The sequence below is a fragment of the Sebastes umbrosus genome, chromosome 8 (genome assembly GCF_015220745.1).
Source record: "Sebastes umbrosus isolate fSebUmb1 chromosome 8, fSebUmb1.pri, whole genome shotgun sequence".
NCBI classification, from domain to species: domain Eukaryota; kingdom Metazoa; phylum Chordata; class Actinopteri; order Perciformes; family Sebastidae; genus Sebastes; species Sebastes umbrosus.
The window spans coordinates 8,322,843-8,467,021 of NC_051276.1; the positions used below are offsets into that span (position 1 = coordinate 8,322,843).

At 40.0% G+C, this 144,179-nt stretch overlaps 4 protein-coding genes and 1 long non-coding RNA gene across 5 annotated transcripts; 2 read left to right on the forward strand and 3 right to left on the reverse strand.

The window, feature by feature from the left end:
* The first annotated feature begins 4,803 nt into the window (after positions 1 to 4,803).
* Positions 4,804 to 7,122, forward strand: LOC119492307. Its single transcript, XR_005207752.1, has 3 exons — positions 4,804 to 5,492; positions 6,576 to 6,721; positions 6,841 to 7,122. It is a non-coding gene; the product is annotated as an uncharacterized LOC119492307 (long non-coding RNA).
* Positions 7,123 to 11,523: 4,401 nt separating this feature from the next.
* npr3 (natriuretic peptide receptor 3) lies at positions 11,524 to 32,574 on the reverse strand. Its single transcript, XM_037778924.1, has 8 exons — positions 31,626 to 32,574; positions 18,015 to 18,137; positions 17,490 to 17,665; positions 16,188 to 16,323; positions 14,946 to 15,040; positions 14,715 to 14,832; positions 14,506 to 14,590; positions 11,524 to 13,458 (listed from the first exon to the last, which is right to left on the reverse strand). The coding sequence occupies exons 1-8, from the start codon at positions 32,272 to 32,274 to the stop codon at positions 13,347 to 13,349; spliced, it is 1,494 nt and encodes a 497-aa protein (XP_037634852.1). The 5' UTR covers positions 32,275 to 32,574; the 3' UTR covers positions 11,524 to 13,346.
* An 8,640-nt stretch (positions 32,575 to 41,214) lies between these two features.
* On the reverse strand, positions 41,215 to 88,272 carry pdzd2 (PDZ domain containing 2). The gene is given in 27 exon segments (XM_037778663.1): positions 41,215 to 41,559; positions 41,562 to 41,708; positions 42,907 to 43,041; positions 43,392 to 43,662; positions 45,523 to 45,624; positions 45,776 to 45,893; positions 46,954 to 49,573; positions 52,208 to 52,352; positions 52,482 to 53,392; positions 54,067 to 54,232; positions 55,069 to 55,172; positions 55,342 to 55,429; positions 55,716 to 55,848; positions 56,375 to 56,492; positions 56,860 to 57,082; positions 57,464 to 57,537; positions 57,667 to 57,781; positions 58,191 to 58,310; positions 59,668 to 59,816; positions 60,185 to 60,284; positions 61,080 to 61,232; positions 62,725 to 62,857; positions 63,715 to 63,860; positions 67,819 to 68,335; positions 69,925 to 70,403; positions 71,773 to 72,124; positions 87,705 to 88,272. Coding segments are annotated over 26 exon segments (7,413 nt in total). The 5' UTR covers positions 71,893 to 72,124; positions 87,705 to 88,272; the 3' UTR covers positions 41,215 to 41,533.
* Positions 88,273 to 91,476: 3,204 nt separating this feature from the next.
* golph3 (golgi phosphoprotein 3) lies at positions 91,477 to 101,909 on the forward strand. Its single transcript, XM_037777589.1, has 4 exons — positions 91,477 to 91,952; positions 95,116 to 95,247; positions 96,490 to 96,604; positions 97,815 to 101,909. The coding sequence occupies exons 1-4, from the start codon at positions 91,743 to 91,745 to the stop codon at positions 98,237 to 98,239; spliced, it is 882 nt and encodes a 293-aa protein (XP_037633517.1). The 5' UTR covers positions 91,477 to 91,742; the 3' UTR covers positions 98,240 to 101,909.
* Positions 101,910 to 103,745: 1,836 nt separating this feature from the next.
* Positions 103,746 to 114,562, reverse strand: si:dkey-3h3.3 (uncharacterized protein LOC100144568 homolog). Its single transcript, XM_037778976.1, has 5 exons — positions 113,356 to 114,562; positions 110,297 to 110,427; positions 108,046 to 109,047; positions 105,964 to 106,181; positions 103,746 to 105,821 (listed from the first exon to the last, which is right to left on the reverse strand). The coding sequence occupies exons 2-5, from the start codon at positions 110,405 to 110,407 to the stop codon at positions 105,752 to 105,754; spliced, it is 1,401 nt and encodes a 466-aa protein (XP_037634904.1). The 5' UTR covers positions 110,408 to 110,427; positions 113,356 to 114,562; the 3' UTR covers positions 103,746 to 105,751.
* Between the last annotated feature and the right edge of the window lie 29,617 nt (positions 114,563 to 144,179).

Sequence of the window (144,179 nt, forward strand, 5' to 3'; positions counted from 1 at the left end):
TGCAGCCAATAGTGAATGACAAGCCATGAAAGGTAATTTGACAAAGGAATGTAATCTTGTTAAGGAGAATGGCATGTCAAGTACCAGAGTGGTTTAAATTCTTTAGGTTTGGGTGAGCATCTGTATCACAATGGACTGAGACAGCCGAGCTCTCATCTGTGTTTCATAAATCTACTGAGAAGTATTCACCCCTGTGGTTTCAAAGGTCTACGTTTGATAAACGTCTGCTTATGTTTTTGGGTTCTGCAGACAATTTAGATGTAAATCGAAATGTGTTAATAGCATATTGTAAGTGTATTTTCTTTGGAATTCCCTTCGTAAATATATTCCTTTCTTTTATAAATAGGCAGATTGAACTATTTGATCAATAATGTAGCTGAAAAGCTCCATTTTGAATACACTAAGGAAACTAAATGGAAAGGACAGATCAAGAGAAAGCAGTACATTCTATTGATCATAAAACCATTGTCAGATTGCAGATAAGGACATAATACATCCATGCAGGAAACACATTAAGACATAAGAAGACATGTTGTAGCATCAGGTTGGAATGCATGTCTAAAGGGGGGCAGTTGAACTGTTAATGAGAAACCATGTTGATTTATAGCAGCTGTTACTGCTTTTAGTTATAGCAGCTCCAATCACCCTTACAAGAAGTGAGATGGGCAAACAAAGGCATGGTCAAACTTTTTTCTTTGCGAGCACAGCTAATTGACATTCCTGTTGTCAAAGTAACAAGTCGAGAGGAAACTGCTAAGCTAGTAAGCATAATACACAGTTTCCTTGGTAACCGTTGGTGTGGAGGCAGCTGTAGGCAATTCTCGACAATGGCCATGTGACAACTCTCTTCAAACTGGTTATGAGTAGGCTATTTTTACCACTTAGACTGAGTAGCTCCACAAGTATGATCTGCTCATAACTGCAAACCAATGTCAGAAGTATTTTTGGAATTTTCTTCAGTGTTTATACACCTGCTGCTGAGATAACAGTACTTCCAAAAGCAGGTAGTAATATGACTAAAATGACAAGTATAGACTCCCAAACCTGAAATCAGACAGATGTCAGTCTTTGCCGCCTCTTATGAGCTGAGAGAGCTTGCATGTGTGTGTGTGTGTGTGTAAGAGAGAGAGAGTGAGAGAGATGTTTTCAAAAAAAAAAAAAAACATAAAATTGTATTGTATTGTATTGTATAGGAAATCAAAGAATGGACTGAATCAGTATAATATAAAACCTGCATATTTAATTATATGTTACACATGATTTTACACATCTAAATTCAGACATTATCAAAAATCGGAGCGATAGGTTGTTCTCTGAGCTCCACCCCGCAAGATTGTTAATTTCCTCGCCATATGAAGTCTCATCGTTGTTTCTAATTAGAGTCGATGATGGTGGTGTCATTCGCAAACTTCACAACTAGTTCTCTCCATATTGACTTGATATTTAGGTTTAGGGATTAGATAAAAACATAGTATTAGAATCATTGTTTTGTAAGATAAAAATAGAAATGACATAACATGTGTCAAACTAGCAGTCAGGCTATAGTTCACATGAGGTGAAATAATAGCTGGGGATATGGGACGGTTGCACCTGAACCAAGTAATTTCATATATAGTTTAAAAACCTAACGGCCTAAATAAACTAAATTACATACTAAGTTAATGATAATCAGTGTGCTCGGGTCGGGTTGGTGATGGTTGATTGTACAGCATATACAGCACTTCTTGTTGGCTGGCTAACTTCCAGTTTAGCCCTATGCTGAACCGGTAAATCAATTCAATCCTGCAGGTTTTCTAGACTTTCCAAATGTTATCGGATCGAAACGAGTCATTTTGCGGGGGGGTCGTGATGCTCAAAACAATTTATTCACCGATTTACAGCCGCAAGGGTAGTGACGGAGGAGGGACCGGCAGAGCCTACGATGTAAGCACAGGTTAACTAACTTGGCTGTGATTGGTTAGTGAGCCTAGTCCCAGAGCACACACGCAGCACGTTCTCATGCGCACCCCGAATGACAGACACACAGAAGAGGGCCGGTAGAGAGACAGACCGGGCCGGACGGCTGGTAAAAACTTTTTGGACAGTCCGGTGGCCCACCGATTTGGCAGCCCATGCCAGATGGCTGGTGCACCACTAGGCTGTACAGATGGAAGTGACCTTTACACTTAAAGAAACTGTTTGTAAGAATCAGAAATTGGTTGTAACAGCGACACGGGGTACGGTTAAGTCAACGAAAGTCAGTGTCTTGTTGCTCGCGCTCGCCCCTATGCTACGTGAATGTGAGCGAGCATCCGTCAAAACAGTTAGGCGACACACATCAGTTAAAACCACAATATCGCTTTATATTTCAGCTGCTTGGCAGTAATGTTAGCTGACCAGACGAAGGTCTCTCCATGAATCACTGCTGATCCTAGTGTTGGCTTTTCCTGCTTCAGCCTCCCGACCGCGGCCGGAGGAAACAGGGAAGACACCGGCACCCGGTCGGAGACGATAATGTAACTCGTTGCGGAGCCCGTCACTTCACAAGACACGGGAAACCTCTGTTGGTCTGGAGGAGCTGCAGCATTTATTTCTGCACAAACGTCCACTGTACATTCACTAGATATACTCAGAGCTAAACTAACTCTCCTGCAGTGTGGAGTGTGCGCGCATGCACGTGAGGTGGAGCGAGCTGAGTGAAGGCAAGCAGGCAGAGGAGCAGAGGAGCAGAGACTCCGGCCCTGGAGACCAAAGCTACAGTCTCCCCCGCGTCCTCCGACAGTATTTTATAAAACCACTTATAAATACGTTGTTCAAGGATTTGACACATTGAAGTTTATAATATAGCAAATTGGCTATTCCAGTGTAAAGATTTTTTGATTTATTGGGAAAATCACAAAAACAGTGTTACAACTGTCCCTAGTCTCCCCTAATACGTGCTTCGGTAATAAAGACAAAAAAATAACAAATAAAAACAGACAAGGAGCAAACTTTGAGGGAGCTACTGCCCGCTGCATCGGCACGCACCGCCATCTTCACATCTTTGGTACTATTGTATCTGTACAGAGACCAAAACTGAAACCTGTGCTCACTGAATGTATCTGACAACCTGCACTATAGATGGAGACTGTATAGTGGGCAGATGGTTAATCAGTTGTTTGTATCACAGATTATACTGCACATGTCTTTGTAACTGATTAAAAAAGCGTGGAAAGTGTGTGTGAAAGGCTGATTACACTATGTTTAAGAACCAAGTCATGACCGTGGTCTACTAATCTGTTATTCACTTAAAGGACTTTGAGTCAATGTAGTCTTTTCTGCTGCATAGTGTGACAAAGATCTTAGTAAATGTTCCAGGATGCAGCCTTTTTGTAAAGTCCTAAAACTTTATTATCTTTAATGTTGTCATAGAATATAAACAGCTAAATTCCTGCAGTGTACCTTAGAAACAGTCCTTTGAAATCCCAGGATTTTACCGGTTGTTTTGCAAAAGACAAATTATTTTAAAATGAAGTAAAGAGGTATAATTGATTTAACTCCAAAAAAACACCATGGTATGCAGGAGAAAAGTAAAACAACCATAAGGCATGTACGGTACTAATGAGACAGGAAGTATAAAGTAAAGAAGGAAGGAAGCCATTTCTTCCAAAGCTGAGAGGGGATGCATTCCATTGCAAATTGTCAACTTGGCCATGTATAGTGTGAGAATTCTATCTGATAAAAGGTTTTTGACGTCATCCAAGTCAGCAGATGATGGCCAGATGGATAATGTCCAAATCAACATCCCAGACTTTCTGATAGAGTAATAGGGAAATGGCCAAAATGAACTTTCTTTGTTGAGGCTAACGCTGAGTGGCTCCTTCTGTGATGTTTACAGCATTGATACCAATCAAAACCTCAGGCATCACTCCAAACATCCCGCCTGGATGCCACTGTTTTACAGCCTCACATGCAACTGCATAATGTCAACACTGAGTTTTATCTTTCCCTGCAAAATCTAAACACCATGTGCACTCAGCAAATGAATGACCAACACTGCTCACAGAGGAATGTTAGATTAACCGTAAATCACCATGAATTCACTTTGATGTAGTGAGTGCTATGTGATCTGGTCGTAGCGTGATACCTGAGGCTGGCCGCAGTCCTAGTTGATCCAGTAATGTTACATTCTTGAAGCCTGGGGAGTATAAAAATATGCAACTGGCTATTAAAGTGGCAGTAGGCAGTGCATTTTTGGCATCATTGGGCAAACCTTTCGGCATATTGTAATTCAAGTGTTCTGAGAGATAACTAGACTTCTGCACCTCCTCATGGCTCTGTTTTCAGGCTTTAAAAAATCTTTGACCAATCACGGGTCATTTCAGAGAGAGAGCGTTCCTATTGGCTGTGCTCCGGTCATGTGACCAGAACTTGGCGTTCCTTCAACAGATTTTACAATGGCGGCATCACAAACTTTCTCATTTTTACAGCTAAACCGTGCACTACAAGATTATTCTGAAAACATTTGAGGCGAGAAAAAGGCTAATGCCTTCATCAAATATGAATCAATATTATGTTACGTTAATACGTAACATAATATTGATTCATATTTGATCAGCGCTGCCTAGTTTGACCGTTTGGTTGGAGTTCACGAGTGATTGACAGCCGGCTCTCATAGACAGCAGACCTCAGATCAGCTTTTACAGCTTGTTTTCCTCCGGTCTGTGAAATCATGCAGATGCCGTTAGGAGTACCGGTTCCAGGTTTCCAGGTTACCTGTTTCATGTACTACTGTCACGATATAGCGACCGTTTTATAAAAATAACTTTTTTGAATCATATTTGCTCCAATCTCGCCTACTTCAGCTTTAATCTCTTGAATAACTGTGCAATAACACAGCAATACTGTAAAAAAACAATATGGATGTCTGCTGTTTGAACAGGTGGTCGAGCGCTCACACCAAAACAATGCACACATCACAGACTCACATCATGAATGAGATTCACATTATCCCACCTCTATTTTTAGACGTTTCACAGTTCACCTATATAGCTTCTTCTGCTACGATAACACTACTGATTAATGTGAACTTGTGTGAGTAAATCTCTCCTGGGAGCATGATTCCACTCCAGGTGACCCCTTCCAAGTGGTTGTAAATGGTTTTGTTAGAGAACCAATAGCTGTGGTTACGTTGTAAGCAGATGTGCAGATGTTTAGCAGATTTCACTGCTTTTATGAAGATTGCTACATTTGAACATTAAGGACCCTTTCTCAAACTGCTCTCCCTCACTGGCACTTAACTACGGAGTATCTCTCCACATGAAACTACCGTCACAGCTGTGGATTGTTAAGGGGTGGGTATAAATAAACAAGTAAATTGTGGGATACACTCACCGCTCTCAGGAAACATCCATTACCACGGATACTGATAGACGCCTTGCTTCTGTTCCTGTCAGCTCCTGAGCCCAGCTGTTGTGTAATATGTTGTTTTTGCTGTTTCCCTGCAAATGAAGAATGTCTCTAAAACACTGAAGGTATGTTGTAAACTTTTTAAATGCATGCATGCATAATAACCTTGACCCTTGTTTGAAAAACTACAAAACTGATGGTTGCACGTAAATTAGGGAGGCAACAAGCTGGATCAGTGCAGAAATGGTTTACATTGGGATGATGGTTTAATGTGAATGAATGCAAACTAAACATAGACAGGAGAATAGGAGAAGCCTAGAGCAATAGAGGAAGGAATATTTTAATTTTCTGTAGTTTTATAAAAGACAAGAAAGGTGAGAAGGATAAGGAGAGAATTAAAAAAAAATAAACCTGCTGTAATTCAGCAGCACAGGTTGCCCAGGGACGTGCAGGAAGTCCTTGAATTTTTATGTACTTCACTACTTTCCTTGTAAAGGAGATGTTCAGCAATTTAATATATTCTTGTAAATATCTCCTTACTTACGCACCCTCACTCTTCTTTTCTGTTCTCCCCCATACTGTTTTTGTTAGTTCCCCTCGTTTCCCCTCCTCTGACTCACTTTATTGCTCCACTTTCCTCCCCAACAAGGATTTACAGGATTATTCTGCACCCACAGCCTCAATGTGGCAAAACCAAGCCTCTATGGAACAGCTTTGGGTTGTGAGGTGATTTTGGCATAGTGGCCACACTCTGTATAGCAGCATCATGTGACAGGACAAAAAAAGCCTTTTACCCATACACAATCATTAGAAAACGAGCAACTGACAGTTCATACTTTTTTTCCCGAACATCGCAAATACAGCGACATGATTGTCAAATGACAATTTGATTTGATTTGGTCCAATAAAAGGAGGTCAACCGGAGTAATGTGAATGCTCTCAGTCGGCTTGGCCGGAGAATGACCAGTACACAAGCTCTATGGGTAAAAAATGTTGAAGCCTAAAATTTTCCGTGCATCTGCCTAGTTAACAACTGTTGTAGGAATGAATGGGGCACCATCTTGGAACGCGCTATTCAGTTCCTCTTAGTACATCAGTGGGCAAAACCTACACAGGAACAGGAAACAGGATTTTGTGATCATTTGGGTTGGTTTTGTGTGATTCTATTTGTTTGTTTTTTTATTGGTTGCTGTTTGGCATCCTCTTAGTGCCAAACATGCATCCCCCACTAAAAACCACTGATCCACACCAGAAAAGAGCAGCAGGATGCGGGAGGGTGCACACAGAGCTGACAAGAGCAGAGCAACAGATGGGAAGTCCGGGAGGAGGGAACCCAGGAGACAGCGTCTAACAGGTGACTGACACACTGACAAAGGCACTAGCCCAAGGGGCTGAAAGGCAAGTGCTACCTAACATACCATATTGACTAGAAATGCTGCACTTCTGTCTTCTCTCCCTTTCTCTTTGTTCCAGAGATGGCGTAGGAGAAGGCATCGACAGCAGCCGCCAATCCTTAGCTCAGCTGGAGTGGCATTGGGGATCCACCCCCACAAGGAAACAAAGACAGAAGAAGATCACTTCACTTTAGAAGGGAGATCTATCAAAAATACACATCCATAAACAAACTAAAATATAAATCCAACACATAGATAACCCCAGCGTTTCATCATCGTGTCCGGTTAACTGTTTCATCTCATAATAAAATTGTATTATTGTTCCATAAAGGTGCTTGAGGGGTTTTGAATATGTGTATTATCCTTTAATTTCTGTGCCAAGGGCTCTAAAGCATTCACAAATAATCCCAGGCTTAAAGTGGCAGTAGGCAGTATATTTTTGGCATCATTGGGCAAAAATTCCATAATAACCTTTCAGCATATTGTAATTCAAGTGTTCTGAGAGATAACTAGACCTCTGCACCTCCTCATGGCTCTGTTTTCAGACCTTGGAATATCTAGCCTGTGACGGGAGACTTTGACCAATCACAGGTCATTTCATTGAGAGAGCGTTTCTATTGGCTGTGCTCCGGTCATGTGACCGGTACTTGGCGTTCCTTCACCAGATTTCACAATGGCGGCGGCATCACAAACTTTCTCATTTTACAGCTAAACCGTGCACCACAAGATGATTCTGAAAACATTTGAGGCGAGAAATAGTGATTAACGTAACATAATATTGATTCATATTTGATCAGCGCGGCCTAGTTTGACCGTTTGGTCGGAGTTCATGAGGGATTGACAGCCGGCTCTCATAGACGGCAGCTGGACAGCAGACCTCAGATCAGCTCTTACTGCTTGTTTTCCTCCGGTCTGTGAAATCTTGTAGATGCCGTTAGGAGCACCGGAGGACACAGAGGCACATGATTTTTTTCAGGTTACCTGTCTCATGTACTACTGTCACGATATAGCGACGTTTTATAAAAATAACTTTTTCTAATCATATTTGCTCCAATCTCGCCTACTTCAGCTTTAAAGGGCAGCCTTGTTTTGTAGATCTGTGCAACTGGAATTAATCAGATATGAGGCCATGTTAAAACACAACTATAACAGGTGTCATATAAAGTTGTAATCCATGTAACATTTTTTTGTTGTGTTTTGAAGAGGTAACTCAATTCCACACAATCAAATGCTTTGGCAGCATGTAATGACAAAGCGATTGTTGCAAAAACAGAGTCATGTACAAAGTATTGTAAATTTACCTGTCTTCTAATAGTATCGACTATTTGGGATGAAGCCAGACGGTCCATGAAGATTATGCTTCCAATGACCAATGACAAACGGTTTGCGAGAAAACTTTGCTAGAATCTTTTGGTCATACTTAAAGGCAGGGTTGACGATGTTCTCCAGTATACACTATTTGTTATATTGGTTGAAATGGTCTTTACACCCCGACAGCGATCCATTACTGATGAGCTCTGAAAAAGGACCGGGAAAGAGCCGTCATCTGTAGCTGCTGTAATCCTGTAAAGATGTCTACCAATCACTGCCTCGTGGTCCGCTTGGAAAGAACCAATCAGATGCCTCCCTGCCTCCCTGCTCATACTCTACCCTTGGCGTGATCATTCACAGTGAATGAGAGATATAACCACAGTGTGCCTGGAATGTGATAGGGAGCCAGATACAAATGCATCATTATATACCTCAAGCAATAAAAGACAAATAATATCTTCAACAGTTCTAATTGGAAGGCCATCTAACCTGAGGCATACGTTTATTCACCTGAGGAATTTCAGCGTAGTTTAAAGAGGACTGCATACCGGCACTCAAGAGTGCCTTGTGCGGCGGTATTGAACGCTGACGGCCATGACAAAGCATCAGTATTTGATGCAAAGCATCAGTATTTGATGCCCTAGAAATGCGAATGGGCTGGCTGAGCACTCAACCCTGGGGGGCTCCGATGTTCAACACTTGAGTGGAGGAGGTGTGACCTGTGTGTCTGTTTGTGAGGAAGTCCAATATCTAGTTGCAGAGTATAGCTCAGAGTACTACGTTTGTCAGCTTGTAAGTCTATCCGTTTCATGGGGCTGATTGTGTTAAATACTGGGCTAAAATCACTAAACAGCATTCTGATGTAGGTGTTGTTATTTCAACATGTGTGAGGGCTGAGTGGAGATGGTATCCTGTGTGGATCTGTTGGCTCTGAATGCAAACTGGTGAAGATTCAGGCTGGCTTGGATGTTGCTTTTGATGGGCTGGAGCACTTTATCAGAAAGCAGTTCATCAGAATGGTGGTGAGTAGTTGTTGTTTAGACTAGACACTGCAGACGTTTTAGGGACAGGGACGATGGTGGCTGTCTTGATGCAGGTGGGAACACTCTCCTATGACAGTGATCTGTAGAAAATGTCAGGAATGGCAAAGTCTAGCTTGGCATGTGTTCGTAGAACACGACTAGGGATGTTATCAGGCCCAGCAGCTTTACTCACATTCACTCTCAGCAGGGTTCCTCTCACAGCTGCTGTGAATACTGAGAGTGGTACTCTGGAGGCGGGGGAGGCTTGACAGCTCCGTCTTCGTTGAAGAGATCAATGTGAGCACAGAAGATGACGAGCTCATCTGGCAATGTGGTCTCATACATGATGGAGGCGCGCCTGCTTTTCTTGCCTTTTTCCACAATGACAACAAGATGATAACTAAATAAAATAAACATTTGTAAAAAAAATAAAGAAATAAGATAAAGTGTGGTATGTGATAACATTTTGTTTTAGAAAATAAAGAATAATGTTAAATGTGGACAAATGACTAATCTAACTGTCTAACTATAAAGCAAGGAATCTGTCTGTCTGTCTGTCTTCCTCTGTGTTTTTCACATATCTCGAGAACCGTTCATCCGATCCCATTGACTTCACACTTTGGCGGGTGTATTGCTGGGGACTCAAGGGCGTGCACTGTCGAATTTGGTGCAATTTGGACACGTAACGCGTTTAATATTATAAAACTGAATAAACAAGCACACAGCGCTCGGTGTAGCTATGGGGGGGCTTCAAGGCTCTGCAGACTGAGACGAGCATGTCGTCAACAGCACATTCATGCATGCTCCGAGCGGGTGCATGCATGCATGCACACCCCTGCAATTTTATCATCACAGTTTTTGACGTATACTATGAATTCTTTTTGACATACCAAAATTTTCGACACACTATACTATGGCTTTTATCAACATACTATACTATGGCTTTTTTCGACATACTACAAGATTACTTTTTCAACATACTATATCATGACTTATTTTCATGAAATTTTTTGACACTATACGTTTTTTTTTTCATCAGTTTTCCACATACCACACTATGTATTTTTTCAGCATACTGTACTTTGACTTTTTTTGACATACTATAAGTCGACTTTTTTCGACATACTATACTATGGCTTTTTTTCATCACAGTTTTTGACATATTATACTATGACCTTTTCTCGACATTCTATACAATGACTTTTTTTTAACATACTATAAGATTACTTTTTTCGACATATTACACAATGACTTTTTTCATGAAAATATTTTGACATACTATACTATGGCTTTTTTTTTTTTCATGAAATTGTCGACATATTTTACTATAACCACGTTTTCATGACAGTTTTCAACATACTATACTATGACTTTTTTCATGAAATTTTTCGACATACCATACTATGACCTTTTTTCATGAAAATCTTTGACATATTATACTATTGCCTCGTTTTCATGAAAATTTTCGACATATTATAGTATGGTTGTTTTTCATGAAAATCTTCAACACACTATACTATGGCTTTTTTCATCACATGCAATTGCATTACATGCAACCCTGACTCAGACATGGTGTGATGTCATAGTGTGAAGTGGTAGTTTCCCCTGAGCAGTAAGCTCACCAAGATAGCGACTTGCCCTTGGTGTCAGAGGTTGTGAGTGCGAGACCTGATTGAGGCAAAAAGAACATGCTAATGCGTTAAAGGATTAATGACGATGGATCATTCTGTACTTCTCATTTGTCTTCCTCCTCCTCTAATTGCCCGGCCCCAACCCACAGCTGCACAGCGGCTATAATCTTTCTTTTGATATATTGACTGCTATACAAATGAAATATTAAGGAAATATCACTGCTTCCAAAATTCATTTTTAAAGCTTGACAGAGAGTAGCAGAGTATGTAATGATTGGAAATTTAAAATTTAAACGGTCTTCAGTTTTTGTAGGATAAAACAAACCCTAATGATTAAAATATAGATTCTAATTAAACCAAAAAACTATAATAAAAACAAAATCCATTGCCGAAATTTGACACTGGCTATTATACAAATCAAACAGACTCTACACTAATATTATAGCTGGCGAAAGTTGGGCAAGAGTGGGTGAAATTTAAGATATGATGGAGAAATCATGATATGAAGAAACCAAATAGGATGGAGTTTAATAAAATATTACACTATAAATTCAATATTGAGACATATTTTAAAATATTGATGTTAAATAACATGTAATAATTTAAATACATTAAGGTCACCGTGAAGTCACTATTCCCTACCAGATACCAGAGTTATCATAGAAATATTATACAGAACTTTAAATAAAGCAAGTTAATGTGGTGCTCCAGAATAAAACTGTTTTTGAAACCGAATACAATAAATGTATTTACTCTCAGAATATTTTCCCAACACACAAACTGAACCAGCAGGCTGGGTAGGCTATTTACCAAGTTCACTGTCTTTATTTTGTGTCTATAAAAAAAAAAAAAAGTCTTTAAATCCTGCATGAATAATGCAACCCAAATGACAGAGAGTTAGCTAAAAACTAAAGGTCACTAACGCAGAGTGAAATACTTTTTTCATGCAGTCACTACTGTTTATGGAAAGCATCTCACACTGCCTTTATAACACAGAAATATAATTATCTATTATGACTATCACAATTAATTAGGATTTCAGTTCCACTTTCTGATAAGGAATACTTTATAAAGGGTTTATCATTTGGAACCTATGTCTTTGGTAATGCTGATAAATCATTTAATAATGAATGCGTCAGTAATAAGCCATTATTAAAAACCTTTGTGTGTACTAACTTAACTTGCTTTGTGTTTTTAGATGGCTCTATAAATCTTTTCTATTTTTCACTACTATTTACTCGTCGGTTTGATCGGTTATGATAACATTGTACTCAGCAACATATTGTTGCAAACTCAGAACACAGTTATTTTGCTATAACAGGGGGACAAACTTGAGCACATAGAAGATCAGACCGGTCAGATAATCAAAACTGATCGAATCAAAGGCCAGAGCGACAAAAATAAAAAACAAGTTGTAATAAATTGTACTTTTCCTTTAATTCATTGGGAGGACGGTTCGCTGTTAAGCCAAAGCGACCACAACCCTAGTTGTTCTTACTACTGGCGTATTACTGATCTATGAAGCATTAGTGAATCATTTATTAACCATTAATAAAGCATACTTTGTAAAGTACGCCTAATCAGAAAGTAGTACCGCAAATGTCTTATGCAGGTAGCAATTTGAATCTTTTAAAATGGACAAATTTAAAAAAGGAATTAGTGTATAAATGAGCCAATCTAAAGGTGTAGATGTACTCAAGACGATATGTGACCCAGTGTTTCTCATTTTAAGAGCAATGTGCTTAGGAATGAGGACTTGTATGGAGGATGCTGGATCTCAGCAAGGTTATGGTGAACTGAAAACCTTACAATATCAGTAGCTTAATATCAGTAGCTTATAGCCTATAGATATAGATCGAGCCTATATCCTTTTTAGTCGGTTAGCTCCGGCTGTATCATCTCTTAAAAGATTTGCTCTGCCATTATTGTTTACCAACCTTAAAGGAGCTATATGCAACATTCAGAGTCTGGGCCGGGATTGCCTGCACATGGCTCTCATCACAAGCAAACATGAAGCCAAAATGGCGGCAGTGCTAATGGTGCCAACAGTGCTGAGGGAGCTAACGGTGTTCATCTGGAACCCTTAGGAACACTTAGGAAACGGCAATCAGCGGTAACCACCGTATGAGCACAGTGCAGAGCGGCAGTGGCAATTAGCTAGCCAGTGGGGCATGAAGGGAGCGACTCACGTGCACTAACGTGCACTCACGGCCGGCCCGGCTACTAAAACAAAGAACAGAGAAGCTCTGATTACAAGACACACAGAGGGAGTGTGACTTCATTCTCTGCTCAGGCAGACATTAGCCTACTCTATCTTTACATAGCAAACAGTTGTTTGCTGCTATATTAATGTTCTGAATGTTGTATATAGAACCTTTAAAGAATATTATGGCCTAAGTGTTCTATACACCGATACAATCATATACCTTTTGTATGGAGGATAAAGTGGTGCTTTGTGACTGTTACAACTGTCCTGAGTTACAATAAGTCAAAACATTTAAGGATACAAACACAAAATGTCTCATTTTTTAACAGCATTGGCTCCACTGACAACCATTGCAAAAGTCTTTGGTCACATTCAGATGTGTGATTTTCTTTGAAGGCACTGCCGCTGCTGCCGATCATGCTGCCGAGAAGTTCGATCTGATGGAGTCCTCTCGTAACTGGCGGTGCTTCCCAGTATCGCACTCTTCACTTTGTGTGCGACGCTCAATGGTAATCCTGTAGTTTTTTCTGCAGAGGGATGGATCACATTAAAGGAAAAATCTTGTTTTTCAACAAAAAAACAAATAGCCTATTCATTTCAGTTATCAACACCAAAATCACTGAGAGTTAGAGAAGCAGCGGCTAAAACAGAGTCTTATTACTTATTTGGTGATGAAAACTTGAAAATCTTTATCTAAACTATGTTGTAAAAGTCCATTACATTTTGCAAAGTGACTCTTTCAGCTTTAACCTATTGCACATGTACTGTACTTAGATAAACACGGTACTTTTTCTTTGCAATAAAAATGTCTGCGGTGTCACTGCATAGATAGTCAAAACTACGAAAACAAGACCTAAATTGTAAAATCACATTAGTCAAGTTATCCATTTATACAGTCAAAAATCATATTAAAGAACATTTTTAATTGATTTCTAATTTCTTATTCAAAGGCATACAAGTATGGTGGCCCTGAAGTGCAAAACACAACAGCAAAACAGAAAATACAATGGCAAAAGAGCATGAAAGCAACTTCTGTTTGTTGTACTGCAATATAACCCTGCCCATGAGAGGCAGCAATGTGCCGCAAGTCTGCCGGAAATCCAGAGGAGGAGAAGTACTTCCGTTTCTCGCAGACTGCCAGACAGTGCATCCAAACAGTGACGAGGAATCATTGACCAATACGTACCTACCTGTTCCGAATTTGAGTCTCACCAAATGCCGCTGCATTTTCTCTTTTGCTGTCGTGTTTTGTGAACTGCTGTTGTCTTTTGCGAACTGCCGTTGTCTTTTGCGAACTGCCGTTGTCTTCTGTGAATTGCCGTTGTCTTTTGTGAATTGCTTTTGTGTTTCGGAATTGCGGTTGTTTTGTGGATTGCTGTTGTCTTTTGTGAATTGCTGTTGTATTTTGTGAATTGCTGTTGTGTTTTGTACTTCAGGGTCACCATATAAAAGAGTCTCTTGGCCTTTGAGTGGGAGGGCAGGTGGACATGTATAATTGACGGCTGAGCCACTTGACAGTACTTGAACACAACAGTATTAGTATACATGAGCAGATTAATATCACCTATTGTTACCTGAAAAAGTAGAATGCTATAAGCATTGCCGTTCCCAGAAGAGCTCCCACTATGACTCCAGTCAAAGCTGATACTCCTAGTCCACCTGTTTGGAAAAAGCAGTTACTGGTAAAAAAAAAAAACCATGTACTCCATCATACATGCTGTAGATAATGTACAAATTCCAAGTCAGATTTCACAGGTGTCGGTGAACAGTGGTGTTCATTTACATGGTTTATCCGCGACCTCTGTGTGTGCTTTATGTCTTCCTCTCAGGGTGAAATGGTCAGTATTGAAGGCAGGCAGCACCTGAAAAGTTCCATTTTCACCAAAGTAGTTGGCCACCACCTGTAAGTTAGTATACGATATTATCATCCAGTTGAAATCCTACAAGCACATTAACCATCTTCTACCTGTCAAGAAAGATATCACAAGGTTGGACATATTTTGCTTCTTCTTACCTCATAGGTTCCTGCCTCAACATCTGTCATGGCCATCAAAGAGAAATCCCCATTTCTGTCACCATTGACATCCATAGATACCTGGCCAGCGATTCCTGTCGACCACCATGAAAACGATGAGAACATCACTTAGCTACACTCCCAAGAAAATATAGGAAAAGAATATTTCTTCTTTGTTGTTCTTGATTACTCATCTAACGTGCTATTGTCCTATGTCAGTCACTGTGGGTGTATGTGTGTTAATGTCCCAGCCACAAGATGGCAATAGCTACATTAGAAGTACAGTATGGGAACCATGCAAGTCACTGAATTTTCCAAAACATGTTCCTGCTAAATATTTCACAATAAAAGCCATGTTAGAAAATTAGGGGATTCTACCAACTGAAATGCTTCAGGGCTTTTAATTTGGAATGTATGCTGGAAGTATCGAGTTTGTATTATGGAGTATGTATTAGTATGGCGCTTCTGCAACATGATCAATTGAAACAACATTTTAAAATATTAAAGTAGCAAATTTAGACCTTGCTAAAGTATGCACTCTGTGTGTTTTCTAGTTAGCTGCTGCCTTTTTCAAAATCAGAAGCTTAAAGACATTGTAATTAAAAATTAGTGCAAACTAGAAAAGTGTCGAAAACACTCAAATGTTGAATATTAAGTCTTGTTAACACTACTCTATGAGAGTCACAAAATTGAAATTTGAAGCAAAGCAAATGAACATGTGGTTTACGTTGAGCGCTCCAGAGTTGCAGCAGCTGTTGGATGTAGGCTATAAGTTTAAAAGGAGTTGAAATGTCTCAGTTGAAGTGTAACCCTGGAAAGGATTTAAAAGTGTCGCTTCACTAAATAGGGTCAAAGGTTTTGCCCTTTTGGAACTAATAGAATTAGTCTATTGAGCACAATGTAGCTTGTTATTAGCTCACCTTCCTCAAGTCCAAGGTGGCCAGAATTTTTGGGCACCCTGGACTTCTAACCTCAAAAGGCACAACTAGACTACACTGTCAACCATCATACCAAATTTGAAGTTCCTAAGTTAAATAGTTTCCGAGTTCTGCTCCAGAAACAAAATTGTGACATGCGAACGGACGGAAGGACAGACGGACAAACGGATGGAAGGACGGACACGCGGAGCGCTATATACCCCCGACTACGTTGTTGCGGGGGTATAATAACTCTACTTAGATTTTCACCACACCACACTAGTAACATAACACATAGTAATCATAGTGGTGTAGTGTGTTTTACCTTCAAAGGTTCTGTTCCACATGCGTGAGGTGATCTCTGTTCCGTTCTTCTTACTGTATCCATTTTTCATGGCTTCATGCAAGGCGATGGCATACAGCAACATGGCATCATGGAATCCCTCAACAAACATGTTGACCTAAAATGGAACAAATAGTCTGATTGAAATTTCGATGATGATGCACAACAGTCACAATGTCTTCTTAAGACCATTTTTTACAACTTATGCTTTTTAAAGTATCAATCAACATGAGGTATTGTCATGTTTATATTGTGAATCGAAAGTGAAAAAAACAAAAGTACATCTGTAACTAGCGCTAATAGTCAATGTACACAGCATCTGGCTGCGTTGCATTGCCCTGTCACGGCTGCCGGATGATCTGTTGCCATTCTAGTGCGTGTGCATCCACCGGCTCAGTGTCCATGCAGCACATCTAACACGTGGCTCTATTCCTTGCTCTCTTTGTATGACTGGTCTACTTTTGCTGGAGCAGCTCATGTCTCTGAAACATGAAATTCACTTGTGAATGTATATAAATAACTGCATTTGGTAAAATGACTGAAAATGTATTTCTAATGATGCATTTCTCTTGTTTTTGACTTTGTCCTCACACATACACAGCAAACTAGTTCTTCCTGTTTGTAGTTAGTAAGAGGGAGAAAAAAGGAGAAAAGCAAGGGAGGGAGGGAGACAGTCCGTTAAACCTCCGTTCAGTCCCCTCCTCCTCCTCCATCCTCCGTGGCTTATAAATACTATGTTGACCAGCACTCATTTCCAAGCTACCAAGCTGCTGATAAAATCATTATTTTAGGATCATGACATTGTAAGACAAAATAAACAAAAATACAGTTTAATGACGGTAGCTGTGCTGTGAGATCGGCTATATTGACATTTAAATTAAGTGACGGTTAGAAGCAATAAAGGGTCGTCATATTCAAGTAGAGTAGAAAGCATCTTTTCTTGAGGACAGTCAGAGGACAGAGACCCTCAAACAGTTGTCTTAGTGAATACAGAGGGTGAAGAGTCCCTCCAAACCAAACAGCCCTTTCTCATTCCCAGGGCATCAAATACCAAATGCTTTTTCACGGCCGTCGGCCTTAGATACCAACTCACAAAGCACCGTTGAGCGTTGGTATAAAAAGCCCCGAGCTTACCATTAACTACGATGTAAGCCCATCCGTTTCAATATTAAACGCTCGGGATGATTAAGTTCTGTCTTCTGTTACCACTTATCAGCATCTGCAAATTCATCATACAATCAGTCACTAATACATTCCATATATAGGATAAACAGATATACGTACACTTCCGCAGTCTTTGCAGTCAGGAAACCCGGCTTTTTCGATGGACTTTTTCATTTCCACGGAGAAGTTTTCAAACTCGGGCTTGACAGTCCTGAGCAGTGTCACAGTGTTCAGAGCAGCAAAGGCTTGCCTCGCGTCGTTATCATATTTATCTCCTCTCTTCCACGAGCCATTGCCTAGAATTTCAATTATAAAAGCACAGAACAAGGGAAATGTTCCAAACATTATCGTTAAAACAACAAAAATCAATTTTCAAAATACCCCCTATCTGTGTGTAACATCCTCACTCACATAGTCATGATTCAAATGTACCAGATGTCACGGTCACACATTTCAGAGTACAGAGCCAAAACAACAGAACATGTGTCACTGTACAAATATTTATGGACTGCACTGTAGATAAATAGAAAGCTTATTCACACATTAAGACTGCGGAATATGTAAAATAATTCAGTTGAATTTTCACAATTTCTTCAGTTTGTAAAAAAAAACACATATTTAAAAGTAACGTGACGTTAACTTTACCATAAGAAGAGGCATTGAAGAGTTCAACATTAAAGAACATATAATTGCCATTGGTCAACCGTCGTCTGTGTGCAGCCAGCATGATCTCTCGTATTTTGTCTGCTCCCATGCACATGATCACCACTGCAGGAAAATGACACAGGGACAAATACAGTTATAGTCACATAGCCAGAGTCAGCAGTTTGCATGAATACCATAAAATACAAGTCTACAACAACATTATGTTCATTAGGTCATTGAGGGAAATTTTATTAGAATTATCTTCCGTTCATTACTGACATCTGCGGAAGTTACGCCACTTTTGAGAAAAATCCTTCAACAAGGTGTTAGATAGGATCGATGGGCAAAAGTGAAACTCCTTACTGATGTATAAAGACGCCAACAGAATCACAATCTGAACACTGACTACTACTCAGTTGGATTCTGGCAGAGTGGCTTGCAAAGATAATCATTATTATTTATTAATTCCAGATCAAAACTGATTTAATCACAAAGAAAAAATTAGCAGAACATAAGACAATAAACATTGTAGATTACTTGAAAGAACCAAATACACACATACTATGAATTTTTTTGTTTGATTCAGTTCTCACTTGGCATTTATCAGTATCATTCATTTATCGCAAAATAATTAACTTTGATATATTTTGTTCTCATTTTGAAAGATAAATTAAAGAAATATTGAGTGTGTTTAGAACACACACACACACACACACACACGCACACACACACACACACACACACACTAAATTAAGAAAGAAAGGAGGAGCTGCTTGTCCTTTTTTTTTTTTTAAATCAGCTTAATTTGAAGTTTGTCCAAGTCCAAAATGTTTTTTTCCCCCTAATCTGATAGATGGAAAACCCATAAAAGCTCAGCTGAAAACATTTGAGTAGAGAAATAGGCATTACAGTAACATAATATTGATTCATATTTGATTAACGCGGCCTAGTTTGACCATTTCGTCGGAGTTCGCGAGTGATTGACAGCCGGCTCTCATAGACGGCAGACCTCAGATCAGCTCTTACTGCTTGTTTTCCTCCGGTCTGTGAAATCTTGCAGATGCCGTTAGGAGCACCGGAGGACACAGAGGCACATGATTTTTTTCAGGTTACCTGTCTCGTGTACTACTGTTACGATATAGCGACCGTTTTATAAAAATAACTTTTTTTAATCATATTTGCTCCAATCTCGCCTACTTCAGATTTAATCGTTTAAGTCAAAATAAGTTACAGTTTGACGGCATGAACAAAAAATGAATAAAATTTAATTTTATTAGTCATGTCAGCAAAACCTATCAGTAGTTTAACTTGCTTGTTCTGTTGTGTTGTGAGCTTCTTGCAGCACATTTCTGTATTTGGTTGTGTTTTCTCTATTTGTGTTTTTTCTAAATGCTGCACATGTTTTGTCACATTGATGAAGATGTTTTCTTAATTTGCCTGTGTTTTGTCTATTTGCATGTTTTCTTAATTTGAAGTTCGTTGAGCTCTCAATGCCACCATATCTATTTGTATAATTCTCACTTGAAGTATCTCCTGCTGCTCACATTTTTGCAGACAAGAACACTTAAGAGTGAGTCGATGACAATGAGGGAAAAGGAGTTACAGCACCAATACCCTCCAAAGTTAATATATATATAACTCTCCCTTTACAGTATTTAGCCACGTGCTTCCAAAAAGGTCTCAGGCAGAGTGACTATATCAATGATACACTTCCAACTGTGTCACCAGTGATGGAAATCCCGCAGTGGAGAAGCTATTCTCATTTGGAGAATGTTTAATCATTGAAAGTAAAGTAGTGAGCAAAGAGTTTGCCAAAAAAAAATATCAAATGAAAAAAATCTTTCACTGGGGTTGATATAAACTTTTCCTTTGGTGTCCCAGTGATTAAAAATAAATAAACCAATAAACAAGTAGCTACACGAACAAGGGTTGCGATTGAAAACACAGTAACCCCAGCGTCCCTGTTAATAAGGAAGATTCAGAGACTTGCTGGAACATTCCTCACAACTCTGTCACTTAAACACACCTCCTGAAATATCCCTTGAGTCAGTGGGACAAACTTCACCTCAGTCCTGCCAGCACTATAGCACCCTTTAATTACACTGGGCTCTACACACACTACTGGCCCTGTGTATGCTCTGCAAGCCATTCCATGGGGCAGTGCTTGCAGCCAGCAATATTTCAAAACTTCTGGATTTTCCTTTTTGCTAGGGCACTGATGCTAGTTACAAATTAACTCAGGAATGGGACAGCACATGGCGCACTTACTGAGTGCCCACAGTGTATTTTCAAGTGCCCTGTGTTGGCCGTAAACTTCTAAAGCGAGAGCATATGCAAATAGGGGGGCTGTTGTGCAAATTTGTAATGCCATTACTCCAAAAACAAGGATTCATGTTGTTGGATCCGTCTGTCAGAGAGGTGAGCAGGATAAAGAAAAGAGAGTAAGGTGGAGCAAGCTCATTTTTAAAATGAATCTCAGTTGGATGGAGACAACATGATACATCCGTTTATAAACACTGATGATTACCAAACTGACTGAACGACTGCTGGATAAGATGACTGATGACTTCCCTGTTGTTGTCCTTTGCCCTTTTCAAGCTGACCCTTAAGACATTTGTGGTTGTACAGTAAAAGCGAGCCATTGCCTTACAACTATGCTGGAGTCCAAGGGGAGTTCTCTCCAAACACAAAGACTTCATACAGACTCAGGATGGGAGTGCATGTCTCAGGAGGATTAGCATCAGAAATGGACCAATCACGCGAGAGGTGCTTCATTTTCCCCTCCTAAGTGTTTGTTACATGTTGTAATATTGTGCAGCCAATGGTACAGAAAGCTGCAACAAATTGGTGAGGGGATTTCTTTTACAAGCAAAGCATGAGGTGCTGGTAAAATGATACAAGTAAGAATGATGAATGAAAATGTTAGTTTGTGTTATTCATTACAATGGGAAAGAACAGGCAGGTAATGTGTAATGTTTTTTACTTCATATCTTCTCTCAGTCATACAACCCCGCACATTATTATACAAGAGCATGAAAACAATGAGGGAGGGTGAAGGTTTTTATCATCAGTAGGCAATTGTTGTTAAATAATCTATTCCTCAATAAATCATACAATATTTGCCTCATTGTAGTGGTTTTCCAGAAGCAGAAGAATCCAAAACTTAAATAAACTTATACAATTAATATAATCAATCTCTAAAAAATATGATTTGTCATTAATTCTGAGGCTGAACTCTCACTCGTGAAAGGAGCATAACCATGGCTACAAACTGAATGGATGAAAACTGCCTTTTTGCTTGTGGTAGTGTTCATGGTGTGAGCGCGATAATCCACCTGAGTTGTCCTGATTTAAAAAAATAATGATGTTGTGGATGGAATGTATTATTTGCCTGCCTTCTACTCGTCTGCTATTTTTGTTTATCTATTTGTGTACACTTTGTGTATATATACACACACACACACACATACAAGTATACATATATATATATTTTATGCATTTAAGTCACAAATCATCACATTCTTTTCTGCACAGCATATGTACATGACACCCTCTATCTTAAGACTCTTGAATCGGATAAGGATAATGTCTATAAAAATAAAAATTTTCAATAACAAATATTATTTCCAGTCCCACCGGTGCCCAGTTTAACTGAAACTGATTCTGCTCTATCACATCATGTTGTTCATCTCAGCCACAGGTCTACCTGTAATGCAATTATAAATGCACAGCCTCAGGCTCTACTTTTGCCAGACCTGTTGGACAGAAGCTGATGACGTACCAACAACCAACCGCCTTTGGTAAACTGTGTTTTCCATCGAGGACACAGAGAGAAGAACAGAGAGTGCTGAGGATTTTTATTGCTGTAAAGAAAGGAGAGCTCTTCAAACGTAAACAATAGTTCTGCTTTATTACAACTTTGGTCTTATTTTTGTAGTTATCGCCATCATTCTTAGAGGTTACGATGTTCTAAATAACTTTATTTGGTGGTAAAAAACATGAAAGTGAGCGTAAGTGAAATGTTGGTTATAAAACAGAAAACTGTGTGCAAGTACAAAGGTAGGTAGGTCAAAGGTGAAGCAAGACGTGAGACCTTAAAAGTGATGGATGTTTACAACAGACAGTGTGGGTAATAATTTTACCATTTTCCGTCTCAGACAGAACACAGAACACTTCACTGTGCAGAGGAGTAATGGTCTGAAATATACACTCAGTGATAAGAACCACACTTGGAGCAGTTTAGGGCTCGGTTCGAATAGCTGGTTCTGTTTTGGATCTAATTCCAGGTTGATAAAATATCTCGATTTGTTAAGTTGGGACTAAAAGCTCTCTTATTGAATATTTTACTCAGGTAAGCAGGAGCCTAAACCGGCTCTGAATGTCATTACCTCATTAAATGACAGACCTCACTGCCGACATGATGACATCAGTTGCAGATACTTTAATGTTAATGCCATAGATGGTGGGGTTAACATGCTGTCTGCAAGCCAGCATCTATACTCGGTCAAAGATCACAAGTTAAAGAGAGCTAACATTACTTCAGTCAAGAGAAGACGATGCGTTTTTGTTGTGCACAAAGTAGTGAGTCGTCTCTGATCTCACAGCTTCACATCGATTTCAAAAGTTGGAATCTCCTAGTAAAAGCAAAAGCTCGAAATTTGGGAAATATGCCTATTGGATTTCTGGCAGAGAGTTCGAGGAGAAGATCGATCAAATATGAAGCTACATTCAGCAGCTGGGTAGCTTAGCTTAGCACAAAGACTGGAAACAGGATGAAAACCAAAAGGTGCCTATACCAGCAACTTTACCGCTCACTAATTAACACATTACATCTTGTTTGTTTCATGTATACGAAAAACTAAAGTATAAAAACGTCAATTGACCATTTTACAGCAGCAGTGATGTGCATACATAGTGGCTAAAGTGACTACAGCCGTGGCCCCTTTTACCTCTTTGGCTGAAGAGCCCCTCTGGGCCAAATTAATAAATATATATTACCAGTTGCAAGTTGCTACGAGAAGCTTGTGCTCATGCCTGCCCATTATGTTTTGCGTGTTTTCTGGATTTCTACGGTTCACTGAAATGATTTCCCAAAGCCAAGAGCAACTTCTGTGTAAAGGAGACATCACCTCATCCTAAAATACATAGTACAGTGACAATCAGGAAACACGCAATGGTCTTTAGGTATTTTCTTCTTTTGTGGTCGGATTTGAGGTCTTGTCATAATGTAATATTAACCCTAACGCAATAAATTGCATCCTTTAGCTTGTACTTGCATTGCTGGAGGTGTATGCCATTGCCTTCACTGGTGGACTCAGTGGGCCCTGGTGCCCCCATTATCAGGAAAAATTAAAAAAATGAATTAATAAAATGCTACAAAAGTGCCTTATGGTAGATAAAACATGATAAAGTGCCCTCTATGGTAGCCCAATGTGCAAGAAAACATGATGAAGTGCCTTCTAGTGTGTCCTTCCAGTGGAGAAAACATGATTAATTGCCCTCTAGGGCACAATTAATCAAAATTGAATCAAAATTGCAATATAACCTATTGCAATTTTCTAAATCGCAGGAGGCGCAATATTTGTTAAAGGCAAAATGTGTGTCAAAAGACCATTTGAGCTAAAATATTGTCCTGCTGCAGAGATGTCCTGGCCTACACATCATATTGTACAGACTTAAGAAATCTTTGTGCGGTCTAGAGCCCCGCAAAAATCAGTAATCAAGTATCAGTAAGTATCAGAAAAGTAATTGTGTATTATTAAAATACTCAAAATATGCTCAACATAATAATGGTACTGATTTACAGCAAATTGTTTTTTATATATATATATAAACCTAATAATAATAATAGCTTCCGTTCGCTACACTCAATGATGAAGAAAGATTCAGGACATAGTGCAAGATGTCTCCACAGAGTTAAATTAGGATTGCTTAAAGACAACTTAAGTTATGAGCCAATATGTGTTAGACCAAACCAACATGCCCCAATCAATATGAAACTTCAGATTTTGGTCAATAATTGCACCGAGAGCATGTGCACCAATATTGGGGAAATACACGTTTTTGGCATTTGTGGGGCCCCCCATGGACTCAAAATGCTCTCGCACGATTATTCTCAACTTGATTAACTACTTACAACAAATCAATATCTTGGAAATCTCCCAGAATCCGGTTTATCAAGCATACAGATTGCACAGGGGTCCTGAACTCTAATCCTGACTAACTCTGCATCAACAGATACCAACAAATAAAAATGCTGTTGCTTATCCATCCAAAACAAGCCAGGAAGGATATGATTCTAATTCTTAAACATATTATACTTGACATTGCATCGAAATTAGGGGCCCAACGTATCAATGATACATGAACAGAAAAACAAATAACCAAACAAACAAAAGCAAGGAGAGACTGGAATATTCAATCGCCAGGAAATTATTAGTGTGTTTCTGAGCTCGGGGCTGATTACATTTGGCAATTTGGCACTTTAGTAGTTTTCCTAAAGCCGTCATTATTTATGCTATGAAATGACATGTTTCGCACAGTGGAAATAGAATTACTGACAGTTATCGTTGTTTCACCAAATGTCAGGAACATCATTTAAATACTAAACCTTAGTAAAATGAACATGCACAACACATTGCAATACATGAATTTAGGATAATCATATCAGAAATAGGTCCTATGACACTTAAGGCAGAGTGCGCCACCTTGAAGACCGTCCCAAAGCGCTTATTTCTGCTTGGAGGAGCGAGGAGGGATTTCTGAGGAGCGATGAGCGAGGATAAACAAGAGCAGCCTTCATGGAAGTCTTTTACCGACCGACAGGCCCCCTTATTGGTTATCAGTTATTGATTGATTGATTGATTGATCGGACTGGTCTGATAACGTTACATCACTGGAGTTTCATACCGGAAGAAATAACAGATTCAAAGTTTTATATTTTAGTTGTCTTCTGTTTCACCATCTGGTTAAAATCTGTGTTAACTGTAGGTGTGAACAACAGACGGACCATGTTGATGGTAAAGTGTTCCAGTAGCAGAAGGACCTGCAGTATCTCTCCTTCTCACACAGCGGCTGACGGAGCCCGTCACTGAAAGAGCTTTATAACAAGCTGACAACGAACGTTTCCAAACAACTTTCCTCATTTATTAGAGAGAGTTTTCTTTTTATGATCTGTTATTTCCCCCATTAACTTTATTAAGGATACAATTAAAGTCAGAGAGAAGGAGAGTCTGTCTGTCAGCAACAACAACTTTTTTACATCATTTATCGTCGTTTCTATTCAGTCACATGTGAGGCTGATAATTCCTGAGTGTCGGGTTTGATATGAGTTACATAATTTACATTTTCCCTGAAACATTTAGCCTAATAAATTATTTCTTTAGCCTAATAAATAACGTCTCATGTCTCTAAAAACACATCTCCTTGTTTCTTCTGTCCTTGCATGGTTTCCTTGCGTCTCTCAATGCATCCCAGGTGGGAGGGACTAAGACGCAAGTGCGGGAAACGTGAATGCAATTAAGAGATGCACCCTTGGGAGTCTCTGTCACTTGGTTTTATGGCGGGGAACTGGCACCAAGGAATGCTTTTGATGGTTCATGTGTGTTATCAGATGTTGTTTTTGTCTTTTACACACACACACACACACACACACACACACACACACACACGCACACACAAACACACACACACACACACCAGCATCCTGTGGGTCACTTGCAATGAGAGCAGAGGTCAAGAAGTTAGAGATCGGGTTCAGGGGGGAGCAGGAGAAGCAGGCTGTATGCACTTCAGACCACGGCCCAGCTGAGGGCGGCATGGTAAAAACAAGAGGTTATGACAATATGTGTTCCTCCGTGCAGGCCTATATCTCACTATAATGGAAACATTTTAAAACTAAAGTGCAAATTTGAGGACCAACCAGACTCCTGCACAGGTCCTGTTTGCAAACCAGTACCCATCCGCAAGGCTCAACGCCAGAACAGACTGTTACCCTCAATTATCTAAAAATCAATTCTGGATCTGACCCGACCTCTTAGTATACAGTAGCTAAGACACACACAGCCCGTGATCAGATGGGCTCAGAGCTGCTGCTGCTGTTCCGAATAAGGGAAAGCTCAGAACGCCAGCATGCTGTATCGGAGCACTACAGCCAGGGGAAATAAATATAAATGATATAAATAGATTAAAAAAAAAAAACACGGTGATATGTGCAGATTGTGGATGTTTTCAATGGCTTTGACACGACAGACAGTACAATAGTAGCTATGCAGAATGGATGTAATAAGACTGTGCTGTTGAAGGATGCCAGTGCCAGGCCAAGGACACTGTTTACAAGATCATTTTGGCAGTTGCACGTGTGCTCAATTTTCATGTTCGTGGAAACCCAGGTTTCTGGTCTTGAATCTGGCCAATGTTTTCTGTAAATTGTGTATGTGACAGCATGATTGACTTCAGTGTGCAGGATAGTCACAGCCAATCTAAAATGTCAGAGAACTGGAAGCTGTGTGCCTGAGTACTGTTGGAAAAAGCTGAGAAATGCAACAGCACCATCAATATGAAATCTTCACATCATGTTATATCTAGATTTGTTGGTATGCATTTATACACAGGTGAATCCCCTATATGACGTTCCGAAGCGAGCGGATGACGGCCTGCCTCTCCCCTCTAGCACGGCTGCTGAAAAGCTGTACAATCTCTGCCTGAAACCCTTCAAACCTCCCAGTTAAGCACCTGACATGCCAGGAATACTAATTTCTTGCCATCAGGTGCACTTTCGTGGCTCTGCAGCATTTAGCATGTATAATATATGCTAATTTATACAACAGCCACTTCTGTAAAATGAGGTGATGTAATCAGTAAGTGTTATGACCAGTGGATTGTAGCCAACAAGCTGCTTATCATAGTGCTAAAAACAGCCTTCGCACACATATATTCTCATTTGGTTTGACTTTAAGGGTGAAAAGTGACACCAAATCAACAGGACTAGTGTAGTCATTGGGCTTTAACACAGCAAGTATATTATAATACACTAGTGCAGTAGCCTAGTTTTTATACTGTACGTCTCATGTAGAAAAAGATAACAGTCCTGCTGCTACTAATTCATGTTGTTAGGTAGTAAGTTAAATATTCAAAATTAGTGTTATGTTCATGGAAAAAGCAATTTTGTTAGCCTGGGTCTCACGTTTTTCCCAAAAGAATGTTATGCCAATTTGTTCTGACGGTCATGTGGATACATCATATCTTTTATATGTCTGGGATTCTCAATTGGAAAGCTCATGGAACATTTTAAACTGGCTTATTTTCTACCCAAGAATAATTTATTTTACTCATAAATATCTCACTAGCCCATCTGTCCTGAAATGGTGCAGAATAAGACAATGACAGTGTTTAAGGTATTACAGTACGTGACTGTAAGGCCTCTTTATAGGCCACATATGGAGAGGGGGCATCCAATTTTGGATACTTGCTTTCTGTCTGCCAATTCCAAAGTCCTCTGAACATTTTCAAGCAACTAACCCATGTAGAGCTCATCTCTTCAGTCTGTAGCGGGGATGCACGATGATATCGGCACGTCATCATCATCGACAGATAAAATTAGATATCGGCATCAGCCGGGAATTAACATATCCTCCGATATGACAGGCCGATAAGATGACACATATGTGCACGTGACGTGAACCGTTGACGAAGTGGGTGGGGGGGCTAATCACCTTAACAATACTACAGTATTAGCTTAAGGCATTATGGCATTTTACACTGCATAAATTGGACTTTTCTTCACTCATGGCGCTTCTACTCTTATTTGGTTTAAGTCTCTGCATCTCCTGACAGAACAAAACCACGGTTGAATTTTCAGCCTGAAAAAAAGCATTTTTTTCAGCCAAACATTGTCGAAACAGAGCAGCTAATATTGGTAACGAGAGCAACAAGTTAGTGGACTGTCGAGCGTTTGAGTGCCGTCTCTCTGCCCCGCATTCTGTGAAACACAGAGGTCAGAGGAAAGGAGAGAAACTATAACCCAACAGTAAATGACAGCAAAACGCAGTAAAGACTCTCACACTGAGCACATAAATTAGGTTAACAACATATTTTGTTTCTTTCTTTTGGGGGTGGGGTGGGGAGGAGGTCTGCCTGGCAATGGTAGGGGAAACACTGTGTAACCTGTAAAGTTGAAGTAGTTTACTTATTTTGCACAGGTAATGAGTATATTTCGAAAAGCATTGTATTTTATGTCTGCATCTGCCAGTGGGCCATCATGAAAACACTAGGCATAATAATATGTTGATTCCACAACAGGAGAGACTTGATGTTCTCTGCAATTAGGTGGGGGAAAAAATGCATATTGGTATCGGCATATAGGCAAAAATCCAATATCGTGCATCCCTAGTCTGTAGACATAAGATGGTGTTCCATGCCAACAGCACGCGGGACGTTACATAAATCTGGGATGAAGGATGGGGGTGGGGTGAGGACAAATAAAAACACAGATGCTCATCACAGTGTTCTCCTCAGTGTCAGCTCCTACATGAGGGATGGATGAAGTGGCTTTACTCGGCTCTGCAGGGGATCAGGGGCTGAGGAGGTGGGCAGTCGGGCTGCAGCTAAGGATTGTTATTAACCTATCAAAATATTTATTTCAATCATTTATTAAGCTGTGACAAATGTCCAATCACCATCATGGCCCAAAGTGACATCTTCACATTCATTTATTACATTCCTGTTTACATTATAGTTTATACATTTTTGCAATTACTGTCTACCACAAATATCTTTTATTTTATATATGTTATATTTTATCCCTGTATTTTAACTTTGCGCTATTTCATGTGTTAAATTCTCATTTTACACCCGTGATTTTCATTTTATACATATTTAATGAGCATTGTTAAAGGGAGCCTGCAATTTAAGATTGTCACTGCCAGCGACTAATTCTCTATAATTGCTGTGCACATGACAATAAAAGACTTGAAACTTTGCTTATTTTGACTATTCTGAAGGACAATTCATTATTTATTTCATTGTGAATCAAAAATGCCAAACATAGATTCACATTTCTGTGAACCTGTGTAGTGATTTCTGTCCATGCTTCTTCCCTGAATAGATCCCTTCCTCTCGCGATTTTAATCTAAGTGATGCGGGGGGACAAAATCCACAGACCTTGTTCAGGGTAAAAATGCATGGTAAAGTTCAGCTGAAGCTAATATTAGACTTCAGCAGTCTGAGTTAAACATTACAAAGTTGGTCTGTTTAATGCAATGTTCCCTCTGTGTTTCCCTGGACAGTGTTTACATGATAAGCTGCAGTGGAGGGATAGTAACACAAAAAGGGAGTTTGGTATTAAAAGACTGTAACTCTGGAAGATATCCGCTTTATTTTTCTAACAGCCTCATATAAGCGTTGGCTAAACTTTATAGAACAAAAACTGCGATATGCTTGGCTTGCTTTGGCATTTTGTACCAAACGTTGAAAGAATAGTAGGCAGATTGAATGATAGTGATTGAAATAATAATAAAAACTCATCATTTAATTGAATTCACTGGTAACTATGACCCATACAAGCAATCAAATCTTGGTGTTTGAGATACCAAACGTGGCTACAGGTTGATTATCAAATCTGTAACTAATTACAGTTATTTACTTTGGATTGATGATCTGTCAATATTTTCAGCTCTAGTGGGCAGATCAGTTGATAAATGAAGCCAACAGTGGCATATACGCCAGCTGACACTACAGGTGAATAGGGTAACATTTTTAACTAACAGATACCACAATGAAACTTCCCCAATTGATTACTTCCATTAAGGCAATTGTTTTTAGTTTTTTTTGTGTATTTCAAGTTTTCTATAATGTTTTCTTTAAATTTGCAAAGAAGGGATTATCTTATTAAATATGTGCTGATTTGAATACATTTCCAGAACAGAAATCTGAACATTGGATAAAGCCAGGTTCAAAAGTATTGTTTCATTCCGTTGACATATCAGAGTCAAAGGTTTTTACAGCGGGAACGTTGGATATCTCTTTGTATCACTCAATAAATCACAAAACAAAAAAAATCTATTTTCATTATGTTTTTAGGAATAAAATGTTCTATAAATCAGGCTATGAATGATACATTGACAAACCTCTCAGTAAAAACCTTCAGAATATAGATAGGGATGGAACTGGGAAAGTTTGGTGTACGTATAAATGCTGCTGAAGTGGAGATTTCTGAGAAAATAATAATTTTGAGAAAAGTTTTTAAAGATATGGATTGTAAAATGTCACACTACAGGTATATAGAGTAAACATGTTTAAGTAATAGATATCACCATGAAACTGAAGACAATTATTTTTTGTATTACAAGTTTTCTGAAATGTTTAAATATGCAAATGAGGCATTATCTATAATGCTAACTTTTGGTGAATTTAGGAAAAATCTACAGACACAAATAGACTAAGTGTAATAAAATTAACACCCAAATGTGTATTTTGGATGTTTTCTTTCCACTAGTCTGAAAGAAGAAGACATGTTATGGAAGCAAAATAGCCCAACATCTAAAAAAAAATGGACCAGTGCATGAAAAAAATATGTTTTTGCCCCTTAAATGTAAAAGTGACACAAAATAAACTGACATGTGATGCCAAATTAGTCAAAATATCAACCCTGACATGTTACTTGGTTTTACGGATGACTTATTTAATGATTTATAAGATTATTTAAAGGTCCAATATTATGCTCATTTTCAGGTTCATACTTGTATTTTGTGTTTCTACTAGAACATGTTTACATGCTGTAATGTTCAAAAAACACTTTTCTTTGGACCAGTGCATGAAAAAAGAGGTTTTTGCCCCTTAAAATGTAAAAGTGACACATAAACTGACATGTGATGCCAAATTAGTCAAAACATCAACCCTGACATGTACCTTGGTTTTTACAGGGGACTTATCTAATGCTTTATAAGGTTACTTATCTAATTCATTTAAAACCACAAAGGTTTGTAGTGGAAAAAAACATGCATTTACCTTCAATGTCCTGGATGTAAAATAAACACCTGAATGTGTATTTTGGATGTTTTCTTGTCTGAAAGAAGACATGTTACGGAAGGAAAACAGCCCAAAATCTAAAGAAAATGGACCAGTGCATGAAAAAAGATGTTTTGCCCCTTAAAATGTAAAAGTGACACATAAACTGACAACTCTAGACAATTATTTTTTTGTATTACAACTTTTCTGAAATTGAACGTTTAAATATGCAAACAAGGCATTATCTATAATGCTAACTTTTGGTGAATTTGGGAGAAATCTACAGACAAAAATAGACAAAGTGGAATAAAATACACACCTAAATGTGTATTTTGGATGTTTTCTTTCAACTAGTCTGACAGGAGACAGCCAAATAGACCAAAATCTCAAAATGGATCAGTGCATGAAAAAAGAAGTTTATGCTGTTTAAAATGTAAAAGTGACACATAACCTGACATGTGATGCCAAATTAGTCAAAACATCAACCCTGACATGCAACTTGTTTTTAACAGGTGACTTATCTCATGATCTATAAGGTTACTTATAGTGTCTAAACATCTAATTCATTTAAAACCACAAAGGTTTGTAGTGAAAACATGCATCTACCTTCAGTGTCCTGGATGTTCTGCAGGATGTCATCAGTGTCCAGTCGATCCTCTAGAGAAAACGCGTAGGTCTTGAAGTTGAAGTCAGCCATCAGGTGGTAGACTCCCTCCAGAGTGAAGTAGCAGTTCCTCTCCTCCTTGTCGTCTTCGAACACCAGCAGCGCGGTCTTCCACGTGAAGTGCTCGAACATCGCCGTGAAGGTCTCTGCCATCTTCACGTAGGACGGCGCGATGCGCGTCAGGTGGGAGTACTCGCTGTCCTTGTTGCTGAAGCCGGTTGCCAGGGCACCTGCCGAGATCACCGGGACGTCCCAGTGCGACGCCAGCCTCACCACCGCAGCAGCCTCGTACTCGCACACGGGACCCAGGATCAGATCCGGCTTCTGCCCGCAGGACCGGTCCACCAGCATGAACAGAGCGCCATTCAGACAGTCCGAGGTCTCGAACTGGATGTTGAAGCGGAAGCCGGAGTACCGTCCTGTCTGCAGCCACCGCTGCGCGTAACGGATCGCCGGCTCGACGCGTGTGCGCGAAAAAGGGTAGGAATTATTTTGTGGTAGAAACACCAACACGTCTATGTCCTCGGTGAGTGTCACAACTGGGTTCAGGACCATTAAAAAGTACACACACAGTGTGATGGGGTATGACATGATGCGTTTTCCCCAAAGTTAAGAGAAATGGCAAAGTGTTGGAGAGATTCTTCAAATGTTCCTCAAGTTGGCTCCACTTGGCAGAAAACAGAAAGCCCTCCTTAATGGTAAATATGTGTCTTTTTAAAGAATCCAATGTGCCTGACTGTGTGTGTTTTATTCTGCATTTGAGAGTTTCCTCCTCGATGGTCTCCTTGAACCTGCTCAAAGTCTATTCTCTCTCCCTCTCCACAGCTGCTGATCTGATCCCTCTGCCAGGCTCGGAGAGATCCTTTCCAGCTCAGCTCAGCCAGCAGTCAGTCAGCACACACACGCTGGCTCCGGCCTGGAGTTTTGAAGCATCTTTTTCACGATGATTCCTGCGTCATCGGAGCTGCTGCCCACCTCCTTCTTAAAGCGACACTGCAATGCTGCCGAGCTCCACAATGAGCCACTTCAACACCAAGCACCAGTTTAATGGAGTTAATGGGGAATTATGGTTGTGGGAAAGCCTGAAACAACAAACAACATGCACAACTTTTCCTGTGTTTTTTTTTTTCAGAGATCCAGTTTATTCTTGATGCACATCTATCAGGGGTCAAAAGGTCATATGTTATTAAACCTTAAATAGATGATGTATTTCATTTTAGGGGTCCTTAAAGCACTTGGGGCAATCTTTCAAATTTCAGTCGTTCCTCTCTTTTTGTGAGGTTATATTTGTGGTTTAAATGAATTAGATGTATGGAAACTACACTTAAATAACCTTATACATTATTAGATAAGTCACCCGTAAAAAACAAGTTACATGTCAGGGTTGATATTTTCGTTTTTTTTTTTTCAGAGAGGCAGTTTATTCTTGATGCACATCTATCAGGGGTCAAAAGGTCATGTGTTACTAAACCTTAAATAGATGATGTATTTCATTTTAGGGGTCCTTAAGGCACTTGGGGCAATCTTTCAAATTTCAGTCGTTCCTCTCTTTTTGTGAGGTTATATTTGTGGTTTAAATGAATTAGATGTATGGAAACTACACTTAAATAACCTTATACATTATTAGATAAGTCACCCGTAAAAAACAAGTTACACGTCAGGGTTGATATTATATTATTACATTTAAGGGGGAAAAATATCTTTTTTCATGCACTGGTCTATTTTGAGATTTTGAGGCTATTTTGCTTCCATAACACGTCTTCTATCAGACTAGACCAGGGGTCAGCGACCTTTACTATCAAAAGAGCCATTTTAGGCAAAAAAAGAGAAGAAAATCTGTCTGGAGCTGCAAAACATTTGAGCATTGTGATGAAGGCAACATAGTTTATAGTTGAAGTATAAAGTATATAAGTCTAATGCAGTGAGGGCCAAAGAGCAAATGTACTACGGAGTATTAGGGCCACATTGAAGGAAAAGAAATCGGAGATTTCCAGAATAAAGTTGTAATATTACGAGAAAAAGGTAGTGACATTATGAGAATAAGGTCATAACTTTATGAGAAAAAAAGTCATATTAAGAGAATAAAGTCAGAACTTAACAAGAAAAAAAAGACGTAATATTACGAGAATAAAGTCAGAACTTTACGAGAAAAAAAGAAAATTACATGTGAAATTATTACTTTATAATGTTATGACTTTATTCTCATAGTATTATGACTTTATTCTCGAAAACTCAGATTTATTTATTTTTCCTCAATGTGGCCCTAATACTCCGTCGTACCATAGACCTACAACAATGATAAATAAAAACGAAAATGCAAACAAAAAAACAGTTATTCATTTCCATTTTTAAAAATCCACAAGGAGCCACTGGAGAGGGACTAAAGAGCTGCATGATTACAGAGGTTGCAGACCCCTGCACTAATGGAAAGAAATCATACAAAATACACATTCAGGTGTTTATTTTATTACACTTTGTCTATTTGTGTCTGAAGATTTTTCCTAAATTCACCAAAATTTAGCATTAGATAATGCCTCATTTGTATATTTAAACATAACATTTAAGAAAACTTGTAATACAAAAAAATACTTGTCATGTCATCATATTGTCGTGACTTTTCCGTCAGGGTTGATTTGGCACACAGCGAGTGCTGTTTAGTACTACAGCCAACACTCCTTCAGCAAATACTTTGTCAGAAGTACAACAGAAGAGCAGCTGGTTTAGTCCTATTTGTTTACTGCACAACTAAACAAACTCACGTTGTAGGTACGTGTTGCTGGGCAATTTGAACCCAGGTCGGGGATGGCGGACTCTGCCACTAACAATAAAAACGACTGTATAGAAAGGTCATTACAGGATGTGAATACATTGAATGGCTAATGCGGAGAAAGCTGCATCAAAAATAATAGAAACGTACGCACACACACACACACACAGACGGCTGATGGAGGCTATTGTTTTTTTGAGAATACCTGGAGTATAGAAGTCTGGAGTTTTAAGTGCTTTGTACAAGGATGAATTTTGCAAAATGTCAAGTAATTAAACCACCGGACCAAAAAGATGCCCCCGTGGCAGAAAAAGCTGCATGCAATGTATTTAACATATAAATGTTGTTCCCACAACTATAATGGTGTTGTTGTATAAATAGATTCTACAGATACTGTTGTTTTCTTGAACCAGCTTCACATTCGGAGGTGAAACACCTGAAATGCTCCACAACTGCTTAGTGTCCTTGTCATGGCCTCAAGACACTAACTGATATTAATCTAAGCAGTTTTTCCTCTACCAATGAAGCAAAGATGACTAAATAACGTTGCGCCTTGTTCTTGTTGCGCCTGGTGGCTTTCAGTCATTCTTTAGCACTCAGCACCATATAGAAGGACAGATAGTACACAGCTGTTGTTTAACTTTATCTTGGTGTTTCTACTTATATGTGTCGACTTCCAGATGTTTCCAAGTCTTCGAAATGCTGTCCTTGCTTTCCCTTATCTGGACATAATGTCTTGGTTAGCTCCACCATTTGATGTTACCCGGCTTCCGAGGAATGTGAAAGATGACGTACATGTCAGTTGTTGTCCATTTAGCTCTATGACAGGTGGTTCTTTCATGTTGAGGGGCATGACTTCTGTTTTCTTGATGTTAATCTTAAATTCCAGCATGCTTGCGAACAACCCTAAACAACTCAAACACTGGCATCAGATGGACCCTCTTTTCCAATTTAGAGGACTATGCTGACGACCTCGCTCTCCTATCTCATGTACCAAGTCACATGCAAGACAAAACATCTAGACTACAGAAGAATGCAAGCATGATGGGACTAAAGATGATTTTATTAATGTCAAGCAATTCTAAAAAAAAAAATGGAAAAAAGTTTTGACCGAAAAGGTTTAGGCTGAAACTTAAACTTATTATACATACCCTTTTTACTTAGCGTATTCTAATAGGCAATTCATTACTTCGCTACTTAAGTTGTTGAAGTAAAAAGGAAAAGTTTATAGATAACAATAGGAAGTGGACTAACAATAGATAGATAATGTAATATACCAATACAATACATAGAAACCATGAAGAATAGGCTTGCTGCACCAAAAACTCACCTTTGCACCAATTTCAAACTAACTGGTATTTATTTAAGCATTTTCTGCAAGAGGAAGTTTGAGCAACCTGTTTTGTGTATGCCTCACTTGTCAAATGTGGAGAACAAATCACAGCTGTGTCTGTCTCGGTGATTATAATTCACTTTCAGCACACAGTAATGCATGTGGAGTTCATGATCAAATGATTTGAGTCCCTTATACCACCACCTTCTTCATGATTTGACCAGCAACAACACCCTACTCAAATAATATATAGATGTGATTCTGTGAACTGAATTGTCCTTAAAAGCCTCTTTAACAAACACTGCAGCTCAACCCAAAACTTCACCAGGTGATATGTTATTAAGACGTGTAATATACATGGTGCCATGGTACCAAGTAGAATCATAATACTTCATAATTGCTGGTCACACTGACATTTCTTTGAAAGTATCATAGTGTTCTATAATTCCCATAGTGGTAATACATTATAATATTTTTTACAACGCATTATAATTACTGTTATAATGCATTATAATGGGATTATTCTAAGTGGTCAGTGTTTGCTTTAAGTAAAGTGAAAAAAAGTCATTAAATATATGCAAGAATAACATACACAAAATGTCAATGAATGACCATCAGTTATGAAGTATTATGATAATTGACCTTATAAGCCATTATACAATGTTTTATAATGTGTTACGGTTATTGTTATAAAGCATTATGGATATTTTTGAGTGCCTATAACTATAATACAGTGTGCATTATAATGCATTATGTTTATAATACATTATAGACAAGGACGTCATAGAAAGAGTTACCAATCTTTTCTGGCAGTAGGACAGGGTGACATGTTCCTTTATCACCATGAACTCACACGGTGTAATTTATTTTGACTCAATCCCCCATACACCGTCCTGCTGCCCCAAATACTCACTAGAGCACCAAATGTGGATTAATCCGCCACTGAAAATAGTCCCCGACAAATGCACTATTACTAAGGAATGTTATCAGTGACCAGCTGTTTTACTGAGGCTTTTTTTTTTTTTTTTTTTTTAAAAGGTGCTCATTACTGAATTGTACAAACAGTGCAAACAACGGCAACAGTGCTTACAGAGCTAACAGTATTTATCCGGGGGGGATGGCGCGTTCCGTTTCCATGGCGATGCTGTGGGTCGGGACGGCGTTATCAGTGGTCACGGCCGAATGAGAGCAGTGCAGAGTGGCGGCCGTGAACTAGCCAGTGGGGCACAACAGAGAGACTAATGTGCACCAAAAAGCACGCGTAGCCGGCCCGGCTATGTAAGCAAAGCATAGAGAAGCTTGGATTACAACTCAGGTAGACATTACTTCACTATATCTTTACACAGCAAGCAGTTGTTTGCTACTATATTAATGTTCTGGATATCAAATTTATCTACTATTTATCTTTAACTTTTTGTGAGCCGACGGGGTAGGGAAGTTAGAAACTACTGCGAGACAGACTGACACATTATTGGTGTTGGTCTTGTCACAAGATTTGTTGACAATAAACAAAATATAGAATAACCAATTTTATCATTTAAGAACATGGTATGGCAATCTAGGATTATGTACCATCTCTGCTGAAGAGGATTTGAATCCTCTCTCTCTTTTGCTACATTGTATTCACAATACACCAAGTTTGTATCTGGACCATCTGAATGAGGATGTAAGGAGAATCTCGGAAATCTAAACCAATTCAACCAGGATGAAATCATCACACACAGTAATTGTTGCTGCACGATTTGGATTAATTCTGACATGTCACAGACAGCCTCTGGTTTTGTTTGACAGGTACATAATTGTCTTTTTCAGTGGTGGAGGAAGTCATAATTGAATAGCCTGTTCAAGGCGAGAATGTTGTGCTGTTATTCCGCCTCGCTGTTCTGTATGAAAGGTACGGAGACGGAATTGTGGGCAGAGTTGATCCGCCGCTGAGCCGGCAGCGGAGGTAGTCACAGAGCCGAGCCGATGTCTGTGTGAAAGGGACTGCCGGTAGGCGGGAATACACGCACAAACACACAAGACGCCGACGCTGTTGTGTTCAAGGCCCCTTTTGCCCCTTTCCCGCAATTCCTAAGTTAGTTACATTCCACCACTGGTCTCTTTGTATGTCTTTTACCAACAGTACTTGTTCTGACTTTATGGAGAACACAAAATAATGTTTCTATACAACACAGAGGTTCAGTCTTACAGAGTGACTGACTTCTGTTCAGTTCCACGACGACAAAATTACATTAACTTGAGCTCAAGTCCTCCGCTCAAGCAGCAGCCGTGCACTTATCGTGGCTCATTAGCATGTGTCACTAATGACTCAACAACCAAGCCTCTCAGAAGACACATTTTGTTTGCTGGCAAGTGCAGTGGAATTTGCTGACGTACATGCCAATGTTTTCCACAGCTCTCATTACACTTAAAATCATTAAATCATTACATGAAAAGGTAAAGTATTATACAGAATGTGAGGCTCAATTCTGTGCTATCTTTGTCTGAAAATGTCCAAATTACACCAATGAGCACCACTTGGAGATATTCTGCAATTATGGTCGTTAAGCTGAACTCACCACCTTGTCATGTAAGGACATCTTTTAGCTGTGGATTCAGCTTAGTCTGTAGGAACTCAGTCTGATCATTGCTAGAGAATTTTCCAGGATATGAGACGACATCCTGCTGCTCAATACCTGCAGGCCTCTGAGCAGACTGGCCACTATGTCGTATTCTTTTTTCTTTTCTGGCATAAAGACTACGCCATTTTCATATTTAGTGCAGTGTGCATGTATACTATATGATCAAAAGTATATTGCCAGCTCCATAAAGAAATGTTTTTCCCAGTTTGGTGTGGAAGAACTTGGTTGGCCAGCACAGAGCCCTGACCTCAACCCCATCCAACACCTTTCATATGAACTGGAAACACCAACTGTGAGCCACACTTGGGCCTCTCTAATGCTCTTGTGTCAGGATGGGAGATAATTCCAGCATCTGATGGAAAGCCTGTTAATAAGCAGCAGATTAATACCTATGGTGTTGGAATCATGTCCAACCATCACATATGGCTGGAATGTCCACATAGTTTTAGGCATAGTCATGTAGTAGGTCATCCTTTGCTTTTTATTTTACTTTAAGAATCTGAATTAATTATTGAGCTGAAACAAGTGGCCATTTAAGACAATGAACTACTTCAATTTTGATAATTGATATTTCAATTCAAAAACTGATATTTTTGGTCATTAATCAAATGAAAATACCCAACATGTGCTTGTTACAGTCTCTAAAATATGAGATCCTTGATGGTCTCCTGCAGGTATGTCCAGACATCCAGCATTCTTTGTGTCTGATCATGAGGCTGGTGGTCAGGAACTTTCCATCTCCTTGAGGAAAAGAATTCCTCTGTCGGGTTGAGGAATGGAGGGTAAGGTGGAAGGAAAAGTGACACCATCCTGGGATGACCTGAACCACTGGGAGAGAATAATGAAACACCACAAGATCCCATACAATTACAAAATGCCCCCTCTCCTCTAACCTAACCCGCCATGGTTTGTTACACAGAACCGTCTGAGAAGCCGTCATTGGAAACTGTTTGGAAAAGAGATAAAAAAAATACTTGGCGGGTGATTGGATGAACCATCTGTCAATCAAACTCGGCCAGTCGGACTCGGGAGAAGAGCGAAAACATTTTTTTTTTATTTCTGTGGCGAAGTGCGGCCAAACAAAAGTCGGGAAAAGTTGAACTTTTAGCGGCAAAGTGTGGCCAGAGAGGACCCGCAGCCAATCAGTAAACAGATCCTGTGACTCCTGTGACATGTTGACCTATGTTACAAAGAATTTCTTTCCACCTGAAACACATGAATACGCCTCCTGGACGCGGAAAATAATTATTGCCACGAGCCGCGCATCGCTGCTGCCTGGTGTGAGTTCAGTGTAAGCGAGGCCCCTACTGTAGCTGCAGCAGCAGCAGTATAGGTCTGGCTTGTCAGACACAAACACATTACTTGAAGCCTGATAAGATGGATTTTTGTGTGATATGTGATCCCGCAACTCTCGCGTGATCTCATGACATCGCTAGAATCCAACTACCACGCAAGGTTACCTCTCCTCACCTGGCACGAGTGTTTCATAGAGGTCATCAAGGATTGAAAATAGGTGCTCAGTGTTTTTTGTAGACGTAGCAGAATGTAGAAAAATGCAGTCTAATTTACAGTTTTTACAATAGCATGTAACGTGTAAATACACAAAGGTTTAGTGGTGGTTGACTCTGATTGAGAACACTGCTAATGAATTTTGAAAGACATGGTCATTGAGTGCATTTTGTGTCAAAGCAATGAGAAGTGATCCACAGTTTGGTCCAAAAAAAAGTTAAACAAAACCTGTAACATTCAACAGGAACAATAACACACTGACATCCATAAGTTAGAGTGGCTCCTTACCCATTTGTGTGCATTTACTGACACCTAGTGGTCATTTTCTTACATTTGGACACTGTCATTGTAACTATTTTTAATGTGTGTGTGTGGTCTGCTGTAACATGTTTGATATTTACTGCTCCTAAAATGCTTAGGACGGGTTCAAAACAGAGGTCAGATTTTGTGTATGTATCTGTATGTACAGTTTATGACAGATGAAATAAAGTTTAAGTTTAAGTTAAGTTTAAGTGATCAACCGGTAATTTATTAGAAATATAATGATGTAATGATATAATTAGAGGCTTCCTAAGGGAAAAGCGAAGACAGAGAATTAATAAAAGTGATTTGTGTGCTTAAGAGAGAAAGAAGGATTAGGTTAAGACACATCTCTTATAAATAGCCTAACTTTTAATGCATTGGGTTAAAAGTGATTTTGATCGAGTTAAAATAGATCCTATCAATATATGATAAACATTAAGTTAATTGTTTGAGTTATGGAGAAGGCGTAGGACCATATAAGTGTATATTTCTTGTACTACTACTACTACTCTTCGGACATGTAATATTTTTTTTACGTTATTTATTTATACTGTTTACGTGAATATGTATATAAAGAGTTTGCTTTATGTTTACCGTTCATTTTATTTAGTTTTTATTTTTGACTCCTTTGTTACACGTTCGAAATAAATTAATAAAATGCAAATTCAAGGGAGGTTTGGAGTCAGATTGATAAAAGAAAAAAAAAAAAAAAGTATCCATTGGCAAGAAACCAGTGTGCTGTAAAAACTGGTTTGATCATGTGATTAGAATCTCGTTCATTTAACAATCTATCTCAAACTCTTAACAGTTCTTTAAAGGGTTTAATCCAAAAATATATATATATTTTTTTATTATTTGCAGACAGTTACCGAAGCTGGAAGTTCATATATGTTCAACCTAATACGTTGCTGAGCTACTTTTTACCCCATTTGTGGTTCTTAACAATTGTTATCTCACAAGTAAGCATGAATGGTGTAACCACAACCAGCCACGGATCCTTTCACATTCTGACTTTATTAAAAAAAAAACTGTTTTCTTTAGTGTTCCAAAGTTAATCTATTGTAAACAAACTGCACTTCCCATCTGAAATAAATCATAATTCAGCAATGTACACCACAATAGTTAGTGGTCCATCCAATTTCACCTATTCCTAAGTACAAACACATATAACAAGACAAAACACAAAATCTCAAATGAAGTCCATCAGAAAATGTGTAAAAAGTGGGAAATTGCCCGTCCTCGTTTCTACTGCTCGTCCACACACTGTTTTAGAAGGCGGTTTCACATTTGTCCTTCTCAGGAGCTTCCTGTTTCCTAGTTCATTATAGTCAGGTACTGGGCTTGCGGATGAGGAGGTGGTTCGGCCCTTCGTTAGTGGCTTTGATGATTTTCCAGGCATCATGGTGCATGAGGCCCTCCAGAGAACAGCCGTTGATAGACACAACTTCATCCCCAACTTGGATAAACCCGGACAGCTCTGCGGCGCCCCCTATTGCAGGAGCACAGCAATTCAAGTTAAAGATACACTGCCTGATTCCTTTCAGCTCACTATTGATATTTGATAACGCATACACTGCTATGAAGGATAGAAGAAGCCACAGAAGAATAGAAACCTGAAAGTGTGTTCAGATGAAATATGTTACTGTATCATACCAAGTTATAAAAGGTCTTACTGATTATTTCCAGCAGCATCCACAGTTTTCCACAGAATACTAGAATTACCACCTCGCGGTTATATGCCTCCGCCAACTAGTCAAGTTGCAGTTTACATCCATGTCTGTCCAAAATGTCATCACTTCATCATTTTATCCTGTTAGACATTTGTGTTAAATTATCATAATTACCTACGCCAAGGCAAAAGGCTTAAATAACAAGCTGACCACCTCACAGTACCGCCAGCTGTGAGCTGTGATCTGTTTTTAAAATCACGCACCTTGGCGGAGGTCTGCGTTCTCCGAGTACCATTCTAGTTAGCTTATGAATTATTGAGTTTTGACCGTGTTTTGTGAGGTCACAGTAACCTTTTACCACCAAATTCTAATCAGTTCATCCTTGAGTCCAAGTGGACATTTGTGCCAAATTTGACGAAATTCCGTCCAGGCGTTTCTGAGGTAGACATGCAGACATACGTTTGGATGGAAAGATGTCCAACCCAAAACATAATGTCTCTGGCCACCGCTGTCTCCGGCCAAGGCTGTCTCCGGCCAAGGCTGTCTCCGGCCAAGGCTGTCGCCGGCGCGGAGGCATAAAAAAGAGGCTACCCCAAAATACTCACAAGGGCAATTTACATTGGGCTATTGGACAGGTTCCTATTTGTCTTATTTGATTGGTTGGCAATCTCAAGAGGGCGGGTTTTACCTAGTATGAGCCTCCCAGAGGGTTAGGGTTAGGGTTTATCCTCTCTTTTTTATTCATTTTGCGGCTTAGTGGTCATTAATCCCAGACTAAATAACAAATCATTTTACCAGTACTACCAGTGCCATGACACTATTATCACATGTGTTTACAGATTAAAGACTTGGCAGATTTGTACAAGTTTACACGGACAAATCTTTCATTATCATAGGAGGACCGCAGGTCCAGTCTGAATAGGCCCAGACAACACTACAATGTCACTTAATCGGATTCTAGATTAATATTAAGCTTTACCATGTACTTTCTGAGAGATTTATAGAAAAAAAGGTCACCTTGAAAGATGCGTTTGACAATGAGAGGCCTGTCTACATGGCTTGAGGACTTCCCCCCTTCCAGACTGAAACCCAGGCCGGCAGAAGACTTGTGTAGCTCCACCGTTAAAGCACCGTCTGGACCCACATCCACCACTGAGAAATATTCAACACCCAGAGTTACAAAGTGAAATATTAACACAGGTAATTTATAAGAAGTTGCTACCGCCTACTTTTAAGTTAACTTATTGCTAGTTGATGACAGCTAACATTGCAACAGCAAGGGCTGTTTAAGGGGTTAATGCTATAGTGCTAATGCGAAATTAGTTTCATAGGTGACAAGTATACAAACGCAACATTACTGAACAGGTTAATGGTAACAAAGACAGGTAAGGTAAAGCTTAATAAGGCTAAAACATAACAGTAATGGGAGGGATAAACTACTTCACCCTCATGAAGACGAGCAGGTTTGTCTATATTGTCACAGGCGTAAGCCGAGGCCTTACCTGCTCCAGCTTCCGAAGACTTCTTTCTGGCAGAACACATCCTCTTTGGATGGCCAGCCGAGTCATGTGTGTCAGAGACAATCAGTTCACCATCCTTGTCTCTCCAGATGACGACTAAGGCTTGATCGGATAGCCTGGCTTGATGAAGGCAAGACACAGCCTCTCCATGGGTTTTACCCCCCAGACTTGTGCCATTTATGGATAAAATGCTGTCACCTCTCTGGATTGTGCCTTCGTGGCTAGCTGTTCCTTTGGTGAAGACCCGATGAACCTGGACACAAAGGTATAATATGTGTTGTAGTATTAACACTTTCAACACGACACAAGTCTGATTGAATGCCATCAGATTAACATAAATTCAACATGCACAGAGAGAGAAATGCACGTCTTGGCAATGAAAATCTTATAAATTAATCATCTATTATGCACAAAATTTGTTTAGAAAACTATGAAGCACTGTACAAAAAAATCCCTTGTACAACCACAGTAATGATCTCTCTCTATCTTCAATATTTTCATTCATGCTTTCTGTTGAGTAAAGGAATATCCAACACAATTATTTACATACACAACTTAACATCCTGTCACTTAATGCGTGTGCATGTTTAAAACAGGCAGCAGGATTCACTCTCTCGCTCTTAAATGATGAAACTGATACGAAAATGAGAGAGAGTGACTCATGAGGGTCAGCAAAGCTTCAGCTGCAATTAATTTCCATAAATGTCCTGTCACATCTGAATGAAGCTGTAGGGAACATTAATGTAAACGTCAATAATGTCTAAATGAAAAAAAAAATCATCACTTGATGAAGATGAAATTATTCAGCTAAATGAAGCCAGCAATGTTACTTATTCCATGTCTGAAAAGGGCTTCAGACATGGAATAAGACCTTGTCCCATCCTCATCCCAACCAGAAACTCCTACTATCATCCCTGTGAGTGCTTTGAGTGCCACTAACCCAACCAAACACGAAAATCCACAGAAAAATAAGTCAACACTGTAAAGCAACATAACATCTTGATCATTTTAAATCAAACCTGTCAATTGATTAAAATATTTAAGCGTGATTAATCACATAATTATCTATAGTTAATCGCTGAATCGCACAATTTTTATCTGTTCAAAATGTACCTTCAAGTATTTAATACTCGTATCATCATGGGAATAGGCAAATACGCTTGCTTTATGCAAATGTATGTATATATTTATTACTGGAAATCAATTAACAACACAAAACAATGACAGATATTGTCCAGAAACCCTCACAGGTACTGCATTTAACATAAAAAATATGCTCAAATCATAAACTCAAGCCCAACAGGCAACAACAGCTGTCAGTGTGTCAGTGTGCTGACTTGACTATGACTTGCCCCAAACTGCATGTGATTATAATAAAGTGGGCATGTCTGTAAAGGGGAGACTCGTCGGTACCCATAGAACCCATTTTCATTCACATATCTTGGAGGTCAGAGGTCAAGGACCCCTTTGATATTGGCCGTGCCAGTTTTTCCTCGCCAAAATGGAGTGCAACTTTGTAGCGTTATTTAGCCTCCTTTGGACAAGCTGGTATGACATGGTTGGTATCAATTTATTCCTTGGGTCTTCTGGTTTCAGATGATACCAGTATCTTCACCTTTAGCTGTAAAACTGAGCCCGCTACTACCTCTGAAAGATCGAATTGCATTAAAGAAATTAGTGATGTTAAAATGAATTGCGTTAATGCGTTATAATCGCATTAACTTTGACAGCCCTATTTTAAGTATTTTGATAACATACAATATGCATCTAGATCTTTATACATTATCTCTCAAATGGTCTTTGGGGATTTTTCTAAAATTCACATTTAGAGTCAAAATAACTACTGTTGATGTTACAGTATCTAATGGGGATCTAAACAAACAAACAAATCTCATCAAGATCTCTTTTTCAAGAGAGACCTGAGCTCAGCAACTACAACATAGACGGACAAAACAAAAGGACAAATACAGCTTAAGTTAAAAGTGCCTACAATATGTGTAGGATTTGAAAATTCTCCCCTCTGTTAACCCCCAGTGGTAGTATCAAGAAAGACCGTGGCAGCTTACACTGCATTTGAACAGCAAGTTCCTGAGCCTCGACATACTCTACTTACTGTTACTGCCTTCTGCTCAAGGTCGACTCCACCAGCAACACTGAAACCAAGCCCCGAGCCTTCTTCTTTACTCAGGACCACGAGGTGAGTATTATCGTTAACCTGCAGAGAGTTCAGACACAGAGTCAATGTGACAAACAAAATTCATACAGAAAGTAGGACTGAAGCCATGTAGTCTATGGAATGTGTACGATAATAAACTGCATGTGAAATGGGTGTTGCAAATATCAGTATATCAGCAGTATAGCGTTACCTCTGAGAGGGCCTCGGCCTCCTGAAGCAGGGCAGACACATATGATTTCACCGTCTGGGAGGACAGCAGTGTCTGCAGCTTACGCTGACTCGCAGGAGAAGCAGCCAGCTCCTTTAAACTGAAGACAAAAGGAGTCAATATGTTTTTTCCCCTGATTACTATTTCAAACAACATCAAACATTATTTTATTGGTAACTTTAACAAAAATAACTTTTGTCAAATTTGCTCACTATATCCTGACAGTAGTACATGAATCTGTGAAAACAAATCTGCTTCCTCTGCCTCCTCGTATAGTGCTCCTAATGGCATTTGCAACCGTGCTGAAGAAAAACAACCAATCAGAGACGAGGAGGAGTGAAGCTTGTGATCAAACTGTCAAACTAGGCAGCGCTTACCAAATATTTAATAATAAATAGTGCTGTCAAACGATTAAAATTTTTAATTGCGATTAATCGCATGATTGTCCATAGTTAGTTGGCAAATTAATCGCACATTTTTAATCTGTTCAAAATGTACCTTAAAGGGAGATTTGTCAAGTATTTAATACTCTTATGGGCAAATATGCTTGCTTTATGCAAATGTATGTATTTTTACATTTTTCTCTTAAATACAGTTTGCAGGCAGTAATCCTTTTTTAAAAAACAATAAACATTTTATTTATTATTTAATATGTATTAATTTTGTTAAATTATTGGTATATGTTTTATTTATTTACGACTGTCTGACTTATTGAATGAAGGTGAAATTGGTTCACTGAAAGGTCGCTTTTATTTCGAAGTCGGTTCTTACATGCTCTTACCTTAATGCCTAGTATATACTACAGATGAGTAGTCTAATATATTCTTACAAAGACTGAAAATTATAATCCTTTAGATATAATTAGGACTGTCAATTCAAATAGTTAATCACAATTAATTGCAAATTTATAACACATTTTGTATCTGTTCAAAATGTACCTTAAAGGTAAATTTGTCAAGTATTTAATACTCTTATCAACATGGGAGTGGACAATATGCTGCTTTTATGCAAACGTATCTATATATATTTATTATTGGAAATCAATTAACAACACAAAAGAATGACCCCAAGAGTTCCTCTAATCTCTCATAGCTTCACTGCAGTCTGCTATAGTGTCTTGATGCAACCACTGGGGGCACCAAAGTCAGACATCTCCCCACCTGATTGACCAGCCAGGCTGTTGTCCATCGGCCTCTGGGGTTCCTTGAGGGGTCTCTTCAGTGGATCCAAGGTCACCTTGGCTCACCCTGTTGACATCCACTTTTGTCGGGGTTGCAGAGGGTGGCAAGCTCTTAGTCGCTGTGTCTTCCATAAGTATAATAGGATAGCTGGCAGGCTCAGTTGTATCTACATCTGTACCGTGGTGGCCCGTGGTAAAGTCCTCTGTGCATAGTTTTTCCAATTCAGGCATACTGAGAGCCCTGAGCTGCCGCAGCCTGCTGCGGTGAAGTTTGCTGTGTTTCCTCCGCAGCACCTCAGGGGTCTGTGGTGCGTACCCGTATGGAGCTCTTTGAACTTGAGCCTCAGTTGGGAGAGCTGCATTACAGCTCGAATGTGGAAGCTCAAGGTTTATCAGTGTAATGCTAGATGGAGATTTACCAAGAAGAGGTGAGCAGGGTGTGGTAGGGATAAGATTGTCCACGTAAGAACTGAAACTCCTTTGCCGTGCCCGGCAGTCAATAGAATTAACCACGCCCATATAACCAGCAATCCTTTGGTTAAGCGAGGCTCTATATGCCACAGCATAAGACTGTATGTCGCTGTTTTTAGCCACCGGCTTGTCAAAGTTAGCCAGGTTTTCAAAGGACTTGATCTTATGTCGGACAGAGAAGGGATTGTAGTCGGCGGTGTCTGTGGTGAAGCTTCGCCTTTCCATTGTCTTTATGTACAGTCTGGATGTGCTAGTCTTCAGGGTCTCACTTGTCTCCACAGTAGTACTGAGTTTTGAGCCATTACTTGTGGTTGAATTAGTTTCTTTAGAAGAACACAGTGAATTAAATACTGTGTTGCTGACCGTGCCGTTGTTTTTTACTACTGTGGAGTTGGCAGGAGAAAGCACGGGTGCTAATCTCGCATCTGTGCTTCTCTGAGTGAGTTTAAAGTCTTTTGAAATCACTGTTTCGCTGTGTGCCATAACTGGTGGCGATGAAACAGATAAGGAAGACAGACGAACTTCTATAAACGTTCTCTGAGTGGCAGGGGTGTGTGTGGGGCTTTGTGATTTGGCTGGCGCTTTGGAGCCTAAATGGATGTCCTTCTGTTTGGCCAGTTGTACAGTTTGTAATGCATTACCTGAAGGCCCACTTACTTTGGGCAAATGAAGGCAATTGTTCATATCCGGCAGGTTATTGGTCTTCAAAAAGCAGGACATGGTTGCTGTTGGTGGTGATTTTGTTGCCGGCTTCAAGGAAGCATTGGTGGTTACAGGAACTGGACTTTTGCAGAGAGGCTCCTCCTGTGGTTTGTTCTTATTCTTAATGCTAAGGCCCTTCAATTTGGGAGCACTAGTGTTTAGTTTGATTTGACTTTCAACCTGGAGTTTAAAGCTACTCCATACAAGATGGTCTGAATTATCAAGGAGTTTCAGCCCAGAGGTCTTCTTAAGCACGGAGCTAGCAAGGGGGGTTAAACTAGTTCTACAGTCCAAGGCTTTTTCTTTGTTTATCATCGATGCAGACACTCTTGTATCTGATCTGCCGATGCTTGAACCTGAGGTTTCTTCTGATTCCACTGAAGGTAAACGGGGTGCTGAGGTCAACGAGCTATCTGCATGCAAATTTGCAGTAGTACCCTGAGTGACACTGTGGGTGTCTGATGGGGAGGGGCTGCTGGAAGTGCTTAGACTTCCAGGACTGGATGCCACACATGCTTTAACTTTGACGGGTTCAGTGGCACGATTAATGTGGCACTCTGCAGAATACACAGGTATTGTGCTGTTGGAAGATTGGCACGGTTGTTCTGTAGAGGAGACCCCTAATACCTGAGAGAGCAGCGGCTGTTTTTGTTGCTGGGCTGTTGTAACAGAGTCTTCTTTGTTTGTCAGTGAAACATCAGCGGAGACCTGCAACACGTCTGAGGTCTGATCCAGGTTTGTATTTTGACTGCTGGCATGCTGAAAAGATGAAGATCCATTTGGCGACTGGCTTAACTGAGAGAGTCCACCAGCAGCAGGTTGCTGGGCGTCACCTGAACAAAACTCCACTTCCTCCTCATCTGAGGAGAGCTCATGAAGACTACCACCACTGCCGGCCTTCATATTGACCATTACATTGCTGTCAGTGGTGGAGTTACTGTTTGAATCACTGTCATCTCCTGTGGGGTACATGGACTTAGAACCAGCTTCAGGCAGTTCGGGACGTGATCTATTGAGTTGTGTTGTCTCCACGGGGGGTATGGCACCTTTTTCACTTCCTACATCCGAGATGGAACAGTCCAAGGGACCGGACTGTACTGGAACCTGAATGGCAGCTTTCTCAGACAGAGTTACTGTGTGTTGGCTTGAATAGCAGGATACAGGCTCTTTAGATAACGTTTTGTCAGGGGATTTGGTGTGTGTATTTTTATCACTGCAGAGGCTCACTTCTGATAAAATGTCATCTATATTGGTGATGGGTATTTGAAAGTCGTGGTCTGTTTCGGTTGTGTGGTTGGAATTCCCCACATTTGCACTCGTTACTTGTCCTTCATGAGATGTCCCCTGGACAGATCTGGCTGCGTTCAGTGTAGTGGCTCCATCACTGCTCCCTGATGACATTATCAAACTGGACAATCGATCTACAGCTGGGACCAAAAATAAAACATTTATAGTCAGGACTGGATGAGGGAGAAGGGTTGAGTTAGTCGTTTGACATATCATATGAATGTTTTCTCCAAAATGGTAACTGGACTGCACTTACAGAGCGCTTTTCTACATTAACGGACAAAGAGCTTTCTCACTTGGCCTCTTGTTCACCCATTCACACACAAAAAACACTCTCTCTAAAAACTAACAATGCTATTTTATCTTGCAGCACAGTGCCGGGTGATGGATTTCAGTAACGATATGTCAATCTGATCTTGAAGACCTCTCCACTGAACAATTCTTTCACTTACACCCTTCGATATCCAGAGCATTTAGAATCCACAAATCTGGTTGTTCTATGGTATACTATATAGTTGTGGTTCACCTCCAGGTCAGTCACAAAATTAAATTATTTAGAATTTCGATTTCATTAAAATGTATCTGTTCACCAAAGTCCATGAAAAAGTCGTAAGGTCTTTGAGATATCTTGATGATAAGCAAAAGTGAATGAGGTACTGATCCATAGTCAGTGTATTACCTAAAGTAGATTGTCGGCACAGCCCCAGCTTGGAGAAACAGACAGGAGCACCAGCACGGGAGCAAAGCAATGCACTACTGTGGACGTGGGCATCAGCAAAACATGATTTAGCCGAAAAGAAAGGCTCACATTAAAAAAAAAGTGTACGCTATATTAAGAATATTTTCTGACAGGGAAGTGAACTGAAAGTGAAACGTATCTATACTATTTTTGTCAACATTGTGTCTGGTGGCTTTGAAGAGAACATAGATAAGTTTCACTTTCAGTTCAGTTTCCTGCCGGAAAGGGCTGCCTGACGGCAAGATAGAGCGGTGAAAATATTCTAAATATAGCGTACACTTAAGCGGATATTTATTATTTTTTAGGTGTCTAAAATATATTTTGCTGCTGCCCCCGTCCACAGCAGTACATTGCTTTGCTCCCGTGCCGGTACACCTGTCTGTACATCCAAACCGGGAACGTACCGACCGCCACCTACTGTACGTAATACACTGTCAAAACATCCAAACTTTCCCTGTTGAGGAAGCAACAGAAGGATCAGAGAGAGGGTTGTTTGCACTTTTTTTAAACTCTAAACATAATAATATTTCTAGATCAGAAATATTATTAACAAAACAATTCAACAAACCCAATTCAACTCACAGATAGAAATACCTCAAGTTGAATGAAATCTTTGGCATGACATATTTTCGTTCCATGGCAATGTAACTAGAGTTCAGCTAAGACTAAATATAACAAAGAAAAGTTATTTACAATTATTAGATTATTTAAATTGTTATAAACAATAACTGAACTGTCAGATTAAAAAATTTGGGGATTCACAAAATAAGGAGAGGCAATACCTGCAGGCATATTGTAGAACACGGTAACTAAATACTATACGTTGCATCAGAGGTGTTAGATAATTATTAGTCTATGGCTAGGTAGACAGAAATTAATTGATTGATTAGGTGCAAGAGACATTGCTGTGGTCGCTCCAGGATGTCACCTGAGTAGTTCTTCTGTTGCTTAGCTATCAGCTGGGGAAGACGTAAAGAAGACTAAAGGACTCATCTTTTCACAGGAGTAATACATCTGGAAAAGTTTGAGTCACAGGAGTGATATTTGATATATTTCTTTTTTTTCTTTTATCATATAAATCTGCAATCAAATCCCTATTAAATTAAAAGATTGTAATCTAATAAAAAGCACCCGTTTGAAGATCCCTTGAAAAATGACAAAGTAATAAAACTCTCTTTTGGTGACCAAGAAGCAGTGATCCACAGCAATGTCTGAGCTTTGCTAAACTAAGATTTACACTACTCTACTATACAAACTGAGACACAGGACGCATACAGGGAGTTAAGCTACGGGGTAAATGCAGTATTGGTAAAGAAAGGTAAAATATACTGTATGAGATAGTCACCATGGATAGAAAGCCAGATGCTTGCAGGTTGCTTTGGGGAAGTAAGTGAGGGAGGGTTGATCCTACATCTTAGGTCGGCATTAAAGGGAAAGAAATGGTGCGCTATTTAAAGGCAAGCTGAGTAGCATTTGTACTAATGGTTTGTAAAAACTAATTAGAAGCGTAATACACATGTAATACATATATAATATACACCACCACATCACATGGAGGTGGAACATCGATGAAAAGAAAAACATCAAACCACAAATTTATTTAAAGTCCTCCCTTTGCGCAGTCAAAAATATGTCAACGGGTTTAAAATATATTGCTAATAGTTTTTTATCATTAAAAGAAAGAGAAAAGAGGCCCGACACACAGCAAGCCAACGTTAAAGATCAAAGTAATTACTCTACTAATATTGACCGTCATCAATGTCGATGTAATCGGTAACACCGGCGTTGTCACAAGTTTATTAACCAGTGGGAAACTTTCCGTGACATCCCTAGTTGAAATATATCGGAATTTTATAATTTCATGTGTGGTCACTCCTGATTAGCTAACGAAGTGCATTCCCGGACGACATCACATTGCATTGCGTCAAAATGCTGGCAGGAACCCTTTTACTTAAAAAGATCAAATGTGGAGTCTTAAGGTATAGCGCTGATGCTGGATGACCTATAACTCCCGATTCATAAATCAAGGTCTTACCTGAAACCGGTCTCTTAATTTCCAAGGACAGTGTAATGGGAAGGTTGTGCATGAGCTCACAGATTTCCTGGTAAGTAGAGGAGCGCACCGATTTTTCTCCAATTTTGACAATCTCGTCTCCAGGACACAGCTTACCCGTAGATTCCTGGATATATGATACGATTAAATAAAAGAGATCAAATTTAGCTGGTCACTGAGCAGCAGAATCATCAGTGCTAAAGCCACAAATACAAATAAATGTCAAATCAAAAACCATGAAACCAATCAGACATACCCTTTCTGCTGCACCTCCGGGCCTTAGCGCAGAAATGACGACTTTCAGAGGAGATGACATAATCTCCAGGTCAAGACCGAATGACTCGTCCTCACTTCTCCTCAGGGTCACAGTGTCGATGGTAAAAACGCCCACGAGCTCACTGGCATCTTCCTTCTTACAGTGCTGATGGGGTACCAACCCACCAGCAGTCTTGGGGTTTCTTCCAGACTGTGTGGTGTGGGAAGGGGGCTGGGATGGTCCCGAGCCTGGAGAGGGATCATCAACCTTGGACTTAAGCTGCTGGGGCAGGTTTGGTGCTTCAATGCTCATCATACTTTTGACCCGTGTCACTGCTTTATGCTCAAGCTTGGGGGAGCGCTTTGACTCCAACTGTCCATCATCTTGACTTGTATAGTTCTCACTATTGATGATCAAATTAGTGAGCCCAGAGCCCATACTGCTTGCCCCCCCTGCTTTGCGGATAGGCATGAGGGGTGACTCAGAACCAAGTGAGTCAGACTTATTGGTAATACCCTCCTCACACTGTGAGAAACTACCATAGAGTGGTGTTGGCACATCATGGCTTCCACACCTCTGCAAATCCCCACCATCTTCACTGTTTCCATTTATATCCAATGATGATGCAGCGGTCGCAACTGCTGAATCAGTTTTGGTAATTCCGGATGCTCGGGCATCGCTGAAGTTCACAGGGTCAGATTTTGTTGGCCTGTGGAAGATCCCAGTGTTTCTAGTGTTGTCGGAGTCCTCATCATCACTGAGCTCATCCTCAAAGCACATCACCCGTCGCTGACGGAGTAGTGGGCTTCGCACTGAGGCGGGGCTGGAGACAGCAATGGGCTGGCAGACTGCCTCGACATGGTGATGAAGAGGAGCAGGGGTCTTGTCTTGTGATGAGCTACTCTCCACTTCTGTTAGAGAGTGATTGGAATAAGATACAGGTAACATCAATTAACAGGTTAACAGTCATTTTCATAGCCAAATAAAAACAGACGAAAATGACATTATGGGCCGTCTTCTGGATGGGGTTTGAATTAAATCAAGAGTAGGTCTTAATCTAAACAGTTGGTCCGGCTTTAAAATTGGCTTTCTGAAACTAGTGATGCACAGATCCGACTTTTCCAATCCCGATACCGATAGCAATGCCTGGGCTTTGGTTATCAGCCGATCCCGAGTACCGATCCGATACCAGTGTTTAATTAATAAGCTGTATGTCTAACTGAATGGAAGTGACTGAGATCATTCATTTATGTGTGAGTCAACATCAGGCTTGAGTTAAACATTACTTTCCTAACTTTGTAAAACAAAATGTCACCAATAAATACATAGATATACATTTATTTAATTGTTATCTATTATTAAAATCATAAATCGTACACCAGCAGCTTGGTAAAAAAATCTTCAAAATTTAACAGGAATTACAACTCAGGTGTAAACATTTTTAATGCAGCAACAAATTGGTCAAAATTAAACATGAATTAAAATTACAGTACTATTACTCTAGAGCTAGCCTAGGTTTAATCCCCATCCAGGGAACCGGTCCTAAAACCTTTCCATGGTATTTATAAATGGGTGACATATTTACCATGTGGCCGTGATGAGTTGTCCTCCATGGAAGTACTGCAGCTCTGCTGGTGGAGCGCCTCATCGCTGTTGGAGCCCATCAGTATGGATTCAGACAAGAAGGAGTTGCTGGAAACGTCCTGGGAGAAGTACTGAGATAACTCTGTCTCTGAGCTCAGAGAGCCCTGCTACACAATTGTGAAAAGGAAAGAAGAACACAAGATGAAAAACACAACCACACAAGTAGTTCTCCACAATAAGCTATGGCAAAGTAAATGTTCCAACAGTGTCTGATTTATTAAACAACAGCCTTGTAACTGAAAAACACTTAAATGCTACATTTCCAACATTACTGACAGTATTTTGTTGACTCTGTTCTTTCTTTTTCACTTATTTCTCTGTGTTTTCAGCTGTATTGCTGCTATGTTTCAACCACAAATTCATTTTCTTGATTTTCATCTGTCATTCTGTCGAAACTGGCTTCCTGGTCACACCGAACGAACATTATTGTGAATGTGATTGCATTCACGGCAGTTGGCAGTTTACGGCACTAAATGATTGCACTGAAAATAGGAATACTGAATATAGAATGTGGTTTATAAAACTTACATTTACATTGTTTTATTGAAGTTATTATAGTATAATTATTTTAGGAATTATGCATGACTGATATTTTTTAAATTAATGTTTTAAAAAAGATCTCAAGTACCCCCTGCAGTACTCCAAAGTACCCCTAAGGGTACTCATACCCCCATTTGAGCATTTGAGAGACACTGCTCTATTTCACTGATCAACAGTTGTTGGTGGTGACACAGCAAGAAACTTGATGCATGCAAACTTGAATGAGAAGAAGACTACTATCTGACGGATGTATGAACATGTTAAATAAAAATCGGCTTTGCAAATGTTTCATATGGAGAAAATCCTTCAAACATGTTTGTCAGGCCTAAAGGATACAAAAGTGAACCCAGCAAATATGTGTGTGTACGAGCTAAGAAATAATGAATACTGGATGAAAACTTACTCTGCTGGCCGGCTCAAGGAATCTCTTCATGGTCCAGCTGAGAGTAGGGGAGCCGTCTCCCTGCCTGTCCTTCATCGTTGGGTTGGGGCTCTTACAGGACAAACCTACACAGTTAAACCCAGATCAGATCAGATCAGATACCCAGAGCCTGTTGTTGAGCTTCCTTTAGTTGAATTATAGTACTTGTATTGTAACATCTGTCAAATGATTGCAGTGCAGGATTAAATAAAAGAAGAGGAAAGACAAATGTAAATGTAGGTAAAGATAACGGACCTTGGGAGTGAGAGGAGTGTCTGTTTTTGTTCATTTTGTCCCTGTGTGTGGATCGAGCAATAATTTGATCCATCTCCTGTTCTGAAACCTGAGAGAACACAATGAGATGCAAGAGTTTTATCACAACTGGAACAACTAAGAACAACACTTCGTTGGCAACTAATAGAAAATAAACACAACAGTAAAGAAGGCATCATATGGACTGTTAAATAAAAATGTATATAATGAAAGGTATAGGAATGCATGCCTGCATTCATGTATGAGTACCAACATTGAATTTTGAATGGAGACCCTCAAGAGTTGACGCTGTTCTACAGTGCTAGATGGATGTTGAATATCTTAAAAGAGATAAACAGAGACAGACATCCTCTTACCTTGGGGTTAGGATGCCTGCTTATTATGAGACTGACAGGTCCAGGGCCACATTCACTGAGGATGGCGTAGGCCTCGCTGAGAGCAGCATGACGAAGACTGACTGAGTCCACCTCCAGTATCTGATCGCCACGACTGCACGGAGGAGCACAGGCATCGGCACAACACTGTCACCCACCTCTCTTTTGTACATACCCCAACTTAAATGCACACATGTACATCCATATGTAAGCAATATATGAACAATACATTATTTGTGAATACACTTATAAGGAAGCCCTGAGAGGCAAGTGAGAAAGAAAAGTTTTTGCCAGGATAATTGTTAGAAGTTGCTTACATTTTTTGTTTTTTTATCTGTGAAAGGTGGCGAAACGTGTTTTTTTTTATTTTTTATTTTTTTGACAGGATCATTTTTCCAAGTGTTTATTGTATCATTCCAGGTGAATTTAAATTTCTCCACACACTCTAAACACAAGGTACATACAAAATACACCTTCCAAAACTTTGTCACTTGCCTCTCGGGGCTTCCGTACTTTTCGATCAATGAGCTTGTGTGAAAGTACGCTGCTCATTTGGTATCTTTGCATCAGTGCGACTACATATTAACTTCTCCCTGCGTCCATCAGTTTCCAATTCTGTGAGATGACCCTGAAGTTTTTACCTGAGCCTGCCGTCCATCTTAGCCACAGAACCCAGTGCCAGGCTGTGGATGTAGATGCCAGGAGCAGAGTTCTCCAGGGTCAGACAGCAAACTCCAATCCCAAGACCAACACCAGACTCTGAAAAACATTAACATTCATCATCAGAAAAGAAGTGTTCAAAAAACAAGTTAGCCATCACTGAAAAAATAGCACGAGATCTCCCTCTAAAGTATGACAGCTAGCCCGAATATGTAATATGTACACTATACAAGAGTATGAGGACATACTGTCCTATTACTTTAGTATATTTTTGGTCCGGGTCTTTTTTTCCTGGTTCTCTTTAAGGTACATTTTGAACAGATAAGAAAATGTGTGATTAATTTGCGATTAATCGCGATTAAATATTTTAATCGTTTAACAGCCCTTATACAGTATATAGAAGTGAAATGAAAACCAGGAGGTGGTATTTGAATGTGTCTCTGGGTTCTCCATCAAGTCAGCTAACCTTTATTAAGTGTGACCTCCATGATGATGCAGTCCTTTGGACCAGGACCAGGGCCCCTGTGGGCGTCAGCCTCTTCCAACCCTGAGGGGACAGGTGTCCCCCCGCTGGCAATGGAGTTGGGTGAGCTAGAGCGGCTGAGGAGGGTGGGGGTTGGACAGGGTGTCAGGCTGGGACTGCGCAGACGGGTTCGAATCGTCAGCGTCACTACACCTTTCTTCAGTTGCTGTTGGAAGAATAGAAATGAGGTTCAAAATTAAGGAAGAAGAGATGAAAATTGTTTTAGCTTTTACCTTCTGACTGAGCTTCAGACAAATTAAAAAACTATGATTTTTTCCAAAAACAACAACAACAAAAAAGTGCTTTTTAACAAGTCCTTGGTCTCTTCAACAAAACATGTGCTCAAGTCAGTTTACTTGCCATAAAGCATAAAATTACACTTTAGTCAACGACTTTCTTTTGTCTGAAGGAAAAACATATTTGGTCACAAACATTTTAGAAAATAAAAAAGTTCAAACAGTTCAAAAAGTTCTTCAGCTTTTCATGTCTGATTGAACTTTTTTCAACGACACTGTTAGACAGAACCTATTGTAATCATGCAGTCCACCTTGAAGGTCTGGATGGCCTGTTGGTGTGTGAGTCCTTGGAGAGACTCTCCGTTCACTTCCAGAATCTCATCTCCTGCACAGGGAAGCATAACATTAGTCTGAGATGGGTGTAAATGTAGATCACTGTTTCTCTCATACGATACATTTTACTTTCCTATATACTCTCCCAATTCAGTAAGACAGGGTGAAAAGGAATGGTTACCCTCTTTCAGTCGTCCATCAGCTGCTGCAGCTCCATGAGGGAAAATAGTTTTGACAAAAATCCCCATCTGACCACGTGCTGAGTCCTGCCCACCAACAATACTGAATCCTAGGCCCTAGAAAAGTTAGATCTCAATGAATGCCGGAAAGGACTAACAAAGACACAGTAGTCAGTGGTCATTGAATGAAAAAAGAGTGTTGCTCAGCAGCTGGGCTGGTTGGGATGTATTGAGAAGGCTGGAGAAGGCTTGGACGTGTGTGCCAAATTTGAAGAAATTTTCACAAGAATGGTACTTGAGCTATTTTCTCAGAATATTACCCTCCGCCGGCTCTGTAATTATATATATTTTTTTACCTACAATGGCCCTAATATGTGTAAAAGTAAATCATGTCAGGATACATTAGAACCCAACTGTGGTTGTACAAACACAAAGATGCATCTGTTATTGTTTACATATACATTTAGTGCTTGGAGTTCATTCTCTGAGCTTTATTCATGCGTTCATGTCAAAGGGGTGCACTCACCTTGCCCTGGCCTTTCATCAGCACTATGCTGGAGATAATGGACGGCTGTGCCAGTCGCCATGGAGACTCCACTTGAATGGTGCTCAGGGAGCGGGCTGATTTCTTAATGATCTGATATTCCTAAAAAAACAAAAAACAGTCAGCTATTTATACTTTGATGAGATTTTTCCTGTTTATTCTAATGGTATATTTTCATTATTCCCCCCTTTTTTAAGACAAAATCTGTGTTTATGTGTATCTTGATGACTTAACTTAGCTCTGTGAATGTTGTCCCCTTCTATTTTATTTCCTTTTCTCAATGAACCTCTCATTAACACAGCAGTTAGTGCAGCTCTCCTTCTCATTGTTGTCATGACAGTCGGGGCAGAGTAAGTGACCATGCAGGCTTTGATCTGGCTCTGTGTACGTGTGTGTAAGGGGGGTGATAGTCATTGAAATACACGTGTGCGGCGTGCATGTACATCCATCTGCATCCATTTTTATCAACATACGTGTGAATTACGCACGTGTGACTGAATATTTCACATCAGGAGGTTGGTGGTTTGTTTCCACACAGGGTGTTTTACTCATTATTTTATTCAGAAAGTTGTTTCATTCAGGATCAAATCTCTTTTACAAAGACAGTCCATACAACACCACGTCTGCACTGTGATGACTAGCCATAGTTACATTAAACATTAAATAAAACATACTAAATCAATTAAACAAAAGAATCATAGTTTATTAAGGGAGCTTTCACACCTAACCTGTTTGGTTCGGTTAAAACAAACTCAGGTCTGTTTGCCCAGTTAGTACGGTTTGTTTGGGCTGGTGTGAAAGCTGTCAGTCGAACCCTGGTCCGGACCAAACAACCAAACAACCAGACAACCAGACCGCTTGAAAAGGTGGGTCTCGGTCTGCTTCCAAGCGGACTCTGGTTGCGGTTTGTTTGTGGTGTGAAAGCAAATGAACCAACCACAGTATTTTATGAGAGCAGGCATGTGTTTTTAGCATTATTTAAAAAAGCTAAACTACTAATAAATCAATCCGTGATATCCACCAAGTGGTATTGATGCATCCCGACCTGACTTTATTAACTTTGTGTTTACCCCTCTTGGTTCGTATGGAAAAAATCAGTGTGAACAGGAACCGTACCAGAACTATTTTTTTCCCCTTGGTCCGAAATATATAATATTCCTCTCATATTCATACAGCAACTTGGAAAATATAGCGTTCAGTCACTAATGTCGATATAATATTTCTAAAATATTTCAGCTGATGATATTTTTACATGTTGTCATATTTCTTCGCTTTATCTATCCTAATTTGTGATAGGATATGATTATAATATGCATTACGGTAACAAGATTGAAGCTCAACTCATCTTTCTTCCATATTATGTCATGATATAATATATAATTCAGGGTACGATGTATGCACTTTATGTACATATTAACACCTTCAGTTGTATGAAGACTAAGGTGAGGCGTTCACTGACCTGTCTCACTCCAACAGTATCTAGTTGTTGAGGTAAGGAGTGTTTACGTCGACCAGGTGGAGGCTTCTCCACCACTTCACAGCTGCTCACACCGTTCTCCACAAACAGCTCATCGTCCTCACCCACCGACTCCAGACGACTGCTGCCCCCTGAGCCAGGAAAAACAATCTTTCCATTCCTCTGCACAGAAGTAGCCATTTCAGTTTTTCATTCTCTATTTTTTTTTTTCTAAATAACTTCAAAAAAACTTTAAACTGAATGCATTCTGTACTAAGATCAAAATTACTGGCAAAGCAAATATCAAGGTCAGGAAGTTACCAAACTCTGGGAGCACTGGCTGGATCACCTCATTTAATGAGTCTATCTATTTATCTATCTATCAACATGAATAGATGTGTGAATGTAATGATTATTCTAGTTTATATTACTGTTAAAAAAAGCTTACGCTGCATGCGTTGTTTCTATTCTAAAAAACATTTTGGTGTTAAGGAATGACCGGTTTCAGTAAAGTACCAACCCTGAGATCGACTGCAAAGCTTCTTGGGTGTGGGGCTGCAGCAGGATCCTTTGGGTGCCTCTCCCGGACTCTGTCCTTCTAGTTTCTCCAAGTTAGTGAACTGTAAGCACAAAAACACAGAGATATTCAGTTCATCTCCTCTTAAACAACTATGACATCTGGTACAGCAATTAAACCACACAAAATTAACTATTAACAAAAAATATTGCCAAATGAACACTTTATCACTGCTCTGTTGTACTGTGTGATCAGGATGCGTCCTGACTCCTCCATCTGGAGGTAATCTGGATGTGTTCAACTGCGAGTAGAGCCCAGGGTGCTAAATTACAAATCCTGCTACGGCGAAGGCATGACCTGCCCTACTCTTCCTCTGATTGGCTAGTACCAAAGGGGCAACCTCCCGGGCTGAAAAGTGAAGCCAATGTGGAAGTGCCTTGGTTGCAAAAAGAAGTCTGATTGTATAGAAGTTTATGAGAAAATGACCCTACTTCTCACTTGAGTTATTATCTCAGTGACAGGTTGCATCCACGATGTTGTCTGGGTGTTGTCCGTGTTTTCGTCTTAGACGTTTAACCCTTTCACAGTGGGTTTTCAGTTCATCAAAGTTAATTGTAACATTTTGGTCGCCTAAAAATGCCTTATTCAGCATTCAGGTGTACTTAGCTCCACTCTCTCGTGTCACCTCTGGTTCCAAAAGATGGCGACAGCCAAAATGCTGAACTCAAGGCTTCAAAACCGTTGTCCGCCACAACCTTTGCCCACATAACTAACTGCCCTCCAGTTAGCTAGTAATTCTGCTTTGTGAGACAGGTTGCCGACTTAGCAGACTTAGCCAAGTACTACAAAGACACACTCATCAAACACACAAAAACATCTAGTACATATCTATGTGTACCAGGAAGGGGTTGTGTAAACTGGTGCTACAGTTGGAGGTCTGTGAGGAGTGAGAGGGAGCAGTCTGAGACAGGGAGGACAAGGAACTGCAGGTGCTGACCAGGTCGGGCAGACTGGTGGACGGGAAGCGCTCAAAACCCACGTCTGACTCCTCCTGCAGGGACAGAAAGAAAGTTAAGATAGCGCGTGTGAGACATTATCTTCATTCATTTGTATTTGGTATTTTAAATATGCACACTGAACTTGAATATAAACGTAACGCTTTTGTTTTTGCTCCCATTTTTCAGGAGTCAAAATAAAAGATCAAATACTTTTTCTATGAATAAAAATGGGAGCAAAAACAAGTGTTGTGTTTCGACTTTTGTTCAGTGTAGCTCTGAGAGAGGAGAAAGTGATGTGTTGTATGGTAAAAAAATAAATTTCCAACAGGAACATTATAAAATACTTTAGCTGCATCATGTAACACAGCTGTTATCACAGCAGGAGTCTCTATGTGTTTGACCTTTACCTGAAACTTGGCAAAAGCTGTCCTTATTATGGCCCTAGGCCTGTCACGATAATTACGTTATCCACTTTATCTTACGTCATATGGACTGGACCTCTATCATTTTTACGTTATCAACTTATTGTACGATATATGGACATGACCTCGATCATTTTAGCTGACCTCGATATTTCCGAATGTGTTTACATGCGTGTTTGTTTACATAAGAAAGTCATTTCAGCCAACATGATGCCAGAATAAACAGCAGGGTTTTCCCGACCATTAGAAGACTTGGGCATTGCGCGGATGCATCTTTGTTACCAGAGCCCGAGAGTCCATTTTATTTATTGTTTTGGTTGTGTGGTTTTATTTTATTTATGTTTTATTTATTTAGTATATTTTAAAAAAAATGTCATATTCCAATTCCAATGTCTGAATATTCTTAAGAATTAAAAATGCATTGCTCTTTGAAAGGGTGTATTTGCATTATTATGCTATTATATTATCATTATATCAGTGGCATAAAATGGTCTTAAAATTACAATAATATTGTTTATCGCAATTATTTCTGGAACAATAAAAGTAGTTATCGTGACATGGCTCTTTTCTTTCAGTGGCTTCCCACACGGATCAGGAGAAAAACAAAAATTTGGACTCAAATTTCCTCCCACAGCAAAGACAAAAAGTTTTGGAGTTAAAAAACTCTGGAGTTATGAAGATGTGGAGTGTTTGGATTTGTCTTCAGTGGGTCCATTGCTGTCTTGACCGCTGTCCAGGGTGCTGATCCTGGAGCTGTCCTGAGTGTTCCCCGACCTTTACACTGAAATCCCCCTGGCAGGGATTGATGGTATATGTACAAGTTCTTTGAGTCTGAAATTGCACGTGTACAGTATCGGGTTCTCTGCACTTGGAGGCAGCTTTTATGCAATCTTTTCTTAAAATCCCTCTTATGATTTTTGCATGTAGCAGCCTTGTTTTTGTAGCATCACTGCCATGTGTCCAGTTGCACAAGTGTAAAACTGACATCTTACCTAAACTCTCTTATTCTCACAGCATTTTGTTCACTGTTGCTGAACTTTGGACCTTAGAGCTACGGTCATATTTAGTTAGAAGAAGACAAATTTATTTTCAAAAGGCAGTGTGTGCGTGTGTGTGTACCTACCCTGCTGGCCACCACCAGCTGGACCAGACCAGAAGTGGAGCGGAGGATACTAACAGCCTCCTGATGAGTGAGACCCACCAGAGACTGACCATTAATCATCAGCAACTCATCACCAGCATGAAGACGACCGTCCCTGAAACACACACACACATACGCATTTAGACAGAAACACTTACACATACTATACATTTACACACACACTCACACACACACGCACACTCACACACACACACACGCACACTCACACACACAAACTACAGCTGAACTATTCTCCACCACTTAAAACATGCGAGAGGACCTGTATCTTGATCCGGATTAGCAATGAAATAGACATAGTGAGTGACAACCGTGGGATACGTACTCCAGATTTGTTTGGTTTAAAAAAGTGTAGCAGCTAAAGTGATACAAATATTGCAAAAAAATATAAAAAAATGACAAAAAAATTACACCAAATATCTGTTAACACATTTTGAGATATTAACTAACAAACAAAACTGAAAACATAAGCTTCTTGGTGAGGGATAAAATAATCAGGACCATCAGATTAATAAATTAGTAATTGTAATAAAGGTTTGAACATATAAAAGCAAACTTTATAGCAAATTTGAAGACAGTCGGCATTTTTCAACCTGGACCCTATTTTCTCATGTGTTTGTGTCTAAGTGACTATTGGGGACAACAATTTTTGAAATTGCGGCTGCAGCGTTCTCCCTCAGTACTTGACCAATTTAAAAAAAAATGTTGTCCCTATTAGTCACTTAAACACATAAATATGGGAAAATGAAAAGGTTGAAAAATACCAAAGTTACCCTTTAATAATTCAAACAAGAACACAGATTATTAATGTACTGTAGGGAGGTCCTCATATAGTGTAAACCTTGACAGTATTCTAAAGATTCTCTGAGGAGTCCAGAGATAATGAGCTACACCTACAACAACATAGTACCAAAGCAAGTACATTTTTGCTGCGTTTATCAGGACTTACTGTACCTGTAAATGGCACCAGCCTTCTCTATATGAGCGATAATGATCCCATGAGGCGAGCGCTTGGAGCCACGCCCTCCTGTTATCTGTATGCCCAGGCCCTCCTCGCCCTTCACCATATGCATCTTCCAGATGTAGCTGCCCTCTCTGGGCTACGAAGGAGCACAAACAAACACACATCAAACAATATATCAAATCAGGGATAAGATACAAATAATATACATAAAAATAACATCAAATCAACCATGTGACCATATTGACTTCAAAATTGGCAAAATGTGGCAACCAACGAATCCTACGAATAGAAAACTACGAATCCAAAGTTCAAGAGTCTAACCCTTCGATGATATTTTTTTTATATGCGACTATGGTATTCGAGAGCACTCGAGAGTATCTAAGCATGGACACTTTTGTGAGGACCTACACTCAACACTGTGCCTGAACGCACGCATCCTGTGCAGACACTGATGGAGGACTGGAGCTGCTACTGCTGCTCTGCCCATGTGCTGCTTTCACTACGTAGACATTGTGTAAGAGCCAAAGTTTGACCGGAGGGTGGGTGTTACGCTTCCGAGACAGTACCGTCAGTCGGAATGGCGTAATCAGCTGTAACCGCCATGCACCATCATGCACTAAAAGGCACGCGCGGCCAGCTGGGATTACAACACATACAGAGTGAGAGTGACTTCATTTTCTGCTCAGGTAGACTTTACTCCACTATATCTTTACATAGCAAATAGTTGTTTGATGCTATACTAATGCTCTGGATATTGTATAGAGCACCTTTAATTGTAACATTTTGTAACATTCTAAAAATGTCTTGTTCAGATTCGGTTGTACTTAGCTCCACCCACAAACCAATGAGTTATATCACGGTGACTACGTCCACTTGTTATATACAGTCTATGGTTTGGTTTTTAGTGAAATATCTTGACAACTCTTGAATGAATTGCCATGAAATTTGATACACATGTATCACGTGTATTTATTAATCACCACACCCAATTCATATCCCACTTCAGCCAGCCCTTTTGCACCTTGCGCTTCTGTACACACATGAACAATAGCAGTTGTGCTTGGAGGTGCCCACACAGTCTGTGCGCCCAAGACCTATACCATGTTGTGCTGGTCATTGTGCTTGTGCGATTAAAACAGGGCCCTTAGTCTTGCTTAACCTCTGCACTGCCACTGCTCACAGCTTTATCAGCCATTTTGACGACTTGTGGACCTAAAAGGATTTATGTAAGAGAGGTCATCTCCATCTAGGGCACAAACACGCTGGCGACAGACATTATACCTCATTTACAAATCCTCTGATGTGCTCTCTGTCTCAATCCTCTGACACACATGTTAAACCACTATCCCATCACTCTCTGGTTTCCTCAGACCAGCTGTTATAGGGTGGTGATCCTATTTATCCTTTCAGACATCTGGACACAGATCTGTGGACCACTGAACACCTGGCTGCTGGGCCTGCACCAGGGACCCCAACTTTGATCATTTTGAAATAGTAATTGTTTTTGAGATGATTGCAGGCGTTTTCTCTTTTTGTTACAAAGTGGTATGACGACTGTTTCTCCATTGAGCACAATGGTGACTTTCTTTTCCACCAGGAGTCATTTAGTTTCCAGAGCTCCACACCAATCTCTACTGACACAGGTTGTCATGGGTTTATTAAAGCGATATTCGTCAACCTGTTCCAACAGCTGTCTCAGGTTAATCTCTGCTTGTCACTGTTGGCAGAGACTCTAGTTATGAATTACATCCGCCAGTGGCCAACTGCAAAAAACACGGATTGACTTTATAAAAGAGACGAGTGTAAAACTCTTGACACGATTCCTCAAACAGCAGTTATTGCAATCATTTCAAACCATGAAGATTTGATAGAAAAGCTATATTTAAGTGTGTTCCTTCACCTCAAAGTGTTTGTTCTATGGGCAGAGCCGGGATACAGCATGTGCAGTGGGCCACACAACACATAATCAAAGCAGGGGGAGAGAGAGAGAAGTGCCCTGCATGATGTTGGATTTATTATGTACAAAAGTGCTTACAATAACCTGACTGTTGGATTTGTTATGATTAGAGTGATTGTGAGGAAAGGGAGGAGGCCAGGTGCTGTTCTTCTTTTGCAAGGTCAAAGAGAGGAAGGAGCCAGAAGGAGATAACAAAGAAGACATGCAGCAGAAACATCACGTGCCATAAGCTCATGAATATTAATATTGTGTAAACCATGAATAGACTGGATCAGGGATAGCTCGGGGTTCAGACTTCGCGAACTGACCCATGCACTGTATGTTGTCAGGGACACGTAGGTTGGATCCAGATATCTGTAAACTCTTTTATTTTTACTTATGCAACATTGATTGTTCGGAATAAATTGAATCATTATGCTTTAACTCATCTGTTTGGAAATTCTCTTTGTCACACAAGATTAACCAACACGTAACTGGGCCTTGACCTCTTGGAGGTAGAAGGCCAGTTCCTTCAATGACCAACTTGCATTTGTATGAAGAGGCGCCATCAACAGTCGGTGATTGATTGTTGGGTGACAGATTGATGCTTCGAGGTGCTTGAATACTCTGCTAGGTTGTATTGGAAATACTACAACATTCACATTGGTGAAAAAATGTTTGTCTCCTTTCATTTGATTAGTTTTGTTTTATGGTTTTGTTCTTAATTGAAATTTAGTGGCAGTTGAGTTGCTTTTAATTGCTGCAGGTTGTCGTACCTTAATGTCATACCTTTATGTTCTTTATTTTCTGTGAAGCTTATTTTATTTTCCTTGGCATTAGATGTGATATAGAACATGTTGCGTTCCTGACAGTTTACAAAAAAAGAAAAAAACACACCAAATACATTATTTAAACAATATGTTTTTGGTTATAGATATGGATCTTGGTACCACAACAGGAAATTATTATATTAGCAGTCCCGCTGCTAATAGAGCCGTCGTCATCCCACTCCCCCTCCTGTTGCACTCCTACATCCACAATGCTGCTGACTACTCAGCACACACGACAGCTCCGTCCTTAAAAGAAAACAGAGAGCAGCACTCTGACGCTAATCTATTCCAAGTGTCAAACGAGGCAGAGGAAGCTTTGATGCTTCGGATCAGCTTCATTACCAATTTGCCTGGAAGGTAGTAGAGTTACATAACATGAGAAGTGGATATAAGAACAGATTGAGAGATTTTTCTTTAACAGAATTGTTTAGAACTGTATTGATTCATTTCGGCCACTACGGGGCAGAAAAACATTACAACAAATACCAACCACGTCTACTGTAAAATTATATTCATACACAACTAACTCACATTAGAAAATATGTTTTCAAGTAAATATTATGTTGCCCCCCAGCTGCCCCATGGCGGGTTTTTAATTAAAAAAAGACTGATTTTGTGTTGCCATTGTGCACACAGGCCTACTTATATATAAGATGTATTGTCTTATAGTGATGACTTTCATAATCTCTTTATTGATTAGGAGGGCATTTATTTAATATTTTGTCACTGTCCATTGACGGATGGTTCTGAATTAAAGTTGCCATGGCCTATTGTGAAGGGGTGGGAGGGCCTTCAAAACGTCCGTGGCCTCAAGTCATATTAGGGCGCCCCTGGAAAGCGGCGGCAAATGAAGTGCGACCAAGGAACGATATTGCGTTTGAGCAAGAATGAAAATTGAGTCGACTAATTTTAACTCACCATATATATCTTTTATCAAATTGCTCCCAAAGGCTGAGCCATCAAGGTGTGAATGAGTATTTCGATTAGATCCTGATGGGCAAAGTCGGCCAATCAGGATCAGCCTCTGCCATCAGTGTGTGAATGTGTGTGTGAATGGGTGAATGCTGACATGTAGTGTAAAGCGCTTTGAGTGGTCAGAAGACTAGAAAAGTGCTATATAAATGCAAGTCCATTTACCAGTTAAGAAGAAGAAAAACTTTATTTGTCATATACATACCTCTGCATATAACCCATCCTAACTATTTTAGGAGCTGTGGGCTGCTGTAAGTGTCTCGCTCAAGAATAACAAATTCAGAATAAAACCCCAACTCTTGTCCCTTGTGTTTGTGCTTTAAGTTAGAGCCATGTATGTCAGCAGCAAGTCTTACCTGGCTTGAATTTTCACTGCTGAAAGAATCCATTTTGCACTCCAGCAGCTGACTGTGACACCTTGCAGGCAGGGTAGCAGTGCTTCCTCTGAGTAGATGTTGGGGAATAGTTCTCACCTGAGGACAGGTGTCTTTGCTTTCCTCTGTGGGTGTGTGTGTGGAGACGACGCAACCTGAGTCATCTGCTGGAGGACTGACTCCTGCATCAGTGGGAGTGGAGGAGCCATTGCAGCCGTTGTAACAGCTCTGGAGTTCGGAGTCGGTGCTGTCCCTGTTGTCTCGGTTAAAGGACGATCGCGATATGACACCGAACTTGCGTGTGCGTTTGCAGTTTGCCGAGCCTACCGAGGGCTCAGAGGCCGCTCTGGCCCGCTGCTGGTCTTCACAGCTGTTGCTGCTGATGGGGGTACCGACGCCGCCGTTGATGTTACAGGGAGGGAGAGGAGCCTTCCGCTTGACTCGCCGCAGCATGATCAGGTAGATACAGCCTCCATTCCAGCACTGGTCAGCCAGGTAACTGTACAAAAGCATTGACGGGATAATGCTGTCATTACATCCAGGTTCAAATATCATAAGGAAAACTACAGTCCTTAAGTGTCCTCACATTTCCACCTCTATGGGTGGAGGTAGTCTCTTCATGCATTCTGTACAGGTTTTATATTAAAGCTACTACAAGGTGCTTTCATTTTGTCAAACACAGCCAGACAACATGACCCTTTTTTAACATTACTATCATATCTGTAGGGATATCAGTCCACTGTTTTGTTGCAGTAACTGAAAAAGCAGTTTGTGTAAGACAGCAATTATGTCGAGCAATGTTTTTTATATTTACAGTCTCCACTCGTTGATGATCCTGCTTGTCATATTTTCCCATGATAAAATAAATAGTTTAAGGGCTGGTGGAGCTAAACCTGCAGAATCTTATAAAGTAAACAAACAAAGGTCATAAACAAACAAAAAAAAAGTTCAATAAGTTACATTTTGCGATAATATTGCAATTTTTGTCCAGTGCTTTAAGAGCTGGTGTAAAGGCTAAAGCCTTGCCTAGCATACTACAAAATAAATTGATTTAACAGTTTCATACTGCATACTACTGAGGAACACAGTAGTAGTATGTAGTAGGCGGTCTCAAATACAGCCATAGGCTTTCATTAGCTCCGCTAAATTTAGAATTTTATGCATTTTTCATGTATTTTATGCAAACCTTTTCAAACTCCTTTTATCGGTTTATCAGATTCATTTCAAATGTGGTTGGTATGACCCTCCAACTAAAGCTTTGTACCTCAAACAATTTTAGGCACTTTAAGCACTTGTAAAGGTATGAAACTTTTCAAAACGAGGATTCAACAGATCCATCTCAAATTTGGTCACAGAATCTCAAGACCTTAACGATGCCAAATTGTGAAGCTCATGTGTTTTCGTGGAACGGCGTTGGAGTCTAATCTGTCCCAGATTTCACATGATGGATAAGAGTCCAAGTCTGAAGACATCTACACGCCCATGTTGAGTCATAATCATAGCGCCACCTACTGACAACAGGAAGTCAGCCCTATCTGACAAAGATCATCGGATTTACATGAAATTGACACAGTATACAGCAACATGACGTATATTTAATGTGTGGTCTTTAGCGCCACATAGTGGACGCAGTTTTGCGATACGTCATTTCCAGCTCCAAATAACGTTGTGCGCAAAGTGTCCGACGGTTGCGGAAATTCACGGCTGGGCTGCATCAACGGATGTCCCGCCAGTACTCCGATGTGCGGGAAGGTGCGAGGGCCCGTTTAGCACAGCTTGCAGCTTTAATTGTTTCTTTATTTTTTCCAAATAGTGGCTGTAATATTCTTGCAGAAATTTTTGGAATAGTACAATATGAATTGTGTTTTTTTAAAAAAGAATATTTTAGTTTTTGAGTAGTTTCACTATTTTTACCTTCTGTATTTAACGATGAGTATATTTCATATTTCAGCTATCATTTCACAGCTGCCTCTTGGATTTCAGAGTAGGGCTAGGCAATGATGTGATGGCATGATATGATGATATAAACTGTGAGACAATAGACATTTGTCTGGTTCATGGTTTCAGTTTCCATTAAAGTGGTCTTACCTGGCCCCACTGACATCCACTCCCACCATCAGCTGTCCGTTGAGTGACAGCAGTTCGTCTCTCAGTTTGATCCCCCCACAGCGGGCTGCTGGGCTCCTCTTCCTCACCTCTGTGACCCAGATGCAGCCTACATCCATGATGGGGCCCTGGTCCCTCCTCCTCCTCGGGCCTCCCTTCTTTCTCCCGTCAGGATCCCCAAAAATAGGGATGTTACCGAAGCTGAGGCCAAACTCAGCGGTGTCCCCACCGTCTTTACTGAGGGAGACAGCGTGAACCTCAACGTCTAACCCCTCCCTGCAGGAGAACGGGCTGACCGATGGAGCGGTGTCAGCATCCATGAAGTTAAAGTTAATGTACTCCATCAGTTTCTGAATGGCAGCCAGACACAGGGCCATGTCCTCCACACTAACACTGTTAACACTGCTGCTACTGCACACACTGTCCCCTTCTCCATTCTGGTAGGAGTCCTGATCCACCTGCTGGATGAAGAAGAAGAATGATCCATCAGTGAATGGAGCTGGATGATAACATCTGGTGTAAAGCCTTTAACAACTAAACCTGCATTTCCTACAAAGTAATAATCATTTGTTTTAACATTCTGAAACGCTGCACGCAGTTTCTTTGACCAGAAAAATGAGATCAGTTCATTTTAATGCAGTTGTTGTAATCTCAGCTCACCAAGGCGGTGTGCGGCCACTGTCACATAGAGTTCATATTGGAGAATTTTGACATGATGGAGAGCCATTGAGTCATTGAGGGAGGAAGGATCATATTAGCTGCTCTATATAACCCTGCTCTGCCGGAGTATAACTTGATCTGCAATCAGTCATCAGACGGGAATGGGTGGTACAAATACATCCGCTTGAATTAACCGTGTTAACTTGCTGCTCTGTCAGCTACAGAGAGAGCAAGCGGTCACTGCGCCACCAAGCTTCCAGCCCCACTTATTTAACCAGGACACACAAATGAATTTCACGGTGTCACTTGACTGGCCATTTGTACGTTGACAGTGATCTTTTTCCCACAATCATCCTATATTCCTTCTCCACCAAAAGCACAACTGAAATAGATGCAGTGGACATTTGAATTCATAACTGCTGTGAATTCAAGCTAACTACAGCTCGAGCCCTTTTAAGCCTATACAGGGGATGAGTGTTGATACTTAAGCCAGAATTAGCGTCTCAAGGTTGTATGCCTCCACATCCATGCCAGTCCAAAATGTCATCATTTCATAATTTTATCCTGTTAGACATTTGTGTGAAATTGACATAATTAGCATATGAATTCAAAATGTGTCCACCAAATTCTAATCAGTTCCTCCTTGAGTCCAGGTAGATGTTTGTGCCAGATGTAATGAAAGCCCCTCCAGGCGGGACACGTTAGCAACTCTGTAGTCCATTAATCTGGACCGTTGACAATGATAATAGAAGCACTTTGAGGGCATTTTGTAGGTTATTGCAGAGTATATCTGAGTTAGAATAATATATGTTTTATATCTAAACATCAAAGTATATCTATGGCTTTTAGTTGGGGGGCCCCAGGCCTACATACCTTGCATAATGGTAAAGTCCACACGAGTATTAGATCAATCAAATAATGATATAATATAGTTCTAATTATGTACCCTGGATGAACATATCATCGATTATCTGAAAGTCTGACCACCAAATTGAATAAGTTGGTATAAAATAAGTCATCATAACATGACAAATATCTTGTTATAATGTGAAAAGGAGAAAGGTTTCTCGTTATAATAAGAAACTGAGCACATTTTTTTGGCAGCAATACACTGCCGTAATGTTGTATTTGAGATTCTATATTTAAGTAGAAGCATGGGGGATGAAATACCTTGTAGCCAGCATTGTCCTGATTCAGGTTGTGGTCCTGCTGTGATCTTGTGGTCTGAGCCCCATGCCAGTTCTCCAGCAGTGGGAGGATGCTGAGGGCGTTGTCCTGAGTGATGGGCATCCTGGCATCCTGGGCCTGTTGGGGGTCCCTCACCAACAGACACTCTGATGCTTCCAACAGACACAGGAACCAGTGTGGGCCGACAGCCCCAAATCCATCTCTGAAAGAGGAGGGGGGGCTGCAGAGAAACTGGACAAACTCTACTCCGAGATTTCCAGATGAGCCACGGTGGAAAATATCAGATTACTGGCAGGATATGTCTGCTGTGGCGTCTGCAGCATCAGGCCATTTCCTAAAAGAGAACACAATCACATATCACATTGTTGTAGTCGATAAAAAGGTAAAGAAAAAAAAGAGAATAATGAAAATATGTTTTTGTTTGTTGACAGCAGCTACAGTACAAACCTTACACTGGGGAACTCTGCAAGGTTGTCCTTGACACTAACTGCTGCTGACCTGTGTTACAGACAGTCAACGCTTGGTTTCATGACCAAAATCTTTCCGAAAGCCAAAAACATGTTATTCCGATTATGGCATTTATTTCCAGAGAGACAGAATGAGGATTAATGAGTAGCTCTTCAAAAACACAGAACATTCTGTGCTTATGTGCACGTCAAACTTGTTGTTTTGAGTAATACTTCTGCAGTTTCTGATGCAAATCAAAGGCATGTTGGGGACGAACGCATTGAAAACGCAGAGTTCCATGAAAAATCATCGCTCAGTAAAAGTTGTTCCTCTCCCGGTGTCTCCATCCAAAACACCGGAGAACCGAACCAGGACAACGGCTGCGTGCCATTTTAATTTTTTTGAAAAATGACTGTCTGGAGCTCCACAGTTTTAATATCAACAGAGGGAGACGTGTGGCTGTGATGAGCAACATGTTGTTATAGAGATTGTTTGGTGTGTGTGTGTGTGTTCCCAGAAACAAAAGTAAAAAATCCTATTATATTTGTGGATCATTATGTTTATGTTGCAGTATGAAGATTAAAGAGACTACCTATCTTCTTGTTCTCAGCAACTATTTAAGTAAAACAGTCAAATCCAACTGAATCACACTTTAAGAATAATAATTAAAAAAAATACAACATGCAAAAGATTTGACCATATTTTAAATTATTTCATTTTATATATGGCCTTGTGATGACACAAGGAGGAAGCATTTTGTCTTTAGGCCTGTTGGAGATGAGCCAGGCCTGCGCAGAATCGATCACCGGCGATCGCCGCACACAATGCATGCCAGTTAGATTTGTGTCCGACTTGATCTGATCTTGCTCTGATGTCATGAACACGTGGGCAACGATAACCTCACGAGATCGAGCTGGCTGCAGTTGTGCCTGATTTAAGAGCTGATTGGCTCTTAGTTTTGAGAACGAACACTATCCAAAATCCAAAATCCAAAATTTCTGTGTATTTGTAATATTTAACACTAGATTGTAACCCATTAGTCTCACGTTGTGCAATGAAGGATCTGTTATCTTGTGTGGTTGATAATAATAATAATATTAATGAAGGTTATTTATCTAGTACTTATGAGCTTTACAAGGCAGACAAAAATAATAAAGGATAGAATCCAAGGCCAGATACACCCACATTTCCACATATATTTACAAACAAATCTGTCCGCAAACTACAAGTAGCCTACAGATCAGATCTAACAGGATGTAACTTTTCCTGTGACTTCCTGTAAATTCTATGAAGGATGTTGGAAACAGTTGGAAACTCTTGACAGCAGCTTTTTGTCTCCACCCCCTGCTGCTGCTGCCTGATCTTGTCTGTTTTCCAGGCGAGGCGCAGTTCTTCTCCAACGAGCCTTTTTACGTATCACAAATACCTTTGTTAGTCTGCGGACAACAGTCGTGATGTAGTACGACGAGCAAACGCAGAGCAGGTGACGTAGTATATCGAGCGACTGTGAATGAAAGTTACGTTGAATATTAACGGGTCGTGTCTAGAAGAAAGCCCCAAACTGCGAATTCTGATCCGAAATCTGCAAAAACTTGCAAAAACTCTTGCGAGACTCGCTGTCCAATGAACTATCCTAACCTTTACCATTCAAGGTCGATGCCTAACCTTAAGAATCTCACGAGAGTTTCCTCAGTTTGCGGGCCCCCTTCTAGCCACTACCATAATAACATGATGGAATAATAACTGGTACAACAAGCGAGAAAGTCCACTACTGGTGGTTCGTGGGTGGATGGGTGGGTCCAACAAACACCGGACTTACCCCCAGGAGACCGCCGTTTGTGTCCTATGTGCAATGAAGTCATTTTAAGCCAAACCATGATGTTTTTTAACCAAATCTAACAGTTTATTTATGCTAAATCTAACCATTTATAGTAATGTACAACATCCGGAAATACACCAAAACTAAAAAGTGACTGGTCTCACCCCACTTTCCCCTACTGAAATACATGAAAACATACGACTGCCTGGATGATAAAAATATATCCAGAAGCATATGCTTAACTTCTATAACTTATAAAGTTATGGTTTGTGAATGGCTGACAGTGATGTTAAGTTTATATAAAATATGGTCTGGGACACACCGAGCCAGCGGAGTCCTTCAGGGGCCCCATTCGCACAGTGAAGGGCTCCTATGTGAAGTGAGGAATCTGGGTTGACCCTTCATCTACACGCTTAACTACAGACAGAGAGCTGAGTGCAGCCACATCTGTGGCAGATATAGACAAAAACGCAGGCTACCATGAGACCACATTTTAATGACTATGCAGAGCTTGGGCTTCAAATAAACTGTTGGGCTTTGTGGTACCATCTGCCTCTACTATTCCTGTACACTCCAACTGAAGGCAAACAGGGCCTGCCCCAGTTCTGGCCTGAGCTGAACCACGGACTGGAATAGGAGGTGTAGGTTTACATGGAAGTAGTGGAGGTGAGGGCATAGTAGAACCTCAGGGGGGTGAAGCTTTCAAAATGTGATATCAGGAGGCAAAGAAGACATCTACAGTTGCATATTAGATGACTAATGGGAGGAAGCTCCGCGAAATGAACGGGAGCTTTTCTGGGTTCAGCTAAACATGCAGAGTTCTTAAAGAGAAGCTCCTCCTGTTTGGAGGGAGTTCAGCCAACGGCTGTATGTTACGCACAGTCTGTTATTGTTTTTTTTGCTGTCTGTGGTTTTTGTATCTCTGCCAGGAGATTATGTATTCAGTCGTGTGTCTGTCTGTCTGTCCACGGCTCACGGTTCACATACTGCTGGACCCACCAGCATAATATTTTTTGTGCTAATTTTTTGATTGTATGCTCAAGGATCTCTCATGGTTGCGGTGGTTCACACTTTTTGAAAACATATTTTTTTGACAACATATTATATTGACTGTTTTATTCCTTCTGTCATTGACTGCTGACTCCTCACTACTGTTCCGGTAGGGGCCACAAGTCATCAACAAATGCTTCAGTTTGGACTCTTGTTTCCATATGGATTATCAATTGTTCCTCGTGCTGTATGTATGCAGCCTATGTATGTATGTATAACTATCGCTTAGCAAATGACAAACTGAACCGAGTGCTATAACAACGGAGTGCGTCTTCTCATCTTGGTGGAAGTAAATGGTAAATGGACTTGCATTTATACAGCGCCTTTCTAGTCTTCCGACCACTCAAAGCGCTTTAAGCTACATGTCAGCATTCACCCATTCACACACACACATTCATACACTGATGGCAGAGGCTGCCATGAAAGGTGCCAACCTGCCCATCAGGATCTAATCGAAATACTCATTCACACACCGATGGCACATCCTTCTGGAGCAATTTTTGGGGTTCGGTAACTTGCTCAAGGACACTACAACAGGTGGACTGGAGGAACCGGGGATCCAACCGCTGACCTTCCGATTGGTGGGCGACCCGCTCTATCTCTGAGCCACAGCCGAGGCTGGACCGAGGGCTGGGAGGCGGGGTTAAAGGAAACGCTATGGGCCCAATAGATGTGGAAGATGGCCGGAAGGTCCAGGTAATTTTATACTTGGAAGTCGAGCTTTCATGCCACTGAACAACTTTCATAGGAATGAATGGGTCTCCGACACTGTATCCAGTTCTCTTTATACATTCTTTGGATGATTTTCGCCATTTTATTTTGCTAATTTAATGGTCTGCCTCTGAAGAACGAGAGCCGCTGGTTTTATGTTATTCTCATTTCTTATCTTTGTTTCGCTGGTGATTTTTCTTTGGTGCCAAAAGTTTGTCTACGCACTAAATACCCTGCATTCACCAGCTTGAACTTGCAAGAAGCTCACAGCAACACTGAAAAGTGATGAACATGGCTGCGACATGCTTATTGTCTTATGAATCTATTAAAGTCAGCTATGTCAGTGGTGTTGGAAAATCACATAAAATGTAAGTTATTATTTTGACATTGTGATCCCATGATTCAGATATTATTGAAGATTGCAGATCTGCTGTCAACCTCGCGTTAGCCTTGAGCTTATCATTAGACTGTGATAAGGCCTTATATGATTTTCTGAAACAAAGCTGACTACGTAACCAATCAGGCGATTCCCTAGAGGCACTTGTTCTTTCAGATGACTGCTGTTTCAAGGAGTGTTTCAGGTTTAACAGCTCAGTTCAACTGTGTGCTGGCAGGCTGTTATGGGCCGCCATCATAATAAATCTATAGCTGTTTGGGGCCCTTTTAGTTGGAGGCAGTTGCCTACTTTGCCCAACGGTAAAGTCCGCCCCTGGCCACAGGCCAAGCATTCAGCCTGTTCTGAACAGGCATGTTTTGAACAGGCACAGCACTAATATAATTCAACTGATGACACTGCCCTGCCTCTGCTCACACTATACCTATTATTCCACCAAAATCTTTTTTTAAAGAAGTGAACTCACTTCTTTCTGGTCTAATAAAGCTCACAGATTAAGGGGAGATTATATCCTTATCCTCGAGGGGAGGGGCGGCTTAAACCTTCCCAATTTGGAGTTTTATCACAACACAACTCAAATGTTATATATTGACCATATAATCAACAATACAAATGAGGAATAGATATAGATAGGATAAGGATAGCTAATGGAAATCATCAGTTACAACCTTATAGCTTACTTCTAGCTCTTTTCTCCAAGCAAAAAATTAAAATTGCAAATTTTTGAATTAATAGTACATTAAACGCTTGGAAAAAATACTTAAACGTATACAACTTTGCAATAACCCATCAATAACTCTCCAAAACGCCGAACCACACGTGTATAAATTGTGGAATTCATTGGATATTACAAACCACAATTCAGTATTTTCATTTCAGGAAATAAATAATACATATAAACTAAAAGAAATAGATTTTTTTAAAGTAAAAACTGGAGTTTCTACTGAGAAAAAAAAGGATAAAAAGAAATGATTGACAAGATTATACTACAGTAGAGACAAAATGGGGGGTGAGGGTGATAAGCATGTATATGTCTGTGTGGGTGAGGCTGCAATATTACCTGTGATGACAACCGTAAAAATCATGAAATGTGATTTCTTGAAGAAAGGAGTATTATGTAATATGTTGGACCCTTAATCAATACAAAAATATAAAAAAATAAAAATAAAAAAAACCTGATGACACTGCCATACTTGGACTACTCAATGGCAATAACTCTGTTACAGCCTATCAAAACTCTATTTGTCACTTCACACAACGATGCACTGATCACTACCTGCAGCTGAACGTGGACGTAACAAAAGAACTGGTCATTAGCACATCAAACACACCCATCATTGGACGGTAGCCCAACTCAGTTTTGATCAACTCATCACTTCTATACATAAACAACCCCTCTGATGCCCCCCACCCGTTGTTGCTTTAAAAAGCATAATCCAACCCGTGGTGCTGTACCATTCCCCCTGCTACTTCACCATGTTAATAGGGGTGTAACGATACAATTTTACAACAATACAATACGATACGATTTCCATGGTTCCGATATGATGCAAGGAAGATATTTGACTCATCTAGAGTGATACGATACGATACGATTCAATGATTTGAAATCGATACAGTAACTTTTTTTGCCAATAATTCAATCAGTGTGACTGTGAAATAAATAGCTGTATATAGTAGTAAGTAGAAATAGTTTTTCTTGTAAGGGAATCGAGGATAAATTAATTACAGATATAATCAAGTAAACAACGATTAATGGCAAATACATACACATACATGTGCAACTGCAGGCCCTGCGGCTTCAGTTCTCAAGATACAAGGCAGTGCAATATTTAACAAAAAATATAATAAACCAACTTCTATTCACGTTAAATGAACAGTGGTTTAACCTGCTGTTCTGTCCTCAACGGTAGAGCAATAATACAGTGATCAACCGCTTATAGTGGTCAAACGGCTTGGGACACTAATCATTCCTACACAAACGCTGTTTAAATAATCTGCTTATAGTAATCAAGTAGTCCACTTACAGTGTTCATTTGGGTTTTTTTCATACATGAAAACATACGGAAAAACATTTTAAAACTATGTTAGACTGATGTTAGTTGAATTTCTGTTTAGTTTTTTTACTTTACTCCTGAGATAATTTGCCTCGCAGACCGTCTGCTTTCCGGCTGGATACGTGAGGCTGATGCTGCGTGGACATAGATATCATGACGGGGAAAGCTCTAAATGAAAAAAAAACAACAGCGCCTGTGGCCGCTACCGGGTGAGAGAGCGAGGAGTCTAGTGTGCCATTCGTCTGCATGCATGCCAAGGATGCATGCTCACGCTGCAGAGGGCAGAGCTGGCAAGCTGGCGCATGTCTGGAGAGTGAACCGGAGTAACGTTTAACATTTCTTTACTGATAAAAGTGCTTAAAAACACTTTCATATAACCTTTGTCGTCCTGAAAGACAAGGTACAAATCCTTAGTATCGACTTTTGCGTTTTAAATCGATTTTATATCGATATACATCTCCCGTGAAGGACAACTTGCCGAGTACCTATCGATGTAGTTGGATCGTAGGAATATGAAACAATACATCGATGTAGTAGATGAATAGTCACAACCCTACATGTTGACCATCTCCAACAAAAACAAACTTACCCGCATCACCCACACTGCTTCCAAAATCATCTGCCTACCCACACCCAATCTCTCAGACATCAACCACAGAGCCATCACACGCCTAACACTCACAATAGCAAATAACACTGATCACCCTTTCAATCAACACTTCACATTACTACCATCTGGCCGGAAGTACAGGACTCTAGATGGGGTTCAGCAGGAGTTCGGTGTCAACCTGCCTCGCTGACACTGTTGTGAGCTATAGGATGTATGAAGATTTTATGTATTGTTTATATCTGCAGGTTTCTGGGTTGTACTGGCAGCGAAAACAAATCTCCCTCTGGGACAATAAATATAAATCTCACCCTTTCTGAATTATTGAAATCACAATAGGCGGTCCATATAAACATTTGGCGCTCATTCTGTCTGCATACAACAACTCTGAGCCGTCTTCTCGCTGCTATACACTGCTTCCTGCTTCAGGCCCCGACACACCACGCCAACGGTCGGCCGTCGGACACTTTGGCGCTCATCAAATCCACAGAGCCTGCTAATGTACAGAATCCAGAATGGGCGGATCAGATAAGCTATCAGATAGCAAAACAGCTAAGTGTAAATGCAATCAGGACACATTAGGGACAGACTGAAATTTGAGTGCACTGCACGAGACGCACTCTACTGGAGAATTGTAAATGCAAGAGGCTTACGTGAGCTTTGCTCCTCCCGTGTGTGACTAGACCAGTAAGTGGTCTGTGGTCCGTGTCCTGTGATAATGGCAGCTAAATTACACTGAAAGTAACCATAATTCTCCCTACAACGGGAAGATTTCGACACATACAGTCATACAGAAGACGTAATTAAATGGCGGAGCAGTCATCTGTATGAGTAAGGGAGCAGCGTGAGAGCCTGACAAAACTTAACTGGCTTCACGTGAGTCATCCAGTGTTTCTGTGTTAGCTGATGGATGGCTGATAGCTATCTAGCTAAACTGTTATTGTTGTAACTAAACTGCGAAATTGCACAAGGGTTAGGAGAACAAAGATGGAGGCAATCTGATTTGTGATCTGGCCAACAGAGACACATATGTACAGTATGGCTAAGTGTGAATGAATGTGTCTTAATTGGCATCTGGACTTCTGTCAAGATATGACACACTTGAAACCACAGTGTGTGAATGAGGCCTTTTCATAGAGGCTTTAAATTGTAATCTTCAGACAGACAGACTGACAGACAGAGGAGACAGAGGAGACAGAAGCAGAATCAGTTCAACTGTTGACACACATCACTTAAATAACAACAGTATTAACATGACATTTCCAGTAATGACCTAAATCCCTCTAAATGGAGCCCTTCCCCCCTCTGGATATAATCTCTGTCCCACTGCTCGACACTTACCTACAGTCTATATTGATACAGATTTACAGCAGGACTTGTTCACTGCCTCGTCTCATCCCTGACAGTGTTATCCATCCATCCATCCATCCATTATCTGTGGGGGTTGGAGCCTAAACCCAGCTGACACTGGGTTAGAGGCAGGCAAACACAGGGCTGACCCATAGCGCTACTAGACAGACAACCATTCACGGTCACGTTCACACCCACGGGCAATTTATAGTCAACAATTGAGCTAACCTGCATGTCTTTGGACTGTGGGAGGAAGGAAACTAACACGCTAACACGGGGAGAGAACATGCAAACTCCACACAGAAGGGCCCCAAGCTGGCCAGCAGGTTCAAGATCAGATCACTGTTCCTGTGCAGCGACAGAGCTAACAGCACTATTTATCGATTTCAAATACATTTGTTGTTGGAAACAATGGTAAAATGCTTTGAACCGTGGTTAATAGTCCATCTGTTATTTGTGTGAAACAGTATAAACCCTGGAGGAAAGGAACAATAAAGCAAAGCACACATTTTGATTGGTAGTGATCCTTCCCTACGCTATTATTATTATTATTACTGTATGGAAAGCTGATCAGAAGACACAGTTTATGTATTTAACCTCTTCTACTCCTTGTGGATGCCGGCGTCCTCGGCCAACTTTACGGTCTTTCAGAGGTTGTCCTATGCTAGGGTGAAGATATCATATGAAACTAGAAAACCTAAGGAATCCATTGGTACCAATGTCATGCTAACCTATCAGAACTTAGTTAGTTAACTTGTGCTTATGTCATATAGGCTCCGCCGTAGCCTCCTCCGTCCCTATTATTGCGTCTACAAACCGGTGGATAAATTGTTTTGAGCGTCACAACCCCTGCGAAATGATCAGAATTTGATCGATTCGGTCCAATAACATTTGGAAAGTCTAGAAGAGCCGCACGATTGAATTATTCCATCCCCGTTCAAGTTAACATAGGGCTGAACCAGAAGTCTCTCTTAACAATCTGCAAAAGTAGCAGCAGACACGCCCCCAGCATTTCAGAGCTTATTTTTTCATGATTTAGATACCTAATTTTATATACTTGGCAATTTCTTTTAATCATTCAAATTTGTCTGGGTGGTTAATAACAGTTTTTTTCTGTGGTGTGACAAACTCATCTATATATCTACACAGATTTATTTTTGCTTTACCTGGACTTTAAGTCCAGTTTCAAATCAGACACAGAGATACTGTAAAGCAGTTTATACTTCAGGTTTTACAACTTTTGGAAAGTAATCACAGTAGCTATACAGTGTCATATGCAAAAGTAGGTTTCTGCTTCCCTCCTATCTCTAATATTGTCCTTCAGACTTATGGAGTACCTTCCAGAACTCCCTAAATTTGATGCTACACCATACCGCACCTCTTTATATTCACTAATACACAGACAACCATCCTCGGACTTAAAAGCCTCAACGTGTTTCTCAAGATGTGCACACTCAGATGGTGGTTTGTTTTGTTGGGTGAACAAATTTCTCTACTTTACAGTTTAACAAAACGGATTAGTCCCCTACTTATTGTTCTGTGTTTCAGGCTGACCTACATGTCTCATCCTACCCCTCCCCCTCTACGCTGGTCTTACCCAAGGCGCCATATGGCCAAGGATTACAAAAAGTCCCATTTCCGTACATCCGAAATGTCACATTGTTACAGAATAAAGGGTGAAACACCATTAATGGGATCCATTATGGACCCTTCAATCAGCTGGTGACTGACTATCAAAACTGAACTATTTTAAACCCACCATAACAGGATAGTTTCACTTTTAAAACAAAAACATCATCATTCCCAGCAAAGATGTTTTACCTGTTATTATTGCTATGAATGACCGGAGCCGTTTTGTGATATTTTTCCTAACTTCCTTTTTACCTGATTTTAGTTTTAGCGTTCAAGTAAAAACAGAAAGATTTACTTATTAAGTAAATGTGAGCAGTAGGTGAGCACTTCTGTCATATTCAGTAGTCAGTCTGTCCACCCCTCCAAGAACGGCCACCTTATCATGGTGGAGGGGTTTGTGCGTGGGAGCTGTGTTGTCGGGGGGAATAGCTCGTGGTAGGGTCTCCTAAGGCAAATGTCGCGGTCACTGAAACAAAAATTTGGGTGTGGGAGGTGTTCTTGGAGCCTATGAAGGACTTTCCGTTGACCTCAAGGAAGTTCTGGTAAACTGTCAGATGATTCAGGAGGAGAAAGCAGGGTTTGGCTCAGGCTGTGTTCAGGAGGAGAGGAGAACTGCTGAGCCTGAGGGGTCATGGTAGTTTGCCCATTCAGTCTATGTGTTGTGGACTTGGAGAAGGCTAAAGATCGTGTCTCCCAGGTCCTCCCAGTGTCTTGTGTGGGGGCAATGCTGGAGTATGGGGTACCAGGCCATCCGGTCCTTATATAACCGGAGTGAGAACTGTGTCCATGATTAGCCATGTCTAGGCATGAAGTCAAACATGTTTTCAGTGGGTATTGGACAGGATCTCAAGGCGCAGCTGGGGAGAGGAGAGTGTCCGGTTTGGGGACCTCAGAATTGCTTCTCTTTGCAGATGATGTGGTTCTGTTGGCTTCATCAGACCGCTAGGGATGGGCGATAAATCAAATTTTGGCTTCCAACAATTTACGAAAACAACAATTATGAATGAGGGAGTTCTTGAGTGAATTGCTGCCCCAAGTGAAGGAGTCTAAATATCTCGGGGTCCTGTTCACGAGTGAGGGTAAAATGGAGCGTGAGATCGACGGGTGGATTGGGACAGCGTCTGCGGTACTGACAGAGGGAGCTGAATCGGAAGACACCTGTAGTCATGAGCTTTGGGTTGTGACCGAAAAGAATGAGATTGCGGATTCAAGCAGCCGAAATGCATTTCCTCTATAGGACGGCTGGGCTCAGCCATAGAGATAGGGTAAGGAGCTCGGAGTAGAGCCGCTGCACCTTTGTGTCAAAAGGAGCCACTTGAGGTGGTTCAGGCATTTGATCAGGATGCCTCCTGGGCGCCTTCCTTTGTAGTTTTTTGGAGACCCCTGGGTAGACCGAGAACACGCCGGAGAGATCCACCTTGAGATCCCCCAGAAGGAGCTGGAAAAGTTGCTGGCGAGAGGGATGTCTTGACGACCTTGCTTAGCCTGCTGCCGCTGTGACCCAGCTATGGATAAGTAGCTGAAAACAGATGGATGGACAGCCTGTCCAGCTGATAACCAGGAATTTGAATGTGGATAAAGGTAGCGCTTCCTTAGAGGCTATAACACTTCATAAACAAATTGTTGTATTGCATTAGGTTCAAAATGGCTTATTAGCGGTCCAAACACCAGTCTATCAATTCTAGTGGTATGTGCCCCAGTTTTACCAACCATAATTTGGTGCAAAACCAATAATAGTTGATATTGTAACAACATTTTAAGTATACCGTTTGCTATTTTTTTATAATTTGTGGGGAAAAAATAGCAAATTGGTATTAAAATACTCTGCCTTTAAGCAGTGTTGGAAACCTTATACTAACACAAATAATTGCCACACTATTCTGTCCAAAATCTCAAGTAATTAGGCTTTAACTGTTTTATTTTGCAATAAAATGTGGTATTCCCAAAACTTGCCATTCTGGGAAAAAGAACTTGACTGCTTGAAACAATATTCTTTAGTCTTAACACAGAACAGTTTATTTATTTCTACGTAAATGTGAGCAGTTGGTGAGCTGTCAATACATGTCATTAGTCCTGCCCTCCACAGTTCACACTCTCCATCTGCCTCAACAAAACACATTTTTCTCTACCTCCCCTGAAATAGAGACCACCATCCCTATTGTCAGAATAAATCTAAATGATTAAATGTAACAATAACCGTCAGGGGAAAGACGAGGCCCCTCAGCATCTGTCTGAATCAGCTCAGCAGGTGACAATCACATCTTACGTACACTTTATGGGATTAAAGTAACAGCTCAAATCAATTAAAATCAGGTGAGTTGAGAAACACTCACCACACAAGCAGAGAAGCGCAACTAGCGCTGCAGGTCAAACAGGCTGAAGTAAGTCTAACACATTATTTTACCCAAGAGCGTCTGCATCAGGATGATGTTAGTTTAAAGTTATTACGCAGCATTTCCTTTCTTCTCTTTAACAAGTTGTTGACGTTGTTATAAACCATGTCCAATAGGACGTGGTTTGTTTGGGAGTGAAACTGATTCAGGGCTCTGAGGCTGGACAAGGGAACTGGAACATGCCAGGGATTAGAGATATTTATTGTTTCAGGCCGTGGTGAGCTGCTGTCAGCAGTTTATGTGAGCGGTGTGCAGAGGCAGAGCAGAGCAGGCTGATTCGGTCTTGAACTGGAGTGGACAATTTTCACCTCGCTGTATTGGTGTGAATATTACAACATCAGTCTTTCTGTATAGTGTGCATCTTGTACACACCAACTCTGTGTGTGTGTGTGTGTGTGTGTGTGTGTGTGTGTGTGTCTGGCTGATAGTATAATTTAAAAACTATAGCATCTACAGGTGTGTCCCTTATTTTGCTCCAGGCCATCTTGTTTTGCTTCTGACTGTTCATCAGGTGGAGTCATACAGCTGCGGAGTTGAAACAAGTTGAATCAAGTTCAAACTGAAACAATTTCACCTTGAGCTGCTGCGTCTTCAACTGAATTTATGTTACTAGAGGCGAATCTATATCTGAATCTGTATTTACATTCAGGAGTGCTACTGAATCTGGGGACCAACACGTAGAAACGTGGGTCGGTGGGAGTGCAAAGATTACAGAATCTGTAACCTATATTGAGGCCATAGACAGAAATGCGGGTCCCTGATGAATACCTGTTCTAAAAGAATCCTCTCTACTGTTAACAGAATGCTCCAAACTAACTGATATGATTGCTTATGAATGTATGAAAAAAAAAATCATTTAAGGAATATGTTTATCCGCTTATAAGAGAGGTGGGTCATGTACTACCTTTAAAGCACTGTGTGTACTTGTAAAAACTTGCTTTCTGGCAACCAGTGTTCCTCCAGTCTCAGCTCTGCTGGCCCCATCTGAACAAATGCCTCCTTAAGTACTAGACACGCCTTTCATTTAAAGGATAAGTTCACATACCCACATGCCCTTGTGTATATTGATACAGGTTTTGTTTGCTGTAATCATTCCTCCTGTTCATACTGGTGTCTAATGCAATTTCAGTGTTAGTAATTGGATACGCACCCCCATCACTTTCATTGGAAGCATGTTAGGAAGGGATATCCTATAATGACAATGTTTATATGGACACCTGACTAACTTGGTTTTGGACAGACATGAAAAAATAAATCAATCATTTACTTTTACATTTACTGAACCCAGGCCAAGTCATTCAGCTCCAGCCTTGTCCTGACAACTAAAACTTTTCACCAGAACCCGTCCAACTTGTGGCCAATGTTTTAATATCACAACTCTCCTCCCTCACTTTCCATTTCTGTCTGTCTGTCTCTCTCACACACACACACACACACACACACACACCAAGCGTAACCCAGCCAAAGCCTGAAAACACATTCAGTAATGTGGAACACCAATGCCAAAACTCGATGAAGAGAAAACAAACTATTTTCCTTCTTAATACTTCTCATTATTGTGTGTTTCTCAGGATCATTGTGGAGCTGTCTCAGCCTGCAATGTACACAAAGCTTTAAAGTGGAACTGAAGCAATTAACCAAGTTAAGCTGTTTACTAAATGGACTTCCACTCTAATGAACAACTATATAACAAACGTGACAAAAGTAAGTATTTCAAAGAAAAAAAACGTTACGTCACGACGTTGGTTGGCTCGGCTGAGTTACACAGATACAACAGTAGAGACGATGAAAGACGGAGGCTGAGGAGCCACAGGACAGAAGAAGATAAAAGGGGGGACAATATTGTAATGTTCCTGGATGTTAAGATGAGTTTTACAATGTTAAAACTAAGGACAAAACAGTCCATTTCATAAACTGCCGCTGAAATGGAGAACAGTACTGCAGTGCTCCCCCACATCCATTGCTTTGGTTTTGAAATCCTCCCTATTTTTAAGGTCTCAAGGTTGGCAAGTATGCTATAATGTGGGCTTAAGAATCAGATAGTGCTTTCTGCATTTATTTTCTTAGCGACCCTGTCTTTGAACAATCTGAATGAGACAGCAGAGGAGGAGAGACAGGTGATCAGAGAGGGGAGAGGACGGGAAATGGGGAGACAGAGTCGGTTGCAGTTGGAGCCAGTGTATCGGAGAGCTCTTCCTCTTTAGTGCCACTAGCCAGCACTGCAGTAGCCTACTGCTCTCCGTTTCACTAGTAGTTGGATTGTTTCGTCCTTTGCTTTAATATTGTAAAACACATCTTTATATCCAGGAACAATATATGATACTGTCCCCCCTTTTGTCTTCTTCTGACCTATGTCTCCTCAGTCTCCGTCTTTCACTCTTTCACTTTAGCAGCTAAAGAGACAGATATTTTTCTCAGGAGTTGGTGGAGACCAACCCAGAGCAAAATGGTCTTCCCCAAGCTGATGTGACAGCAGAATTGTACTTGACAAAAATAGTTCTCAAGAGGCTCTTTAAAGGAGTATACAGGACGAAAACAATGTTGTTTTTAGTTATCGATCCATTGATCTTAATCTGCCTATAGTGAAACCGGCAAGCTCAAAGGGACACTGGTAGGCCTTGATCAATCATTATAGACACCATTAATAAGTTTACAACATAAAAAAACAGCGAGAGATTTGTGCGATTTAAACAGCTGTCAGTGGAAATTCTGTCTGGTTCTGGTTCTGTCTGGTTCCTGAAGGTGGTAGGCTGGGAATGATCAGAGCAGCCTGGATGGCAGCCTCTAGATGTAAAAGCTATCACATTATTTCATAGTGAAGTCATGTTGAAGCTGTGGCCAAAAGAAAAGCTTGAGAAAAACACTGAATGGAGTTACAGAGAGCAGAGATTTCCTCAGCAGGAATGCACAAGTCATACCAATCCAAAACAAATTTTTCCTACCTACCTATTTTTCTATCTTTAAATGTCTGTCAAATTGGTGCATTTCATACCTTCTGTTATTCACCTTCACATAACTGTAGATAAACTCTAACTGAATGTATTGATACAAAGCAGACTCCCTTAAGAGAAACACAGATGTGGTCAAGGGAGAAAAACCCCTGGCTGCATGCTGACATGACAAAACACAACTAGTTCTAAGAGGTTTTTCAAGCTATAAAGTCATAGTGTCCTCCACAATAGGTTACATTTTAATTTCAGCCAGTGCTCACATTTTAATATTCTGATTTTAATACAGTCAAGAGAGCCAGTATAGGCCACTATAAAGCTGAATGGAACCAACAAAACTGTTTTTATTCCTATCTTTTTATATTGTATCCTAACCATCTGTCTCTGTGAAAAACACGCACTTTTAACACACTCAGATGGGAAAATAGTTAAGCTGCACTAGCGTCACTATTATTGCAATATGGTCAGACTGCATGATAAAGTCATTAAATGATAATACACGGTACCTTTGGGCTACATGGCCATGCACTCCGATGGCTCCCAGTTCCAGGTTAAAAACATTAGGAGATTCCAAGTTTTCAGGTTTAAAAAAATAAATAAAAAAAGATACCGAGGTTATCTGGTCCTCCCAAAACTACACATTTACTATTTCTAAACGGTTAAATCCGTGCAGGAATAAAGTAGTGGTACGTTGAGAGCTTGGAGAAAAAAAAAAGTGTGGCTTCAGAATCCTAAACTCCTTCAACAGATATCCACCGCAGGAAGAAAACCATCCGAGAAGGGAGGAAAAGTGTCTTTAATGACAGTCATTAATGCGCTGCGTTAGTCGTGAATCTCCTCAGGTATGGATGATATGCTTTAGGGGAGTATAGATGAGCTCTCATTCGGCCGCCCTGCTCCTCTGGCTGCAGGCGGAGGGAGGAGTCAGCATGTCCACATTTTGTTGAGACGGCTGTTTTTGCTCTGAACTCCTCCTCCTCTCCGGCACCACTTCCGTCCACACTGAATGCTGCTTCTATTATCTACTCTTTGCTGCTGTGCAAGCAGAGCAGACCCCCGTGGACAGACAGTGATGTGGCGGAGCCTAGTGGAGGCCTCTGGCACTATAACAACCATCACACATTCACACTAGTGATGGGAAGTCGGGCTCTTTTTAGTGAGCCAGATCATTTGGCTCAGCTCACCAAGAAGAGCCGGCTCTTTCGGCTCACAAACGGCTCTTCGTTTTTACCACTTCTGCCTTTTATAATTCAGCCAAATTTAGCACTGTTTTGACCTGTGATTAGTACCCAGCCAACATTTGTATGTGGGTAGTAAATGGGCTGAAAAATGGGCCCTACATGGGATTGTCCGCTGGTTCCATAATGACCCAATGTCAATTGCCCACATGGATTCCATGCAGGATTACAATGGGTGTTATGTGGGCCCCAACTGGGCAACATACCCAAGACCCATCCCAGCTTTAAGTTCTATGTGGGTACTACATGGGGACTCCATGGGCAGAAATATGGGTTGTAAGTGGGTTTGTCCACAGTTTCTATGTCGGCCCCAATTAGGACCCACACAGGAAGCCCACATGGGGAGCCCATTTGGGGCCAACTTAGTTGACCCAAGTGGGCCCCATTTGTGTTGCCCATTCTGAGCCCATGCACAAATTTCCCATTAGTGACCCAACTAAGACCCACTTGGGTAACCCACATGGGAGCCCATGTGGTACCAACTTAGTTGATCCAAGTGGGCCCCAGATAAGATGCCCATTTTTCGGCCCATATCCACTTGGTACTCAGGTACCCCCAGCATGTTGACTGGGTATGTGTGCACATTATATCACTTAAATGATTCAATATAATTATACAAAACCGTATAATTTCCAGAATACCATCATTTTACATGCTGCTTCGTTTCCAACTGTCACTCTCATCTTGTCTGCTATTCGCGCACCGCACTCCTCTCTCTCTTTCTCTCCTCCTCTCCTTCCTGCTTTGTACCTGTAGACCGTCAGCGCGAGGCGCACCCCAAGCCCGCCCTGCTTGATGGTATGATCCTTGTCTGTCATCACCTGATTGTTAATCATTGGACATCATTAACACAACATTCAGTCACAGTCAGTGCATGGAGTGCCCATGTCGCGGAGAAGATCGTCCTATCATTCTGCCTTGAATTAATTAAAGAACAAATAAAAAAAACGTCTCTTGTACGGGAGTTGGCTTTTATCGTTCACTTAAAAGAGCCGGCTCTTTGAACCAACTCGTTCGCGCCGACACATCACTAATTCACACAAAATTATCATAACATCCTCCTAAAACCCAGCAATTCATTTGTGTCCCTTGCAGGGGACAGTGGAACTTGGGGGACAGTGGGACTTGCTTCTACTCATTTTCAACCATCTCCATAGCCAGAGATTTTTTTGTAATTATTGAGGGAGAGTCAGACATTGAGCTGTCAAGAGATGAGGAGGAAGCGAGCCAGACAATAGAGCAGGTTTTAACATGTGGGTTATGTTTGTTTCCAATATTCATCAAATGAGAAATTATTATGTTATCGTTACCAAATTGTACCTTTTATTGTACTTTTTTTGGGGGGAAAAAAGTGACCCAATGTCCACTACAAGGGACGTTATAAAAAATAACCTTGTGAAAAATAAATAAACATTATTGAAAGAAAAAAAAAAGCTTTTGTGATAAGTTTCTTACATCCCAATTAAATTACGTAAAAGAAAATATTAAATAAATATTTTTTTCTTCAGGTCTCAGGAGGATATCATATTTTGAGCCAACGGACTAATAGATATTTAGAAGACACCAAGCTGTACCTACATTTTACTATTATTATTACTAACTAATACCATTATTAAAGGGGAACACCACCTAAATGAATAATTCCAATATATTATTTCCATGGCTTAGGAAAATTTAATTTGTGAACATGAGCTACCGTCTCTCGAAGCCAGAAACCAGAGTAACCAAGTAAGTCTCAAACTTGTGATGTCATCAAGTATAAAGTGTGGAGCTGCTCCATAAACAATGAATGGGAGACGGATTTTGTGGACGCACAGAATGTTTGTTTTCATTCACTCACTCATATTGCAAAATAACATTATACTGAATTTTCTTTTTGTTTAATTAAAGCTGAAGTAGGCGAGATTGGAGCAAATATACTTTAAAAAAGTTACTTTTATAAAACGGTCGCTATATCGTGACAGTAGTATATGAAACGGGTAACCTGAAAAAAATCATCTGCTACTGTGTCCTCCGGTGCTCCTAACTGCATCTGCAAGATTTCACAGAGCGTCAGTAAGAGCTGATCTGAGGTCTGCTGTCCAGCTGCCCTCTATGAGAGCCGGCTGTCAATCATTCGCGAATTCCGACCAATCTGTCAAATAGGCAGCGCTGATTAAATATGAATCAATATTATGTTACGTTAATGCCTATTTCTCTCCTCAAATGTTTTCAGAATCATCTTGTAGTGCAAGGTTTAGCTGTAAAATGAGAAAGTTTGTGACGCCACCCATTGTGAAATCTGGTGAAGGAACGCCAAATTCCGGTCACATGACCGGAGCAGAGCCAATAGGAAAGCTCTCTCAATGCAAGGACCTATGATTGGTCAAAGTCTCCCGTCATGGGCTAGTTTTTCTAAAGCCTGAAAACAGAGCCATGAGGAGGTGCAGAAGTCTAGTTTTCTCTCAGAACACTTGAATTACAATATGATGAAAGGTTATTATGGAATTTTTGCTCAATGATGCCAAAAATATACTGCCTACTGCCACTTTAAATTACAATATTCAACCTACAGAACAACTATGGCTTGCACAGGAGAAATAGTAACAGTATATAGTAGTACTGTCATCACTACAGGACGTCTCTGAAGACACATTCATCTTGAATTCCAGATGGTGATTTGCTAAATGTCAGAGACAGATTCTCCAAAAGTTTTTTAGGACAATTTTGGGTGACCTAAAGGAATAATAGTAGTACATGATTAACTCAACGTGAATTTAAGTTCTTTGGCTGTATTGCATAATTAGCCTATAAGATGGAGTTTATTGCTGAAATAATTAATTGCTTACCTGATGATGATAAGGGTTCTATTAAAGATACACTTAATAATAGGTTCATATAGAAGTGTGACGGCGCTGATGGGCAACATGATGCATACTACAATTATTACAATAGTGTGATATTATAGCTATATTTGTTTATGAAATTATAGCTGGTAATTTAAAGTTATACTCTGATGATCCTGTTATAGGTGATCTCGGCCTCTACCTGCTGGATAAGTTGGGTAGCACATTCACCACACGGCGCCATATTAGATAGACATTACAGTGCTGCGGACGAAGGGAAGGAAGGAGAGAGAGAGAGCAGTACTCCAGATGAGAAGAGGGTGCTCAGGCCGCAGTAGTCGACTCGCTAAACACTCGAGGTAACTGCTTTATGGTCGACGACAAGTACTAGAGGTAAACATCTCGGGCAGCGCAGTCCGAGGCGTGTTGTTTTCTCGTCGTTGTTTCGCTGAGTTGCCGGCAGACAGACACACAGACAGTCATGACTTCCTTGGTTCAGCGGAGCTCGGGCCTTGTGCAGCGGCGGACCGAAGCCTCGCGCAACGCCGCCGACAAGGAGCGTCCGCCGGGCGAGGAGGAGCTCGAGCTGCGGCGGGGAGACGAGCTGGACGAGGAGGACACCGGGGACAGCAAGGAGACACGGCTCACCCTGATGGAGGAGGTGCTGCTGCTGGGACTCAAGGACCGAGAGGTAATAGCAGATACACCCTGGTGTCTAACGCTGTAACATGAAGGTAAATATTAACGGTTAGACGGTGTTACACGAAGCTAACGTTAGCTGTATTCACCTAGCCGACACAGCTGAAGCTAACGTTAGCTGTATTCACCTAGCCGACACAGCTGAAGCTAACGTTAGCTGTATTCACCTAGCCGACACAGCTGAAGCTAACGTTAGCTGTATTCACCTAGCCGACACAGCTGAAGCTAACGTTAGCTGTATTCACCTAGCCGACACAGCTGGAGCTAACGTTAGCAGCCTTGTTAGCTATGATGCTAGCTGCAGCTAACAACAATAATGGGCCTCAAGAGCTGCAGGCCGAGCTGGTTCGTGTGTTTTTGGCGAAACACGGGTTATGTGGAGAAGGGATCTTTTTACATTTACTCAATGGTCCGTGAGTTTGACATCGTCTTGTGACAGACTTGTTTGTGCTTCTCGGTAACGTTACACTAGATCAGGGGTCAGCAACCTTTACTATCAAAAGAGCCATTTTAGTCAAAATAATAATAATTAAAAAAATCTGTCAGGAGCCGCAAAACAATTCCAGCATTGTGATGAAGGTAACACAGTTTATAGTCTAAGTATATAGTGTATAAGTCTAATGCAGTGAGGGCCATAGTGCAAATGTACTACTGAGTATTAGGGCCACATTGAGGAAAAAAAATCTGAGATTACCAGAATAACGAGAATAAAGTCATAACTGTACGAGGAAAAAAGTCGTAATATTACGAGAATAAAGTCATAACTTTACGAGAATAAAGTCGTAATATTACAAGAATAAAGTCATAACTTTACAAGAAAAAAGTCGTAATACTACGAGAATAAAGTTATAACTTTACGAGAATAAAGTCGTAATATTACGAGAATAAAGTCATAACTGTACGAGAAAAAAAGTCGTAATATTACGAGAATAAAGTCATATTACGAGAAAAAAGTTGTAATATTACGAGAATAAAGTCATAACTTTACAAGAAAAAAGTCGTAATACTACGAGAATAAAGTTATAACTTTACGAGAAAAAAATGGTAATATTACCAGAATAAAGTCATAACTTTACGAGAAAAAAAGTCGTAATATTACGAGAATAAAGTTATAACTTTATGAGAAAAAAATGGTAATATTACCAGAATAAAGTCATAACTTTACGAGAAAACAAGGAAACAACTCGTAAAATTACTACTTTATAATATTGACTTTATTCTCATAATACAACGACTTTTTTCTCTTACACTTATGACTTTATTCTTGTAATATTACAACTTTTTTTCTCAACTTTTGACTTTTTTCTCGATATATTATGACTTTATCCTCTTCTTTTTTTTCCCTCAATGTGGCCCTAATACCCCGTCTTACTGTCGTACCATAGACCTACAACAATGATAAATAAAAATGAAAATGTAAACAATAAGCAGTTATTCATTTCCATTTTTAAAAATCCACAGGGAGCCACTCGAGAGGGGCTAAAGAGCCGCATGTGGCTCCCGAGCCACAGGTTACAGACCCCTGCACTAAGGCTAGTGAGTTAGTTTAGCGGGATACACAGAACACCATTACAAACAGTGGTCAGTGACACTCAAACAGATGGGTTAATGATCTGTTGGTATAAATGTAAGTTCCCAGGAATGTTGCACATTGGAGCTATTTTGCTGTTATTGGGTCATTCTCTGCTGTGACCTTATCACTGATTTAACAGGACACTAGAGATAGAGATAAGAGGGGTAACGTTTCACATCCAACAAAAAATATATATTGGTATCCCCTTGCACCATTTCCTTCTGATATTTGTTTTGGTTATTGTTTGTTTTTTTACCACATCGTATCCCAGTGGAGGGTTTGTTGACACTGATCAACAGGGAAAAAAAACCCAAGTGAAAACCAGTATTTACAAATTAATCTAAAACGCATCTAAATGATCACCAGTGCACTCAGTGATTTATAGAACTTTCATTAACATCTGAATGGAGATCATCTTTGTCTAAGCAAGGTGAGGCAAGTGATAAGTGATACTGTATACATATGTGTCTTGAAGTTTCAACAGGTGGCTAGTCCATTTCCTTTCCAAACCAGTAAAATAAACACTACAACATGAAGACAAATAAACATTCAAAACAAATCTGTGACAAGTCACTGCAAATTACCAATCAAGGAAGATTTTTTTTTTTTTTTTATCAATGTCAAAATATTGTGATTAATCCCTCTATATTAAATTTTGACTGACACATTTAAATCTTACAGCCAACACTGATAACAGTACTCGAGAGAAAACACCTGACGCTGCTCATCATAACAATGTACATACCGTACCTAAGTAACCAGCATATTTGCATTTTACATCAAGATGTCTCCTTGCTTGCACAACAACGCATGGTCACAACACTGCTGGATGTTTGTTGAGTAGAGACGCAGAGCAATACTGTGATTAGCTCTGGTTTGTTATGCTGCATCAACACAAAACATAATAGATTGATTAGAAGGTTGCTGTCCTGTTGATGTATATAAGGCTGAATCAAACTTACTTTTCAGATTTCCTCTTGTTTTAATTAGGCTGCTACATGTGTGCCAGATATGGCCTCACAAGGTACTGAGGCAGTGCCTCCAGATTTGAGTACAAATCACTATTTACTATGTCATTATATCATACCAACAATTGTCATGTTCATATACAACCTATTGGCAATTTGTCAGTATCAAAGATGAGGGTTTTTAAGCCATTCACTAATGGCCATGACTTGCTTTCTAACTTGCAGTAGTCTATCTCAGTTTTAAATTCAGTCTGTAGTCAGACGCCTGAAGGAACACATGCATTTAAACAGGTGATGTTGTCAAAATGTAATGCCAGCTATAATGTTTGGGCCAGTGAGTAAAGATTTGGTGCCATACTTCTGATGCCAAAAGGTTGTACTGTAGCATCATCTGAGGGTGCTTAAAATATTTGTAACTGACAGAACCTGAAAGTGTTGTTTTAGATTTGTATCTGTTCCATTTAGCATGCTTACTCACTGGGTTTATTAGCATGACCAACAGGAATTCTCCTGACAGCCAATCTGGGTCTAGTGAGCTCTCTTGCTAGTACTGGACTGTTGTGATTGCATGGTAACCTTTTGACAAACCCGGACACCGTGTTTCCATGATGCAGGGCTACACCTCGTTCTGGAATGACTGCATTTCATCAGGGTTGCGAGGCTGCATGCTGATTGAACTGGCCCTGCGAGGACGTCTTCAGCTGGAGGCTTGTGGCATGAGGAGGAAAGGTCTGCTGGCCAGGAAGGTAGGAGACGTATTTCTGCTGGCGTTATTGCTAAATAAATGGTTCTGCTGGTGCTCTTTTTTTGCCTCACCTTAGCTCATGTGCGTGTAGCATCAACATGTACAGTAAACTGCACAGTTATTTTCAAAAAGGCATGACCAACTCCAACAAACTCCTAATGACTACCTCTTCTTGGGTTGCAAAGGGTCGGTAAATTTCTGGAAAGTTTCCAAGGGAAGTTAAGCTCAGGAATTTTGCACACTTTTGTACCTTTTTAATAGTGAACTTGTTTTAAAATACACATAGAAATCAATACTAGGTTTTATGGCATCTCCTATCACATGTGCAGCGCACACTATTGGCATCACTACTGCACTGTCTGGCCAAAGGCCTACATGCTTTCATGTAAGTTTTGATTCTATTACTGGAGTTAACGCTGTATGAGTGCAGAATGGTGGCTGTGAGATAGCCAGTGGGGCATGCTGACATGCATGAATATGCACTAAAAGCACGCACGGCCAGCCTGGCGATGTCAACAAAGCAAGGAGAAGCTCTGATTACAACACACACAGAGGGAGGGCGACTTCATTCTCTGCTCAAACATTACTCCTCTATATCTTTACATAGCAAATAGTTGTTTGATGCTATATTAATGCTCTGGATATTGGATTTAGCATCTTTAACTGTTCAATATTCCTTCATCAATATGGGCTACATAAAAATGAATTGAAGAGTGAAAGTGAATGAGGGACTTTGCAAAGTAGTTTCCCATTTATTTTCATAATGTTTGCAGACCAATTAATTGATTAACAACAGTTGTTTTTTTAAAATTTTAATCAAGCAAAACATGTCCCATATTCTTTGGTTGTAACTTCTGCAATGTGAGGATTTTTTGCTTTTCTCTGTTTGACATTGTGAACTGAATATCTTGGGGTTTTGGGCTGTTGGTTGGACAGGACAATACATTTAAATATGTCAACCAAGGTTTCTAGGAAACTACATTTTTCACCATCTTCACTTGTTTATAGACCAAACAATTAATCAGAAAAAGTAATTGACAAATAAATCAATAATGACAGTTGATTACAGTTGTAGTTGAGCAAGTGACCAGCAAAGCACACAGAATACAAATTAGCAGTTTCAGTGTGTGATGTGAGCAGAGCCTTGAGGAATCAAAAGAAAAGGGAAATTCTGTGCCTTATTTCAGCGACTGTCCTCTGGTAACTACACCTTGTAACTGGCTGTCATCGTTCTGATTGGCAGGTGATATGTAAGTCAGATGCTCCAACAGGTGATGTGCTCCTGGATGAAGCCCTAAAACACATCAAAGACACCCAACCACCAGAGACTGTGCAGAGCTGGATCGAACTGCTCAGTGGTGAGTTCAGCTGCTTCGTCGGCACCAGCCCCACACTGGTTGTGTATGTGTAAAGAGACAATGCTGTCAGACTTTGTGGTGATTCTCAACTTGATGCAACAACTATAAAACCCTTTGTGACCAAATAATATCTGACTGATGAAGGATTAAAAATCTTAAATTTAAAAACACAACAAAATGGGTGTTTCTGTGCAGTTTCCAGAACAGAAGTGCTCGCCATCCAATCGCTGAAAAATGCAATTCTTGTAGAAATCTCCAAATGTCGAAAGTTTTTGAAACCAAATCACAGCATGAATTTTTCTATGGTGTTCCTCAAGGTTTTGGTGTCTTAATGTGGTCTTCTGGAGGGATTCTTAAACATTTGTATCAATTTGAGTGGTCAAAAATGTTTAGACACAATTGAGCATGGGAATGACATCATATACTTTAAGGATGCACTGTGATATCGGCACGTCATGGGTATTGGCACATAAAGTCTTAAATTTGAAACATCGGCCATAAATGAACATTTCCTTCAATATGACAGGCCGATATGTTACATACAAATACATATGGCATGTTTTACAGGGCTTCAGAGTGTGACTAAACATTTTCATTGGTTTCACCGGTGTGCCTGACATCTGACAGGTCTGTATGCACACCAGTGCAACCAATGTAAAACATTCGTCTGGAGCCCTGTTTTTAAGTAGTTTTCTTATTTTGCCCAGTAGGCCTACATTTTGAAAAGCATTGTATTTTATGTCTGCATCTGCCAGTGGGCCATCACGATATCAGTAGGCATAATAATATGTTAATTCCACTACAGGCGAAACTTGATGTTCTCTGCAATTTGGTGGAAAAATATGTGCGTATATCGGCATCAGCAATCGGCCAAAATGAGTTGGAAAATATCTGCAAAAATCCAATATCGTGCATTCCTATAATACTTCCATCATAATGTTCTAAGCTCTTATACATTCTAAACTTTAGACATTTGAATAGCAATAGCAAAACACAGTATGTATTACAGATTCATGACTAGAAAATCTTGAAACACCGTGCTGAGCGGCATCTCATAATAATCTTCAGGTTCCCAGCTTTCAGATGATGTACACCGCTTCTATGTGACATATACTGTTGAGCTGCCATCTCCCCTGTACCCCCCTAAAAAGATAAATGAGTCTATGTGGGTCTCCTAACTGTCTGTTGTTTTATTGGCTCCTCTTTATAGGAGAGACGTGGAACCCCCTGAAGCTTCATTATCAACTGCGAAACGTCCGTGAGCGGCTGGCAAAAAACTTGGTGGAAAAAGGCGTCCTCACTACCGAGAAGCAGAACTTCCTGCTTTTCGACATGACCACACATCCTCTGACCAACAACAACATTAAGCAACGCCTCATCAAGAAGGTCCAGGAGGCCGTACTGGACAAGTGGGTGAATGACCCACAGCGAATGGACAAGCGGCTGCTTGGGCTCATCTACTTAGCCCATTCCTCTGATGTCCTGGAAAATGCCTTCGCCCCGCTGCTAGACGACCAATACGACCTGGCCATGAAGAGAGTGCGGCAGCTGCTCGAACTGGAGCCCGAGGGGGAGAGCATGAAGGCCAACGCCAACGAGCTGTTATGGTCCGTGGTGGCAGCCTTCACCAAATGAGGCTACCACAAAGAGGATAGCAAGCAGTTGTGGCATTCAAGTGGCATTGTACTTTGGGGTAGGAATCAGAGTACTGACCCCAACATGGTGACTTGACTGAATTACAGTTTACCCCTGCCTGGACTTTTGGAATGGGCTGCCCTCTTTCCTCATCCCTCTCCCTCCGTCATTTTCTTTTCCTTCCAGAGAACTATCCACATCGATCCTTCACAGCCCCGTTCCCCCCCTTCCGCTCCATGTGTCGTTTTTGTTCACTTTTACTAAAAATAATAACTCTCATGGAACTTTGGATGTGGTTGGTGATGATATGGGTGAGGCCGAAGTCAAGATGTCGATTCATATCCTTTTTATTTTCTATTGGGTCTATCCTTGGAACTGTTTCTAAAAGGTACGGTATGTATGGCACAGGTTACTGAAGGTAGCATCCTGGCACACCTAAGCATAAAATAACCAACCGTGATGTACATGTACAGATCCATGTACAGGGCAGAGATGCTGTATAGGAACGGAAGGTTAGCTGATATTCCTGTCAAGTCTTCTACCAACTGTGATTTGAAGTGTATGGATATGATGTATTTGGTGTCACAGCATTCTATGACTTTCAAATCAAGGACTGGGAGAAAACTAACGTTGTCAGATCTGAAAGTCTGAGTAGACTGATGCCTCTTAATCCATCCATTATATATACAGTACACCTGCTCATCCTGTGCAGGGACGCAGGGGGCTGGAGTCTGTCCCAGTTCACACTGGTCAACCCTGGACATGTCAGCAGTATATCGTAGGGCTGACCGTTCACACCTGCAGGTAATTCAGAGTTTCCAGTTCACTTGACCTGCTGCATGTCTTTGGACTGTGGGGGTAAAGCCCATGCAGGCACTTGGAGAAAACCCTAACTCCGCACAACTGCCTGCTGGATTCGTACTGAAGACGCTCTCGGTATGAGGCCACCACGCTAACCACCGAGCCACCGTGCCGCCCTACATTCCATCCCTTCTGGCCTAAAGTTGTGTGGAAGATCATTCGTTCGTCAACAGGGCAATAAGCCTACGCATGCATGGACACATGCAGTCCCGGGAACATGGAGTGCCGACTTGTGTGACTTATCAGTTACCTAGACATCAGTCACATTAAATATTTTGGGGAAAAAACTTTTTAAAATGAAAAGACAAAATCTGGAGAACATCATTAGACAGTCTCGTTTAGGGCATTGGGTAAAAATAGTGCTGGAATAATACAAATTTTTAAGTTCTGAAAACATGTAGAATCGATGGGGCTATGATGGCAACGTATGGTGATGGAAGGAAAAATAAAAATATTAATGAACCTTTCTGTCATATTTAAGTGAATATAGGTTGTACTGTATTTAATATCCTCTGGCCAGTAGTTTGTTTGTTTTTTAATTGAGAATAAAACATGACTTTTAGTGGAGGACTCGGATTGTATCTCCTCTAGATGCACTGTCAAAATGTATGCATGTCATATATAAACAAAATTACATTCAGGTTTCCACCATGTAATATCTGAATGGTAACAGTTGAAAGCAAACACATCTTTGTCCGGGTTCAATGTCATCTGCTTGATAAAACAAATGGGTTTTAAAAATGTAATTTCTGGGATTTGATGGTATCAGCTATCACAGCTTTAACTGTGTTAGCTGATACTGAATGGGGTAAAAAAAAAAAAAAAAAACTCTTTGCATTGGTGGCTGTTGAAGATCAAATTGAAAAAGTTTAGTGGCAGAAAGAAACTCAGGAAAGCATACCCAGTCAATGTCTGCTGCCTTTGTTAGCAAAATTCAAATAGACATATATTTCACTTATTAGTGAATTTAAATATAATCACAAATTAAGTAATCGACAGGTCTTATTGCAGAATAAATGCATTTATGATGATCTTCTCCTCAGCTTTTGGGTTTGCGTATGCTACCTGGACTTGATTTTTTAGAAACAAAACGCCGGCTTCAAGCCATTTTGTGAAAAAATATGCTTATGAATGTGAAGATAAATATGAATTTCAGCTCTCCTCCAGTACAGAAAGAGGTTCAGGACATGTTAACTCACATTAAAACAGACTGGATCACACATATACTGCCACCATAGCTCCCTCAAACATGAAAATTAAGTCTTGCATTTTCCAAAACTGTCTCAATTACGTGATTTGATATAAAATATTGGCTATATTTAAACATACAGGAACATAAAATGACATGTTTTTAGGGAACTATTTCTTAACCAACACCCGCTGTGTGCAGTGAACACAGCCTCCCAAAAGTTGTGTCCTCATTGTGGAGGTTAGCATCCTGTCTACCACTGTCAACAAACTAATCCTTGAGTCAACTGGTTGACTAGCTAGCACACAGTATATATAATATGTAAATCAGAGAGCTTCAGAGTTGTTGAAAGGTGTATTTTTTCAATTAAAGGGGACATATCAGGAAAAACTCACCTTGTCAGTGCTTGTGCACATCCATTTGGGTATCTGGAGTGTCTACCAACCCACAAACTGTGAAATATACCGCCCCCCGTCCGAGTATCTCCACCCACAGCTTGAGAACTACCTTTGCAAAGGTGCACCATATTTATCTTGCAAGCCAATCAGAGCAGACTGGCCTTTTCAGGATGGGGGTGGGCTTAAAGAGACACTAAAATGGTTTCAGACAGAGGGTGAATACAGGTACATTCAGACTGACGGTATGAGAAAGATAAAGTGTTTTTTGAACGTTAAAGAATGTAAACATGTTCTAGTGGAAACCCAAATATACAGGTATGAACCTGAAAATGAGCACGATATGTCCCCTTTAATGGAGCTAGGCTAGCAGTTTCCCCCTGCTTCCAGTCTGTGTTAAGTTTGGCTAAACATATTCTAGACCTATCAAGCTCTTGGATGCACAGATCTGAAATAGATATTTGGATCTTCTCATGTACTGTAAGCGCGGGCTTGGTTGGAAAAACAAGTGCATTTGCTAAACTGCCAGCGATGCTTAAATGTGTGCAGACAGTCTTACTTTGCAGTTAAACTTGTGAATGCTCTCAAAATAAATCCATTGTATTTACTAAACTTCAAAAAAATGATGGAATGACGGATTATCTAACACTGCTCACCAAAGTCTAATCAGAAGAATCAAAAGATGGGCACACATTCCAGATGTTGATGTATATACTTGTGTGTTTGTATCGGGGCACAAACTCAAAAGGACATGTTGTCACATGTTGCACTGTCAGCTTTCCAAAGTCTATCATGGTTCAGCTGGTCGGACATTGTGCTCTAAAAGATTCATCGACGCCTTTTTCACCACGAACCATACCTTGCTCTTAATTTCATATTGCCTCAATTTTATGACTTTTATTTTCTGCATCTGTTTTTTTGACTGTTCTCTGTTTTAACACAACTTTTTGCTACTCAACCTCATGGATCTTGTGAAAGACATTGCTTTATTACAGATAAGCCTCCCTTCTGATATTGTATGTAGCAAACGGCTGGGAGCGATCAGTCAGTGATCGTGTGGGAGAAGAGAAGAGGTGACCGAGAGGTTTATGCATCAGAAAATCACCTCAAATTGTGGAGTGAATATGAGAGATTATATATGTTATCTAAATAAAGGGACCTCTAGTCTGTGTACTTTCTTTGACCCTAGAAAATAAAACCCAGAGCTTGGAAGTGCCTAATTATACAACTGATTTTAAGTTTTATTTGAAGCTTGTGAACACAACTTTGTCCCATGTGAGGACTCAGGTTTAGCTCATGCCAATTTACTGATTTTATGAGGTCATAGACTATAATCTATGTGCAGTTGTGTGTGTGTGTGTGTGTGTGTGGGTGCATGTGTGCGTGTGACTGAAGTGTTTTCCTGAGTTTCACCTGCAACATATTAACCAGTTGGACCCATTAATTTCACTGTGGAATACAAATCAACTAGGCTATGCTCTACTGAGAGTGATTCACACTCACCTTGGCACATGATGTGATACCTTTCCTGCCATAACAGACTTTTAATGCTTTTAAATTTTGCTTTTTTATAAAAATATATATAAACAGTATATAACTCATTGAATCCCAGTGGATATAATTAGAATTTATGAAAACAAACCTATACAAATTGACCATTAATTCAATCGCAGATATAAAACACAAGATACGTGATTGCATGTTCGCCCATGTTACTGTGACACAAGAGTTCATGTCATAAAGTGTGACGAGTCATTTTAAGTACAAACACTCGTGTGTGGAATGTCAAACAGCTAGTTGGTGAAGTGAACGTTCCAAACATTTGTGGGCTGTCTGGATCATAAATCATGTGAGTCAACAAGCCATTCAGATTTGGCTCCCCGTCCTTTGTCACATGCGGAATATATCACCTGCAGCTTGAGAACTACCTTTGCAAAGGTGCAGCATATTTTTCTCGCAAGCCAATCAGAGCACACTGGGCTTTTTCTGGAGGCGGGGCTAACAGCGGGTTCACAGGGAACTATGTTAATTGTTGCACAATCTGAAGCCTGGCTGCTCACATCTGAAACTTATTTCTCTGCGCCGGTCAACAAGCGATTCTCCTCCTCTGCTGTTTACTGTAGAGCTCTCTCTTTCTCTCTGTCTATCTCTCTCTCTGTGTGTCTGTCTGCTTGTGTGTGTGTGTCGGCTCATCTCTCTGTTTAGACACGACTGACCAATATGTGGAATAAGTATGTAATTTAAAAGCCATGATCACAAACAGCAGTGACACTAGGCTATTTCTAATAAATATAGGGGATACATTTTGAAATGTGATTGGGGGGAGGGACTGGGAGGGAATTGGTGGAATTAAAACTCAGAGAGAACAGCAGGGTGAGAGGGGAGGGAAGTCAAAGGCGTTCATGGGTTGCATATTTTGTCATCTTATCAGAATCAGATAATTTATATCACATATAATATATAATTTATATAGTTCACAGTAGATTATCATGTGTGTGTTTTCTTGGCAGATTCGCGCACGGCACGTGGAGAAAATAGACCAGAACTAGAACTATCATTGAAGGTTGCGATTTGGCCGCAGAGCTCCAGCGCGGTGCGTCCTTTGTGAACAGCCAAAAATTTACATGGGTGCCGGGCAACGCTTCTCCGCAGCCTACGTGAACCCGCCGTTAGAGAGACCGGGGCTAAAACAGAGCGTTTCAGAGAGAGGGTGAATACCGGTATATTCAGACAGACAGTATGAGAAAAATAATGTATTTTTTGAACGTTAAAGCATGTAAACATGTTCTAGTAGAATCCCAAAATACAAGTATGAACCTGAGAACGAGCATGATATGTCCCCTTTAAAAGTGGCAACAAGGACAACACTCCGCTGAGTACAGTAAGGTCATTTATTTATTTATATTTTCAAAATGCTGCAGCAGTAAATCTGAATGAAAGTAATTCATAGAAGGGGTTCATAGTGGGTAAGGTTGATTTACTGATATGCACTCAGTTCAACACAGGACACCAATATGTTAAATTAGTCAGACAAAAGAAAAAAGAAGAATAAAACAAGATGTTTTTTACGCAATAAAAGGTTTAATCCTTTGTGCCATATAAATTGACATGCAGAATACAGTTCTACAGTGCACTGAAGTGACAATGTGGCAACTGTGAGTAAAAAAATGTTACACTGCAATTTCAAAGTTCCTCCTCAGTCTAGTCTATCACTTTCCAGTTCCAGTGCAGTGATGTATAGCGAACTAGGAACACACATCGGGGAATTGAATTCACAAGCATGCATCAACTCCTTCAGCCAACACTCGGCTGTCTATCGTACATCTTAGATCCCCTTTAAACCTGGCATTAAAATGCGTCTCCACATACGTCTCCAGTGACCACTTGTGATCCGATCTCACTTCCCTGCTCTGTATGCAAATAAACACGCAGTAAACACATGGCTAATACAGCAGACATGTACATGTACTTACATGAATGTCAGTAGTAATATCCTACATATTCGTGATGTGAATTTGGGTCCATTTTATTAACATCAAAATAAAAGGTACCGGCGGTCCCAGAGGACCTCCGCGCTGCAACAGCGGAGTACAGAGCTCCAGAGAGCCGAGGAGGAGAGCGAGCGTGTGTCAGCTCCGTGCAGACCAGCGTAATAGAAACACAGACACATCTGCGACAGATTGATAACAATGCACTTTGCGTGCCTAGTCTGATAGTCTGTAGATATGTAGCCTATAGATAAGATATATTTGAATAAAATACAGTTGTACCTACAGGATACAGTAGAGCACAGAGGCCGCGTCCATGCTGCGTGGCAGACGAGCACTCGCGTCTGCCTGTCTGTTCACCTGAGGAGCGCAGAGACCCCGCTGATCCCAGCGGGACGTCAGAGAGATCGGATCTCAATCTGTCCTCAATGCGTCTTGAGTGCTTTCACACCTGTACTTAGAACTGTCCACTTGTGATTGGATCACTCAGGACGCATGTTAATACCAGGTCTGAATAGGGCCTCAGTGAATGGAAGTGAAGAAATATGACATTAGTTATTACATTAGTTATCAAAAGAATATCACGTGTATGATTTGGTTAAATAAATAGTTCAGAGATACAGTAGTTTAATGGAATTTTACTGTATTTCAGAGACTAATAAAGGCCTTAGGACAGACCTTGTTTATGTATTTGGTGTAGTCTGAAGGCTCAATTGTTGAGTGTCTATGTGATTAAATAACATAATCATGATCTCATAGGCATCAAGGAATTGAGTTTGGATACATAAGGTACTGGATATGTAAAATACAAAATACTATATAACAAGATAGCCCAGTGAGCTCTTTGCCTCGCCACAAAATTAGACTGCTTACACATCATTCAAGTTCAAAGAACTTTTAACAGACCAATATGAATTGACTTACCCTTCACATGTCAGTTTTCCCACAAGATTATTTCAAACATAAACAAAACAAAATAAATCAACAAACAATATTCGAGGAATGAGGAATAAACAAATGATAAAAGACAACTAAAAAAAATGACAGTTGAAGCCAGGCATGGCACGATATGAAAATGTCATATCATGATTACCCTGGCCAAAATAATTGCGATTCCCGATATTATCCAGATAATTATCAAAATATGCTTAAATCTCTTAAAATGGCCCTTTAATATACTGGAATGACATTACCTTACATTTTGTTAAGAAACAACAATATTCAACCCCCCCCCCATGCATCAATAAAGGATACAAAAAATCAGTAACATCGTATGAGTTTGTTATTTATTACATGCTAATTCCTGTATTTTTAAAACAGGCTCTATTTTTCATCTCTTTACCATGATTGAATAGGAATGAATAGGAATCTACATGGTCCCATCCCTAGTTGAAGCTATGTTTGACTAATGTGAGTATGTATCATTATTTAAAGAACATTACAGTGACATTAATGGTCCCTCCTGGTTTGTAGTCCTCTGTGCCATAATCCCTTCCCTGTTTCTGTTTGTACATAGCGTGTGGAATTGAATATGTCATCTTAGCCTCTACATTTATTTGTTGACAAACCTTAAAGTGACTCATTCAATTCCCTTGGCTTTCAGCTCATCTCGCACTCGTCTGAGATAATCAGGATCTGGGTACCCATAGCTGCAAACACAGTAACAGACATTTTAGGTCACATGCATAAGTTTCTCTTGCCATAATTACATAGATGTAAAAAAAAAAAGGAATGAATGCACACCAATTCATTGTCATGCACATCAATAAAATGCTAAATAAGAGTCCTTACTTAGTTGGTCCTCCATGTGTTGACGTTTTGTGGTGAATATCGTTCCACGTGACCATATTGTTCATGCCACTGGTGGTGGACCGGCCAACGGTGAAGACGAGTCTCTGATTGAAGGCTCGCTTCAGCAGTTTCACGATGCTTCTGCCCTCTGAGGAGTCTGGGAGGTAGCCTGTACGGGATGCACCTTCATATGGTTGACCGGGGTTCTGATGCTCCTCCTGCAGACACACAGTAGTAAACATTTCTCTGCTTAATGATGTCCTGTCAAGTGACTCGGGGTCCACAGCTCTTAGGCAACAGTAGCTTTTTTGTGACCAATTATTTATTGAATTTTAAAAGATGGACACACCATAAAGGAAACATTAACACACACACACACATAGCCTGAAATAAGCACAACAATCGAAAAAGGCCAATTCACCCCAAAACATGATGGCCTCTAGTTTAAAGTTACCGTGAGGAACCTTTAACTGGTTATGAAACAGTCTCAATGTAATACTGCTGACTCTATATGACCTACATAAGTAAACGAGACCATCAGCGAGAGTTATTTTCAATGCTTGTCTTCGGTGCCACCGGGTCTGATTCCGCGCAAAATCAGACAAAATCATGCAGGTTCGTCACAAACTCCCTCAGCTGACACTCCAGCGGGGCTTCCGGCAGCAACCAGCTCGCTACGGACAGACCCAAGGCCGTATTTATGGACCCGAGGGAGGGAAGGGAGGCATGGAGGAACCAGAACCAGGACTGCGCAAGGCAGACTGTCAGACCCTGCTGCTGTTATATGAGAGGTTTTCTAAAGGGACTTTGGTGCTTGGAAACACTACCGCTTTTGTCCACAGGGACCGCCAAATCCAACACAAAATGAAAGTTCCTCATAGTAGCTTTAAGGTCAACTGGTGAAATTGGCCTATAATACAGCAGCGGTGTGTGATCAATCTGGTCTTAACAAAATCTCCCATTTGCACTGGTCAGCTTTTTATGTTGCCACCTTGGTCAGGTCTCCTTTGCAAAACAAGTTTCCAACCTGGTGGAAGTGGACGTCTTGGCAATAAAAATGTTTCTTTGCTTTCAATGACCTTTTGAAGGTGGGCTAATCCCAAACACACACAAGAGCTGAAGTTGTTGTGGAATGCTGAATGAAATATTGTTGCTTCTTTTTTTTTTTTTAAAGCTATGCTTGGTAATCTTGAGAATTACCAACACTCAGCATTTCCAAATATTCTATCTTGCCGTTAGGAGCTTCAGTGCATACGGAAAGAGACTTTTTTTCAGCTTCTAGGGATCTTACATGTATGTACCAACCTTAATTAAAGTAGCTGCATGTAAACTAACAGGTTGGACTGCAAAGCTCACGTTGTTCAGTATTTTGAACAAACAAAATATACTCAAGGTTCACTTACTTTAACTTTTTCTGGAGCTATCGACCACATCTCAGTCTTCATCAATGAAAGGAGTTGACTCAGTTGTCATCACGTCGCCTTAGGGCCTGATCAGACAGATTGTGTTTTGCAGATGGAAAACGTGATACGGAGCGTTTTCTGCAGTTTGGTGCGTCTATCTTTATTATTATTGTTGCTAGGCAACCAACGAATGAGTGCTAATGTTAGCTTAACACAAACCTTGAACTGTACGCTACCTAATAGTTAATAGTACAACGTAAAATGAATGAAAACAACTTATCCGAAATCTCAAGCCTAGCGCACTAATTTGCCTCTGGGCCTTCTGTTTTGTGCTCAGATCATGATAACGACAGTTGGTAAAGAAAGTTATAAAGCTCCGGGTTTTGATTGGTTTTTGACAAGTGTTGACTCTTCAAGACTTTGGCTAGATACTCTGACAGTCTAGCAATGTACGAGTCTCACTGGGATGCTTCTGGTGGTCCCAGTTGACAATCCCCTGTTATCATGTGACCAAAGTTCCATTCTTCAGTGATGCCAACTGAGACAACTCCATTCGCTGATACAGTTGAAAGCTCCCGTCAAAGCTAGTAAGTACCTTGAGTTAAGTTTATTTTGTCAAATATTGTTCAAAGGTGGTAAGTGAAATTGAAATTGTTCAGTGTTGTATCTGTAGTCTTACCTTTTGGATGCCACTTGGAATGTAATAATGGATCTTTATTGTTCCGTATTTGTCATATCCAGGCAAAGATGAAGGGATTTGGGTGACTTTCATTTCGCCTCCATCAGGTTGTGTCCCTGTCAAAACGCCGTATAACGCTCCACACGTCGGGCATACGGGTTTGTATTTAAAAGCTTGTTGCAGACAGCTTTTGCAGAATGAGTGCTTGCACCGCAGAGTCTCTTTCTCCCAGGTGACTATCGGCTCCATACAGATCGCACATGATTCTTCTTCTTCAGGATCTTTGCTGCGTGTAGGTGACGGACCCGAGGTTCTGCTGCTGGGAGTGTCTGCTGGACCTTTGTTCACTGGACTCTTGCTTGAGCTTGGCGTATTTTGTGAAAGGAACTCTTTGAATTTAGCAATGTGCACAAAAGGCCCGGTCACCGTCACTTCACGTCTGTTGAGGCTGGGTTTGAAAAGGAGGTGTGGAAATCTCTGCTGCAGGTCTTTGTGGTCGTGTGAACTCAGAGGGACAGATATGACCTGCAGGTCGGAGGCGGCTCTCTGGTAGAATGTGATGAATCGCTGTCTGACAAAGTCAGCACGAACAGAGTAGGAGGAGACATGGCGTGGTCTGAAAGTCACCCGTACCGTCCCACTGGGTTTATTGTGTGCTGTGTCAGGCTGTGTTTCAATGGCAAAACTGTTCCCTAGAATCTTCTTAAGTTCTCTTGCACATGTTTGCTCAATGTAGGCCATAAAAACCCCAGACACATCCACAGGTTTGACACGAGGTGAAGCATGTCCATCTGGCTGACTGGTTGGTCCGTGTGTGACAGGACTGGAGTGATGCCTCGCTGCTGACAGTTGGACTGAAAGTTTCTCCAGCTCCTCGTAGGTTCCTTTCACTCTGTAACTCAAAGCTTTTTTCTCAGGACTGTAAGATTGAAGAATCTTCTTTAATTTTCGAAGGTCTTTGTAATCCGCTTCAACAATGGTGACAGTGATATCTGTGATGAACTGAAAAGAAAGAAGAAGAAGAAAGGCACTTTATTAATCCCCAAGGGGAAATTCATTTTTTTCACTGTTATTTTACATAGTACACACATGCACAAACAGGACCTATATACATGCATTAATGGAGAGATGTCAGAGCGAGGGGGCTGCCCCGGACAGGCGCCGCAAGCAGTTGGGGGTTTGGTGCCTTGCTCAAGGGCACCTTGGCGGTGCCCAAGAGGCAAACTGGCATCTCTCCAGCTACCAGTTCACACTCAGTACTTGGTCCATGCGGGGACTTGAATCGGCGACGCTCCAGTTTCCAAGCCAAGTCCCTATGGACTGAACTACTGCCGCCCTAACCCTAACCCTGCAACAGGACAGCTAAAGTTAGCTAATTTAGCTACATACCTCAATCTAAATGATCAAATCTAATTTTTTCTCGTAAAGTTATGACTTTATTCTCGTATTATTTACGACTTTTCTTTCTCGTAAAGTTATGACTGTATTCTCATTATATTACAATATTTCTTTCTCGTAAAGTTATGACTTTATTCTCGTAATATTACAACTTTATTTCTCGTAAAGTTATGACTTTATTCTCATTATATTACATCTTTTTTCCTGTAAAGTTACGACTTTATTCTGGAAATCTCAGATGTTTTTTCCCTCAATGTGGCCCTGATACTATGTAGTACATTTGCACTTTGGCCCTCACTGCATTAGACTTATATACTATAAACGTAGACTATAAACTGTGTTACCTTCATCACAATGCTCAAATGTTTTGCGGCTCCAAACAGATTTTTTCCTCTTTTTTTTTGCCTAAAATGGCTCTTTTTATAATAAAGGTTGCTGACCCCTGCTTTAACACATGATTGGCAACATAACATTGCATGAGGGGAACGGTTAATTAGTGGAGTATTCATTTGAATTGACGAGCTTTTATTTTGAAGGTCAGACGTCGAAACCGGAAACGTTCTATTTCATAGTTTTTTGACCAACTCGGAGCACTTCTCACTTCTCACTTCTCACCGTAGAAAAACAAACATGCTGCAGCAGTTTGCGACAGAATCAAATAGAGAGATTAACTCGCAGCCATTGTCTACGTCTTTTTCTTTAAATCAACATGACTAACAGCGACAGAGACTAACTCAGATGGTTGGGTGAAACCAAACCTTCTCCGACTATAAAGTGCGTTTTGTGCTTTCATACCTCCCCTTCCTTTAGCCTGCTTTAAGCTAGTCTAAATGTAGGCTGATACTGGACCTACCTCCATCCTGCAGAGTTCCTCTAAAGCTGGGGCAGCAGCGTGTTGTCGTCTCTCTGAGCAACACAGTCTGAAACTGAGGCTGCTGGTTGCTGCTTTCACTTTCAGGTTCATCACGTGACCTTCAGTGACCCCTGTCGGTGAGCAGGTGAATAACATCCAACATAATATATTCAGTTGTTCTGCACACAGTGGATAAAACTAAGTATTTCATCATCATCATCATCAACATCAACATTTATTTGTATAGCCCTTTACAATAACCAAAAGGTACCCAAGGTGCTTTACATTAACATCAAGAAATAACAGGAATAAAAACATAACATATCATAAAATCATAAAAAGGTACATAAAAAGCACAGGAAAAATGTCACAGCGCTGCAGCCAATCTAAATAAAAAAAAGTCCTGAGCTAAGATTTAAAAAGTACTAGGTCAGTGACAGTTTGTATATCAATATATCTAACTAGTACTTTGTATTAGTAGGCTATTTCCATCTTAAGCTACAGTATTTTATAGCCTACTTCTATATTTCAGAGGGTAGAAGTTGACAGTAACCTGCATTTGTTTTTTTAGAAATACATGCATCTCCACCTTCACCTGCTGTTTCTCGCAGACAGCTGCCATCCGAACCTCCACCAACAGCCTTTTCCATCAACCTACAGATTCTTGCATACAGCTGCAACCAGAAACCTCCACCAACAGCCTTTTCCATCAACCTACAGATTCTTGCATACAGCTGCAACCAGAAACCTCCACCTACAGCATTTTCCAACAACCTGCACCACCGGCTCCACCAAGAGATTCTGCACTGCTGCCTCAACCTGCAGATACTGGCAGACAGTTGCATCCAGAACCTCCGCCTACAGCCTCTACCGACAACCTTCACAGCTGCCTCCACCTGCAGATTATTGCAGACAGTATAGCCCGAGCCTCTACCTACCTACAGCCTTTTCCAGCAATCTACACCATCCCTCCACATGCAGATTCTGCCGAACACAATTCAGGATTCAGCCTCATCCAGAGCCTCCACCTACATCGTAAATCCACCATACTGCACCTTCTCCTCCACCTGCAGATTCTTTCACCGACCTGCCATCCAATCATCCACTTCCCCATTCTGGCGGGTAGCTGCAAACAGCAGTCCCATTTCCAGCACCTCCACCTATACTTCTTTTCCCGTCACCTCCACCTACTGCCAGGGCCACCTGAAGACTCTGCCAGAAAGTCGCAGCCTGAACCTGCACCTATACATCCTCTACCAGCAACCTTCACCGCTGCCTCCACCTGCAGATCCTTGCAGACAGCAGCAGCCTGAACCTCCAACTATAGCCATCAACCTGCACCTCCACCTCCACCTGAAAACTGAGATTGAAAGAATGGAGGGTTTCCACAAACTGGCATCCCAAAACTTATTCTTATTAATGGCTTATAAATTATCTTTAAAGAAACCGTAAAATACCTATTAACCATTAATAAAGCCATTAATTAAGGCTTATAAAAGGATGTCTCATCAGAAAGTGGTACCCTAAAACGTATGCCATCAGTATATTTAGAAAGATGTTATACAATATCAACCATTTAAAATGCATATAAAGCACTTTCTAAATGGCCACATGGTGGTGCTATCACATCAGAAATCCCCTGTTCCCTTGTTCATGCCCTATAACTTTCCACCAAATGTCATTCAAGTCTGTTATGTTGTTTTTGAGATATCTTCGTAAACAACAGACAGACAGACAAACAGGAACAAATAGCCTATATGTACCTCATGTGGCTGAATGTGAAATAAACATTTGGACAGCCTGGAGCCAAAGGGGCTGCTGGGTGAATATGAGTGTTCATTGATATCACATGAAAGCTCTCAGTGAGATCTTTTCCAAAAGTACACAACTGAAATGATGAGCCATAAGTTCTAATTAAAAGAAAACAGTAAAAGTGGGGTCTTGGTCTGTGACAAAAGTGCACAATGTGTTTACGCCCTTTTGGCACTGAACAAAGCATTATGGGAAAATCAAACACTTTGGCTTGGAGCCAGAGGGGTATAAATAAAAATGTTGATCAAACTTGAATCTATACTGTTGCTATGCACTGAACACAATATTTAATCTTTTTGTGTTATCAGATTGAGCATCACTTAAAAAATAATACTGCAACAGATTAAGTTGAAAAATATTCACTAAACATTTTAAAAATGGCAACAGAGTGAGATACACCTTTTTGGCACAAACCTTTTCCCATTAGATTAATGCAGAATAAGGGCGTATGCAAGTAAACAATTGTAAACTCACATTCATTTTAATTAAAATGTATCAATTAAACTTCAATCAACACTGAAAAAAAAGATAAGAAGGAGTATCTTCATCTTGAAGTTATGCCCAGACACTTTCACCAAGGCTTTTAAAATATAGTCGACAAGGAAAGTATCAAATCTGTCAGAGAGAGCAGAGCAGGTGGACCCAAATACAGGAGATCACTGACAACAGGAACTTGGTTTTAATTCAATCTCCAATGCAGGCAAGGCAAAACTGAAACTCTCATAACAAATCAAGGATCCAACAAAGACTGAACTGAAAACCAGGACTTAAATATGAACTGATCTGATGAGAGAATGAAGTGCAGGTGGAGAGATGGGTGGAGAAGCTCAGGTGAGAAGAATGAGGTGAATAGGCCGAGGAATGGGCAGGGAGCTGATTGGCTGGGAGAAAAACACTGGGAACAAGAAAGGAGCTGATTGGTTGGTAAGAACTAACATGGCTGATTCAGAGCAGGTGTGTAGATGGGCAAAGGAGGGAAAACACAGTAGATGGACTGGTAAATCAAGAGCTTCGCCTTCTGGCTCAGCTCCCTCTTCACCACAACGGTCCGGTACAGCGCCCGCATAACTGCAGACGCCGCACCGAATCGCCTGTCCCATCTCCCGCTCCATTTTGGCCTCACTCATGAACAAGACCCCGAGATACTTAAACTCCTTCGCGTGGGGCAAAAACTTACTACCCACCCAGAGGGTGCAATCCACTGTTTTCCGGCAGAGAACCATGGCCTCAGACTTGGAGGTACTCACTCTCATCCCAACCGCTTCACACTCGGTTGCAAATCGCCCCAGTGCGTGCTGCAGGTCACGGTTCGATGAAGCCAACAGAACCGCATCATCGGCAAAGAGCAGAGATGCAATTCTGAGGTCCCTGAACCGGACACTCTCCTCCCCTTGGCTGCACCTTGAGATCTTGTCCATGAAAATCACAAACAGGATCGGTGACAAGGGAAAATCCTGGCGGAGGCCAACCCCCACTGGAAATGTGTTTGACTTTGTGCCTAGTATCACACTGCTGTTACAGGAATATTGGCGTTTATTTGGCATAAAAAAACAACACACAAGTTAGAAGACTATATGAGACATAAGGGGCCTAAATTGCATTAATCTGAGCACCCAGCCATGGTAATCTATCCTAAATGGTTATCATCCAAGATGTTGAGAAAGAAAATCATGGCCTCTTAACTGTAAAGGTGAAATTTCCGAGCAGCACTAAAGGGCAGCATCTCTGCTCACGTTGCAGTACCAGTGTTTGTCCAGCAGATGTCAGTGCAGCTCCACACTCAGTAGACCCACAGCAGTGTGACGCTGCTGCCGGCCACCATGTGACCGTCCCGACAGACGCACCACCACCACCAGCAGCAGCAGCAGCAGCTGGGCTTTATACCAAACACATCCTGTTGACTTAACGCTGCGCCTTCTCTTTTCATTCATTTTGACTCTCAGCTGGCAGAGTATAGACTACAGGGAGCTGGCTGGGTCTTCTGGTCGGTTCTTGAGAGGTGATGCTGTCCTGTTGCTGTCTCACCGCCACCGGGGAGACTTTTCACCAGCAGCTTCAGTCCAGCCGGTACAGACTGTCGGTCTCCCGGTCTCCCGGTCTCAGCACAGTATGTACGGACAGAGAGAGGAGAGCAGTCACACACATGACAGATGGTTGGATCAAGAGTTGAAGCTGTAGAACTGTTAATTTGCCTCTCTGCTGTTTATATATAGGCCTTCTTATATTATGTTCTGTATATATTTTGAACAGTATATTAGACAAGTTGTGTTTGAACAATATTAATTGATATGTGAAATATCCCTTTTAACAATTTGTTAATTTCCATCTTTTCACCATCATAAATTTCCCTATATAGACCTATAATGCTGACAAAAAAATGTTAGGATATATACCTTTATAAAATATAGCCTTTTTTATTGATTTATTGTTTGATGGTTAATTATTATGGGTATAAGGGAATGAATTTGTGCAACAAATGAGCGTGATATTGTAGTAATTCAGCAATGTGTCTTTATAGACTTTAAATGCTGAAATAATTAAATATTAAATAATAATAATAATAATAAAAATAATAATAATAATATAATATAATATAATATTAAACATTTAAAAAGATTAAAAAAAAGATGCCATCAACCAATCCTAAAATAGGATTCAAATACATAAATATTTCACTTTTTTTTTTTTTAAACATTTTTTTAAAAATCTCTTCCGCACGTTATTAATCAGATTTCCCCTTTTCTCAAGGTTTATAATAATTTATAGATTTTATCATATAGCGCTCCAAATATTAACCGGAGATGAGAAAAAAAAAATTATATGACCCGAATTTGTGTCTGTTGTGTATGAACCTGTTTCCGCCCTCAGTCTTTAGATAATATCCACAGAGAGAGAGCTGGAACAGCAGTGAAAGTAGCAGGCGAATCGGATGGACGAGGTTTAGACATCTGTCACATTCAGCCAATAGAATATACATTAGTAATATTGAAAAAAAAAAGGCGCTGTGGGGCAGCGGAGATTAAGTCCAGTTTCTAATCTGATCACACAAGTCAGATGGAAGCAAAACAACGCCTCCAAAGCGTCATGGATATAGCAGGACAAGATCACCGTGTGACGCGTCTTCACACTCTTCAGGAGTACATTAGAGGAGAGGAGAGAGGAAAGTGATTTCATTTCATTTAATCACGTTTGAATTAAAATATAGACTGTTGAATTATAGTGCAGTGATAGTGCGGCCTTTATATAGCAGCTCTGGTTGACTGTGTGTGTCAGACATCATCATCATCCTCTCATCTGAAGGTCACTGTCACTGCTGTCCGATGGAAACCATATAGGTCCAGCTTTGGTCATTTTTTTTTTTTCGATTTTGCAGGTCAAAAGTTTAAAAACAAGTTTGTTTTCTTACTTACTGAAAAAAACCCATTTAATTGTATTATTTCTCTTGTTCATCCGTGCAGCCTATAATCAGCTGATCTGATGCTGCTTTGGGCTGCAAATCACAAATTAGGGCATAATTAAGTATTATTGTTTAACATTTAGATAGGCCTGTATAAGATCTTTTCTTTTTAGGTATAAATAAATAAAGTGACATTTAACCAGATTTGTCAGTGTACTTGAGATGTACTTTTTTATTTAGCCTTTTTTTTAGTAAAACATCAATACAATTTGACTATTTAAGCCAAACATGAGTTTAAATTTTACCTGATGATTTGGAGTACTTTAGCTTAATGTCAATAATGAGAGATAATTCACCATCAGGCTCTTTGGCCTGTGTGCTCTCTGAACTGTGGCCATGGAGCTCCAAATGATGGGTAATAGTTTTCAATATTGATTTATTATTTACTATCTCCCTACTGTTGAGCCTTTCAGGCCGCGGCTCCTGTTAATTCAAACCTCATTGCATCCCTGTACATCATTTCATTTCTAAAATTCAACAATTATTTGCTCATATTTCTGTGCATATAGGTTTTTTTTTTTTTTTGGTTTTGTCTTGTATTTTGACCTTGTTGTTATTGTTCTGTATTATTGGACCTTCCTCATTATGGATCAGGGCTCAGTGGTGTGTCCACACTTGTTTGACTGGGGCCAAGTGGAGCACTGACTGGTGGCATGAAGTGCTTGCACGCATACACACACACACACACACGTCAGAATATCATTAATTTACAATTTCTGTCGCCACTACTCACATCTACTTTCATTTAACATTACAGTATCTTACAGTTTCTTTCATTCCTGTGTTTAAAATTTGAATTTAAAGGATAAATAAACCTGCCAATCAAAACACATCAGAGTGACACCATACAAATGTAACAGAAAGCTTCCATAGTTTATTTCTTCAAAAAGAGATTCTGAATTCACAGATAACTAAACTGGCTAAACAGGTTATTGTGTAGCTTATTATAAAACATGGATGACTCTTTTTTTTGCCTTTTGATGAGCGAGGTGCATAAGAACCATAACACACGAAGGGGATGCCACACTACAAATCATTGTCTGCTATTAGCTTACATTGTGACAGAGCTCCACCGGTCTCCACTGATATTAAAAGTGAGAGGGCAAAACTGCACTGCATGTAATCCAGTTGTTTTCAAAAGCATTTTATTATTAGTCCATGATGTACGAGACGTTTCTCCTCCCGTAAAGGAACGTTCCTTCAGCTTATCTGATAAAAGTCAAAACACCAAACTTGGAGATACATGGTTTTCACTGGACAGTGATGAAAAGTACTTGCAGAAGATTTCTAAGATTAATTAATTGATATTATTCAATTATATATGAAGGGGGAAAAAAAAACCATAAATATATTATATGTTTTGGAAGAAAACATCTCGAACATGCTGCTGTTTCATAAGGCACTATCTCAATTATGAATTATTATTAGAGAATGTATACGTGTGCATATGTATATAACAATATTCTTTGTCGCTAACTGTCATACTAGTAATTATGTAACAGTTTTCTTTTTTGTTTTTGGTCAGTAACAACGGAGACAGGGTGACTAACAGGCTGCTGTTTGTTGCTGCAGGCAGCAGCCATTATTCTGAAGTGTGGCTGTGCTCTTTCACTCAGAGCTGCTCATTAACTCATATTCATAGTGCACTAATTGATGCTGTATGGGTATTTGTTTGCACGTTTATGGCAGAGGCTGATTCCAGATATGCTGTGTGAGGTGAAGCTCATCACCTCCATGGACTGAAATACTAAAAAGGCCTGCATGCGCTGAACAAATGGAGCATCTGTCCTCGTATAGAGATATAATCCTCTAACTTGTAAACTGATGCAAGTGGTACAATGGTTTTTAGGACATTTACTGGGTTTAAAGCCCAACTGAAATCACATTTAGTCATCCCCTATTTGCTGTCAAAAAAACGTCAGTGTTATTTTGAATTTGTTGTCAATAGTTTTTTTTTGTTAAGGAAGAAAAAAGATCTTGGGGAAATATCAGAAATGCTAATTTTCCCCTCAGCAGCTGGAGGGGCGTGGCAGTGTCTGTGTTTGATTGACAGCTGCTGGCAGGCTGAGCCCCAGCAGGGGAGGGTCGTGTCTAGATGGTTACCCTAGATTTGCAAAAAACGTACGAAAACTCTTGCAAGACTCGCTGCCCGACGACGTATCTTAGCCTTAACCATTCAAGGTCAATGTCTAACCTTAGCCATTTTGCGAGAGTTGTGCAAATCGAGGGTTACCGTCGAGACACGACCTCAAGGGAAGGAGAAACAAAGTAAACAAGCTTGTACTGTAGCTAACAAGCTATTGGGTGGAAAGTGTGTTGTTAGCAGTGGAAGTTGAAGAGTAAGGATGTCACCAGCATCTAAATGGACCAAAGTGATACTTTATTTGTGTAGCAGTCTGCCTGTCAGTGTCAGAGCTTTTGCCAATTATAGAATGCAGACATTACCGTTTTATGAAAATGTGGTTTAAATATCGATATTTGATTGACCGATATACACAAGTTCTCAGTCTACGTAGACGAAGAGCTAATGGTATTCCCACAAATTAATGCAGAAACCCTAAACCCTAACCCTAACCCTAACCCTAACCCATGAAAACAAAAAATATAGAATATTAATTTCTCTCATTTGTTGTCTGATTTTTTTTCTCAAAGGCGGACACGGGACAAGTGATTTACAGAGAAGATATGTGCGCTGTAGCAGACAAAAACATGCAATTTAATTTCAGTTAAGTGAAGAGACGGTACATATAATGTGTGGACGGACAGAAAGCCTTCACCTGTAAGCCTTCTGCCCATCACAATACTGTTGAGTAGGGCTGTACCAAACCTGGATTATTAAATGAGCAAAGCTGGCGACTGCCCCGGGGCCCCAAACCCTCGGGGATCTGGAGGACTCCAGGTTCACTGTGTAGCAATTAGTTTGTGGTAATTTAATTTTTTTCAAATTTATCTGTAAATACTGTATGCACCACAAAATCACAATATGAACTGGAATGAATGTTGCCGGGGTATGGGGCCACAATGCAACACCTATTATTGCCTGTTCTTGAGGTCCCATCTTGTAGTGGAGCCACTAGTTGGAATGTAATTTTAAGGCCTCTATTGTGTCACTATATATTGTGCTTACACATATTGTTTCAGAGTGTAGAGGAGGCACAGGGGCAAAGTACTTGCCCACTACTGTAGCCATGCTTGGCTGTGGTGGTTGTGTTTTTTTTTGGATTGATTGGCCATGGTGCAATCCAAAGAACACAAGATCACGGACGGGAAACAGATGAAGGTTTATATCCTAAACCTAGCGTCTGTTAGGGGTGTAAAGTCTGTAGTCACCATGCATGAATCTTTATGTGCTACCAGTTAGAGTCACTCAAAACTAAGATGAAAACTTTGTTTCAATGACCACTTCAAAGAGATTGTATGAGATTGAGACATTGTAAAACAAAGTATTACAGTAAAGAGTATCTGGAGGACACTACTGTTTTGGGTGTGGCGAACCGACTAAGCATAAAGCCCCAGCTGCGCCGCAACAGAAAATGTTTCTATATGATATGATAAACTCAATAAAAGATAAAGTTGGATAAATCAAGCCAACAGGGATTAGGAATATTTTCAAATACCGTATTAGTGATATTAGAAATTAGATAATTTAAAGTGTGTTGAAGTTGGTGAAATCTGCACGACACTTACAGTATACATCTTTATAGGAATATAATATAATTTTTGCAGCAGCATAATACAATGTCATCCGACATGTTGCATTGGCCAATCAAGCACATATTTGTGGTAGAACATGAATGACATCATTGTTTGCTTGTTGACTGTCTAGGATAAAATGATTGAAGTTTAAAATGCTGTCCCACAGTACTATCATCTGCTGTAAAATGTTTCAAATGTTTGCATCTGTTACTCAAGCTGGACTTCATGGATCATAGGAAGCAACATGCCCCAACACAGTGGCCAGAAAAAACATTGGCATTGTACGTTTCTGCAAACCACAAGATACTGTACGTTGAATGTCGATGTTTCTGAACCAAAAATATATTTCATATCAGCCTCATATCAAGCTTGCAGAAACGCACAATGACATGTGATTAACATTGTGAAACGATTGGTTAGGTTTAGACAACAAAACTACGTACAACATAACAAAGTCACTAACGTAAATAAAAATCAACCACCCTTAGGGTAACATTTTGTAACACACTTAAAAATGTTATATAACAAGCCTAAACTCAAAGTTTATTTTTGTTTTCACACGGGACACAAACAGCGGTGTCCTGTGGTGAAAGTTTGTTTGTTTGTTTGAGTTTCAGTCTGAATGTGACCTTAACCATGTACTGTGGGTAGCATGGATATTGCAGGAATTGGCAATTAAAACAAAATGTTTGCAGTGAATATAATATAAAATATAATCTGGGTTTGTGAAATCTCTTCCAGTCTCAGCGTTGTGTTTGGAGGGTGGGTTAGATTGATGAATAGCAACCTTGTCTCCTACATGACCTTTATACACTCTACTAATTTGTTTACCCAATCACGTTGCGATGAGAAACACGATCACTGCCTGGATTGGGTTCAACTTTGCAGTTTTGTCGATTGAATGAGCTGCTACATTTATGTACCGAACAGACGTTGTAGGGAGGTGGTTGAGGTGGATGGTGGGCATGCAGGACTTTTAGCCCTAAAGACTAGGGCTGTCCTGCATGGACTATAGGTTTACGCCAGAAAAGCTCCTTGGCTAAGGTTAGGGAAATATCGTGGTTTCAATAAATTTTCGCCAACATATGCAAGCGAAGGGGCAAATAAAACATTTGCTTCCAGTGACAAAGCAAATTCAAATCTTGGGGAGTTCAACTTTGGTGAACTCTGAATTCGAAGTTGCAGCCCTCAACCAATAGCAAAGATGTGTGTGTGTTGTTTGACCCACTAGGAACTGCCCATATTTAGCACGAATATCACCTCGGTAGGCGATGGTCACTCGCCTGCATTCGCGCAAATGTATTTGTGTATTAATCTTGAGTAAAATCTTTTAAAAAACAACCTATAGTGTGGTTTCCCTCTGTATTCAACCAGTAGATAAAATGTATAGATGTATTGACCCCCAGGGCTGGGTAAAGTTTAAAAACATTACGATACCAGTACCAATACCAATACCCTTAAAGTGATACCGATTCCAATATAGTACTAGTACTTGCACAGCGTTCATAGCGGTATCGTTTGACTGGAGAAGTTTCTATACTGCCTGGTACTTGTTGATACCGATACCCAGCCCTATACCAGCCTTACAGCGAGAGGAAAAAAAGCCTCCCTGTTTGATCACATCTTGAGGCTGCTGAATAACCTTTAACCACATAGGATTATTATAGTTAACTATAATAATGATATGCCTTACTGTCCCATAAACATTGGATTTATTAACCACAACACAGCGTGACCTGTTGAGGCTCCTGCTGATTTTTCATCGGGCTGAGATGTGAAAGCTAATGGAGTTTATATTCTGCAGAACAAGCAGCTGCAGTGGAAGTGGGTGGGCCAAGTGGGCTGAACACATTCTGCTGATTGGAGCTTCGCTGGAAGTCGGGAGCTGAGAGATCGCCTCTTGTCTGGTTAATGAGTCAACATGATGTTAATTAACACTGGTTCAACACAAATAAACAGCCCCTGTCTGGCTTGTTGTTCTTCTAATGAAGCAATGACCAGTTATTACTCCGTCTACACAAACAAATCACACAAATGACTTCAGCAGGTACAGCGGGGCTTACATGTGATACAGCAGCACTTTCAGGATTTGGCACTTTGACCAACGCACATGAGATTTAGGGCTATTCAATACATAGATATATAGATGTACACACAAGATTACATCAAACACAATGCAGTAAATAATATTTAGATAGCAAAGAAAAACATTTAATATAAACTGTTTGTTTAACCGAGCCATAAAATTGAGCCACGTGGCTTTTTCAGCATGTTCAACGTATGAATTACACATAATTTCCAGTGCCTTCTAAAACAGTTCAGGTCTGATCTGCCACCTCTATGGTCAACATTTTAGTGGTCTTACCTGAAAATTAAATGAAATTGGTCCAGTATTGAGGGACAACGGTGTAACCGGCACACGGGTGGGCCACCCGAAGAGGCAGCTGGCACACCCAAAAATGATATGCAGCATTAAAGATGGAGTCTGTGATGCCTATCCAATACACTTTTTGTCAAATTCAGCGAATAAAACTTGTCACGGTCTGCTGGCTGTCAGTTCTGTGTGCGCGCTAAAAAAACAAACAGTTTTTTTACATTCAAAGCTTCTATTGAGGTTTTCGAATGAAGCCTGTTTGTTAGGAAATGTGTCAGGATGACTCCACGAGTATTTACTCCTCATGTGGGCGGTGCTCAGCATCGCCTCTTGTCATCCCTCTATGTGTGCGAGAGTAGACGTACCTCAAAGTCACGTTTGCAGGCTCTCTCACCCTAAACAGTGAAGTTTTGAGGCTTGTCTCTGTGAATTACGCATCGCCTCTCTGGCAGTGCCGGGCTGAAACCCCGTGTGTAACGCAGCCTTTGAAGCAGCCCTTTGGAGAAGGCTTGGACATAAGCAATGGCGGCGAGGGCTCTGGCTTGGCTCGTCTGCCTTGACATGACTCGCAGTAGTCTCTCGAAGCAGAGCGGGGTCAGTTGGGACACTTGTATCGACACCAAAAGAACCTTCCATTAATGAAAATAATTTGATCCCTGAACAGATACACACGTCTGCTAACAATTTATTAGAGCCAAACCTAAACGTGAATGGCACAATTTTGTTAAATGTACAAGGAGTGCATTTTCCCAAATTTCTGCCTCCCCAGGACAGTTGGGACAGTGGGTAGGGTCGGTTGGGACACCTTGTTCTGGGCTAAGAAAATGTAATTTAATTAAAAAAAAAATTGCAGTCTAAATTTGTACACCTTATATTTACAATATCACGTGTTCACACATTTTTTTTTTTTATAGAAAAAGAAAACATTTATAAAATTATTATATTTTCTTAAATTACTGAGATATGGAATTTGGCAAATTTGTTTTCTGACTGGCTGCCACTTGAGTCAGTGACTTCACAGTGGGTCTTATTCAATTAGGAAGAGCCTCCGTCTTGTTTTTGTCTGCTGTTTGTTGATTTGTAAGAAGGTATAGGAACTAAAAACAATGCTGTACCAACCGCCCCCGGGTAGCTGTCCCAATCTGTCCCAGGGCTACCAACAAAAATTCATACAGCTAACACTAGAATCAACTGAAAATAAGCTTTCAACAATATGTTTTTTGTATGTGGCATGACTGCAGTTATGCAGCAGGGTAGAATAAAAAAAAACCCAAAAGAACCAAAATGTTCTTACATGCTCTATATTTCAAAACCATGAATAAAATGTGAGGAATAGTAGGAAGGACTGAGTGTGAGCATGGTGAATGACATAGTTGCTTTCTAACTCGCTAAAAAGACACTGTCCCGACTGTCCTCATGTCCCAACCGACCCCGCTCTCCCCTACCATTTAACCATATTTTATCCTTTTTGACTGACATGCATGTGTTTTTTTTATTTATGTTGGTCCTTATGTCGATGTCCTTGGCCTGTTTGTTGTGTAATTTGTTGATGTATGCACTAAATTTGTGTGCTTCTACTGTTTTATATGTACTGTAGGACATCCTTGTAAAAGAAAGCTTGCTCTCAGTGGCCTTCCCTGTTTAAATAAAGGTTATAATAATAATAATAATTTACCACATCTGTACTGACCGTAACCACATCTTTCCCTAACCTTAAACATCCCATAATTTCCATGTGCCGACCCTAACCCTAGCTTTCAGACTCCATCTAGTTTTGACACTAAACAGACGTGTCATCACTTACTGCAGGGTTTCCCCCAGCCTAAAGAGAAGCCATTCTTCATGAGCACTAAGCCTCTGCCTGAGGAAACTTGAAGGCATCACTTAAAGGTGGCAAAATGACAGTCTGACAGATGCCCTGTTTAGACTACCGGCCAGTATGCACTGATACACATTTCCTTAACAGGCAGAAGATACAGTTACTAATGGACCTCTGTCAGGTGACTGCTTTTGCAAAGACCAAGGAGATAGTTACCATGGAAACAGGCATAAATTAAACCCCTTAAACGAGCAGGGGGGTGTCCTTGTCCTTTATGCTCTACTTGTTTCCCCTCTAAAAGGTACAAAATTTATGACGGTCAAACAGAGGAAGTAACTTTTCAAGCAACATTTGACGTTTCGGGCTCGGGTAGTGTATAAAGATGCCAAGATTGACAAATTGAGACAACAGCCAGTGCAGACCTTGAGGAAAGCCTCAAACATGGCCCTGCACTCTCTGCCATTTTTCATCTCAACAAACACTGTGAGAGCTCAAGAGCCCTTTAGAAACCGCAACAGATAAAATAGGAAGTTTTGAGAATAGTGTAAATAGCTCTCATTATCAAGTCCATGCTCCCTGCCAAAAGGGCAAATAGTGCTTTGTGTGAGAGAAGAGAACATTGTTTACATGAAAGCTGTCAGCCGATGGTGTTAATCATCGCTCTGTAAGCAGCAGGATGTGCATGTTTGAATGTATCGAGGTGTTTTTACAACGTCGACACGGAGAGGAATCTGCTAACTGCTAACTTTCAGTAAGTACGATGGTGTATTAGGGCCATTGTATAGGTAAAAGAATAGGTAAATAAAAATGATGGAGCCGGGGGAAGGGTGTAATGTTTTGAGAAAATAATTCAGAGTTTTTGAGATTATAGTGGTAAATTTACGAGAAATAAAAATCACAAATTTACGAGAAATATTTAAATATTCTCTGAAATTATAAAGTCAGAAATTTGTGGAAAAAAAATAAAAAATTGTGCAAAACCGTGGTAACGCCAGCCGCCACCTGGATTTCATTACTCCTAAGGTAGTGTTCTTATGGTAAGGATGGCAGCCTTGCAAAGTGAAGCGTTGTGGTTCTTTGACAGAAAAAAACCCCCCACTTTCATGCTTAGTTGTTTCTGGCAAAACTTAAAAATCTCAGAGAATATTCTGGGTTTCTTTCTCGTAAATGTACTACTTTAATCTCAGAGAATATTCAGATATTTATGCATATATTTGCGAATTATTTCTCATAAATTTACCACTTTTGGAAATCCTGATCTTTTTTCTCAGAATATTAACCCCCTCCCCGGCTCTGTCATTTTTTTCTTTTTTACCTGCAATGGCCTTAATATGCCGTCATACAATTAATTTCATTTTCATTTAATTTCAAAATTTATTTCGAACATGTAAAATAAAAAAAATAAAAAATAAAAAAAGAGAATGATCATACAAACAAGTGGACAGCCAGAAAAAAGTAATATTTACATACAATGAAAAGCATAAGCAAAAGAAATTGTCAAACACTTGATGCCTTGGTTTACATATTCAAAAAGGTATGAGAAGAAGTACAAACTTATTTTATCCCACCCTTTCTCCATAAGTCATTCATTGATAATTAACCAGCTTCCTTACTGAGCTAAACATATACTCTAATTAATTTTATCCGTCATATTCTGTCATACAGTACTATAAATTAATTAATTAATTACTGATATAATTATCCCTATCAAAATATAAATTCATTATCCATCAAGAATATCAATTACTTATAAATGTATCTTAATAAAAATACAAATTCATTACTTACATATTTATCCTAATCATATTGACTAGTTGTTATCTTTTAGTATATGCGTATATTATTATTTATAACATACAATATGCACATGTAATACAATATGCAATATATGTATATACAATACACAGCATCTGACCGTGCATATAAAATACAATATAAAATATGATGATTATACATTATTCTTATACACATACATATATATACACATACACAAACAGATATACAAATACATATACTGTATATATATATATACATATATATATATATACACATATACATACACACCTACTGCATACTGCACATACACATACATACAACTACAAGACACTTTATAAAAAAGCAAGAGTCAAGTCAAGTCAAGAGAAGATTGTGATGTCATCAATTATGTTTTATTTTAGTTTTTATTCATGAATAATATCTAAATAATGGCCTATTCAGTTTAATTTGCATCATTAGTCCCTACATCTTTTGTGAATATTTCCTCAAAATATATATTGTTTCCAATTAATTTGTTTTCACATAAAGATTTTTAGAATCTTATGCCGAAAAGACACTTTTACATCAGCCCATTGTTATTTCTGACTAAAAACACACATATAGGTTTGACCGTCTTACGGCATTTTTGAATTTGGAGTGAAGTACAAGCTTGTTTCAATTATAAGCTGAATTACATTGAGTTTATTTAAAACATATATGAGGTTTCAAGTGCTGTACTATCCTGACTAGTAGAGCATTTATACTAAAATAATCATTTATCACTGATAAATAAAACAATCTCAGCATATTCTTACCAACAGGTCCTCTTGCTAGATTATATTTAGTACAAAATGACATCGTTGAGGACATGATGAGGAGGATGAGATTGTTCAGCCTTGATGGAGTTGTGCGAGTTCTGGTTAATAATAATCATTAATGAATTAATAACAATCTCTGACTGGAGACCACTGAGGATTTAGATTTTGGTCACTTTGTAACAATATTGATGAATATCAAATCAGATGTTAAGAATGGGTTTAAAAATGGAAAATATTTTTTTTGTGCAAACTGAAAATAATCTTGATAGAACTTTAAACATTATATTAGAGCAAACAGCAGGGCTTCTTCCTCTGCTCATTGTCTTTAGAGCTGCTCACGTTGGGATTCAGCAGTTTGTATTCCTAACATACAAATTCTAGATGAGAGCAGAGTGAACTCCAGAGAAGTGAATCATTATCTTTTTAATCGTCTAAGAAATGTCAAGCTATACTTCTCGGTGTCCTTTGTCAGCTTTTTCATCGGCCTAAAAGACTTTAACTGTGAAAACGATATCACGGAGGGCAACCTCTGCTGGAGACACCGCCATGCAGAGCTGACCTGCACCTCCTCAAAAGTGGAACATGTATCTGGGCTGCGGGGGGCTGCGGATACATGTGGAGACTACGTCAGCTGTCACTGATACCAGCATAGATTGATGATAGTAAAGACAACATAAAGGATGTTGAAGAAAGTCTCTCCTCCTGTATATTTTGTAACCATTTCCAGTGCAAACCTCCTCCTCACTGTGACCATTGATCCCTATTAATGAAAGAATGTTAACATATTCACTCTGGGTATAATGTAGAATAATGGACATTTGTATTTTGTGATTTATACTTTGGTGATATTTGCTTTTTATTTTTATATTCCGAGTAATCCTTAATTTTCTTTGTTTGCTGTCCAAATGCATGCATATATTGCTCCTATATAACACAGTGAGTTAAAGGTGAACAAAAGTGGCAGAAGAATGTAAACTGCTTTTCTAATGGGTGGAATTCCCTCCAGATGTTTACCATATCACATTCTTTCAGCATTTTCCTTACATGTAATGTTTCTGGGTTTATCTTTTTGGTCAGGGTGGTGGAGTCTAAGATAGGTTGCGGTTGGAAATTCCAGTGTCCTCCACCAATGAGAATACCAGAAATGTCTGTGGCTATTATGTCAATTATTGTTTTGATAAACATCAATAATTTTTATTATTTGAAATAATCCAGATGAATAAAATGTGTTTCTAAATTCCAGAGTTTTCAATTTATCATGTTCAACACGTGAGAGGTAAGCTTCCTGCCAGAAGATTATGTATATGTTGACTTAGCTTAACTCTTTTGATTGGATTTTGTATCCCATTAGCATTACATGTAATTCTATACTCTTGTAACATTTATCCCAAAACATTTGTATGCTTACACTTGAACGTTTTGTACGACAACACAGAGCACACATTTAATAGAAATCACTTCTATAATCGTTTTTCATGAGGAAGGAAAACCTTCAGATCACAAAAAGCTTCTCCAGGTGCAAGTATAGAGAACAAAGTCTTCCTATTCAGTACGACCCCAAATCAAGAAACTAAATGCAAGCAGGGGCAAACACTGTAAACCTGACTGTTCTGTAAGTGTGTGGACCGAAACATATGCATATTTCCATTTAGTGTAGTCACTTATTTCAAACATAAAATCAGGATATTTCTAGAAACTTGTCATTCAGAAATCCAGTGAAGCCACTAGAGACAAAAACAGTAGAAACATGCATCAATACAGCAACAACAACAAAAGATTAGCCCCCACTATTAGAAACCTGGATACTGTTAGAATAAAGTAAACCTCAAAACCGGGACCCTTAAGTGTACCCCACCTTCATGCACGTCGACCTGTATGCGCTTATGCACACTCTTAAAGCTGTAGTAGGCGAGATTGGAGCAAATATGATTATAAAAAGTTATTTTTATAAAACGGTTGCTATATCGTGACAGTAGTGCATGAAACAGGTAACCTGAAAAAAATCATGTGTCTCTGTTTCCTCCGGTGTCCTTGCTCCTGTGCTCCTAACGGCATCTGCAAGATTTCACAGACCGGAGGAAAACAAGCAGTCAGAGCTGATCTGAGGTCTGCTGTCTATGAGGGCCAGCTGTCAATCACTTGCGAACTCCGACCAAATGGTCAAACTAGGCAGCGCTGATCAAACATGAATATATATTATGTTACTGTCATGCCTATTTCTCGCCTCAAATGTTTTCAGAATCATCTTGTAGTGCACGGTTTAGCTGTAAAATGAGCCATTGTGAAATCTGTTGAAGGAATGCCAAGTTCCGGTCACATGACCGGAGCACAGCCAATAGGAACACTCTCTCCCCCTGAAATGACCTGTGATTGGTCAAAATCTGCCGTCACGGGCTAGATTTTCTAAAGCCTGAAAACAGAGCCATGAGGAGGAGCAGAAGTCTAGTTATCTCTCAGAACACTTGAATTACAATATGCTCAAAGATTATTATGGAATCTTTGCCCAATGATGCCAAAAATATACTGCCTTCTGCAGCTTTAAGACATTTTCATCAAGATGAGGGACAATTATTTCAGCATTTAGCATACCTACCAAGCTCACGTTTCAACACCATGGACAGTACCTCAGCAGACAAATATCCACCAAACACACTTTATTTGAAAACAGTATAATAACACTATTAAACACAGAACACAAGGATTGCATGACTGAAATATAATTAATGATTGTCAGATACCTTTTAAAACTAAACACAAGGTATTTGTCATTGTGCACAAGCGCAGGCTGTTGGCTAAATGGCCGACTGTGACACATTCTCTGCCAGCTATTGTATATTGCTACCTGGCCGTCTTAATGTGATATTTTATATTTCCACTGTGTGACAATCTACTCTTGCGTGTGTGTGCGCGTGTGTGTGTGTGTGTGCAGAACGCAGCATTTTCATTGCTGGTTACTTTACAGAGGAAGGTGTAGGCTAAGCCTCCTCGGGCTCCTTAGAAAAGATTGACTTTCTCTTCGGCATGACAGCTAACTGTTAGCGCGCTGACAGGTTCTGTCAGAAAGTGCAGGCGTCATAGCAACAGCCTTAACGACACATTGATTGATTGACACACATACAGATAAATCAGTGGTGAATTCAGACGCGTGGTGCATTGTTTATGTTTTTATATTGATAATGAGTGAGATAGAACATGATAAATGTCTATGTCGTTGAAAACAAGTATAATATCATTATTATTATTTTTTCAATTGTGGACATTTGAGTGTTTCGAAGACATTTGTAAGGACACGGGTCACCCAGTTTGAAACTGGGACAATCCCGGACAAACTGGGACGGCTGGTCACCGTATTTTAGAATCATTTACACAATATAATATTATCAAAACTAGTGTGCATGTTTACATACTCTTTAGCTTTCAAATCATGACTTTAATTATCTCCGCCAAAATATTATGTATTCGGTTGTGTGGATACGTGCATGCATGAATGTGTGTGCGTCGCCGTGTCTGTCCATGGCTGATCTCACATACTACGCCCATCAGCCTAATATTTTGTGTGCTCATTTATGACTTTATGCTCAAGGACCTCTCATAGTTGCAGTGATTGACACTTGTTTGAAAACATATTTTATTGACTTTTATTATAAGCTATTTTCATTGACTGCTGACTGCTGGGCCGCAACTGCTTCATTTTGGACTCTTGTTTCCGCTATGGATTACGAATGGTTCCTCTCGTTGATTTGCACGCCTTGTAAGACAATTGTACGTTAGTATGTATAACTTTGTTAACAATCTTAACAAATGACAATCTGAACAGAGCGCTGACTTCAACGGAACGCGTCTTCTCATGTTGGTCCTGCGGTGTGTTTGGCACACGGCTAACAGAGCTAACAGCTAACGAAACTAGACAAACAGCAGGACTGATCGTTTCTGTTCAGAGGAGCCGGTGCAGACAGCTGCATAGAATAAAATGAGAGCGTATGAATCGAGTGAAAACCGCGTCTGATAAGCTTGCGGTGATTGTTTTTTTTATTCATTCAATCAAACAGTACAGCAGTGGTCGTTGCGGACACACCTGGCAGAGATCTGCACAATGCACTTTTCTAGTTTGTTTTATTTGCTAACTCAATAGTTTTGTTATGAATTTAATCCCATACAATATCTTGTGATATCTGTGGTTGTTTCACTCTGAAGGTCTCACAACTAAAAATGTGTGTGAGTTCATCAGCTTTTCCTGTTTAATGGATACGTTTTCTCGGGGATAACGTGATAACAGATGACATGTTTTATTTCACAGTTACCGTGAAACATGATGAAACATTTTTTTTAGCAGCATTAGCGTAGAATGTCTTACAGCTAACAGTAGCCCCTCACTGGCTCCGCGGCTTTGTTCAACAGCTTTGACTTGTCCCAGCTCGTGAATAAGCTTGCCCTCGGTAACAGTGAAGTCTGCTCCGAAGGAGAAAGCAGCCTTGGCCAGCTGCCCTCAGCCTTTCACATGGACATGTTGCGGTGATCCCTAACTGGAGGCAGCAGAGCAAGACACTGCATCTATTCAGCAGGGAGCCGGGCTTTTGATTTGGTTCACGGGGATCACTTCTAACTGCAGACAAGCATTAACACTGAGTGGGTCGTCATCTTTGACTTGATCAACCAATGATAGGGGAGCAGCGGCGCTCGGGCTTTAAAATGAGCTGAAGTAAAAAGGGTCTCTGTGCCACCAGCGCCCGGCTGAATCAAAATGTTGTCTTTTATTCCAAACCCATTAGCAACCTCCCGACACATGCTATAATAAAAATACACATTTATTTTGGTCAGAATGGGATGAAAACAGCACTTCAAAGCTCTTGGAGATTGAAGTAGCAATTTGGATGTTTCATTTTTTTTTTCCCTCTCTCATTGCATTGGTGTGGTTTCGGTCATGAGGAGACCTATTCACAAAGCCTGGGATTGTCCATTCAGAAAGACGATTCTTTAATGAAGAGATATCATTTCTCCTATTAATGTACAGACTCGTGTGGGTGTACTCCTGTGTGTGTGTGTGTCTGAAAGTAGGCTAATGGAGGTTCAGGCTGCTAGACTCTCATTATGAACTCATTTCACCAAAAAACAGCGCACACACACAAAACAAACTTTTTTCAAAAGGAGAACTGTACTGTGTAACTTGTAGAAATGATTTTCACAAATAAGAATCAATGCTGAAATAATTTAGTCACACAAGAGCAACATTGAAATAAGCAAAAATACAACACATTCTCACTGCCAACTCGTCAAATACCGCCGTTTGGTCAGTGCCCAGTCCACGGGGTGGCCCTCTTGCGTTACTTTTGGACGTGTCAGGAACAGTGTGTCAATATACGCTTGTTACATACAGTATATAGTGTCCTTTCAAAATAAACGTCAAAATAACCGTTTTCACAAGACCCCTCTGCCTCGCCCTGTCGGGGTTTATTTCACAACAATTACCAGTACTAGACCCCAAATCTCCAAATTCCCACCACGTTAAAACACATTTAAAGGTACGGTGTGTAGGATCTGGCGGCATCTAGTGGTGAGGATGCAGGTTGCAACCACCTGAAACTTAAGAACTACGGTGGCCAATGCGAAAATGCGAATGGCCCCATCTAGAGCCAGTTGACGTAGGTCATTTGGAGAGCAGCAGAGCTAGTGCGTAGAGTGTGTGTGTTCTTGGGACGTGACCTTGGCACACGGTAGAAGTTTCAGTTGGTTGCAATCTACAATCTCACCGATAGATGTCACCAATTCCTACACACTGCACCTTTCGCTAATCTAAATCGTCAGCTTTTTTGGTCCCAATGTAGGCTATTATCCATCTAATAAGACACCGATCTGTGCTCTCACATGTTCGGTCAAATGTGTTTTGAATTTGGCTGAAAACCTGGAGAAAGGTCTGTAAGTAACCTCCTTCCTATTTCCTTCTTTAGTGTGTTTTCATGGAATTTACTTTACTGATCATCAGTTATTTCTTTATTGTAACAGCAATACTTGATGGAAGCAATGTGTACTGCATCCCTGGGTAGAACATGACAATTGCCCCAAAATTTGGAGTTGGAGGTTTCCCCCTACCAGCAGCTGTATGCATGTGTAGATCTCCTTGGAGCCGCAGTTCTAGTGCACTGCTAGTGCATACCTTTGAGTCCTGGTGTAAAGCCATTTTAACAGCATCAGGGTGATGTTAGCGTATGTAGCTTCAAATCCCAGTGGGTCTAATTCAACACTTGTTTGTGGCACGGTGGCACCTGGAGACCAGCAGTCTGATGTCTGACATGCTGTTGCCCATGGCTGCTTTCCAGCTCAGCATCAATCGGGGATCAGCAGCCGTGTAAAACAGGCCCACGCGACCTGAAACTTTAATGCCGACACAAAGGCTACCGGGATCTTACTCATCCCCCCATCCTGATGTGCTGAGGGACTTCCTCCATGTCGGTAACAGTAATCAGCATCCCCAGACCTGTGTGATACAAGTCGTGGGTGGGGGTTGGGGGTGGGTCCCACCTTAGCCTTCATCAGAGGGACATGGTAATGAACACAAGGGATTAATTTTCAAATGTCGCAACAAGTAATCATGTGAGGGGTGTATTCAATGTTACCACCTCCCTCATCCCCCACACACACACACGGCGCTCATGCTGCACACACACCCTGCTCCTAGCTTCTGCCTGACTTCCTCCACCACACCACCGGCACTCTGCGAGCAGCATGCAGTTAATTATTGAGCACCTGAAGAGCAGCACAGCTCTCAGCCTGCTGCTGTCTGGGTTGTTTAAAATAGCTCTCCACGCAGCACACACTGTGCCGTGTGCAGCTCCACGGCACTGTTTACACCAAATCACATATGATGCTGCATTTTCACCATATGTCACTCGCTGTTCTTTGTTGGCCAGAGTAGAAGCAGCCGCTTCTATTCAACTCGCATCCGTACTAATAACAGCAATTATCAACATCATAATTCGCAACTCAGATGAAATATCAAATCACAAATCCCTTTTCAGCATTTTCACTCTATGCATGCCAAAGTAAGTGGAGTATAATGAAAGATTACCATGTCAGGTGCCCAGAGCACAAGAATTCATAGGGAATAGTGAAGATCTGTATTGATCTGTTGTTGAGCAGTATAGACAAATGAAGCATCATTGTGATATAGTTCAGTCCATAGCTAGAAAGCACTTTGACACATCATAGATCAAGTTTACAGTTTGACAGACGTTTCTGTAAAGGTGATACCTGTGATACCATTTTTTTTTTTTTTAGAGAAATCATGGTGGGTGGGTCAAAAAACACAGGACTTTCACCCAGGAGACCCGTGTTTGTGTCCCGTGTGAAACAAGTCAACGTTGATGTATTTGCCACGTAACTTCTGTATTTAAGCTACGGCATTTCCATAGTTATTTTAACCCAAACCATGATCTATTCCTAAACCCTACTAAGTAGTTTGTTGCCTAAGCCTAACCAAGTAGATCCATTCCTAAATCTAACAGAGTAGTTTTATTTTGAAAAGACTGAAGCGGAAAATGACACGTGCGTTATGTGTTGCTGGACATTTGTTTTGAAAGTGTACTAAAAATATGTTGTTGAAAGTTGTGCTGAGCGCCACGAAAAAAGGGAATTTATGTCTATGTACACGAATCAAATAGATTAAATTTCATGACTATTTCACGAACTGCCGTGAGACTGTGTTGATTTATTTTATCTGCACTCATTTTTCTTCAGTATGGATATGCATTTTCAAAGCATAGTGCCAACTGGTCAGTATAGAGGTCACTGGCAGTGTCGGACACCAGGTCCATAAAGGAAGAAATGATCAGTGTGACAGTGTTTAAGCTGGTATCGACTCTGTTCTGACCGTACCCTGCAGATACTTCACCATCACTACGATAATTAGCTCATTTTTGCTAGTAATTCATGGTCGTCCAACACAGGACTCAGCTTTATACTTCAAAAACAGGCTGAGGGCCACTGTTTGGGATAAACAGCCATGGAGCCTGATCAATAATATCACCATTCTCATATTCTCCTTCATGTATTATAGAGAAAACCATAAGAAACTGTTAAATGGTGTCCAACATGTCATGTCTTTGACCTCCTCTTGATGATGCTGCACAACAACACCAACAAAGAAGAAACAACATATGTATTTCAACTCACAGATTTTATTATTAGATATATTTGTTTTCCAAAACATCAAATTTGATAGTAGTGAGTTAAAAAATAAATAAATAAATAAATATAGCTTTTAGGGAAACTTTCTGGATAAACACAGATTAAAAAAATAAAACATGAAATTTTGATGAATAATATAATTAATTAAAAAAAATCTTTCACTATTCACTATGAATCAGAGCATGACAGATGTATTATGCTGTTTATTTACACCAATATTTGACTGTTTATAGCTAACCAATAAAGCAGGAAATATGCTTATTCAAAGATACACGTATATTTCTCTGCAAACCTATGCAGAAAAGGGTATTATGGGAAATCTGAACAACATGTCGTGCAGACTTGCGCTTCAGGCATGCTGATTGGTTGATTCAACTCCTGTTGAGAGGTTGGTCCAAAAAAACCCCCACAAAGCTTAATCCAGCTTTACCCCTTTGTTTCCCATCTTTATTTATTGCGGAATAAAACAAAAAAAAAAATAACTGCAAAATTCCAAACAAACACAGGACTTTCACCCAGGAGGCCGCTGTTCGTGTCCCGTGTGAAACCAAAAGTCAATGTTGACTTTAAGCTTGTTACGGTAAGAAAGTCCGCCAAGTGCGGTTGTTATTTATTTACTGTAGTTCAGCCCGGTCTCACCAAATGGTGCATGACTTGACAATTTGTAAGTAATTTCATGTGAAAAAACAACTGTTTTTGCTTTTCATGTGTCATTTGAATATGCTACGCTTAGAGCTAGTGACGTGGAATATAATGTGAGAATGAATGCTAATTGTGGATGGGTCAAACAAACACAGATCTTTCAACCAGGAGACCGGTGTTCGTGTCCCAGAGTGTTGTTGAGTTATTTTGAAGTTAGTGATGTTTGTGACGTGTTTTGCGTACTTATGTTATGTTGTTTACGCACATATTTGATGTAGTTTACGTTCCTATTTAAACCCATCCATGATGTTTTTTTCCTAAACCTACCTAAGTGGTTTTGTTGCCTAACCATAACAACGACGTGGTGTTAAATGACACGCAAAAAGCCATTTCACAACGTTGACCCCGGGCCATGAAATTACACGCTTAAAATGTTGTGTTATTTGTACAGCTTCCCATCCATGAGATCAGGTTGGGTAGTTATACGTTATTATTTTAACACAAATCATAATCTTTTCTCTGACCTTAACTAAGTAGTTTTGTTGCCTATAACCAAAAGGTTTCCCTAGGTTACCCATGTGGCATTGTTTGTTTCTGCAAGCGTGATACGAGGCTGATATGGAACGTATTTATGAAACATATTTTCCACGTGGTTTGCAGAAACGTATAATACAAAACATTTTTTTTTCTGATGGGTTGGCTAACCAGACAATGAATATGATATATAGAGGTCCAGGACAGCAGTGTGTGTGTTCGCTGCATGCTCTTTTGTGTTTTCTTATTTGTTTCCAGGATCATCTGTGTACAAGCGTGTGTGTGTGTGTTTGTGTGTTTGCCTCTGAGGGCGGTGCTGTCTGTCTCATGTTTTAACTAGATATGACACCCAGTCTATTCCAATCAGTGTTTTCATGAGCTACTCTACTGAGATCTGAGCAGATGCCTCATGCAACATGATTCTGCTTTTGATTTGCATATGTGTGTATATATATATATATATATATGTATATACTATATATACATATATATATATATATGTATATATAGTGATAAAAGGACAGCATCATGCATGCAGCCTCCAAAAGGAAAGAGGATCTTTAATGTTGCATTTAGAGTAAATCAGGCAGGCAGAGAAACAGACAGACGCTCCCCAGTGACCTGAATGGGGAGTCACGAGAGAATACCCATATGAGCTGCTCTCCGCTAAATGCACTCTCATATTAATATTTTATAACCACCCATAATGCTGCTGGAGAAAAGAAAAAAAAGAAAAGAGGAGAGATCCAGAAAGAGGAGGAGGAGACATACATCAATTTGCCCAAGGTCCTCACTCCAGGAACTTGAAATAGAGGGATATTTTGCCATTAGATGAAATAGTTCATTGTGCCGGCTTCTCGGGAGCATATAAACCACCACTCCACCCTCTCTCTCTCTCTTTCTCTCACTCACACAATGCAGAGACATGCATTATCTGCCACGGCTCAATGAGGAGCCGAGCCACACCTTGGTGTGAGAAGGAAAACACTGGGCTGCTCACCAGAACACAGGAAAGTCATGGTTCAAACTCCTTCTACGTTGTGTATTCACGTGATTGAGGGATAAATCATTTGTGATGCTGACATAAAATGCTTTGTTTCACGATCAGGAAATATTTCTCTTACAATCTCAACACACCTGTGTGTGTGTTTTCTTGTGCTCATTAGTTAAAAAAATATTCTGAAGTGGTAATCATCACAGATCATGACTGCAGGCTGCTCACACTAAAACACCGTCAGATGTAACAGGCTATTGCAGCTGTCCTTGTGACATTTCTATAATATTTCTATATAATACTCCTATGAAAACTGATAGTGCTCTTGTGGCCATTGTGACTCCAGGAGTTACACAGCTGTCAAGATGTCATGAATACTTTTGTATGCTTTTTTTTCTTCTTATTATATAACAGTAGGAACATCATCTACACACTCAGAATACTCACTGAAGTAAAGAATTAAGAAACAAATATTGCTGTGTGTGGATGATTAAGTATTTTTGCATGAAGAGTACATCTCCAACTCCACAGTTGACAAACTGGGTTTACAGTGTAATGACCAAATGAGACATACGGCCCTGCCCAACCCTGTCTTCTAAAAATATCATTTTATGTCCTAATAAAATATTTTTTTTATTTCAAAGCACAATACATAAGTTTAAAGGGGACATATCACGCTCATACCTGTATTTTGGGTTTCTAGTAGAACATGTTTACATGTTTTTATGTTAAAAAAACATTATTTTTTGAAAATATGGTGCACCTTTGCAAAGGTATAGTTCTCAAGCTGTGGGTGATATATTCTAATGAGTCTGTATGTGACATCGGAAGGGGAGCTAAATCAGAATAGCTTGTTTAATCATGTTTTCTGATCTACAGTAGACAGCTCACTAAAAACTGACTGGGTTGTCTTATTTCACAGTTTGTGGGTTGGTAGGCACTCCAGATACCCAGATGTATTTTTGTAGTTTTTCATGATATCTCCCCTTTAAGCTACTAAAACACATTAGGTTATGTGAAGTTCAGGGTTAAACAAAGAAAATTCTAATTTAATTAAAATTATTATAAAAGTAAACATATCCCTTATCGAGTCAGAGCTGACTTTTTTTTTTTTTTTTTAATCAAAACTCCAACTACTCCTGCTCCTCTATGCATGAGTGCCTGGAGTTTGCTCTTTTGCACCTGTCTGACTCTGTCAATGTTAAATCAAGACCATCTTATTTCCCCAAAGCTTAAACAAGTGCTTTGAGTTGCCTAAAAAGAACTTTAAAAATTTAGATTTCACTTTAATCAGAGCGGACACTGAATCAACACGTTGACAGTGAACAATTTGCAGACATGTGAAAATGATTATGTTAAGGGGAGATACCCCGGGTGAATAGGGTAAAACAAATGTAACTATATAGATATCACCGTGAAACTTCCCCAGTTGATTACTGACATTAAGACAATTCTTTTTTTGTATTTCAAGTTGAAATATGTAAATGAATATTATCTTATTACATATGTACTGATTTGCAAACATTTTCCAGAACAAAAATCTGAACATTGGATAAAGCCAGGTTCAAAATTCTTGTTTCATTATGCTGACAAATTAGAGTGGAAATATATTTGTATCACTCCATAGATCAGAAAATAGCTACTGTCAACAGCCTTTAAACAAACAAAAAAAAAAATCACCATGTTTTTATGAATAAAATGTTCCGTAAATCAGGCTATGACTGATTTATGAACAAACCCCACTGAAAAAAACTCCAGAATATATATATATATATATATATATATATATATATATGAATGAAACTGGAGAGATTGGTGGATGTAAGTGCTGCTGAAGTGGAGATTTCTGGCACAGAGTCTGAGAGAAAAACCTCATTTTGAGAAAACGGCCTTTAAAGATATGGATTGTAAAATTCTATACATTTGGAAGACACTACAGGGTAATTAATAACTAATAGATAACACCATGAAACCTCCCCAGTTGATTACTGACATTAAGACAATTATTTTTTGTATTAAAAGTTTACTTAAATGTTATGATTAAATATACAAATGATATGAAAATTGATAAATGTGTTATGTTCCTTTATTAATGTATGTCAAATTAGAAATAAGCATATTTTCAGGAGACAGGGTTACCCAGTGATATCCCTGTCAACAGTTACTTAAATCTATTATATTCATTATTATTATGATAATGATAATTCAGTATCAGTGACACTGCACTTCAAACCAAGGGCACCACTTTTTATTTTAGCTAAGCCCTAGCTCTGTCACCTGCATCTGAATGTTGGAATAAGCAATAGTAATAAAAGCCAGTATATTAATTACGGTAATAATGGTTATTATTATTATTATAGCAACTGCTAATGCTAAAAAAGAATGCTTGAAAAGATCCAGGCCAACTAAAGGAAACCAAAGTGTCTGGTCTTCTCAGTGTGTTGGCCCTCCATCCATCACCTTTCTGGATAGTTACTTTTACACATGTTTCATGTGAAATTCATTAGCATATCGTTGACGGTGACCGTAATTGTTTAATGAGTCGTTAATAAGTAACACAGTAATTAGCATCAGTGGCATAATTATGTGTAGTGGGTACGGCATTTTTGTTTGGAATAATTATCACCATTGACAGCCTTTTCCACCAACAAGCAGAACCCTGAGAGGGCGGTGGAGGGTGTACACAAACTGCTGATGGAAACACAAACAACACACTCCATCTGCGAAGCAACATGACTAAACATATCACACAAATAAAACAGCAATCACAAACATGCTGAGCCCAGTTCAGCGTCACGAGTCCCGACCCAGCAGCCTCCTCCCTTTGCTGACTACTTTCACCAGAACCAAAAAAATGTTTCTTTTTTTCTTTATAATTTTCTCTTTCATTCTAGGATTGCATTTTTTTCTGTACAATTTATTAATCATTTAAATATAGCGACAACAAAAAATATCCTCAGTTCTATTATGTTATGCATGCATTTAAAACTTTTAGTCAGTATGAAAAATATCAGCCTTTACAGTAAAATACTGACTCCATGTCACTTTAGATTATAGGGTGTAAACTGCTCTTAAGCCCATCATATTTCCCTAATAAATTGAAAAATATGTATGTCCATGTATGTTTCGTATATTTTCGGTGGCTCTTGTGATTTTCTGTATTTCAAAATTAACACATATTGCTTTTCCGGTGTTGTAGTATTGGAGGATTTCTAGATTTCTACTGGAGTAGATGCTTTCTTCAGTTCTGTTTTAATATATGTAATGGCATTACATTTACATGTGATATGCACAATTAAGGAAAGACAATAATCTTATGAATTCAGATACAAAATGTATAAAATGTGTCATCGCCTGAACTCATTTGGAAATGGTATGTATTTGAGATCTACACTGCTTATAACGCAACATTTTGAAGCTATTATGATTATCATATTTGGTATATGGTTTTAATTTTCTTTCTGATTAATTTATTGAATTTAAATTGTTTTTCTGTTGTAAACACCTTTTAGCCTATCAATCACTTCTTACTAATATGTTCAATGTCATATATTGTTGTGGGTATAATTTTTGCATTATATGTCCTTTCCTGTCTGTTTAGTGATGGACATCTTTCATTGTGAATTGGGACCTGCTAATTCTGGTAGTGCACCTTTTATACCCTACTTATGTGTTTTATTTTTTATTTTTATTTAATTTATTTATGTCTTACATGTGTATGTATGTATGTAATCTGACAATGTATGATATTTTATTATGTATCTCACTGTGTAAACCTGAAAAATCACATGAATGAATCGTAAAAAAATATTCTGGTATTGCACTTGGCTCCATATAAATAAAAGATGATAAGTATATTTTGACCATATGGGATGAGAGGAAGAAAAAAAATATTTTTTTTATTTGCCATGTGATCATATTGAAAACATTAACTTAGATTTAGTTGGTGTCTAGTGTTGAGCAAATCTACCTGTACGCAAGTATCTATGTGCACTCAAACATATGCATAGCCCCACGGATAATAAACATGCATTCAGTGGATTATAATTGTTGTCCACTGTAGTCTGTGCATTAAAGGGCCTGTTCATAAATTTGCGACTAATGAGCATTGCAGCAGCTTGTGTTTTGGTGGTGGGGCTACTATTTTCTTTTGTCCTAATGACTGTGCCTTTAAAGAGACTGGAAGCAGCCTTGTGTTCACAATGATGAAGCAAATGTAGCTGAAAACATTGGGTGGGTGGGTGAGGGGGAATAAATGTGATAGAAGCCCTGCGTAGCCTGGTTTATTTCAATGGGCCTGCGGCTCTGTGAATGTGAAATTTATTGACTGTCCACAAAAGCATTTCTTGGAAAATAAAAAAAAAGACATTTAGTGAAGGAAGGCCCTACTGTAGACGCATGAATACAAACACCAGGATGTTGGCTGAGCAGACAAAGACATTGGAAACATTCTATAAAACCCACAGCACTTCAGCTCAGTCTGTCTGCTATCTGCCTCCTCTCCTTTGAAACACAATTATGTGACCATTGGCAAACACCGGCGCCAAACACAGCCATTTTTCCCTCCTTGCCACCAGATGGTTCCATTGAGAATAGATGCACGGCCACTGTTTGTCTTCTACTTAGAGCTGTGGTCGTAATGGAGTTGCTAATGATTATAAAACACCTGCTCTGAAAATAAAACAAACAGAAACACTGGCCAGAGCCGAGAGCTAAATACCTATGTGATCAGGTTGAAAAGGTGCTGGGCTCGTGCTCGGCTGGTACTTATCCAGGGACACAAACCCTCAGCAGATGTCCCACCTATAGAGGTAAGAGGCTGCAACCTCATCCACAAAAAAAAAAAAAAGCAGACGCACGCGTATCCTCGCAGTCAGTCTCCATAATAGCTAATTGGCTGTTTGCTCAATGGAGAGAAAGGCTTGTTTCCACAAAGGGGTCATGTCTGTGATGGTCTGTGGTCTCTTCGGATGCCAGGCTATAGGGTTTCATGTGGTTTGGAGGTTATCAGTGCCCCCAAAGCTGCCTTACAATGGAGATGTTTGTACAGTGGTATGACAAGCGCGAGACGGCTGTCGTGAGGGGACACGACTTGTAACAACAAGCAGGAGGGCTGAGCAATAAAAAGTGACGTGTTGCAACCAACGACGGTTTCATATTCAGCGATCTAGTTGTTGTTTTTACAATGTTGCGTTAATCTTTGCAACATGGTCTCATAGCCAGCAAATTCTCATTTCAAACTATGTCAATTCCATTTAGTTCACGTAATAAGTGAAGAGTTTATAGCCGCGTTGTCGAAGAGGCTCCAAGCCATTTGCAATTGTGATCGGATGCAAAACATACACAATTCCACCTATAACATAATCTATTCAATTACACATGTGAATGTAACTAAAATTTCTATGGTCAAAAAAATACTAATTATCATATAAAATATATAGTTTAAATAAGGCACAATCCATAATTCAGAAAGTAAAGTAAAAGGTTTGGCCCCAGCACCTGAAACCTACATCCAGTCCCAAATTAATTAAGAGCTTTTTTTTTTATACACAAGGCAATGACACAAGGTAAACACCAAATATATAAATACATTAAGAAAAATTATTGTTGATACTGTAACAGAGTAACAACACCGAGTTTCTGTTGCCCCTGTGACGCCCTTCGGTGATGTCACAGTGTGCAGACACAACCTGGAGAACACCTCTGCACCACCGCAGCAAGATGGGAGCAAAAACAATATCAGATTTTCACTACAGGTTTATTGTGGCTCAAAGAATTCACGATAACGATATTATCGCAATATCTATAGAATTTTTTAAAACTTTGTTAACTGTGCGTTTTTGGCAAATGAATGACTCAAGACAAAAGTGTGGGGAGATGAAGACAGAGTCTGTAACTTATAACTGTATGTATAAAATGATTTAAGAGGCGCTGGATTATTTACACAATATTATCATATGTGTATTATTAACATAATATCAATATTTCATTTTTTAAATATCACAATTATCATTAATACCGGTATATCACAACCCCTATTAAGTTAAGATATTAAGTTGCTCTTATAGGTTGTTTACATTAGTAATGATAATAGTTATTTTCAGTCATGATTAAAAAAAGAAACACACACATTGCTCGTTCTCTATGTGTAACTCTTCAGTTCAGGTCTATACACATTGACCTTACATGTAAATAAAATAAAAATCTAGATCGTATCCCTGTTCATATTGTGCACTTATTTAACAAATATCCCCCAAAAAATGACAAAAAACTTGTGTTTTTATATCAAAATCCAATCATCTTTTCTTCCTGTGAAACAAAATATGAAGTGTGCTTACGTAAGCTAGTACCAACCAATTTCAACGAATAATATCATGACATCCATCGATCTGCAACTTTTAGCAACAATATTCTAAGCCTGCCCACTTTTACTTTTTACTTCTACTACTGCTACTTTTACTTATTCTAATATACTTATTATAACAAACTATGCAGTCCACTCTTTGTCACACATATCAGATAAAAAACTTGCAATTATTTATTATTATTAACCAAAATTATGAGTTATTCTTTAAATCATTTCACAGATGTTTTAGTTGATTCATATATTCTGTATAAAATACTTATTTATTTCATAATGTCTTGTTTATTAATTTACATTTCAAAGGTTAATTCAATCATTGTTAACACAGTGGAGGAGTCTGGACTTATGATTTCTAAAAACCTGGCCCTGGCTGCACTTGATTATGTACAGTACGTACATTATGATATGATTTAGAGTTATTGGTAAATTCTCACCAGCGCTAACTAGATGGATGAATGAAGATCAATATGCCACCATTTAAAATCATCAGTACATGACATTTATTTCTCAGAAAAGAAAAGAGGAAACACATTCCCTTTGAATATCTTTTGTGGCTGAAAACAAAGCCTCCCCGGTGTCTGTAACCATGAAACATACAGATTAACAGGCAGCAAATCTGCATGCGGGTGGGGGGTGAGGTGGTTGCTGGAGCTTCCCCTCCCCTCTGGTCTTCAACATCTCAATCACGTCTCCCGGGCCCCGCCCCTTTGTATTAGCCCCCAGAAAGTGATGGGCATCCTTTCACTGGCTGCCTGACCTCTAGTAATCCTGTTTCACAGACCAGCTCCCTGCTGAAGCCAACACAATGGCAGGCGCTCAGCCTCCTCCCAGTCGATATTCCGACAGACTTGATCGAGCAAATTAGTATCCTTTGGTAAGGGCATGACCAAAGACCTTTTCAACACCCTACCAGAATCAATAAAGACCAGTGAACAGCATGTTTCTTTCTTTTTTGTCCTTTTACTTCCCTCCCTTGCCACTGTGTGTGACTTCTATCCAGGGTTCAAGCTCCTGTGTGTGTTTCCTACAAAACTGCCTCCGCTGCTGGGTGGAGATCAAAGGTTACAATTGCTGCCGATCGGTGTGTAATCAAGATTTCACCCCTGCTTGTGGTAAAAGAGTTGTTACATGATGTATGCCTGAGGCTGGTGAATGGCCAAAAAAAGAAAAGAAAAGAAAAGAATGAAATGAGAGGTGAAATTAGAGATGTCTTGAGGACCGGTAACTGCAGAATATACTGTGCATATGCTTTTTATTTGAAGTTTCTATAAGTCTGGGGATTTTTTAAAAATTATTATTATAAAAGGTGAAATCCTGCAATAAATTGATCCTTCAGGGAATTGAATGTATATAGTGTATCTAAAGCCTGATATACATTCTTCCTCTGTGCCATAAAGCTCCATTGTTGTTAAAACACATCAATGAGCCACACTGTTG

Excerpts from the sequence above, each read along its gene's own strand:
- npr3 (XM_037778924.1), bottom strand. The coding sequence starts at position 32,274 with ATGTCATACCCCATCACACTGTGTGTGTACTTTTTAATGGTCCTGAAC. Across the intron at positions 16,324-17,489 it reads ACTGCAAAGACTGCGGAAGT|GTCAACATGTTTGTTGAGGG; the intron begins GTACGTATATCT and ends GTTCCATTTTAG. Across the intron at positions 14,591-14,714 it reads AGAGGTCGCGGATAAACCAT|GTGGACTAGGAGTATCAGCT; the intron begins GTAAATGAACAC and ends TTTTCCAAACAG.
- si:dkey-3h3.3 (XM_037778976.1), bottom strand. The coding sequence starts at position 110,407 with ATGAACCTGAAAGTGAAAGCAGCAACCAGCAGCCTCAGTTTCAGACTG. Across the intron at positions 109,048-110,296 it reads AGGAACTCTGCAGGATGGAG|TTCATCACAGATATCACTGT; the intron begins GTAGGTCCAGTA and ends CTTTCTTTTCAG. Across the intron at positions 105,822-105,963 it reads ACACATGGAGGACCAACTAA|CTATGGGTACCCAGATCCTG; the intron begins GTAAGGACTCTT and ends CTGTGTTTGCAG.
- golph3 (XM_037777589.1), top strand. The coding sequence starts at position 91,743 with ATGACTTCCTTGGTTCAGCGGAGCTCGGGCCTTGTGCAGCGGCGGACC. Across the intron at positions 95,248-96,489 it reads AAGGTCTGCTGGCCAGGAAG|GTGATATGTAAGTCAGATGC; the intron begins GTAGGAGACGTA and ends TCTGATTGGCAG. Across the intron at positions 96,605-97,814 it reads CTGGATCGAACTGCTCAGTG|GAGAGACGTGGAACCCCCTG; the intron begins GTGAGTTCAGCT and ends TCCTCTTTATAG.